Raw genomic sequence first — 139,211 nt, 5'->3', positions numbered from 1 at the left:
AGCCTACGCTAATGGCCAAGCTTCCATAATTAATAATAAGTCTCCATGTCATTATGTATGAGCTGGCAGTCCAAATTAAAAATCCGACTACAAATAAATAAAATTAATTTTAAGAGATGTTTATTTTAAAACCTCAACTCAAGTTAGGTATGATGGAGACAGAAGGATCAGGAGTTCAAGGTCAGTCTCCATTACATAGGGAGTTTAAAACTAGTCTAGGCTTCTGGTGTGGGAGAATTGTCTGTATTCTGTCAATCATAGTTTAATAAAACGCTGATTGGCCAGGCAGGCAGTATAGGCGGGAAAGCCAGACAGGAAGTAGAGGTGGAACAAAGAGACTGGGAGTATTCTGGGAAACAGGAAGCTTCCAGTTCTGCCCAGACCACCAGAGAGGAAAGACGCAAGCTGCCCAGCTGGAAAAGGTACTGAGCCATGTGCTAACGTAGATAAAGATAATGGGGTAACCTAAGTTATAAGAGCTAATAAGTAGCCTGACCTAATGGGTCAGTTTATAATCTTATGGAGTCCTGTGTGTGATTTTCTTTGGGGCCTGCCTGCTATGGGGTACTGGGTGGGACAGATACCCCAACAAGCCGGCCCTCATGTTACAGGCTTCTTGAGAGCCTATCTCAAAGAAATAAAACACAGGCTGACAAATTGGCTCAGTGGGTACAGGTTCCTACTATGAAGCCTTGCAACCTGAGTTCAATCCACAAGACCAATGCTGTAAGAGAGAAAACCAACTCCACAAGTTTGACCTCTGACCTTCATACGTGTGTTATGGAAAACATAGTCTCACGTTTGTACATAAACACACACACACATGGCGTAGGAGTTCCTTCTGTTGCTTTCATTGGTTAATGAATAAAGAAACTGCCTTGGCCTAGTTGAGAGGACAGAACTTAGGTAGGCGGAGAAGACAGAACTGAATTCTGGGAGGAAGAAAGCAGAGGCATAGAGAAGCCATGGATTCTCCACCTCAGACAGACACCGGTTAAAATCTTGCCAGTAAGCCACAGCCACATGGTGATACATAGATTATTAGAAATGGGCTAAATCGAGATATAAGAGTTAGCCAATAAGGAGTTAGAGCTAATGGGCCAGGCAGTGTTTAAATTAATACAGTTTCTGTGCAGTTATTTTGGGTATATGCTAGTTGGGCGTCTGGGACAAACAAGCGGGCCCCCTCCAACAACACACAATAAATAAGTCAATAACTGTAAGTAACATTTTTTTAAAACAAATGGCAGGGCTGGTGAGATGGGTCACTAAGTAAAGACCCTTGCCCTGCAAGGCTGGTTGTCCGACTTTGATCCCCAGAACTCATATAAAGCCAGAAAGAGAGAACTGATCCCACAATATTGTCCTGTGACCTCCACACACATGCTGTTGGACTGGCACCCACATACACATGTATACATACACACAATGATTATAACAATAATTTTGGGGACTGGAGAAATGGTTCTGTGATTAAGAATGCTTCCTGACTCCCCCAGAGGACAAGAGTTCCATCACCCACATGGGGGGGACCACAACTGCCTGTAACTCCAGCCCCACAGGATCTGATACCTTGGACCCCCTAGAAGGCACCTGTACTCACACACACACACACACACACACACACACACACACACACACAGAGACGTAATTAAAAAAATAATAAAAATAACTGTTGGGCAGTGGTGACACACGCCTTTAATCCCAACACTTGGGAGGCAGAGGCAGGCAGATCTCTGTTAAATTTGAGACCAGCCTGGTCTACAGAGTAAAAAGTAAATAAATAATGCAAAAAAAAAATTTAAAAAACAGGCAGAGAAGATGGTGAAGCCTGTGAAGTACTTGCTATGCAGATGTGAAGTTCTGAGTTCAGTTCAGGTCCCCAGCATTCAGTTTTTTAAGGTAGTCCTGGTAGCACATATCATAATCCCAGTTGGGGTTGCAGAGACAGACAGGAGAATCCCTGAAGCTCACTGGCCAGTCAGTCTAGCCAATTAGTGAACTCTAGGTTCAGTGAGAGACCTTGTCTTAAGATAGATAGATAGATGATAGATAGATAGATAGATAGATAGATAGATAGATAGATAGATTGATAGATAGATAGACAGACAGACAGGGTGGAGAGTGAGCAATGATACATGATATGTTCATATCTATACGTGTGTACATACACGCACGTAGGCACACGCACATGCATACACACACACACAGGTACGCACGTGTACACACACACACACACATACACACAGACTGTCTCAAACCTTCCTCCATAAAGGGAATTTCAAGGTATTTATGAGACAGACAGGCTCAGAGGGTAACTTGAGTTCAATCTCCAGGACTCACATGACCAAAGGAGAGAACCAGTTCCAGCAGGTTGTCCTCTGACTGCCTCCAAACACGTGCACAGAGCAACAGTAGAAAATAAATAAATGTAAAAAGAGAGAGAGAGAGAGAGAGAATTTAAAGACAAAGAAATAGGGTGATGTGCTTTGTGTGAGAAGGTGACTTATTCAGAAAAGCATGGCTTCGCCTGATCTGAGACTGTAGTCTGGGGCCCCACAATGTCAAAAGAATTTTCCTTGGACACTCTACAGCCCCAAGCAAAGAACCTGGTGGCTTCAACCAGTTTGAGCTAGGCAAGACCACATCCAAACAGGGCTAGAACAGAGCAAAGTAAACAATTGTCCTACCACTCCCCCAGGTTATTTGTGGCTAAGCTAACCGGGGAGGGGGGGCAGAAGCTAGGTCAGCTTGGAACAAAGAGCTATGCCTAGGTTGGCCTGGTTGTACAGGTCCCAGACACCTGAGAAGCTGCGGCAAAGGGATACAAAGTTTAGGTCTTGCCTGGGCTATGTAGTAAAATCTAAGCCAACCTGGACCATCTGGTGACACTCTATTTCAAATAGTTAAAAAAAAAAATGTCTAGAGGGGCTGAAGAAATGACCTTGAGGTTAACAACACCAACTGCCCTTCCAGAGGACTTGGTTCAATTTTGAACACCCACACAGCCACTCACAGCTGTCTATAACTCTACTTCTAGGGGATCTGACAAAACACCAATGCATATAAAATAAAAAAAAAATTTTTAAATCTAGAGATATAGAGCACTTGCTAGAATCCCCTATGAGGGGCAAGCATTTGCTTCAGCGGTGGTACGGTTGCCTAGAAACCCTGGGCTCTACCTCTAGCACAGGGGGTGAGGTAAACTAACTTTTTTATCTTTTTTAATATTTATTTACTGTATATGTGTACATGAATGTGTTCGTGTGCCACGGCATACATGCTTATGGAGGTCAGAGGGCAACTTGCAGAACCATATGGGCGCCACAAGGAAATTTAGGTCACCAGAGTTGGCAGCAATCCCCATTACCTGTGGAGTCATCTCATGGACCCAAGAAAGGAACAGGATGTAACCGCTCCTTTGTGATAAGTGCAGGCCTGGTGGGCCTTTAACGGGCTGAGGTCTAGCAGGAGTCTAAAGCCCTGGTTCTGCAGCAGCCGCTCCTGGAACATCTAGGACTACTTTACAGGCCTGTGTGCCCGCACAACTTCCATGTTAGGCAGAGCTGGGGCTTGAACCCAGAGCCTCTGGTATGCTAGGCTAGCCCTTCATCCAGAAGGTACCTCCCTGCACCTTGGGGAAAGGAGAGTTGTTGTTTGTTTTGCTGGTTGAGATTTTGTTTTTTGTTTTCGTTTTGAAACAGGGTCTTACTATGTAGCCTTGGCAGGTCCGGAGCTCCCTATGCAGACCAGATTGAGTTCAAACTCACAGAGATCTGCCTGCCTATGCCTCAGGTGCTGGGATTACAGGTATTCAACACCACACTCGGCCACCTAATTTTTAAATGTTTAACTAGGAGGTGCAGATAGCTCAACAGTAGAGCCCTTGCCTGACACAGGAGGCCCTGAATTTGGTCCCAAGTACTAGAGAGAGCGATAAAATTAACTTTGGAAGGAAAATGGAACGTCTGGAGTCTGTCACTGAGTCTCAGGTAGCCCAGACTGGCCTCAAACTGGCTATGCAATGAAGGGTGGCCTCAAACTCATGATCTTCCTGCCCCTACCTTCTGAGTGCGAGTACCTATCACAAGCCACCATACCTGACTTGAAAATGCTTTGATAATTTCCTCACAAGACTTGGTTATGCCCATGGAGTCAAGAAGGGGCAAGCAGGCCAGTGAGGTGGCTCAGCCAGTAAAGGCACCTGCGGTGCAAGCCTGGGGCTGTGGGTTCTGCCCCCAGACCCACATTAAAAGGGAAGAGAGGGTCGACTCCACAAAGTTGTCTGCTGACCTCAGATGTGGATCCGAGCCACACTTTCACGTGAACAAGGGAGGACTTAGTTTCCTTCCCACAAAGAACTGTGGACTGGGGCTCAGGACGAGAAAGCTTGCAAGCTTTCAAGTGTTCAGGAAACGCTGGGTTCCTTCCCAGCACTGAATAAATTCAGCACCAGAGAGGTGAGCGGTGGACGTAGGAGGATGAGGAATTCAAAACCATCCTTTGCTATGGAACAAGTTTGAGTTCAGCCAACAATACATGAGACCTTGTCTCAAAAATCAAAGTGGGGATCCAGGCCTGATAGCAAGGGCCCTCAAAGACAAATCTTCCAGCCTCGGCACCTCAAAAAAAAAGGGGGGGGCTCGCTGGTGACAAATCCCGGCACTGGGGAGGTGGAGGCAGGAAGAGCAGTTCAAGGGCAACCTCAGCAACACAGCTGGAAGCCAGCCTGTGCTGCGGTAAGACCTGGTCTCAAAATAAAAACCCAAAGGGATTGGGATGGCAAAGTCCAGGCCTGGCTCAGGATGCCCTGTGGCAGTTGTGGGTGTGGGCTTAAGTACCTTGGACATCCAGGGCTGTGGGAGGACCCTGTAGGGAGGAGGCTGCAGGGCGGACTTGCCAGACCAGAAAGGTTCAGGAGCAGGGGAAAGGACATTGCAGGCTTCGGGACTGGATAAAGAAGGCAGGACAGTGGCACCTGCTGAGTGATCTGGGGAAGATGAGCAGACCAGCCTGGCTGCTCAGAGAAAGGGAGGTAAATGCGGGAGAGACTCCCATCTGTGGTCCCCCTCACCAGCTTTCTCCCAACAGACCTGGACATATGAAGGGCTTACCATCATGGTCGTGCACAAGAGATTGAGGCAGGAGGATTGCCTTGAGTTTGATAAGTCTGGACTTTATAACTGTGACCCTGTCTCAAAGAAAGAAAGAAAGAAAGGAAGAAAGAAAGAAAGAAAGAAAGAAAGAAAGAAAGAAAGGAAAGAAGGAAGGAAGGAAGAAAGAAAGAAAGAAAGAAAAGGGCTCAGAAGAAAGAAAGAACGAAAAAGAAAAAGGCTCAAATATGTAGGTCCCCCAGATTAGAGCTAGTTCTGATTTTTACCATTCTCTGATATCACTCTTTGAGACAGGGTCTTGAGTAGACCAGGCTAGCCTTGAACCTACCATGTAGTGGGGGTTGACTTTCAAGTTCTGGTCCTCTTGCTTCTGCACTTGGTTTATTTGGGGCTGAGTATGGAACCCGGGGTTTCAGGTGCCAGGCATACTCTCTACCCACTGAATTTCATCTTCAGCCCTCAAAAATCACTTCAGCTTCTCCCAACAAAGCCTCCCGTGGACCGCCCTCCCCATCCCTCCAGCCCTGTCCCATCCACAGAATGAGAAGAGCCCAGACCTTCCCTGTACACAGGTACCATTTATTGTAGAAAATAATAATAATTACAGCTGTGAATAGACCTTAAATTACAAAACAAGAAACCACAGAGAAGGCCGGGGAGTCCCGGGAGACTCCCTGCTGCCACGCCATTGCCCCTCATATCTGCCCCAGACTGGCCAGCATCCCTGAAATTGACAAGAGTAGGGAATTCAGAGGGGCCATTCAAGACGCCCAAGGGAGCAGGGTATTTAGTAAGACAGTACCAGAAAGGGGTGGGGACAGCCTGGGCTGCTTCTAGGTCCCCAGCACCGGCACTCCCCAGACCAGTTTAATCCACCTCCACCCTTCCCTCAAACCCGTCTATCCACTCCACAGAACTCCATTACGAGGGCAGGTGGGTGGGTGAAAGCCCCGGTCATTGTCAGTCACTAGGGTTCCACGGCAGAACCCACCCTCAATGGCCCCCTCAGTCAATCACCCATCACGCCAAGGCTCCAGGTAGGATCAGGTGTGCTCAGAAACACGGGGCTTAATGGCAAAAGTGGCGCCGGTGTAACAGATGTGAACAGAGAACGTGAGGATAGAAGAGGGTCAGCGGAGGTGCCAGCATGAGCAGGACATCCTCTGGAGGACCCACGAGTCACAGCTGAGCTATCCCGGCCAGCAGGACCCAGCGACCCCCTCCACTGCGGTACCCAGCAGTTTCTGCTTTCAACTCCGGATCCATGAGCAATTTGGATGTCGGCAGCAAGGAAGTATTTTTACATTCATCCTTGCCAGAGAAAGGAGCCTTGAGATGTGTCCAAGGGGGGGGCAGATGGTTCCCCAAGCAGAAACTTAGCACAAGCCGGGCTGGCTGTCCCCAGCAGTTAGTGTGGCCCACGGCAGGGCAGGTCCCGAGGGAAGTGAGGGGTATCACAGGTTCTTGTGAACTCAATCCGAGAAAAACGATGAAGGTAATGGGGACATAGCAGAGTGGCCCACCTTACACGTAGTTGCTGGCGGGAGCAGAGCGGGCGGCGGAGTACTTGGCGGAGTAGGGCTTGTCGTTGCTGCGAGGTGGGCAGTTGCAGCAGAGCAGGCCTCCTCCCAGGAGCAGCAGCCCAGAAGCCGCCCAGCCTATGTAAAGCGAGGCCCCCATCTCCCTTTTCTGCCCGGAAACCACTAAGGGATTGTAGAAGTCGCGGATGACGTTGTGTGCGGTCCAGGATACAGGCACCATAGCGAGCAAGGCTGCCACGATGAATACGGCGCCGGCTCCTATCATGGTCTTGGACTTGGTGGTCTCGTCTTCCATGCAGTTGGTGCACTTGCCTCCTACCACTGAGAGAAGCATCCCCACCGCAGCCACGATGATGCAGACGACTATGAGGGCTCGGGCAGCTTGCAGGTCCTGTGGCAGGGCCAGCAGCGAGTCGTACACCTTGCACTGCATCTGCCCGGTACTTTGCACCACGCAGTTCATCCACAGGCCCTCCCAGCTGGTCTGCGCCGTGACGATGTTGCTGCCGATGAAGGCGGTCACCCGCCACATTGGGAGCGCACAACTCAGGATCGCGCCCAGCCAGCCCAGGACCGCCAAGGCGATTCCAAGCACCTGTAGTCCCATGGACGCCATCGCTCAGCCTCTGCAGGGGTCAAGGTTGGAGATCACAAAAGAAGTCTCTCTCTGAAAGGTATAGAAGTCCAAGGGCTGAGAAAGCTTTTTTCTGGAGAGCCTCAGGGACACGAAGCCAGTCAGAGTTGCTGACTCGGGTACACCAGCAACCAACACTGCAACTCCTTCCTGCCTGCACCTGCAACCAGCACAGGAGGCCACAGGTGCCGCAGTTAAAGCTCCGTGGAGGAGGGGCGGAGGCAGAGGGAGGGGTTTCAGTCCCCAAGGCCTCTCTCGGGACCAGTTTCTCTGGATTCCTGAACTCGGGCCAACAAAGGCGTTCTGAGGCTCCAATGTGGGCCCCTGAGTCACCTGCTAGTATCACAGGAAACTATCATCTCCCCCAACCCCCAGGCTCAGGCTGAGGTCAGTCGAGAGACAGACACTGAGTCACCAGCCCGAAGTACCTGGATGCTCACCAGGTGGGGACACAAGAAGAAGCGAGCAGCCAAGCCTAGCCAGGGTTCGGAGCCAAACGGCGAGGGTCCCCAAGGCTCATTTTGGGCTCCAGTGAGACAAGAAAATGGAGACCCTTCCCAGGGGACTCTGTGGATAACGCCTGGGAACGTCCAAGAGAAACCCTGTCTTAATTAATGTTGTTTTTAACCCTCTCAATTTTATCACCTCTATCATGGCTATTATTGTCATTAATATGCCAGCACCTGTACTTTGCCTCGACAGCACTTTCCTCCCATTAGCCAGAGGAAGTTGGTGTGGGCAAATGAGGACCTGCGGGGGTGAGGTGTGGGGACTCAGGAACCAGATCATTTGTTGCCGGTTCCCTCTCCTGTGACTTCCCCACTGCCTCGGGATTTAGAAGTGAGGCACTCTGGGCCAGGACAAGAGACACAAAAGGGCTGGCTTAGTGGGTAAAGGTGCTTGCTGCCAAACCCCAAGGACCTGGGTTTGATCCCCGGGACCTGCGTGATAGGAGACACACAACGTCCTCGGACACACAAATTCAATGAATAAATACATGTCATTTAAAATTGGGGGTTGCGGTAGTGACAATCCTGTCCTCTCCTCCTTTCTGGGGCTCGGCCTGCTTGGCCAGAACTGGGTAAAGAAGAATTAAGAACCCCAACCAGGCTAAAGAAACATGATTTACCCTGTAAACAACTGACACAGGAGCCATTCCCATAAAAACCAACCTGGGCACGAAGTCCCTGGAGACTTCAAAGAGAAAGGGGGCCAGCAGGAGCTCAGTAGAGAAGGTGTAACAGGTGTAATCCCTGGCACAGCTGTAGGGGGTGTTTTATTGAGAAACACACACCCTCTCCGGGGGATTGTGCAAGGCAGAGGGGACTGGGTCAAAGAGGACATCTCAGGGAAGGAACAGCAAGGAAGTGGGGGGTCAGAGAGATGTTTTGCAAGACAAGGAATCTAGTTTGACGAGAGACTGGCCTTGGGGGGAAGGGGTACAGAGGGGAAAGGTAGTCTTAAAAGTTCCCTCTCCCCCATCCTGCCTGGTACAAGGGACAAAGATGAACAAATCTTTCTGTGGACAGGCTGAGAAGGGACCTAGTGTATCACAAAGGCATCTGGGAAATGCAGAAAAGGAGAAAGAGGGGTTCATAGTATGGGCAGTGGGCACCTGGAAGAGGGGTTCACTGATGTAGCTCCCTCTAATCATAGGCAGAACTGGGCTCCTATCTGTCCTGACCTTGTGCGCTGTGTGTGTGCCTCAAGTCTGTGTGTGTGTGTGTGTGTGTGTGTGTGTGTGTTTCTTTTTCTTTTTTCTTAAGAGATGGTCTCCATCAGTTCAGACTGACTGGAACTCCCTACCAGTTCTACTCCCTAAGGATGACCCTGAACATCTGATCCTGCCTTCACTTCCCAAGTGCTAGGATTACCAGTCATGACCTGTTTTATGCGGCGCTAGGAATGGAGCCCAGGGTTTTGTGCAGGCTCTACCAACTGAGTCACGTCTCCAGCTCCAAGCTTAAATTCCTGTTCTTCCTGCCTCTGCTTCACTAGCACTGGCATTCCCACTGTGCACCACCGAGTCTGATTTACCTCTGTTTCTGCTGTTTTGTTGCAAGACAGCATCTTGGTACATCCAAGCTAGTCTGGACCCCGACTTAACACAAACTGGCCTTGAACACACAGTACTGGTACTGCTCGTGCCTGTTTCCAGCCTGCTAGGGTTACAGGTGTGCACTACCACACCCCGCTCATTTGCGTTTCTCTCCTCGCTGCGCAGGGCAGGGTAAACATCACAAGGACCGTAGCCGCCACAGATCCCTCCCTGCTCACTCACGGTCCCATCTCCACGTGCTGCACTCTGCCACCTGTGAGTCCAATTTCAGCCCAAACAGACACAGTGTCTTTTTAAATAGTTCGGTTTAGTTCCTGTATCTGAGCTTGGGGTTTCAGGATGTAGCCCAGGTTGTTCCCAAATCCTCCATGCATCTTCCTCATCTTCCCGGTGCTGGGACGACAGGTGTGCACAGCGGTACACAACTGATGCGGAATCCTTGCGTTTGAAAGAGGGCAATCTTCCATCCTCCATCATGAGTCCTGGCGGTCCATGAGTGCTCAGGACTTGGAGTTCATTGGAGACAGACTCTGGGCTGCCTAATGAACCCCAGGGTTAGAAGAACCAATGGAGCAGGCATCCCCTCCACACTACAAGGGGGAAATTATGGCCTTGGAGATGCACTTCCACGCCCCTTTCTGTCCTGGGGGGTGGGGAGAGTCAGGGAGCCCAGAGCAAGTGCTCAAGTTAGGTGTGGTAGCAAATGCCTGCGTCCCCTGCATTTGGTGGTGGGGGGTTGGGGGGCAGAAGGACTATCTCAAGTTCAAGGCCAGCCTAGGCTACCTGGTAAACTCTGTAACAAGAAATAAAGTTATCTGAGCGTGAGGGTAATTCCAGCACTGGGTAGACTGAGGCAGGATAAGACCAACTGTTGGGCATAACAGCATCAGCAATGCACCACGTTTATACTGTCGCCATATTTTCCCTATGCGCAGGCTCCATTCACCATAAAGCCCACCACCGCAGCTTCATCGCTGAGACATCCCATTCGCTAGCAACAAATCTGAGATCAGCCTGGGCTCATAGCAAGACTCTGTATCACAAAACAAAACAAAACAAAACAAAAACAAACAAACAAACAAAACCCACCCCAAGTGCTGGGGACGTGCCTCAGTTGGTATCACGCTCACATAGCATGCAAGAGCCTGGGGCCGGGAGGGGGTCCATTTATGGCACCACATAGACTAGCCACAGTGGTGCACACTTGTAACCCCAGAACTCCAAAAGCAGAAGCAAGAGAATCAGAAATTCAAGTCCAGTCGGGGGAGAGGGGGCACATGATATGGTGTTCAAAAGCAACAAAAAAGGCTGGGCGGGGTGGTGCATGCCTTTAACCCTAGCACTCAGGAAGCTGAGGCAGAAGTAAGAAAAAGAAGGGAGAGGAAGGGAAGGGAGGGGAAGAGAGAAGAAAATGAGAGAAGAGAAAGGAAAAGAAAAGAGAAAAAAATAAAGATGGGTGTGGCGGTGCACACCTGTAACCCAGCACTCCGGAGGCAGAGGCGGGAGAATTGCGACAAGGCGGAGAGCAGGCAGGTGGCTCCCTCAGTGAGCCCTTTGCCAGCCAGAGGCAAGACCCCATCTCAAAATCAAACATAACAAAAGCAAGTTCAATACTGGGGGGGGGGGGTTCACATAGTGGGTATGTGGAGGATGCACGAGTTCGGGGTGCACGAGGCATCTCCTGTTTCCTAGGAGGTCCCTCCCTGCACCTCCCCAGGTGGGAACCACCCCAGCAACACAAACAAGGACGGTTTCTGCCTGGAGCACGCCTCCTCCGGACTTTCCATACAAGGCTCTGAAGACTTTCCAAAGGATTCCGGCTAAATGATAACAGAGATAAGCACCAGTCTTAACCAGAAGTGCTTTCCTGCCCAGAAGTGACCTCACGCCAGACTCCCAGTCACTCTGCAAGACTCCGGGGGCGGGAGGGGAGGAACTGGCGCTAATGGGTAAACTGAGGCCGGGAGAGAAGCAGGCGCTTGCCTTGTACAGATAGCCTTAGCCAGGTTTTCCCTCCCTGTGTTCCCTGCTGGGGTTGCCTGATAGGAAGCAGATGGCCAGTCAGCCAGGCCCCAAACCCCTACCATCCTGCCCTCCCTACTTCCGGGTCTCACTAAATGGCACTGGGAGAAGCTGGGACGGGGGAGGGGAGCACGCAAGCCCTAAAACTTTCCACTTTCCAAGTGACTAAGGCGGTCAGCCAACCACACAGGAAGTAGGAAGGGGGGGGGGAGAGTCTGGGGGGAAAGAACAGGTGTTCACGGGTCCCAGAGGCAGAGGTGGTCCGCTGGGGAAGGTGAGGCTGGTGGAGCAGCTAGGCAAGACAGACAAAAGCAGTATCCTGGGAGGACATCCAGGTCCGAAGAGGGGGCGGTGGGAGAGACTGGAGGACATTTGATGCCTAACTGAGTCAGGTGACTTTCTGGTCCACACACCCCACCTGTCATAAAGTAAAACACCTGCAGGCCCAGGAAACCTCGCTGGCTCCCTGGGCAGTAAGATGAGGAAATCCACCTCTAGCCCTGGCCCTGGCCCTGGCTCAGATTATAGACAAACTCTTACTGCAAGCCCTGGGCACGTGTCTGCCATTTGTTTACGGACCGTGGGATGCAGATTGGTGTGCGTGTGTGTGGTATGTATGTGCGTATGGAATGGTTTGTGTGCTGCAAGGCATAGTGTGTGTGTGGTGTGTGTCTATGTGGTGTGTGTGTGTGGTGTGTATGATATACTGTATGGTATAGTGGTGTGTGTGTGTGTGTGTGTGTGCGTGTGTGTGTGTGTGTGACTCTCATTGATCCTAGTGCTCACCACTTGGCCAGGCTGGCTGATCAGCAAGCCTGGGACCCTCCTGTCCCCACCTTCCCAGTCCTGGGATTGCAGACACCCAAAGCTCAGCTCCTCTTGTTTGTACAGCAAGCTCTTCACCCACTGAGCCATCTGCTCAGTCCGAGACACTCTGGCTACCAGCCTAGGTAACAGCAGCCCTAACTAGCTAGTCCCAGCCTCAAAACACCAAGGTGAGGGACAAGAGTGAATAGCAGAGAAAGGAGATGTAGTTAATGCAGCCACATGGTGAAGAGGAGCAAAGATGTCCCCGTAACACACAAAGCCCACCCCCCAGTGCCCACACCTGAAAGCCCACCCTTGGTGTCCAGGCAAGAGGTTTAGCATTGAATACAGGGCAAGAGGTAGGCAGAGCCACCCTAGTCAAGGCCTGGTGCCACCCATTCTGACCCATCATTGTCTCAGCTCCAAATCTCTCCTATAAACTGTCCCAACCCTGTGAAGTCCCTTTCCAGAGAAGGCAAACACCCCCTCTGGCTGGCACCAGGCTTCAGTCTTTTTCTTCCCGCAGTGTGAGATTCCTGGGGAATTCCAATTCCTTGGGAGCCATTGTCTCAATAGAGTGACAGACAAAGGGTGAGACACGGGTGTCTCTAGAAAGCCCTCCTTCCTGCCAGGACGGTTACCCATTTACTGTCGTTCTCACAGCAGAAGCTGTAATATCTGTGCTGGTGGACACACACCGACCAAGCTGGTCTATATCAGGGGCAACACCCTCCTCCAACCCACCACCCCAGCCACCCTGGATCATACCATAAACCACCCAACACTCTCACCAGCCCTGTTAACACCACCAAGCCTTAAGGAAACAGATGTTACGGAGATAGAGAGGTGAGCTTGAAACACTTCAAACCAAGAGGAAGGGAGAGGGCTGGTTAAAATCGTTTCTGGCTACTCTCAGCCATGCACCCTGATGGGCCGTGTAATCAGGTAGATAAGGGTAAAAAGCAGAAAAAAGAGATTCAGTCCATATCAAGTTAATCTTGAAAGAACTGACCTGAGCTTTGAATTTAACTAGTGGAAGAATGGGGGCTACTGGTGAGGGTTATGCGTAATTAAACAGTCCAGGCCAAAGTGGGGTCTGGTTGCTCAACCAAATACTCCGGAGAAGCCCTGCTTGCCTGAGGGGACAAACCACTTCTATCTTCTGTGTTCTGTGGTGTTTATTTGTTTATTTATATATTGGGGTGTGTGTGTGTGTGTATGTGTGCGTGTGTGTGTGTGCATGTGTGTGTGTGTATGTGTGTGTGTGTGTGTGTGTGTGTGTGTAGGTCACAGTACAACTTATTAAAGCCAGTTCTCTCCTTCCACCACGTGAATCCCAGGGATTGAACTCAAGTTCTCAAGCTTGGCAACAAGCACCTTTCCCCACCGAGCCATCTTGCCAGCCCCACAAGCTGCTGAGATGGTTGCTCTGCCCCAGGGTACAGTCTGAATATAGTGTATAATTGCCTTCATTAGGGGAGTGGATCTGCCCGGAAAGGATCTGTTGTTCCTGGAATCCAAGGGGACTGACTGCACGTGACAATGACTGGGTACCTTCAGGTGCTTTGGGGGCACCTGGGACAGAATATTGTAAAAGCAGGAGGTCTGTTATGTTATCTCAGGGGCCCTTCTACCTTGAATGCTGATAAGATCCTGTAGGTGTCATTGAACTCTAGGAGGACATTCTTTGAATGATTGACAAGCCTACAAGCTGAGGTAGCAGCTGACCCCACAGTCAAGAAGACAGGCCCAAAATGAAGGTGGTGGGGCCAGGCTTTTCTGTGTTTTAGTCATCTTGTGGGCCCGCCTGGAGAGTCAGTGTTTGGGGACAAACAAAAGGGTTTTCTTCTTTTCCTTTGTTTTTGTTGAGACAGAGTCCTCTCACGTAGCTCAGGTTAGATTCAAACTTGCCACAGAGTGACCTTGAACTCCCTCTCCTCCTGCCTCCACCTCCCAAGTACTGGAATGTCAGGTCAGGTATGGATGAGTAAAACTGGCTCCAGTGACATAGAAATAGAGATAGACACACACATATATGTGTATGTACATGCATTGCATATGTGTGCACGTATGGAGAAATCAGGAGTTGATGTCCTCAATCACTTCCGCCTTATTGTTTTGGTTATGTTTATTTATTTGGGGGAGTTGATAAACACACACACACACACATGTCACATGGTACACGTGGGAGTTTGAGAACTTGCAGTTCTTTCTTCCACCGCATGGATCCCAGGGATTGAATTCTGGTTCCGGGTTTGGCAGCAAGCTCTTTTTGCCCTTTACCCATCCATCCAGCCCATTGACAGTGTTTCTCATTGAACTAGGAACTAACCAAGACTCGTTTCAGGGACCCTCCTGTCTCCAACCTCAGTATGTCTTGCTTTCTACATGAGTGGTGTTTAAGAATCAAACTCAGAACCTGGGAGTGGTGGCGCACACCTTTAATCCCAGCACTCAGGGGGCAGAGGCAGGAGGATCTCTATGAGTTCGAGGCCAGGATCGAGTTCCAGGACAGTCAGGGCTACAAGCAGAAAGAAACCTCGTCTCAAAAAGCAAACAAACAAACAAATGGGACTTGAGCTCAGATCCCCTTCTGCAGTAAAGTCAGTCACTTTACTGACTGAACCACCTCTCCGGCCCCAGTCAACAGCTGGTTTTGTTGGCTTTGTTTTTAAGTTTTCTTTATGTGTATGAGTGTTTTGCCTGCATGTATGTATCTGCACATACTTGCTTGTGCCAATGGAGACCAGAAGAAGATGTCAGGTACCCTGGAACTGGAGTTACAAATGGTTGTGGGTGCTGGGATCTGAATTCACATCCTCTGCAGGAGCTGCAAGTGCTCTTAACCACTGAGCCATCGCTCCAGCCCCGGCTACTTTATTTATTTTTTTATTTTTTTAAAGTAACTGTCCATTAAAGGTTTTACAAAACCTCAAATGCATTTCCACTAAAAGTGTAAACCTTGCAGACTCACTTTAGAGTCCACTGCATGGAATAATCTGGAAGGAAGGTCATGTGGGCCATCTCAGGAAACAGGCCACTCCTTCTGAGATACTTTCTACCCTGCAGCCCTGAACTGGGGACTTTCAGAATCTATGGAAAAATGTGGTACCTTCCTGAGTGTGGGTCTGGAACTACCAGGAAAAGATGTTGGGCAACAGGAAAAAGCTCTCAACCAATTTCCTTGCTGGGAATAGACAATTACTCTCTGTCTCCATGAGCCAAAGCCTTGGGAACCAGACCTGGCTGGACAAACCTTTAAATCAGTGGTTGTCAATCTGTGGGTCGTCAGCCCTATGACAGGGGTTGAATGTCAGATCTCTTGCGTATCAGATATTTACATGACAATTCATAACAGTAGCAAAATTACACTTATGAAGTAGCAATGAGATAATTTTGTGTTGGTGGTCACCTCAGCATGAGGAACTGTATTAAAGAGTACAGCATCTTTTGACTGATAGGCTGTGTTGTTTGGGAGGGGGTGTCACACCTCTGGAAAGCCACAGTTCTGGATCTCAGAAGTAGGAAACTGAGGCAGGAGGACCAGGAGTTCCAGGCCAGCTAGGGCTGCAGGGTGAATAGGCAGCCTGTGAAACTGTTTCTCGGAATAAGAAGGATTGGTGACTTTGTCATAGGCTATGCTCCAAGTCCGGTTCAGACACTGATCTTCAATTAGACAATTCAGAGAGAGTCGGATTAACGGCAGGAAGTAGAAAGGAAACGGTTATTCAATGTGACTCCATTGGGAAGAGGAACTGAGATTCAAATAACCCCCAAACCCGTCTTTAGGGTCCTAAAATGAAATTTAAGTTTAAATAGATGGCCAAGGACAGCATGCACATCTAAGTGGTCACGGTCAAGGTCCAGTCCCGCCCACTGTGGCCCATCTTTGTCTAGACTCCATTCTCATTCCGTCAGGTTGTTGGACAAGCTGTTGGAGCTGTGGAAAATTTTCCTTCAGGGGGCAACTTCCTCCTCTGGCTGGGACCTCTTCCTTCTCCCAGCCCGAGATTCCCATTTCTTTGGGATCCACCTTCAGCGGTCTGATTTTGAGATTGAGAGACATGGGTGTCTCTTTAGAACATTTTCATTCCTACTGAGCCTCTCACGGAGGTAAAGGGTGAACTGTGGCTATAGCTCAGTGGGTAAAGTAGGAGGAGTTCAGTTCCCAGAATCCAAATAAAGTCAGGCATGACAAAATATAAAATAAATTTAAAAAGGGAAGGAAACTTTGAACCTTATGTAGCAAGCAAATACCAGGTCTAGTATGCATGTGTACATATATATATATATATATATATATATATATATATATACACACACACACATACACAAACAGTGCTATACTAGATTACTTGATATAAAACTACAAAAAATACAAAAAAGTAAAATATAAAAACAAATTAATGTTTTATAGACCTCGGGAAAAGAATTTTCAGCAAAGTACAAAAGTTTAAAGCATTCCTTTCTTTGTAATTCTTTACTGTGGAATAGCTTGGGATGTCAGTTCTCTTTTAAGTAGCAGAAATGTAATTTGGATTATAAAATTCTTGCTTTAATAAAAATTCCTTAAACAGTGAAAAAAAAGTCAAACATGAAGCGGGGCACTGGTGGCGCACACCTTTAATCCCAGTACTCAGGAGGCAGAGGCAGGCTGATCTCTGTGAGTTTGAGGCCAGCCTGGTCTAGTTCCAGGACAGGTTCCAAAGCTACAGAGAGAAACCCTGTCTTGAAAAACCAAAAAAAAAAAAAGTCAAGCACAGTCTAATCCAGACCTTGGAGCTGGAGACAAGTAGGTCCCTGGAGGTCACTTCCCATCTCCTCTGCAAGCCCCAAGCCCCAGGGGAGAAACACCCTGTCTCAAAAAGCAAGTCAAGGGAGTGGGGTGATGGTGGTACACACCTTTAACCCCAGCACTTGGGACACAGAGGCAGGTGGATCTTTGTGAGTTTGAGGCTAGGCTAGTCTACAGAGTGAGTACCAGGACAACTAGAGCTAAAAAGCGAGCCATGGACTGGAGAGAAGGCTTAGCACTTAAGAGCACTGTGCCCTTCCAGAGGAACCAGGTTCGATTTCTACATGGCAGCTGACTACAATCACTAGACCCAGTTCCAAGAGGATCCGATACTCTCTTCTGGCCTCTGTGGGCACTGCACGCACATGGTGCACACACATAGATGCAATTAAAACTTTCACACATGCAAAAATCTAAAAACTGTAAAAGTATTTTTAAAGAAGGGAAGAAAAGAAAAAGCAAGTCACTGGCTCTGGTATCAGGAATGAGTAACCTCTAGCATCTCTACATGTGCACAAACACACACAGAAGAAAGTAGAACAAAGACTGGAATGCAGCTAATGATAGAGTACTTGCCTAGCATGGGGATCCCCAGCCCTCCCTTGTCCTGGCAGCCTGCATGGGTGGGCCATCCACCCCCTAAGGCCTGAGGCCAGGTAATGACAGGCCTGGCTGCCCAGCCTGGCTAGACTAGCCAGGCAACTGCTGAGTCCTACACGGGCTAGGGTGGAGGTGACGGTGTTTCCAAGGAATAAAAAAGACACTTTGCTGCCTCCTGGCTGGAGTCCCAGGGCCCAGGCAGGATGGCAAGGCACGTGGAAAGAGGGGGAGGGGAGGGTTCCAATGGAGGGACGCACCAGAGAGAGGAAACAGAAACGGAAATGTAGAGGAGACTCAGTGACTCAGAGGATAGCTGTTAAGTTACTTTCCCTTCAATTAGCGCGTGATTTTAGTTTCTAGGCAGCTGGTTTAGAAACCCTCCATATTAGGTGCTGGGGGTGTGACTCAGTGGTAGAGCCCCTGACTAGAATCCCTCAGTGAGGAACTGGGGGTGTGGCTCAGTGTTAGAGCACCTGCCTAGAATCCCCCAGTGAGGGGCTGGGGTATGGCTCAGTGGTAGAGCACCTGCCTAGAATCCCCAGTGAGGGGCTGGGGTGTGGCTCAGTGGTAGAGCACCTGCCTAGAATCCCTCAGTGAGGAACTGGGGGTTGTGACTCAGTGTTAGAGCACCTGCCTAGAATCCTCCAGTGAGGAACTGGGGGTGTGGCTCAGTGTTAGAGCACCTGCCTAGAATCCCCCAGTGAGGGGCTGGGGTGTGGCTCAGTGGTAGAGCACCTGCCTAGAATCCCTCTGTGATGGGTTAGGGCATGGTTAAGCAGTTGCGAGACCCTTGGCTCCTTCTCGTGTTTGCACATGACCTTGGCCATCCTATCTGGCTCTCAGGCCACTTCCTCACAGCACACAGAGGTCCATCAGGCCTCCTGGTAAGGTCCCCTCTCACCCCCTCTCTCCCCCCACCAAGGATTTCATTTCAGGTAGCCAAGTCTTTGAAGTCTTCTGTCTGCTCTGGATTTGAGAGACAGCCCTTTAGACCCACGCAGCCAGGGACCCGGCAAAGCCCCTCTAGTCTGATGGACTAGATTCTTTTTGTCTAACCTGCAGCTCCCCAGACAGAGAAAGCTCAGTGTCAGCAAATTTTTCTAAAAACCTGTGAGTTTAGGCTGGGAACTGGACTAGTAGACTTCTAAAACAGGAGTGGTTTTACCTCCCTACTCAGCCAGCAGGTGAGAATGAAAAAGCCTATTGGCTCAAGGCCAGTCTGGTGTTATTTACAGAGCGAGTTCCAGGACAGGCTCCAAAGCTACGGAGAAATGCTGTCCTAACCCCCCCCCAAAAAAAAAAAAGAAGAAAGAAAAAACCTAATTTGCCCAGCGGTGATGACAGGGCTGTGGCACAAACTTTTAATTCCAGCACTGGGGAGGCAGAGGCAGGTGGGTCTCTGTGAGTTCGAGGCCAGCCTGGTCTACAGAGTGAGTTCCAGGACAGCCAGGGCTACACAGAGAAACCCTGTCTCAAAAAATCAATACACATGCACACACACACTCTCACACACAAACGGCTTTCTGTTTCCCATTTGTCTCCCACTTGCTAAAGGCTTCTAAGAAGCTGTACTACTTAGTACAGACCTAGCCCTTTCTCTTTTTTCCTTCTTTCTTTCTTCCTATCTCTCTCTCTCTCTCTCTCTCTCTCTTCAAAACAGGGTTTCTCTGCATAGTCCTTGCCGTCCTGGAACTCACTTTGTAGACCAGACTAACCTCAAACTCAGAGATCTTCCTTTTTTTTTTTTTTTTTTTTTGAAGATTTCCTTTGGGGCTGGAAAGACGGCTCAGTGGTTAAGAGCATGTACTGACCTTGTAGCTCCCAGTACCCAGGCCAGACAACAGACAACTACCTGTCACCCCAGCTCCAAGCAACCTAATGCCCTTTCTGGACTTCATGGACGTCGTGTGTGAGCGCAGCATGTGGGAACACACACATAATTAAAAGTGTTAGAGCCCGGTCCTCTGAAAGAGCAGCCCCGTTTATGTGGGAGGGAAAGTTCCACTGAATTACCCAGGCTAGCCTTAAACTCACCCTATGCCCTCGGTAAGCCTTGAATTTTCAGTTTTCCTGCCTTGGCTCCCCAGTCAGCTGGGTTGACTTTTGTGGGTGAGTTTTGAGCAGATGCCTGCCTGTACCATCTGTGATTGGCATGAGGAACTGGGTTAGCCGGAGAGCTGTGGGTAGGTAAAAGGGCATCAAAACAGAGAGAGACAAAGTGTGTCTGAGCCAGGACCAGCCCAGACCTCCTGAATCAGCTCCCTAGCCCTGAATCAAGGCAAGCCTGTCCCCAGTGGGCTGATGAGGGGCGCATTTGCGAACATGGAACATGGAAGAGAGAGCGGACCAGCACCTGTCACCCAGGTCACACACCTGATGACGCGAGTCTGCAGAGAGAGAAGCCCTCGCCTCTGTGACACACCGAGAGGCTGAGAGAAACTAGCCAGGCTGACCACGAGACTCCCTGGTAGACAGTCAGTGAGTCAGCTGTGACGAGAACAGAACCGGAGGAGTCCAGGGATCATAACTCTGCATGGCCCCAGTCCCGAGTGACTCAGAGGTCGTATCGCCCCTCCCTGCTTACAGGGACAGAGGCCTCCCTCCTGCCCCTTACTTCAACTCATGGCATTGCCCCCAGCACAGGTAATACTCTCTCTTGCCACCCACAGATTCTTCCTTTCACCCAGGAAGTCCAGCTGCCAACTTTTGACTCTTTAGCTCTGTGTGTGTTTCTATGCGCATATGTGCTTGTATGTGTCTGTGTGTGTGTGTCCAGGGTGCCTGTGCCCCTGTGTGTATGCCAGCGCACATGTATGTGCTTGCGTGTATGTGTGTGAGTGTGTCTCAGATGTCAATATCAACTCTCTTCCTCAACTGGCTCCAGGGACCAAACTCAGGCCTCGAGGCATAGAGGCAAGCTTCTTTACCTTCTGAGACATCTTGCTGGCCCCTCAGTTTGTACTCACATGGGTGCTTGGTTGGAACGTGGGTCCTCATGCTTGAGAAGGAAACCTTCTTAATCTAAAGAGCCACTTTGATCAGCCCTTATTTTTTTTCAGAATCTTTCACTTTTACCTGAAGCAACTAAGGTGACTGCTTAGGGAACCCCATGGATATGCCTGTCCTGCCTCCCAACACAGGATTGTAAGCAGGTACCACCAAGTCCAGCATCTGCAGGGGTTTCAGGGGTCCCAACTCTGGTCCTCGAATTAATGCAAAAAACACCTTGTCAGCAGAGTCTTGTCCCTAGCCCCTCTTGGTCTTTTTGCCATATGCGCCTCTCCCTGTCCAGTCTAGAAGCCAGCAGTTCTGGTTTCCTGCCGACTCTGGGCTCTCAGCTCTGGATCAACCCAGGACTGAGAAAGGGCACAACCCGCTGTGATCTGCCTCATTCCCTGGGGACAGGAGGTGGGGCAGAGTCAAGAGCAGCCAAGCTTGTGGTTAGTTTTGAACTCTTTAATTATCCAATGTTCTTTTTATATCAGGGCTTAATCAACAGGGCTGGGATGTTTGAAGGCTTCCTAAACGCTCCCCACAGAGCTCGGGTCCACCTTTTTGCCTTTTCTCTCATCTCTGTTTGCACACTCTTCCGCTTCTTTCTGGTTAGAGAAGCAAACCCAGAACAGTAGCAGCCATAGGGAGTGTCCGTGCCCACAGTAGCTCTGCCACTCCGGATCCCCACCCTACCATAGTCCACACACCTAAGTGGATGGGACACAGTTCTTACTTGTTTCTTTCTGTCTTTTCCCCTCCTTCTCTTCTTGCCTACCTGTCTTCTTTTCTACAGTGCCTAGACTCAGGGATTTCCACATGCTGGGCAGGTGCTCTATCACTGAGCCACACCCAATCCCCTTCACTGGGGAATTCTAGGCAGGGGCTCTAACACTGAGCCACATCCCAGCCACTCACTGGGAGATTCTAGGCAGGGGCTCTACCACTAAGTCACACCCCATACTCCTTGTTGTTGTTTTTTATATGTTGTTGTTGCTGGGTTTGGGGGCTTTAGTTGTTGTGTAGCTCCAACTGGCTTTAAATTCAGAGATCTACCTGCCTCTGATTCCCAGTTGCTGGGATCAAAGTTGTGTGCTACCATGCTTGGCAATGGATTTTTGTTTGGTTTGAGTCAAGTTCTCACACTAGCCTAGCTTAACCTGGCATCCCAGTGGTTGGTTCTCCTGCCTCTAACTCCTTCCTGCTTCTCCCTCTCTGATAGGGTTACTCCAGGCCCCAATACACCAGGAAGCCCTTCCCTACTCCCATCAGCTATTGCCAAGCCCTGGTTGCCGTAGAAATATCCAGAGTGGTCCATATGACTTTTTCAGGGCCTCAGGCTCAATGACTTTGAAGCCTCAGAAAAAGAAATCTTGAGGTGCTGGAGAGATGGATCAGAGGTTAAGAGAAGTTGCTGATCTTCAGGAGGACCTGAGTTCTGTTCCCATGAACAGAACTCATGGCAGCTCACAACCACCTGGAATTCCAGCTCCAGGGAATTCAGTGCCTCCAAGGGTACCTGTACTCACATGGCTTACACACAGACACATAAATAAAAATAAAGCCTAATAGAATTTGGTGGTGCACACTTTTAATACCAGAACCTGGGAGGCAGAGGCAGGCAGAGCTCTGTGAGTTCAAGGCCAGCCTGGTCTACAAAGCAAGCAAGTTCTAGGACAGTCAAGGTTGTTACACAGAAAAAAAAAAACAAACAAACAAAGAAAGAAAGACAGACAGACAGACAGACAGATCAATGAAATGACTCACAAGCATAGCCCTGAATGGGAACCACAGGTCATCAATGAAAATGAAAACATATCAACAATCCCAAGCCACTCCCTCGTTCACCTATTAGTCAGCCACTTACGCCTGTCTGTCTTCCCCTTCCAGCAGGTAAGTTCCAGAAGGGCAGAAGCCCTGGTGTTTAGTGCTTCATAACTGGATCTGATAATGCACACACAAAATCCTACCTACTCAGTAGACTGATGCACAAAGGTCAAGAACTCTAGGCTGCCTGGGGTAACAGAGTGCTTTCAGTGCTAGCCCGGGCCACTTACCTCTAGCCCAAAATAGAAAGCTGGGCAAGATATGCAACTCAGGGGTAGGCTGCTTGCCTAGAATCCCCAAAGAAGGGTTTGGGAGTGTGAGTCAATGGTAGAGCACCTGCCTAGAATCCCCCAGTGAGGGGCTGGGGTGTGGCCCAGTAGCAGAGCACCTGCCTAGAATCCCCCAGTGAGGGGCTGGGGTGTGGCCCAGTAGCAGAGCACCTGCCTAGAATCCCCCAGTGAGGGGCTGGGCTGTGGCTCAGTGGTAGAGCACCTGCCTAGAATCCCCCAGTGAGGGGCTGGGCTGTGGCTCAGTGGTAGAGCACCTGCCTAGAATCCCCCAGTGAGGGGCTGGGCTGTGGCTCAGTGATAGAGCCCCTGCCTAGAATCCCCCAGTGAGAGGTTAGAGTACAGCTGCCTCTTTCTTATAAGACCTTGGTTCTCTCCTCAGCATTGAAAAGGGGAAGGGGAAAAGCACTTAAAAATAGCAGGGGTTCATAGTGGAAGTTTTTGGTTTTTTGTTTTGTTTTGTTTGTTTGTTTGTTTGTTTGTTTGATACCCTACATTCTCGGGTGACCTACAGCTTCCTCCTGCTTGCTCCTTCCCTAGTAGAAAAATCTCCCCCTCATTTTTTCTGTTACCACTCTATCTGCCAAGTGCTGGGATGGTCGGCCTGGCCACCACACCCTCCCTGCTCATTTGGTTTTTGTGTTTGTTTTGTGAACCTGGGGATTAAGCTCAGAACCTTTAGTACAGGAGGAAAATGTTCTTCCACTGGATTATACCCCACTGTTATAAGTGCATTATACCAGAAAGCGGACATGTGTTATTTGAGCTCACTTAGAAGCTGCCGCTGAGCTGGGCATAGTAGCTCACGTCTTTAATCCTAGAATTCTGGAGGCAGAGGCAAGTGGATCTCTCTGAGTTCCAGGCCAGCCTGGTCTACACAGCAAGTTCCAGGCCAGCCAGGGAAGCAGTGAGATCTTGTCTCAACAACAACAAATTGAAGCTGGCTCCAAAAGCGGATTAGCCTTTCACTTTAGACTCAAACATATTCATGTCAAGAACCTTCCAAGAATCCTGTCTGTGGATGCCCCTGCGCCTATGGCGAAACAGAACCAAAGTAAAAACATTGTATCTTTAACAACAGTTAGAAAGTAAGCAGCAATGTTACTTGAGCTTATCCCTTGGTATAAATGTTCCCGCAGTCAGAGAGAGAGAGAGAGAGAGAGAGAGAGAGAGAGAGAGAGAGAGAGAGAGAAACCTGAAGTCAACCATGGGAAGGAAGCTCAGCCTTGGGTAAACTCCAGCTGACTGCCTCAGCCTCCCCCATTAGTTTCTGCAGGATGCTATGGGCCCCTGGTTTGATGACATCACCTCTATGGGCTGCCTTTGTTTTTTTTAAAAAAACAAAAAAAAAAAACTTGGAAGTCAGGGCCTCAATCATACAGGAACTTCAGTTGACTGTCTCAAAGTGACTTCCTGGTGAATTTCTACCAGATGTTTATAAACCCCAGATTTAATTCTATTTTGCTATCTCACATCCTGTCAACATACCCAATTCCAATGCTTAGAGCGGGCTCGTTTTTTGGGGGGGGGTATTTATTTATTTATTTTTATTTTTGGTTTTTTGAAACAGAGTTTCTCCGAGTAACAGTACTAGCTGTTCTGGAACTCACTTTATAGAAATCCATCTGCCTCTGCCTCCCAAGTGCTGGGATTAAAGGCGTGCACCACCAACACCCAGAGCATTCTTTTTTTTCTTTGTTTTTTAATGTGTATTTCTTACTTTATATGTATGGTGCTTTGCCCACATGCATGTCTGTGCACAAAGTACACATACAATGCCTACAGAGCCCAGAAGTCAGTGTTGGATCCCTGATACCAGAATTACAAAAGGATGTGAGCTGACATGCAGTGATTGAGATCAACCCCAGATCCTCCATAAGAGCAGCCAGTGAGTGCTCTTAATCACTTAGCCATCTCTCCATCCCCCAGAACTTAGAATATTAAAGTGATTCAGTCAGGGTTAGAATCCAGGGCATTGCTCACCAAAGCCAAGCGGTGTGACTGCAACAAACATCTGTTTCAGTCAAGTTTATTTGTAAGATGTCAGCATGCCCAAGGTGACCTCAGCAGAATACAGACATAAAGTAACATTCTATGAACTTAACAGGTTATACTTAGGAATATATATATATACAATATATATATACTATATATACTATATATACACTATATATACACTATATATACTATATATACACTATATATACACACTATATATATATACATACGCTATACATATATATATATGCAATAACAATTGATGGGGAGGCTATGAATTTGAAGAAGAGCAGACAGGGTTACATGGGAGGGTTTGTTGGAAGGAAAGGGATAGGAGAAACGTAATTAAAATACAATCTCAAGGGATTGGAGAGATGGCTCAGTGGGTAAGAGCACTGACTGCTCTTCCAGAGGACCTGGCTTTGAGTGCCAGCAGCCACACAGAGGCTTACAACTGCCTGTAACTCCAGTTCCAGGGGAATTGACACCTTCTTCTGTCCTCCCACCCCAGGCATACATCACCTAGTGCAAGACATAAATGTGGGCAAAACATCTACACCCATAAAAATGAAAAAGTAAATTAAATTTAGGTTATAACTTTTGAAAATATAGGGATGGAGCTATTCCTCAGTGGTAGAATACCTACGTACCATTCATGAGGCCCTAGCTTTAGTTCCCTGTACCACAATCAATCAATCAATCAATCAGTAGATTCTTTTTTGGTTTTTCAAGGCAAAGTTTCTCTATATAGCCTTGGTTGTCCTGGAACTCACTCTGTAGACCAGACTGGCCTCAAACTCACAGAGATCCACCTGTCTCTGCCTCCTGTGTGCTGGGATTAAAGGTGTGCACACCACTGCCCGGTTATAAATAAAATTTTTTGAGACAGAGTCTCACTGTGAAGCCTCGACTGACCGGAACTCACTATGTAGACCAAACTGGACTCAAATTCAGAGAGACCCACCTCCTTCTGCCTTTGAAGTGCTGGGCTTAAAGGTGTGCACCACCTCGCCAGGCTAAAATAAAATCTTAAAACAAAATAAATAAAAATAAACTTCAGAGGGAGAGAGAATAGCTCATATCCTAGGCGACAGGGCTCACACCAACCTCAGCTGCCTGTCACACCGACTTCTTTCTCCAGGGCTAAAGTCGTCCTCTCCTGTTTTTTAGTGGGAACTGCAGTTCCAAAATGTTCCACAAAGTTTGGTAGACATTTTGAAAATCTCATACAACACCGGAGGAACGGCCGTTGGAACAGGCTGCTAAGGCACCTCCAAATTGGCTTCCTTTGTGAAGAACCAGAGGTGGGATTCTTTTTAGGTCTACAAAAGGGAACAGTTGTGGAGTGCTGGATATCTGAGTCTGTTCTCTCCAGGGTCCGCGCTGCCTGGCAGGATGTTTAGGCCGGGTCCAGTGCGCCTTAGGCATCCACGGAGGGAAAAACAAGTGTGGCCGAGGCTGTGACATCCTCTGAAGAGGCCACCTTGAGACAGGAATATGAGAACCCAGGAGACTGAATGGAAAGAGGTGCTTGGTGGGGAGCCTTGGTGCAAGAGCGGAGAGTGGAGGTGGATGTCACTGCAGCTTGGTCGGCTTGCTTATTTAAAAAGCGAGTGTGTGTGTATCTGTTTGTCTGCTGTGTGTCTGTGCGCGAGTGTGTGTTTGCTGTGTGCATGCCATGGCATGCATGTAGAGATCAGAAAACAACCCACGGAAGTTTTCTTTTTCCACCTTGTGATTTCTGGAAACCGAACTTAGCCTCAGCGGCAAGCGCCTTTACCTCTCTGCTCCACCCCACGCCTGTCCCCCTACTCACTGCACACAACCAAACAACCTCTGCTTGGTCTTGTGAAATACTGCCACCCTGAGGACCCATCTGGGAAGAGTCCTCTCAGTTTAGTCCTGATGTTGCGCTTCAGAGGCTGGGTGAAGGAGAAGAAAGAGGGAGGAGCCGTTCGAGCAGCTAGGGTGGTGGCAACTTCATATCTTTTCCTAGCAGCCCCTCCACCCCTTAAAAGACGGAGATCCTTCCCACAAGCTCTCGACGGGTGGCGGCGAGTCCTACCTACAGATTCCATGCAGTGCCTGAAGCCCCGCCCACACTCTCACCTAAGACTCGTCTAGTCACTAGATGGCCCTGCCAACATTCTCTGATAGATTTGATAGGCCCGCCTGCATTTAAGGTCAGAAGCCCCGCCCACATGGTTTCCCTACAGACTGAGAAACTCCGCCCACCGAGATTCTTTGGCATGGATGGCCCCGCCTAACTACTAACCTAGGGAAACCCAGCCAGCTAAGCCTCAGAAAATCCGGGAGCACCTACATGGTGGCTCACAACCATCCGTGACTCCAGTTCTAGGGGGTCCGACGCCCTTTTCTGACGTCCGCCAGCACCAGGCACGCACATGGTGCAAATATACACATACAAAACACATATACAGACAAGACACTCATATTAACTAAACTGAATACATCTAATTTGAGAAAAGAAAGAGCCCCCTGGCCTTTTCCTAGGCCCATTCACCCGGTTCCTGCTTCTTCATCCCCAGCCGCCCACCATTAATTCCCCAGGGAGAATGAAAGATCAGACAGTGGAAGGAGACTCGGCTTTCAGTAGGGACGGAGGGGATCTAGGGGACAAGAAGGGGGTTGTCATGGGCCAAGGGATTCGGGAATCTGGTCTGAAACCCTTGATCAGGCTCCCCTGCAGCCCCCATGCTGGCTTCCGTTGGATCTGGCAGAAAACGGAAGAAAGCGATCCTGGGCAGGGCCCGTTTATGGCTTGGTGAAACCTAGCCCTGGGGAGAGAGAAGTTTCTCCCAAGGGGAAGGTGTAGGTAGGTGTGACTCACCCCTTCCTCACCTGCCCTGTGACACCTAAGAGCCTGGGAATTACCCCAGAGCAGCCAATCAAGTCAGACTGAGAGAAAACAGTCCACCCTAGCCTGGCCATTCTCACCTCACACCTTCCCAGTGTCCCCCATGGGAGGGAAAGGTTGCACCCAGAACTATGGACTCACTGGATGAGAATACAACACCTTGTCACGCCAGGCCAGAACAAATCAAAACCTATCTATCCTGAGACTCAGTGTGTAGCAAGTGCAGAAAGGAGGCAGGCAGTATGCAGTAGGTCTGGGCCCCCTCAGGCCCCTGCAGCAGAGGACCAACACCGAGAAACCTACAAAGACCGCCTTCCACACAAGGCCCACCCACAGATATCTGCCCCAACCAGTTTTGCTTCTCAATGGTCCTTAGGGGGCCCGGAAGTTGGAATGAGAAGTCAGAGCCCTGGGGCAACAGAGAGGGGACGGAAATATGAACTACCTTTTCCTTGATCCAGAGCCAAGTAAACCTTCAGCAAAAACCCCAAGAGGGAAGCTAAGCACGCAGGCGTCTCCGTGACATCCACGGTAACCCAGCAAATGGCTTTTTTATTTGGTTGTGGCTTGGGTTTTTCTTTTTTTGAGACAGGATTTCTCTGTGTAGTCCTGGTTGTCCCTAGAACTCACTCTGTAGACCAAGCTGGCTTCCAACTCAGAGAACCTCCTGCCTCTGCTTCGAAGTGCTGTGGGCCACCCCTGCCCTGCTGTTTCTGTTTTTGTAATGCTGGTGATCAAACCTGGGCTGTGCATCTGAGTTCGACCTCTGAACTCAACATCCCAGCACTGCCCTCAACTTTTTTACTTTTTTTGTTTTTGTTTTTTGAGACAGAGTCTCTCTGTAGCTCTGGGGCCTGTCCTGGAACTAGCTCTTGTAGACCAGGTTGGCCTCAAACTCACAGAGATCTGCCTGTCTCTGCCACCGGATTGCTGGGATTAAAGGCATGCGCCACCACCGCCTGGCTTCAACTTTTTTTTATGTCATATTAAAAATTAACAACAAGCCAAGCATGATGGTGCAAACCTTTAATCCCAGCACTCAGGCAGATTTCTGAGTCTCAAGGCCAGTGTGCCCAACATACATAGAGAGACTTTGTTTCAAAAACCAAACAGAACCAAAACAAATGAAATAGTAATAATAAAGGGGGCTAAAGATGTGAGCTTGCCTGCATGCACAAAGCCCCATTGATTTGGTTCCCAACACTACAGAAACTTGCTGTGGTTGCACACAGCTATCCCAGCACACAGGAGCTAGAAACAGGAGGCTTAGAAATGCAAGGTTGCTGGGCAGTTGTGGACCATGCATTGAACCCCAGCATTTGGGAGACAGAGGCAGGCGATCTCAGTGAGTTCGAGGCCAGACTGGTCTACAAAGCAAGTTCCAGGACAGCCAGGACTGTTACACAGAGAAACCCTGTCTCAAAACCAAACAAACAAACAAACAAACAAACAAAAGTTCAAGGTCATCCTCAACTACACAGCTAGCTTGAGTCAGGGTTCAATGAAGCCCAGGCAGGCCTCAAACTCACTACACATCATAAAATGACCTTGAGGTCCTGAGGCCTGACTTCACGCCACCTCAGGTTATTTTCCTTCTTTCTTTTCTTCTTCTTCTTTTTTTTGTTTTTCTTTTTTTTTTAAGATTTTTATTATTTATTATGTATACAATATTCTCAGTATTCTGCCTGCATGTATGGCCAGAAGAGGCACCTCATTACAGATGGTTGAGAGCCACTTGCTGGGAATTGAACTCAGGACCTTTGGAAGAGCAGCCAGTGCTCTTAACCACTGAGCCATCTCTCCAGCCCCCTATTTGTTTTTCAAGACAAGGTTTCTTTGTGTAGCTTTGGTGCCTGTCCTGGAACTAGCTCTGGTAGACCAGGCTGGTCTCCAACTCACAGAGATCCCCCTGCCTCTGCCTCCTGAGTGTGGGGGGATTAAAGGCGTGCGCCACCATTGCCCAACACCACAGATTATTTTCGTTGAGTGTCTGGCCAGCCATCTGTAAATGAATGCTCTCTCTGTCCTCTCCTCGTGGCTCAGTCATTTCTTCAAGCTGTTCACAGTTCTCAAGACAATAACTTAATGTTTACTAGCTTTTGATAAAGGTTGATATAGGGCCAGGTGTGATGGCTCACGCCTGTAATCACCAACTAATAAGAAAGATGAGGCTGGGAGATAAAAAAAGTCAAGGCCAAACCAGGCACAAGGGTTCACGCTTTTAAATCCAACACTAAGGAGAAAGAGGAAGAGGAAGAGGCAGATCTTTGTGAGTCCAAGGCCAGCAGCTGGCAAACCAGGCTGGCCTCGGACTCACAGAGTTCCAGGACGGACAATGCTACACAAGAGAGACTCTGTCTGAAGAAACAAATAACAGCAAAAAGCAAAGAGTTAAGTCTATCTGGGATATTTAGTCAGGTCTTGTATTCAAATTTAAAAAAAATAAAATCTGTTGGGTTGGGACCTGGTCTCATATTTCAGGATGGCAAAAAGCAAATAAACAAACAAAAAGCAGGGGTGGGATAAAGCCTGGCAGTGTGAGGCCAGGCCCAGGACACAGTGCAGAGGGCGAAACCTGATCCCCAAAAGCTATTCCACAAGCATGCGGTGGCATGTGCATTCACCCGCACATGCACCATAAAGAGATGGAAATGCAAATTCCAAATAACATAAGAATACATGACTTACTGAGGGTTTCTATTGCTGTGATGAAAACCACGACCAAAACGGAAGTTGGGGGTGAAAGGGTTCATTAGGCTTACACTTCGGTTACACTGTTCATCACAGAAGGAAGTCAGGACAGAAACTCAAACAGGGCAGGATCCTGGAGGCAGGAGCTGATGCAGAGGCCGTGGAGGAGTGCTGTCTTCTGGTTTGCTTCCCTTGGCTTGCTCAGTCTGCTCTCTGTGGAACCCAGGACCACCAGTCCAGGGGTGGCACCACCCAGAATGGCCTGCGCTCACTCACTGATCACTAATTTAGAAAATGCCTTACGGCTGGATCTCAGGGAGGAATTTTCTCAACTGAGGCTCCTTCCTCTAGCTTGTGCCAAGTTGACACAAAAGCAGCCAGTAAAATACAGATAAAGAAATGGGTGGAAGAGGACTGGGGAAGAGACAAGTCTCCCAACGGCCGCCATCCGGGAAACTCCCAGTGTCGGCAAAATAGATACATTCCGAGCCTAGTTCTTTAGGGCTTTTGATTTTGTGCCCTGTTGTGGTTGCTTGTTTGCCTGTTTTTGTTTGTTTGTTTAGAGTCAGAGTCTCACACAACTCAGCTAACCTCAAACTCATTATGTAACCTTGAACTTTATTTAGACATTTTGTTTTGTGAAACAGGGCTTCTCTGTGTAGGCCCGGTTATCCTGGAACTCACTCTGTAGGCCAAGGAGGCCTTGAACTCACCGAGATCTGCTTCTCAAGTGCTGGATCTAAGGTATATGCTACCACCGCCCAGCTTCATTTAGATTTTTAAATTTTATCACACACACACACACACACACACACACACACACACACGAATGTTTGTGCCTGCATGCATGTTATGTGTGTCAAGTACGTACCTGCTAGGGGTTATAGATGGTTGTGAGCCATCATGTGGGTGCTGGGCATCGAACCTGGGTCCTCTGCGAGAGTAACAAATAGTTTTAACCTCTGAGCCACCTCTCCAGTCCCGACCTTGAGCTTTTGTTCTCCCTGCTTCCATGAACTCTAGATTGTCGGAATTATTTGCATGCGTCACCAGGGCCAATTTAATGCCGTGCTGAAAAATCAAACCCTCAAGCGTGCCAGGCAAGCACCCCTCCATGGGAGCCATACTTCCAGCCCCACCTCTGGGTCTCTATGAAGGCATCACCGCAGAGGTGAGAGTGAGCCACTGTGTAAGGTCCTGTCTAGACAAAGAGTACATTCTAAGGCTGATGGATGAAATGGGAGGCAGCCAGCAAGACTCGTCTGTTCACATTCCTCTTGGGCTCTGAACATTCCTTCCCCCAAGTAGTAGCATAAAATGAGGGGCTTGTGGTGTATTCCCAGACAAGGCAGATTAGAGAACTGCCTTTGCTTTTTCGTATTTTTGGTTTTTGCCTTTGAGACAGGTTCTCCGGTAGTCCAACCTGTCATCAGACTCGATATGGGACCCAATCTAGCCTTGAGCTCATAGCAATCCTCCTGCCTCATCTTCCCTAATGTAAGAATTACAGGCATGCATCACCACATATGGCTTACATTTCTAATTTTTTTTTTCAAGAAAAAGAGCTATCTGTGTAGCCCAGGCTGGCCTCAAGCTCCTGATCCACCTGCCTCAGCTCCACATTGTTGAGATTATACATATAAGTAACTGAGCCTAGCTATTTATCTGTCTGTCTGTCTGTCTGTGTGTGTGTCTGTCTTGGTTTTCATTCGTGTATCTTACCCAAGAACTCGCTCCTCAAGGCAGGCCATAGAAACCAGAGCTTCAGTTCTCCAAGGCAGGGCAGAGATTTTCAGTTTAGGAGCTGATAACAAAATTTTCTGGTTGAGTGTGGAGGCAGGAGGATCCTAAGTTTGAGGTCAGTCTGAGTTACATAGTGAGAACTGACCTAAAATAAATAAATGAATCAAATGTAGGCGCTGGAGAGATGGCTCAAAAGTTAAGAGCACTGGGTGCCTTTTCAGAGGACCTGGATCAGATTCCCCACATCCACACAGCAGATGTATAATCTTCCGGAACCTCACTTCCAGGAGATCCAATACCCTCTTCTGGCCTCCGTGGCACCAGGCATGAAAGTAGTGCACAGACACACAGGAAAAACGCCCATACACATAAAATAATGTATATGTGCACATGGGCTGAGCACAGAGGCACACACAACTCCCACTTCTAGGGAGACTGAGGCAGAAGGATCAAAACCTTGAGCTGCACAGTGAGATCTTGTCTCAAAATAAGTAAGTAAGTAAATAGATAAAGATCCATCACAGCGACTCAGAGGGTGAAGACACTTGGCATTAAACCCGGGTACATAAATTTCATTCCTGAGATTTACATAGGGCAAGGAAAGAATTGACTCGTGTGAGTTGTTCTCTGACCTCTGACCTCCACACACACACAACGGGATCCATGTGTACCTGTGACCTCTGACCTCCACACACACACAACGGGATCCATGTGTACCTGTGACCTCTGACCTACACACACACTACGATATGCTATGTATGCACACATACTCTCACATACAAATTAATAAGCCAATGTGATAAAATTAACAAAAACAGACCCTGGTATTCTGGTTCACGCCTATAACCAGCAATGTAGGAGGTGGAGGCTGGAAAGTTGCTTTGTGTTTGAGGCCAGCCTGAATAGAGTGAGATCTTTAGAAGTTAAAAAAAAAAAGAAAGAAAGAAAGAAAGAAAGAAAACAGGAGCTGGAGGGATGGCTTATTGGTTAAAAGTACCGGCTATTCTTCAAGTGGACCCAGGTTCAATTCCCAGCACCCACATGACAGCTCACAGATGTCTGTAACTCCTGCTCCAGGGAATCTGATTCCCACATAAAGAGATACTTACAGGCAAAGCACCAATGTAAATAAAAATAAATAAATTGTTTTTTTTTAAAAAAAAATCAAAAAACAAGTTGAGTGGTGGCACACACCTTTAATCTCAACACTAGGGAGGCAGAGGCAGGTGAATCTCTATGAGTTAGAGGCCAGCCTGGTCTACAGAGTAAGTTCTGGGACAGCCAGGGATACACAGAGAAGCCCTGTCTTGAAAATCTCCTCCCCCAAAAATCAAAAACAAAAAACCAAACTAGCCTGTCCAAGGTGCCACAAACCTTTAATTCTAACATTTAGGAGGCAGAGAGAGGCAGAGAGAGGCAGATCTTGATGAGTTCCAGGCCAATTGGGCTACGCAATGTCTCAGAACAACTACAAGACTAAACTAGATTTTAAAAAAAGGAGCTGAGAATGCAGTCAAACCTGCCTGGAATCTCCCAGTGATGTGCTGAACAAAGCAAAACATACTCTGGGTGTGGGTGTGGGTGTGGGTGTGGGTGTGCGCGTGCGCACACGTGCACACACCAGTGCACACACGTGCATATGTTTATGTGACTGGTGTGCATGTGTGTGTGAGTGTGTGTGCGTGCGTGCATGTTCTTGTGTGTGTGTGCATGAATGTGTGTCTATGTGACTGTGTGCATGTATGTGTGAGCGTGCATGTGTTTGTGTGAGTGTGTGTGCATGTGTGTGGGCGTGTGCACATCTGTGTGTACGTGTATGTGCCACATAAGGCAGATCAAAGGACACTTGCAGGAATAGCTTTCCTGTTTCAGCCATGTGATTTCGGGGAGTCGAACTCATGTCATCAGGCTCAGCTTCAATCCCCATTGCCCAGTGAACCATCTTGCTGGTCCACCCAACACACTTTTGCTACAGGAGACCTGGTGAATCAGTAGCAAGACTGCAAAATATGTCTCAGCAGCCAATGGGGCTTGAATGGGTTTGTGAATGGATTTGTGATGGGTTTGTTAGTGAACCGAGGAGGTAGACAAGAAACTCCCACACAGATAAGCCCTCATCCACAGGGGTCTCCTCATGCTGGCTGGGCCCCAAGCAAGTAGGACAGCATATTTGATTTGGATTGGCTGTGACTGGTTGGATCCTTACTGGGGGATTCTAGGATTCTTGTGTTTTTTGTCTTTTTTTCCTTTTCCTTCACTATGTAGCCTAGAACTATGTAGATGAGGTTGGTTTTCAGCTCACAAAGAGATCCACTTTACTCTGCTTTCCAAATGCTGACACGCTGGGATTAAAGGTGTGGGCCAGCAAGGTCATCTTCTTCTTTTTAAATTATGTATGCTGGTGTACCTGCATAGATTTATACGCGTGCGTGCGTAGTTTGTGTGCAAGTGCCCTTGAAGGCCAGAAAGTGGTCCCTGGGAACTGTCTGATAAGCGATGTGAGCTGCCTGATAGAGATGCTGAGAGTTGAATCTCAGTTGTCTGCAAGTAAGTGCGTAACTGCTGGGCTATCCTGCCAATCCTATATTTGTTCTCTTTAAAGAGGCTCTCACTGCCTAGCCCAGGCTGGTCTTGAACTTCTTATCCCAACTTCCTGCTTCTTTCTCCTGAGTGGTGAGATTACAGGGATGTACCACCTCGCCTAGCATGTCTTCAAGCTGAACCCAATCTCTTTCCCACTCCAAGACACCATCACAATGGGCTGTTACCAACTCAGGTTGCAGAGAATGAATTCTACCTTACTGTGCTCTGAAAAGTGTCATTGAGTCACTAAGAGTGGGACCAGGAATGCATGCATGCCAGACAAATTCTGTAGCAGTGAGCCACACCCCCAACCCTTACTGAAGAGTTCTAGGCAAATGTTCTACAACTAAGTCATAGCTTAACCCCTCACTGGGGGATTCTAGGCAGGGGCTCTACCACTGAGGCAGGTGCTCTACCACTGAGCCACATCCCAGGCCCTCACTGGGGGATTCTAGGCAGGGGCACTACCACTGAGCCACACCCCAGACCCTCACTGGGGGATTCTAGGCAGGGGCTCTACCATTGAGCCATACCCCAGCCCCTCACTGGGGGATTCTAGGCAGGTGTTCTACCACTGAGCCACACCCCAGCCCCTCACTGGGGGATTCTAGGCAGGTGTTCTACCACTGAGCCATACCCCAGCCCCTCCCTAGGGAATTCTAGGCAGGTGCTCTATCATTGAGCCACACCCCAGACCCTCACTGGGGGATTCTAGTGAGGTGCTCTACCCCTAAGCCACACCCCAGTCCCTCACTGGAGGACCCTAGGCAGGTGTTCTACTCCTGGACTTGTACAAGCCAGGCCTGAATAATTTTTCTTTAATGAATTTCCTCCTTGTCATCATGATGACTGTGGCCCCAAGTCCCTAGAAGTGCTGGAGAGTCACACAGAAGAGATTCCTTGACATCCAGAGAGCTGCTTGTGAGGCTACAGGAACTGGATTCCCTTCCTCAGCAAGACTTCCCGGGACTCAGAGGCAGTTAGTGGAGCCTAGCTCCTGGCCTGTCGTGGAGCTGGTGATAAGGTGGGACCTCACCTAAGGTCCAGTAACCACAGAAAGAGCCTTATCTTAAATCAACTCCTTATAGCAGATCTTGAAACCGGCTTTGTTTAACCTTGTGCTGTTTGGATGGAGATATGATAAGGGCTTCTGGGTTTAAATAAACTTGGAAATCAACAGAGTGTATGGCTGTCCATTCTGTTCCATTCGTGAGTGAGGCTGGGAACTCAGCAGGCCCTACATAGGCCGGGGTGGAGACCGCGCAAGACCCTCCCCCACTGCTGTCTCCTCCCTCCCACCCACTTGCCCATCCCAACCTCCACTCAAACATCCAAATGGAGTTCCTTTCCTGCTCTGTTCCTTCCACACTTCTTCCTCCTTTTCCTCCTCCTCCTCCCCCTCTTCTTCCTCCTCCCTCTCCTCCTTCCTCCACCTTTTCTTCTCCCCCCTCCTCCTCTTTCTCTTTTTTCCTCTCTCTTCCTCCCCTCCTCTTATCTTTGGCTCTTTCCCCTCCTTTGTAATGGAGACAAGGTCTCACAGATGGCATGTTGGCCTCAGACTCACTGTGCAGACAAGGAAAATCTTAAACTCCTGATTCTCCTGCCTCCTCCTCCAGGAGTGCTGGGATTCCAGGTGTGTGACACAGTCCCGGTTTATATGGACCTGGGGGTGAAATCCAGGGCTCCTGCACACGGGGCCAGTGCTCTACCGAACAAGCTCCATTCCAAGCCCCCTTTTTACACTTGGCTTTTTTGGACAGTATCTACCATAGCCCAGGCTGACCCCCAACTTCAGCTCTTCCTGTCGAAGCCTTCAGAGTGCTGGGATGACAGGAACTCGGTTTTCTTTTTCTTTTCTTTTTTTTTTAAAAAAATATTTATTTATTATGTATACAACATTCTGTCTGTGTGTATACCCGCAGGCCAGAAGAGGGCACCAGACCCCATTATGAGATGGTTGTGAGCCACCATGTGGTTGCTGGGAATTGAACTCAGGACCTTTGGAAGAACAGGCAATGCTCTTAACCTCTGAGCCATCTCTCCAGCCCCCTTGTTTTTCTTTTTTGTAGGCTATCCCTCATATCCTTCATGAGGAACCAGACAGGTGGGGGCAGGGGGAGAGTAAAGCCCCAAACAGAGCCTGTTTTCCGTCCAGGGATCAGACAAGGAAGGATGGCCCACACAGGAACTGATTCTAACTGTGGCAGTTCATCGTCATTGTCAACTTTGTCAACTTCACTGTGGCTGGCTTTCAGTCCACCAGGACATGATACTGTGCATGTGTCTAAGGACATTTCCAGGGGTTTCTGCAGAAGGAAGACCTACCCTGAGTGTGGCCAGCACCATCCCACCAGCCTGGATCTTGAGCTGAATACAAAGTCAAAAGGAAAAGAAAAAGAAAGAAAAACGGGCACCAGCATTGACTTCATCTTTCTGCGACGGTGACTGCCCTGTGACCGCTGTCTCACACTCCGGCCGCCGTGCCTTCCCCACCATGCTGGACTGTGTGCCCTCCAACTGTGAACTGAAGAAACCCTTCCTTCCTTGAGTGGCTTTTGTCAAGTATTGTGTGACAGCAGTGAGAAAGATAATTAAGATGCTGTAGGAAAACCATGCGCCAACCCACACCGGCTCCCGCGAAAGACAGGCAGGATGGTGGACTCAGTCTCCACACGCACAAGGCTGGAATGCAACCTCCCAACACCTCCAACAGGATGGTGTCCTGACCTTTGCCCTCCTGCTACTATCCCAGCCATAGATAGTCTCCTCTTCTCGGGAGGTATTGAAAAGACATCCTGCTAACTCCAGGGTTGACATCCCAGGAGGTCACCTTTATCCACCTATCAATAGAAACCTCCCAAGGGAGCTGGCACTCCCACCCCTCCCAACAGTCATGAGAAGCCACCTTCCTCCCCTGTGCCAGACATCACTAAAGGATAGAAAAGCCGGGCTTCTGCATCTGCCCATCAGTGATAAGGAAACACCCTGCCCGTCTCCTGCCAGCATGATGTCACAATAAAATTAAGACAGAAGGTTAAATGTCCAGAGTTCCAAGTCATAAAAAAAAAAAAATCCAGGATTCAGTTGAAAATCAACCCTTGAAGGTTGGGGGTTATATCTCCCTAGAATCCCCCAGGGAGGGGCTGGGGTGTGGCTCAGTGGTAGAGCACCTGCCTAGAATCCCCCAGTGAGGGGCTGGGGCTCTTAGTAGTAGAACACCTGCCTAGAATCCTCCAGGCAGGGTCTAGGAGCATGGTTCTGTAGTAGAGTCTAAGGTTCAGAGCACTTGGGCTACAGAATGAAATCCTGACTCATAAAACCAAATAAATCAGCTTTGGAGGTGTAGTAAGTTGGGAGAGTGTCGGCCTAGTGTGTTCAAAACTCTAGGTTCAGTTCCCAGAATTGCATGAAACTGGGTGTGATGTTGCACATTTTATAAACAAGCCCAGCACTCAGCCGGGTGGTGGTGGTACACGCCTTTAATCCCAGCACTCTGGAGGCAGAGGCAGGTGGATCTCTGTGAGTTCGAGGCCAGTCTGGTCTACAGAGCTAGTTCCAGGACAGGTTCCAAAGCCACAGAGAAACCCTGTCTCGAAATACCAAAAAGAAAGAAAGAAAGAAAGAAAGAGAGAGAGAGAGAGGGAGAGAGAGAGAGAGAGAGAGAGAGAGAAAGAAAGAAAGAAAGAAAGAAAGAAAGAAAGAAAGAAAGAAAGAAAGAAAGAAAGAAAGAGAAAAGAAAAATTACAATCCCAGCACTCTGGAGGTGGAAGCAGGAGAATGGGAAGTTTAAAAGCATCCTTGGCTATTTAGGAAGTTGAGAAGGAGAGTCCAGGTGGGGCTACGGGAAACCCTGACTTTTTGAAATGTAGACTCCAGAAGAGAAGTGGTACAAATTATCCCTCACCTTGTCAACACTTGTTATTGTCAATGTTTCGAGTTGTAACCACTCTTGAGAGTGTATACTGGTACCACTTTATGGTTTTTCTGTGCCTTTAGCTAAGGTCTAAGGATAACAAGTATCTTTCCACTGCTGACTTATTGTTCTATTCTGAATGTCTGTTCATATCCCCCTTCTCTGTCTCTGTCTCTCTCTCTTTGGGTTTTAGGATGGTGGTACCTTCCTTTTTGTTTTCTTGCTTGCTTGTTTATTATTTGAGACTGGGTCTCGTGTAGTTCAGGCTAGCCTTAAACCAGTTCTAGAGCCAAGGATGAATGACCTTGAACTTGATCCTCCTGTCTCCACCTTCTTCATGCTAGAATCACAGACCCCACCACACAGTCTGTTGTTTCTATGTTGCTAGAGATATGACTCAGGGCTTCACGTACCCTAGACAAGCATTCCCTCATCCCCCTCCCGCATCCCCTCAGCATCCTTCCAGCCCCTCCGTTCCTGTCGACACCCCTCCCATCCTCCCCTGCACCCTGCTACCCTCCACTTTTGAGAGCTACTATTCTACTCTTTTAAGAACACCAGCTTTTTTCAGATTCCACACGTGAGTAAGATTGCTTCAGTTCTCTCTATACCACTGGCCTGCTGTCCCCCAGCACCACAACTGCTATTGAAATTGATGGCATTTTATCTGATTAATACTTCACAGTGTCTGTTGTTTCCTCCTCCTCTCTGCTTTCTCCTCCTCCTTCTTTTCGTTTGTTTGTCTGTTTGTTTTAAGGCAAAGTCCCAAGTAACCCAGGCTGGCCTGGGACTCACTATGTTGCCAAGGCTACCCTGGCCTTGAATACCTGGTCCCCTTCCTGCTTCTACCCACTTCTCGGTGCTGTGATTACAGGTGTTTGTTACACACCCAAAGTTGCTTTATCCATTCCCTGTAGTCTCCATACCCTGGCTGTTACACACACAGCCACACTGAGCGTGGAGCGTGGATGCCTCTTCTGAGCACTGACTGTATTTCCTGTGTGTATGTACCCGAGGCAGGATGGAAAGACAGAAAAGCGTGCGGACAAGAAAAGCAAGGGGGCCTTTCACTCCAGAGTCTACTGGAGCCCCCGGCCATCCGAGGACCAAGAACTGAACACAGATAGCAACCACTCAAGGCCTGTCCACCTTCCTGGCTGTAAACCTGCAATTTTCTAGGGATCTCACCGGAAGCACCGTTCACGAGGAAAAGGTGCCTGTTTAAAGCCCCATTCAATAGTGCTAGCCGGTTATAATTCATCCAAGGCATCTCTATCTCTCATCTCAATCACCAAAACTAAAAAGGAATTTCTTAGAAATCTTTTGAGAGCCCCTAAAATTGTATATGTGAAGACTAGAGGGATGGCGCCGTGGTTAAGAGAACACGCGTGCATCCAGAGGATGCAAATTCCATTCCTGCAACAGGCAATTCACAGCCTCCTATAACTCCAGCTCCAAGGGATTGGATATTCTCTTCCGGCTTCCATGGTCCTGCACATACGCAGCATACAGTCTCTCTCTCTTTCTCTCTCTCTCTCTCTCTCTCTCTCTCTCTCTCTCTCTCTCTCTCACACACACACACACATACAAACACACACATGTCACACATCACACATCCACAAATAAAAATACATCTTTAAAGAATGGTATGTGCAATCAGGCGGTGGTAATGCACACCTATAATCCCAGCACTCGGGAGGCCGAGGCAGGAGGATCTCAGTGAGTTCGAGGCCAGCCTGGTCTACAAAGCAAGTTCCAGGACAGCCAGGAACAGTTACACAGAGAAACTCTGTCTTGAAAAAACCAAAAATAAAAAAAGGTATGTCTGTCTATGTGTATGTCTGTCTAGTATAGCTAACTGTGACACTAGCTCACACCTGGCTATGTCTTTCTTCTTGAGTGTTTTTTTTTCTCCTAACCCTCATGGCTAAAGTCTATATTTAAAAAAAAAATCTTCATTTATTTATTTATTTGAGACAGGGTCTCTCTGCCAGTGATTTTATTGGCTCGTTGGCCTTTTGAGATAGTCTCAGTCTGTATGCCAGGTTTGCCTTCAACTCTAAGCAGCTCTCTTGCCCTTTTTTCTCTTTTTCCTTTGTTTGTTTTTGAGACAGGTTCTCTCTGTGTAGCCCTGGCTGTCCTAGAATTCACTCTGTAGACCAGACTGGCCTCATAGAGATCTGTCTGCCTGCTTCTGTCTCCCAGTGCTGGGATTAAAGGCGCCACTACAGTTCCTCAGCTACATTAAAATATCTTTTATTCATTTTTTATTTCACACGCATTGGTGTTTTGCCTGCATGTATGTCTGCATGAGGGTGTCGGATCCCCTAGAACTGGAGTTACAGACGGTTGTGAGCTGCCATGTGAGTGCTGGGATTTTAACTTGGGTTCTCTGGAAGAGCGGTCAGTGCTCTTAACTGCTGAGGCATCACTTCAGCCCCTTAAAATATCTTTAACAAAATCTCTAACTCTGGACCAGGTGTGGTAATGAATACCTTCAATCCTAGCACTCTGGCGTCACAGGCAGAGGTACCTCTGCGTTCAAGGCCAGCTTGATCTATATAGCAAGTTCTGGGCTAACCAAGACTATGATGCGGTGAGACCCTAACTTTATCTCTGACTGTGTTTCATGCTGGCTCGTCCTGAAATTCCTTTCTCCATGAAAACCACAGATCCCTGTGTAGGCTGAGTTAAGGTCCCTAAAAGTCTAAGGGCATTCATTAATGCTTAGGCTGTAGAGGATGGCAGTGTGTCTCTGTCTCGGTCCCCTCACCAATGGCACACCCAGTAGTGGATAGTTAAGACCTTTGATAATTGTCTTTTAAACTTTTTCTTTACATTTATTGATTCATTCATTGTTTTGTGGAGGCAGTGTGTGTGTGTGTGTGTGTGTGTGTGTGTGTGTGTGTGTGTGGTGTGTGGTATGATGCACAAACAAACACATGTGCGTGCACACTCTCGCACTCTCGAGTACTCAAACACAAGCACACACCGTGGAGCACACATGGCGGTCAGAGGCCAACACTTTCGAGAGTCAGTCCTCTCCTTCCACTGTGTGGGTCCAGGAGATGGAACTCGGGTAGCCAGGCCTGGAGCCTTAAACTACTGAACCACCTTGCCAGTTCTCCTTTTGACTTATTTGAGAGGCCTACAGACTGCTATCCATAATAGCTATAGTGACACACGTGGCCACCAACAACACGCAAGGCTTCCCTCCTCTCCACCTCCTCCCAGCATCCATGAGCTCCTGCCTTTTTGATAACAGTCTGGAATGAGGCAATCGCTCATGCTTTTGATTTCCTTCACCCATTTTTCAACTGGGCCATTTGTTTTTTGATTACTGAGTTATAAGACCCAGGGTAGATACTGTGTTCAGGGCTGATGGGAGGTATTTACTCGGAGCCAAAGTCTTATTTGTGGAGGCCCTGAAGTTTGGCCCCTGGGCACGAAAACTACCCTGCTTGCCTCTAATCAGCCCTGCTCAGCAGGTACATCTCAAAAACAAGCCAGCTCTTCCTGCCCATCCCCCCAGTGTGTCCAGTTTCAGAGCAATCTCTCCTCCAGGATGAGGAAACTGGCGACCAAGGCGGACACAGGACTTACTCAAGGTCTCCAGGATCAGCTACCACAGTTCCTAGTACACGTCCTCTCCCTGCGTAATTTCGTGCCCTGCCCTGGTTGTTTCTATTTTTACGAGACAGATACGTGGCTGCCCATCTCTCCACAGTCCTAAACCATGAGTCACAGGAACATAGTTTTCTCCATTTTACAAGGGTAGAAACTGAGGCTGGGAAAGTCACCGACATCTTCCTCAGCCTCGAATACCAACAGGAATCAAAGATCATGGTGTCAAACCACAGTACAACCAGCCATCAGAGGGGCCCACCCTGCCGCCAACATCTATTCACGTGACTTCCAGCTCACTGTTGGTGTAGATTCCACCACTGTTTTTTTTTCCTTTCTTTTTCTTTTTTTCTTCTTTCCTTCCTTCCTTCCTTCCTTTCTTTTTTCTTCCTTCCTTCTTTCATCTTTTTCTTCTCTTCCTTCTCCTCCTCATTTTTGTTTGTTTGTTTTTTGAAGCAGGGTTTCTCTGTGTAACCCTGGCTGTCCTGGATCTAGCTCTGTAGACCAGGCTGACCTCAAACTCAGAGATCCGCCTGCCTCTGCCTCCTCAGTGTTGGGATTAAAGACGTGAGCCTCCACTGCCCTGCATCCTATTTATTTATTTGTCTGTTTGTTTTTAATGGGAGAAAGTATTTATTCTGCCTTATAAGTCTAGAGGGAGAGATATCATAGCAGCAGAAACAACGTGGAGACAGACTAGACTGGAGACAGGAGGCAGGGACACAAAGCAGAGTTTACATCTTGAAAATTTGTTCATCTGATTTGTTTTGTTTTAATAAAGGTTCTCACTATGTAGCACTGGCTGGACTGAAACTAACTTAGATCAGACTGGCCTTGAACTCACAGAGATCCCCTGCTCCTACCACCCAACTGCTGTGATTTAAGGTGCACACCATGGCTCTAGGTTTCCCTTACGCCCCTTTTCTTTGTAGTATGTGCGTGAGTGTCCGTGTGAGCAAGTGTATGTACCCACGCGTGTTTTTGAATATGTGGAAGCCAGAGACACTTCAGGTGTCTTTCTCCATCACTTCTCCATCGTATTTTTTGAGGCAGGATCTCTCATTCTGTCTGAACTCATCTGTTTAGCTGGCCAGTCCTAGGATCCTCCTGTCTCTGCCTCCTGGGGGTTGGGATTGCAGGTGGGAGCCATTGTACTCAGTTTTATTGTTTTATTTGGTTTGGTTTGGTTTTCAAGACAGGGTTTCCGTGTGTAGTCCCAGCTGTCTTGGAACTCAGTTTGTGGACCAGACTGGCGTCAAACTCAGAGAGTCACCTGCCTCTGCCTCCCAAATGCTGGGATTAAAGGTGTGTGCCACCACGACCAGTTTTTTTTTTTAAAAAAATTGTTTTTTAATGTTTTTTAATTTCAGGGGCTAGAACCCAGGCCGTCATTCTTAAGTGGCAAGTACGTTATAGACAAAGCCATCTCCTCATCCAAGTCATCAGTCACCACACCAACACTCCATTAAAGAGGACCCAGGCTTACAATTCCTTCCAGAACAACCCTGACCCAGCACCAGCTGGGCCTTCTGGCCTGGCACTCCCAGCCCTGCCCATCAGGACCAGCCCAAGACCTTTGTACTTGGAAGAAACAGAACCCTGGTTTCTATGGGCCTCTGGGATTGTTTATTTGAATCTCTGTCACCCCAGGGTGTAGGTTCTTAGGGAAGAGGATGAAGTCTGAGTGTTTGTAATTTGAGAGGTAGCCCCCCCCCGGAGCGGGGCGGGGGGATACACCTTGGACCCAACTCAGTGAAACTTGCCCCTCTATTTTGTTTTATTAGTTATCCAATGCGCCCGCGCACGCATACATGCGTGAATGCAAGTAAGCAAGCATGTGGAGGTCAGAAAACAACTTTGGGAAATGGGCTTTTTCCCCTCCTTGGAGTAATGGAGCTCAAAAACAGGTTGTCAAGCTTGGCGACAAGGACTTTTATCCTCTGGACCATCTACCTCCCCCCTGCACGCACCCAGCTTTTCATCTAGCTGTGTGGGTCTCAGGTTCCTAGCTAATTGCCCAGCCCCTGGGGCCCTCACAGCACAACATCCTCAGTCCAAGAGCCCTGGCAGGACAAGTTGAGGAAATGAGAGAGAAAGTGCGAAGTCAATTACCTCTCTGAGTACCCAGCCCTGTTCTAGGTGGTGGGAGTGCCATGTAATAAAACAGGCAAAAATGCTTGTCAGGCTTGGAACATTCTCAATGTCCCAGTGGTGCTAGCCGAGCGGAGCAGAGACAAAGAGCCAGAAATAAATGAGAAACCAAGCGTAGCCTCTCTCACAAAGAATCTCACCACTCAGGCGGGGAAGGCAAAACAATCTTGAGTTTAAGGCCACCCTAGGCTATGCAGTGCAGTGGGGGGGGGGCAGTGTGGAGGAAGAAAAAGGCAGGGAGGGAAGTGTGGAGGGGGAGAAGAAGGAGGAAGAGAGGAAAAAAGACAGGGAAGAGGGAGTGAACTACAGCTGGTGTCAAATACGAAAGAAAAGAGGTATCAGAGGGGACTGGGCATTGTGGGTAAGAAGCTGGGATGGTTTTGCTGTCGTTTGTTTTTTGTCTGGGGGCAGGTTTCCAAGCCACACACACGGACCTTCACTAAGTATTCAATTCACTAAGTAGCTGCGGAGGATCTTGAACTTCTGATGTACGCTAGGGTGGTGATTATCAACATACCATCTCCCGGGGGGCTTACTCAGTGCCCAGGACAGACCAAGGACTTTGAGCGGGCTGGTTAAGCACTCTACCCAGTGAGAGACACCCCCTGCTCTGAAACTACAAAAGACTTGGGGGCTGGGGGTCAATAAGCCACGTGGGAAGCTGTAGGAGGGTCTCATGAAGAAAGGACCCCAAGCATAGGCCCTTGGGGTGTCTAGGAGCAAAGCCGGAAGAGCCAGACCCTAGATATGCTGAAGGGAAGAGGTGAGGGAAGGAGACGGAGCATGAGCCACGCTTGGGAGGCAGAGGCAGGAGGATCTCTGTGAGTTCAAGGCCAGCCTGGTCTACAAGAGCTAGTTCCAGAAGAGTCTCCAAAGCTACAGAGAAACCCAATATCGAAAAAAAAAAAAAACAAACAAACCAAAAACAACCCATGAGCAGGAGAGACAGCACACAGAGGCAATATGGATTGGTGTTTGGGGCTTTTTATGATATATGTTTGTTTATAGTTTGAGTCAGGGTCTCATGTGGTCCATTTGGCCTTGAATTCTCCACGCAGCCAAGACAATCTTGAACTCCTGCCTCCCTCCACGTTCCCAAGTGCTGAAATTACAGGCATGACACACTGTAGAGATTTTTGTTTGTTTGTTTGTTTTGTTTTTAGAGACAGGTTTCTCAGTAGCTATGGAGCCTGTCCTGGAATTCGCTCTGTAGACCAGGCTGGCCTCGAACTCACAGAGATCAGCCTGCCTCTGCCTCTGCCTCCCGAGTGCTGGAACTAAAGGCATGTACCACCACCGCCCAACTGTACAGGGCTTTTCATATGTGTGTTGTGTTAATTTTGGGACACACTCTTTAGCCCACTCTGGCCTTGAACTCAAAGCCCTCTTCTTGTCTCGGCCTCAGGGATGAGCCACCACACCTAGCTTGACTTTTTCTTTTCTGTTCTTGACTGTGTCAACTCTCTTTCCCACCTCACCTGGCACTCGCTCTGCCCCGCCAAAGGAGAGGAAACAAGACCCCACGAAGAGAACTTCAATGAGGAAAAGCAGCTTTTGGTTGGGGCAGTAATTGAGCTAAGTCTGCCATGGCCACATGAGGTGCCTGGACAAGAATTTAAACTCAACACCTGATTGGGGAGGGGGCTGCAGGTGGGCGGCCCTGGCTTCAGAGTCAAGTATCTCCAAATATAGACCTTGCTACCAGCCTGCATCAAACTGCGCTCGGGCAAGGCCAGTATACTTGCCTCAAAGCTGGAGAGACCCAGAACAGGTACTGCAATTCCGTCCACTTACAACGACAAACAGTCGCAGCCACGCCCCCACTGGGTCCTCCCAGTCCGGGCTGTCCAGAGGAGTTGGCCTCGCCCCCATCCTACGCCTCCCTCCCGCGCTGGAAAGGATGGAGGTGGGGAAAGCAGATTATTATTGGTGATTTGCGTTTCAAAAAAAAATCCCTGAAATGCCCCTCCCCTCCCCCTCTGTCTGTCTCCAGAGAATTCGTTGAGGATGAGGAACTAGGAGAGGTTTGGAAAGGAGGGAGCGCAGAGGTCCCGGCCTTCCTTCGACATCACCCCCACCCCCACTCCCGAACACTCGGTTTCTGGCTAAGTCCTTCCTCCCTTGGTGAAGGGGAAGGGGAGGACGGACGGGACTGAACGGGACGCACGTCACTGTCCCCTGGGCCAGGAAAGCGAGCTCCACCCTCCTCTGGGCACCAGCTAAGTCCAACCCACCCCACCCCGAGCCAACCCAGTCTCAGCAGGCAGCCTCCAAAGCTACAGGCAGGTGCAGGGGCAGCCTCCGTGAGAGCCCCGGGAGAGGAGCCGTTAGCGCGCCCCGTCCTTTGCCATCCACTCGTCTGTCTCGGCGACAGTCGTCTGTCAATCTTTTCACGGCAGTTGGTTCTCAGGTCCAGCGGCCTCGATCTCTCGTCTCCCAGCCCCCGGAGCTGCCCGGCAGAGCCGGTTCAAGTCCAGCAGCCATGTCCATGGGCCTGGAGATCACCGGCACGTCGCTGGCCGTGTTGGGCTGGCTGTGCAGCATCGTGTGCTGCGCTCTCCCCATGTGGCGCGTCTCGTCATTCATCGGTAGCAGCATCATCACGGCGCAGATCACCTGGGAGGGCCTGTGGATGAACTGCGTGGTGCAGAGCACCGGGCAGATGCAGTGCAAGATGTACGACTCGCTGCTGGCCCTGCCGCAGGACCTGCAAGCTGCCCGAGCCCTCATCGTGGTGTCCATCCTGATGGCCGCCTTCGGGCTCCTCGTGGCGCTCGTGGGCGCCCAGTGCACTAACTGCGTACAAGACGAGACGGCTAAGGCCAAGATCACCATCGGGGCGGGAGTGCTTTTCCTGTTGGCCTCTCTGCTCACCTTAGTACCAGTGTCCTGGTCGGCCAACACCATCATCAGGGATTTCTATAACCCACTGGTGCCTGAGGCCCAGAAGCGGGAGATGGGAGCCGGGCTGTACGTGGGCTGGGCAGCCTCCGCATTGCAGCTACTAGGGGGCGCCTTGCTCTGCTGCTCCTGCCCACCACGCGATAAGTACGCGACCACCAAGGTCCTCTATTCTGCGCCGCGATCCACCGGGCCTGGCACCGGTACCGGCACCGCCTATGACCGCAAGGACTATGTCTGAGGGGCCGGGTGCACGCAGACCGCACCATCACCACTACCAGCAGCCGAAGCACCTCACCAGTCCAGCTTGCGGCCATGCGTCGGAGACCACACCACCTTCCAGATGGTTTCAGACGCCACGCAGTCTGCTTGCTAGACTGGAAGAGGACAGACAGCCTGGCGACCCCCCTCTTCCCCGGCTGCCACCTGACTGCCGGGCCTAGGAACCGTCCAACCCAACCCGTCTGGACAAAGAAACCTCACCCTTCCCGAGTACAGGACTGGGGTGGCCACCGCAGCTACTTGCCAGCCCCGTCCTTCCGCAGCCGGAAGGTTCACAGTGGGCAGAGACAGGCAACCATAAAACGGGCCGTTTCATATTTTTCAATAAAACCTTTCATTTTTGCAGTCGCTGGAGCGTCCTTATCCTGAAAGGCCCCCACAGGCCACCACCTCCCTTGCCGGGCAGCTGCTGGGGAATATCCCTGGGATAGCCTTCGCCGTGGGCAGCCAGCTTAAAACAGCATACAGGTCCAGTAAAATGGGGGTGCTCACATGGTGGGTCTCTTGGGAGATATTCCGGGACTGAACTCAACAGAGCCTATAGCAAGACTTTTCTAGAGATCCAGCCAGAGGGCTTCTGAGGGGCATAGCTGGAGGAGGCAAGGGGTTCTTCCGGATGTCCCACTTGGTTTGAGTTTGGAGCTTCGATCCATAGCCTTGCTCTGGGCTTTTGAGGTGACATATGTGCGGGTTAAAGAAGTACATTCTACACTGCGATTTTATATTTGGAGACGTCAAACAAAAAGACCTATTGTTGGGCTCGAATGCCTCACCAAAAGGACATCTAAGCGATGGGGGTGTGGCTCAGTAATAGAGTACTTGCGTAGCACACACGGGGCCTCCTGGGTTCCTTTCCTAGCCTGGGGGTGGAGGGACGGGGACTGAAAGGAACTTTTGACAACTCTTCCGACCTGGAGGTGGAGAGATGAGGAAAAAGGCCACCTCACTGTCTTCCCAGTGCCCGCAAAGGAGGGAGGGACCTAGCTTTAAACAATATTGAGAAGTGAGGTGCTTGCTCTTGGAACAAGATAAAGGAAACCAGAACGGGGCTCTTGAAGGGAAAACAGGTGCCTAGGTGGCCGTGATTTAAAGCGGTGAGACTGTTTGGGAAGTGTAGGCAGAAAATCAGGAGTTCAAGTTTATAGTCTCTGCCACATCTCTCTCTCTCTCTCTCTCTCGTTCATTTGTCTTTTGAGGTAGGGTCTCTCTATATAGCCCTGGTTGTCTAACTCATGTAGACCAGGCTGATCACCACAGCTGGTTCATATAACAGTTCCAAAGCCAGCCTGGGCTACATGAGTTGTCTCAAAAACAAAACAAAACAAAACAAAACAAAATGGGCATGTTGGAGCAGGTCTTTAATCCCAACACTCTGGAGGCAGGAGGATCTCTGTGAGTTCTAGACCAACCTGGTCTGCATTCCAGACTAGCCAGAGCTGTATAAGGAGGCTTTGTCTCAACAAACAAACAAGCAACAGCAACAAAAGGTGAGAGAAACTTGGGTTAGGCACTCAAAGATGATAGAGAAGCCCCATCTAGGGTGAGATGGTGGTATTCCGGGGCGGAACTGAGGACGTTTAAGGAAGTGGAATTCCCAGGACTCCAGGACCATTAGGGTGTCAGAGTGGGGTTGGGGGGAGCAAGAAGAATCTAAGATAGCCTCAACTTGAGCCGGGCGGTGGTGGCACACACCTTTAACCCCAGGACTCGGAAGGCAGAGGCAGGCAGATCTCTAAGTTTGAGGCAGCTTGGTCGACAGAGTGAGTTTCAAGGCTACGCAGAGAAACCATGTATTGAAAAACCAAGATAAGGTACAATTAATACAGCCTCAGCTTTCAGCCTTAGATCATCGATAATGGAACAACTACCAAAACAGCAGCTCAGGTTCCTGGGAGAAAGCCGAGGGCGGCTCCATCTGAGTGCTAGAGTTGGTCACACACTAGGAATGGCCAGGTAAGACGATCCAGGAAACAGGAAGGAGAATAAACGTACAGAGACCTTGTAAACCCAGGAGTCATTAACCTCCGGCTGAAACCAGAGGAACAGTGAGCTCCTTCTAGAAACCAAAAGGAGAGTTTCAAGAATGTGGGGATGGACAACAGTGTTTGAACATGAGAAGGGACCTGTTTTTAAACAGCACGGTGGCTATAGGTGGCCTAAGCAAGAATGCTGGGGACAGGAATGGAGGGGAAAGTCAGTGGGGGTTAAGAGTCTGACCTGGGCACTTAGGCACCGTGCGAAGTGGCATGCCTGAGAAAGGACTCGTGGGGAGGCTGGAGCAGGAGGATACTGAGCTATGCTGACCATCCTGGTGATCTAGGAGGGAAAGAGGGTCACCTGGGTATTGGATCACAAACACTTGATACTGGGCTTGGGTTTGAGACAAGGTCTCAATCTGTAGTCCAGGACTAGCCGCATGCTCATCTTAGCTAAACATCCTAAGTAGCTGGTATTCGAGGCAGGTTCCGGTGTGCCCAGTGCCAAAAGCTTGCTTAGGGGAACCGCTCCAGAGAGTCCCCTCCTCTTCCCTAAGGAATGCCAGTGTGCTGGCATCAGGATGACCTAAGGAAGAGGAAATGGGTTGCTATTCATAGTAAATGCCCCAGTGTTGAGTTCATGCCTGATAAGATCCTAAAAGAGCAAGGAGAATGTAGCCGACTGTCCCCAGCAGCTTCCCCTAGGGAAACCTCTCTTCTCTCCAGGAGGGGACAGACCCCAGGACAGAACAAGTGGCTGATGAGGAGAGCTTTGGGGCCAAGTATGTGCCACGACTGTAATCTCAGCTCGTAGGAGGTTGAGGCAGGAGGATTATGAGATCAAAGCCAGCCTGGACTTCACAGTGAACTTGAGGGCAGCCAAGGTTACGTGAAACCCTGTCTCGAATAAAAGAATAAACAGATGTTGGCTCAGTGAAGGGGCGGAGCTCTAAGAGTGGAGTCCTGTTTTTTTTTTTTTTTTATTTTGTTTTATTTTAATTGGGTGTGGATGCGTGGGGGGGGGGGAGTACACGCATGCGCCAAGGTGCACAAGTGGCAGTCAGAAGTCAGTTAAGTAAGTGGAGTCAGTTCTGTTGTCTTTTCATGGGCTTCAAGGGCTGAATTCAGGTCGCCAAGCTTACTTGGACATGCATTTAACCCACTGAGCCATCATCTGACCAGGGAAAGGCTTAGGCATGGGAGGGGCTACATGAAATGAAGGGACCCTTAAAAAATGAAAGTGCTTAAGGGGAGGAAGGGACAAGGAAGTGGAGAAGGTATCTCTGGTCCTGACTAGATTCCGGGGCTGTGGACAAAGAACTGGCGGGTAATGTCTCCCTCCAGCTCCAGCATTCTCTGACCCAGGGACCCAAATTGGGCCCAAGCCAGAACTGAGGAGCATTTCTGACCTCATTGTCCCACAGTGCCCTAAAGGTGGGCACAGGGATACTCACCAGCTTCCGAAGGCAAGGTAAAGTCAGCTTTGGTGGTATACAGCCGTAATCCCGATCACTCAGGAAGCTGAAGCAGCAGGGTCTTGAGTTGAAGTCCAATCTAGGCTATGGAGTTAGTTCAGGGCCAGCCTGATGCTTCGGTGAGACTGTTTCAAAACAGAAAATAGCCAGGTGATGGTGGCGCATACCTTTAATCCCAGCACTCAGGAGGCAGAGGCAGGCGTATCTCCATGAGTTCGAGGCCAGCCTGGTCTACAGAGCGAGTTCCAGGACAGGCTTTGTAGTACTGGGAAACCCTGTCTCGAAAAACCAAAAGAAAAGAGAAAGAAGGGCAACTGGAGAGATGACCAAGCAGCTAGGAGCACACACTGCTCTCACAGAGGACCCCAGCGCCCAGCGCCCACCAAAGGCAGCTCACACCTGTCGCTCCAGCTCCAAGGGGATCGGCTGCCCCTGTCTACTCAGACACACCCACTTATATGCACCCCCATGCCAGAAAAAAAAAGCCAATAGCAATGAAATAAATTGTTAATAAGAGAAGTGGAAGTATACAATTCTTTCAATTAAAAAAAAAGTAAAAAAAAAAAAAAAAAAACCAGGCAGTGGTGGCATACATCTTTAATCCCAGCACTTGGGAGGGAAAGGAAAGCAGCTCTCCAGGGGTTCAAGGTCAGTCTGATCCACAAAGTGAGTTTCGGGACAGCCAGGTCTGTTGCACAGAGAAACCCTGTCTCAAAAAGCCAAGAGATGGCTCAGAGGTTAAGAGCATTGCCTGCTCTTCCAAAGGTCCTGAGTTCAATTCCCAGCAACCACATGGTGGCTCACAACCATCTGTAATGGGGTCTGGTGCCCTCTTCTGGCCTGCAGGCATACACACAGACAGAATATTGTATACATAATTAAAGTTAAAAAAATTTTAAAAAAAAAGCCAAAATAAAATATAAGACGTTAGGAACACCATGAGGGGAGGGCAGGGGGAGCAGGGCCTAGTGACACACATCTAATAATCTGCTTACTTGTGAGGCAAAGACAGCAGAAGGATCTTCACAAGTTCAAGGCCAGCCTGCTCTATAGAAGAACAATCTGTCTCAGATTTAAAAAAAAATTAAAAATCACCTTTAATTCCAACACTCTTAGAGGCAGAGGCAGAGGCAGGTAGATTCGGTGAGTTCAAGGGAAGCCTACTTCAACATAAGTGAATCCCAAGCCTGCCTGGGCGACATAGTGAGACGCTGTTTTAAAACAAACAAGCAAAAACCAACAAGAGACTACCCAGGTACCATGCTGGGTGCATAGGGACTTAGTTAATGTGCATTTTGATCATTAGTATTTTAGTACATCCGGCCACACAGAAGCTTTAGAGACACAGGAGAAGTGGCTGGGAGAAGCCGCCCCAGGTTTCTTCAGAAAGCACCTTTTCAGAGCTCTTCACCAGGCCCTGCAGGCAAACTCTTGCCGCGGGCCACCTCTGCCTTGCCACACCAGTTTTAGCTCTTCCTGCTGCCCAGACCCAAAGCCAAGTGCTTCATCAAACAATTGCAGTGTTTATTGTGGCTCTCTCGAGGTCTCCAGGAGGCTTCAGACAGTAACCTGTCTTTCTCTGCGCCTGTGCGCCCTGCCAGTGATCCAGGAAAGGCTACCGGAGCCAAGACGGTTGGTTTTTGCCAAGTTGGTGAAGAAGCAAACCAAGGAGGGGGCTCCTGGTGCCTGCTGAGGGACCTTCTGCAGGACCTATGTACCTGTCGCTCAGATCTGTAATACAGACGGGATTGTCCCACCATTTGCAGGGCCTGGGTACCTGTCACTCTGATCTGTAAGACAAGCAATAATGTCCCGGTTGTAGCGCTCTCTCTCTCTCTTTCTCTCTCTCTCTCTCTCTCGTCATTATTTTCCCTATTTAAAAAAAAAAAAAAAAGATGCCAAGAAGTGGTCCCAGTACTCTGCAGAGCCAGGCAGATCTCTGTGAGTTCAAGGCCAGCCTGCTCTACAGAGTGAGTTCCAGGACCAGCCAGGGCTAAGTAGCAAGACCCTGTCTGCAAAACAAACAAAAACAGGAATGAACAACAAAAAAGCTTGCAGCGCCGTGCACAGCCCATCCTTACAGATTTTGAGACAGGCTTTCTCTCTGAACCTGGGCTCTCCATTTCAGCTTGAGCCCCTGGAATTTGCCTGTTTCCGTATCCTCCCCCCCCCCAAAAGCTGAGATGTGGGTGTGCATCACCCACCACAGGGACTAGGAATCTGTACTCGGGCTTTCATAGCAGTCTCTTTACCCAGGAAACTGGCCCCCAAGTTTGGTTTTCTGTGCTCCTTAAAGAATGAGGTCACGTAATTGCCGCATGCCTAGCTCCAAAAGTCATACACTTGTGTACTGGTTGTGTAGCTCGATGGTGGAGCACTTGCCTTGCCCTGTGAGAGCCCCTGCAGCCATTCCCAGCACTGCTAAAGTAAAATCAAGGCCAGTACTAGTGGCCTAAAGATGCAATCCCAGGTACTTGGGAGGCTGAGGCAGGAGGATTCAAAGTTCAAGGACTACCTGGCCCACGTGGCGAGTTCAAAGCCAGTGCCAGTCTGTGTCTGGAGAACTTTGTGACACCCTGTCTCAAAATTAGAAAGCTGAAAACAAAGACTTGGGGGTCCTGATCCAGTGGTACAGCAAGCTGGTCTACAATTCCCCAGTGAAGGGCCTGTATGGGCTGAGAAGTGTTTGCCTGGCACGCTTGAGGCCCGGGGTTCAAAACCCAGTCCTGCAGATAAATAAATAAATAAAATAAAACTGAAGGTCATCCTTGTCCTTAGCAGACTCTTAGTAAATATTTTCCTTCCTTCCTTCCTTCCTTCCTTTCTTCCTTCCTTCCTTCCTCCCTTTCTTTCTTTCTTTCTTTCTTTCTTTTTTCTTTCTTTCTTTCTCAAAACAGAGTTTCTCTGTGTAACAGACCTAGCTGTCCTGGAACTCACTCTTTAGATCAGACTGTCCTCAAACTCAGAGATCCGCCAGCCTCTGCCTACTGAGTGTTGGGATTAAAGGCATGTGCCACCACTGCCTGGCATAAATATTTTCAGATGAATGAATAGTTGCTTGCTGGCTTAAAAGAAGCCCGTGAGTGGAACCATATGTGCTTAAGGCGTTGTAGCACTTATAAATGACAGTCCCCAGACTTAGGTGTGTGTGTGTAGAGGTCCAGAAAGGTGAGCCTATTTCCACGTTGACCAAAGGTCAGAGAAAGTTGGAACTTACCTCTAGTTTCTTCAAGGTTATTGTGCTTCTACCTCAAAGGTCCCACCTAGATTCAGACCAGAGAGTTCTCCTCTCTTAAGGCTATTGTCAATAGGTGTGGCTAATATCCAGACCTTGTATTTCAGGAATAGAGAAGTAGATGTGTTCCTACCTCCCAAAAAAGGCTAAGGACCTGACTACCGGTCCAGTTTCTTTATGGAGATTCCACTCAGGGAGTGGTTTGCTATAGAATGTTTTGGTCTAGGGTGTGAGCATGACTTGTTTTGCTCTAGCAACAGAAGGTTTAACTGTGGAAGTAGCCCTCAACTGACCTTCAACTAGTCTGTTCATTTCCTTGTGTCCTGTTAATGTAGTTTTTTATCTCATTCCTGCCTCTTGGGGTCAAGGGTATTTTAAGCAGTTGGAGATCAAATGCAGGCGAATTTCAGTACTCGCTGGAACTCCCTCCTGATACTCTCCTGTATGATTCTCCATTTTATTGTTTTCATTCACGTCTTCATATTCTTTGCTATATTTCTAAATCCCCACGCCTCTACCCTGGAGAGAGGTATTTTCGTCGAGGCTGGTCCCTGACAGATGTGTAATAACATTTTATGTAATTCTTTGTAAGGTGCCTGTCTTAGGGCTTCTGCTGCTGTGAAGAGACACTATGACCATGACAACTCATATAAAGGAAAACTTTCCATTGGGACTTGCTTACAGTTCAGAGGTTTAGTCAGTTATCATCATGGCAGGAAGCATGGTGGCACACAGGCACATGTGGTGCTGAAGAGGTAGCTAAGAATTCTACAACTGGATCTGCAGAAAGGAGAGAGAGAGAGAGAGAGAGAGAGAGAGAGAGAGAGAGAGACTGGATCTGGCTTGAGCATCTGAGACCTCAAAGCTCATCCCCAGTGACACACTTCCCCCCCAACAAAACCACACCTACTCCAACAAGGTCACACCTTCTAAGAGTGCCACTCCCTATGGGCCTATGGGGGCCATTTTCATATCAAGCACAGCAGTGACCCTAGATGCTTTATTTTGCACAGACAATCAAATACAATGAACTTCAGTCCTAAGTTTGGACCGCAAGTTCAACAAAGTCAAGAGGACTCAGCGGTTATAGAGGTTTATGTCTACCCTCCAAGCACAGGGGAAGCAGAGGCAAAAAGATCCCTGAAAGTACAGGGCTAGCCTGATCTATATACAGTGAGTTCCAAGCTAGCCAGGGCTATGTAACAAGATCCTGTCTCCAAAAACTAAAAACAAAATAACAACAACAAGAACAAGAGCCAGACATGGTGGTGCAAGCAGTAACCCCAGCATTTAGAGGGAGAGCAAGAGGATTAGGAGTTTAAGGTCATCCTTGACTGTGCAGTAAGTTCAAGGCCAACCTAGGCTATATGAAATCCCACCTCAAAAAAGCCATCAGCAGGGGACTGGTGAGATGCCTCAGTGGGAAGGGCACTTGCCATGCAAGCCCAACAACTTGAGTCCAATCCCTTGGAACCTACATAAATATGCAAGAGAATCCACTCCACCTCTTTCCTCTATTTGTGTGTCACGGCATAAGCAACCGCCTCTCACATACACATCACACACACATGTGTGCACACACAGACACAGAGAGGAAGAGAGAGAAAAAGAGAGAGAGACTGATTAAAACTTTAAAAACAACATCCAAAAGGAGAAGGTAGGGAAGGGAAAGACAGGTAGGAGGGAAGAGAAGGGAAATGGATGGCTAAGGGTTGGGAGAATTTAACAAATCTCAGCGGTCTGGAGTCCGGTCTGCCTGTCTTTCCCACAAAGGGCTTCCGCTCTGGGAACACTGTAGGGTAAAAGGGCCAGCCAAAGAATCACACCCTGGCCTGGCAGAGGGGGCATACGCCTTTAATTCCAGCATTTGGGAGGCAGAGTCAGGCGGATCTCTGTGAGTTTGATGCCAGCCTGGTCTACAAGCACTAGTTCCAGGATGGGCTCCAAAGCTACAGAGAAACCCTGTCTCAAAAAAAGAAAAAAGAAAAAAGAAAAAAAGAAACACACCCTGACCCCTGAAACTAGAGTCAAAGAAACACACTCTGCCCTTGACCAGTTGAGCACAAATCCAGCCAATCCCTGAGCACGAAATCCAGCCAATCTCTGAGTTTGTCCAAGATCAGGGATTGAAATCCAACCAATTTCCACCCTGGAAACCTTCGCCCTGAAAAAACTCCTGCAGGGAGACCATCCCTACCAGAACACAGTTATAGGCGTAGCCTGACTTCCCTCCAGAGCTGGAACACTTGCAAATACAAAGTCACCTTTCAGCTCCTCTAGCAGCTGTCCGTGCCCCCGAGGACATGAGCATGAACCCGGAGCTCGGAAAATACAAAACAGGTCAACAGAGAAATATGGTCTGAGTTTGGAACAGATGGTGCTGATAGCTACAGAGAAATGACTCAAGACGTGTGTGTGTGTGTGTGTGTGTGTGTGTGTGTGTGTGTGTGTGTGAGAGAGAGAGAGAGAGAGAGAGAGAGAGAGAGCACAATGACAATCAGAGCCATCGGGAAATAAAAATTAACAGAGCTAGGAGGGATCTAGGAGAAAGAGGCATAAGGAAGAAAGAGTGATGATGCTCTGTGTCTGTGGTGTCTGTGGATGTGTGTGTGTTCATGTGGATGTGTTTATCGTGCATATGAAGGCCAGAAGTCAATGTCAGACATCTTCCTTAATTGCTACCACCTTATTTTATTTTTAGTTTCTCTCTCTCTCTCTCTCTCTCTCTCTCTCTCTCTTTGTGTGTGTGTGTGTGTGTGTGTGTGTGTGTGTGTGTGTGTGTGTGTGTGTGTGTAGGGGAATCCAGGCAACAGGGAACATCAGATCCCTAGAGCTGGAGTTATGGGTCATTGTGAGCTACTTGTGGATGCTGGGAGACAAACTTAGGTCCTCTAGAAAAGCAACAAGAGTTCTGAACTACTTTTTTTTTTCCTCTTAACCTCTTAGTCACCTTATTTTTTGAGGCAAGATTTCTCAATAAGCCTGGAGCTCATCAATTCTGTTAGGCCAGCTGGGATCCCAGGATCTGCCTGTCTCTAGCTTCCCAGGACTAGATTTAAAGAGACATACCAAAGTGCCCCATCTTTATGTGGGTGATAGGGATCTGAATTCAAGTCCTCACACTTTGGTTACCAACACTTCACCCAATGAATCAATTCTAACCTCTCTAGAAAGACTTTAAAAGCTTGGAGCTGGAGGGGTGGCTCAGCCATTAAAGGCTAGGACAGGGGCTGTACACTTGTAATCCCTTAGAAAACTAAAGAAGATTGAAGGCAGGAGGTGGCTCAGCAGTTAGGAGCACCGGAGCCCGGAGAACCTGGTACTCTTTTTAGTTTTCCCAGACAGGGTTTCTCTGCGTAACAGTCCTGGCTGTCCTGGAACTCACTTTGTAGACCAGGCTGGCCTCGAACTCACTGAGGTCCACCTACTTGCGTCCCAAGTGCTGGGACTAAAGGCGTGTGCCACCACTGCCCAGCTCACCTGTTACTCTTTCAGAGGCTCTGAGTTCAACTCCCAGCACTCACATGGTAGCTCACAACCATCCATAACGTCCCTTCCAGGGAAACCAACACCTTCTTTCAGGCTTCCACGGGTACCAGGCTCATACATAGTACATACGCAGGCATGCAAGTGAAACACTCACAAACATAAAAATGAAAATAAAATAAATACATTAAAAAAAAAAGAGTTCCAGACCACAAGTTTATAATCCCATCATGGGGGAGGTTAAGGGCCATCCTTGGCAACATACCGAGTTCAAAGTCAACCTTGGCTACTTGAGAATCTGTCTTGAACAAGAAAGAGTTTGAGGTCAGAAGGGACTGCTGGAGTTGAGCTAAATGTACTTTGCATTAGGAGGTGGGTACAAACTTTTAAGGACCTAGGGACGGAGTATTACAGATTAGCATAATACCATGGGGGTGTCGGGTAAACAAAGGATGGATTTGTGGTTAATCTTGACTGGGTTTAAAATCGCCTTGGAGACACACATCTAGGCTTGTCCATGAAGGTGTTTCCAGAGAGGTTTAGCATAGTTGGATGCACCCTTCCAGAATGTGGGCAGCACCATCCCAGGGGGGCTGGGGTCTTGGACTAAACAGAAAGGAGAAAGTGAACTGAGCACCAGCGTTCCTCTCTCTTTGCCACTTGACAGTGTTTGCAATGGGCCCAGCTCCTGTGACCTTGCTTTCCTTGTCACAATAGACCATCTGCCTTCAAACTATAAGTCAAATTAACTGTTTCTTCTTCTTCTTCTTCTTCTTCTTCTTCTTCTTCTTCTTCTTCTTCTTCTTCTTCTTTTCTTCTTTTTCTCCTTCTTCTTCTAAGAGAGAGTTTAAAGTCAGCCTAAGGTCCATATGGAGACCCTGTCTCAAAAGTAAATAAATAAAAAAGAGTTGGATGTTCTGCTTGAGAGAGATGGATGACTTCACCATTGCACATGGTGTGCTGGCTTCTAGAACATTCTCTTCTGCTGTAACCCAGCTCACCTATTCAACACACCCCCAGGCTCCAGGTCTTTCTCTCATCCATCTCTTTCGTTTTGCTCTCAGGCGCTTCCAGGGTCAAGTCAGCTTCCTTGCTTTTGAAGCTTTTCATTTTTTATTGTTCGTTTTACTTTTTAATTTTTTTTTCAAACATACCAGTTAGTATCTGTACCATCTAGGTTGATCTGGGCTTTTCTTATATTCCAAACCTCTGCATACAGTAGATCCTCAATAAGTAAAAGATCGGGCTATTAAAAGCAAAAACAAAACAACGAACGAACAAAATGAAGGCTCAGGTGTGCCGGGCAGACAGGATTATAACCTTCAGGCTGCCATTTCTCAAGGGGAGTAGGTTGTTAAGTTTGAACAAACATAGAATTGGGTGTGCCTGCTGGGGTACGCCTGTGATTCTGTACTTGGGAGAGTGAGGAGGGAGGGCCGTGAGCCTGACGGCTAAAATGAATTTTCAACTTGACAGGATCTAGAGTTATCTAGGAAACAAACCTCTGGTCTCTGAGAAACTTTCTAGATTGGGTTAATTGAGGTGAAGAGACCCACACTTAATCGGCACTTTATCGTCCCCTGGACTGGTATCCTGGACCAAATAAAAAGGAGAGAGGGAACCGGGTACCAGCCTTTATCTCTCTGCTTCCAGTCTGTGGATGCAGTGTGACCAGCTGCCTTCCATGACCAACTGGACATTAGAACTGTGAAGGGCAATCAAGCCTGCCTTCCTTAAATTGCTTTTGTTGGTTATTTGGCCATGGCAACAATTAAGTAACTAATACACCAGGGTAACGTGGTGACATGCCTCTTAAAAAAACAAAAGCCAAGTTCACTAGTAGAAGACTTGAATGTTCAAAGCCTAGTTTTATTCCAGAGCCACGAAATAAATTAGGGGCTGGAGGGATGGGAGGAGGACGGGGACGGGGGATGGGGGGTGGGGGACTAGGGGGGTCAGTGGGAAGGTGGTAGGAGGGGAGGAGGGAGGGAAAACTGTGGTCCAGATGTAAAATAAATGAATAATTTAATTAATAGAAAATATATAAGGAGCTGGAGAGATGGCTCAGTGATCATTTAAGCGTGCTGGCTGCCCCTCCACAGAATCTGAGTTCTATTCCCAACAGCCATGTCAGGGGGCACGCGCCACCTGGAACTCCTGTTCCCAGGGTTTCAAGTCCCCTTTGTTAGCCTCCCAGGACACTTGAGCACCGTGGCATACACTCATACGTGCACACATACATAAATAAAAATAAACCTTTAAAAATAAATGAATAGGACCGGAGAGATGGCTCAGTGGGCTAGAGGTCTACTGATCGCTCTTCCATACAACCTGGGTTCAACTCCCAGCAATCTGAACTACATGAGACTCTGACTCAGCATGAATAAATAATTTAGTTATAGTTGTGTTCAGGCGCTGAAGAGATGGCTCAGTGGTTAAGAGCACTTGTTGCCCTTGCAGAGGACCCTGGTTCGGTACCCAACACCCACATGGTGACTCACAATCATCTATAACTCCTCTGGGATTAGGCATGCATGTAGTGCACAGACATATATGCAGGAAAAAAAACCCATACACATAGAATAAAACAAGTAAAACTTGAAAAAAAAAGTTTGTGGTTCATTAGGGCTGGGGAAAGTTCCTGTCATGCAGTTAATGTATTGTTGTATTTCAGAGTACTAACTACGAGAGGGGGAGCGGGGTATTGGATAACGACCCAGGGGGATTACCACCCCACTGCGCCAACAGCCACGCGGATTAAACCAGAGAATGTATACGGAAAGCACCAACAGATTAATCAACCTAAATTCAAAATCTGGAGAAACGCCAGACTGATGGAGAAATGACCTCAGGTGGCCAGGTGGGAAGTCACACCTGGGCGCGGAGGGGGAGCGGACTGGGAGGACGAGCCCCACCGGGAACCTCCACGGCCCCCTAGGGAACCCCTAAACAAGCAACGATCCAGCTGACACCCCTGACACACCCGGGCCAGCAGGCAGGAATTTGCCCCCGTGACCTCCCCAGGCACACTTCTGTCACTATGGAGACCGGCTTAGGGAACAAGCGGCCTGATTGTCCCTGCCCAGCAGGGCAGGTGAAACCCTGGGCACGTGACCGATACTGAGCCAGGTGCGGTTAAGAGGACACTTGCCGCCTCCAGCTTTAACCCGTTCAACGCCCGGCCGCCGCCGGGATGCAGTGTCTCTTGCCTCCCAGCCGGCCACACACACCTCTTGAGTCCCGGGTCTATAACCAGAAGGGCAGTGACGAAATTATGACGGCCCTAGCCTCGGTGGAAGATGGAATCGGGGAAGGAATCCGGCCTGAGGCACACTAGTGACTCGAGCTAACTAACTTCGTCTCCGTTTCTTTGTTTCCTCCGGGGTAAAATAATGATGCCCTGAGCAAGATGGCTCAGCGGTGACGACCTGAGTTTGAAACTTGGGACATAAGTGGAAGAAGAGAACTGATTCCCCCTTGTCCTCTGACCCCACATGCTGGCTTCACTCACACAGATAGACAATAAATTCAAAAATAGTAAATGATTGATAGATACATAGATAGACGCATAGATCCAAAGATAGATGGGGGAGGGCCGGAGAGATGGCTCCGAGGTTAAGAGTCCAGGCTGATCTTCCAGAGGTCCTAAATTCAATTCCCAGCAACCACATGGTGGCTCACACCTCACACCCATCTATAATGAGATCTGGTGCCCTCTTCTCTCATGCATAATAAATTAAAAGGGTAAAAAAAAGTGAAAAAAGAAAGATAGGTAGATAGATAGATAGATAGATAGATAGATAGATAGATAGATAGATAGATAGATAGATAGGTGATAGAAAAAATAAGGATGAGACCTTCCTCAAGAGTATTATCAGGGGCTAGGAGCTATGTACCCTGAGCATACCTGAGTTGCTGGAAGTCAACAAACCTAAACACTTAAACCCCCTGACTTGGCCAACTCTGAAATGACCCTTCCCCAACAGGCCACTCTCAGAGTCCTGCCTGTCCAGGTAGCTTTACCCCTCTTCTCTGCCCCCCCCCCCCACTACTTTCTCTGGAATGTTCCCCTGGGACCTTCAGACCAACTGGTTTTTCTGCTTGCCAGGTTCAGCCTTGAGCAAGCCACATGACCACAAGGTTTAGGGCCAGGGACAGGGCCTGGGACTCCCTAAGTCCTCAAGGCCACCCCTGATAGTAGATCTGGGCTATTTGGCTCTTGGGCATGTGGTCAAAGGTTGTGTGCCAGCTTGGGGTGAGCTGGCTAGACAGAAGGTTGGCTGGTCAGAAACTGTTTAACAGCAGAACCCTTTCCCAACAGAACTATGAGCCCTTCGACTGTGGGGGCTGGTGATCCAGCTCCATGGATAAAGGCGCTTGCTGCCAAGTCTAAGGATATAAGTTCAATCCCCAGACCCAATGTGGAGAAAGCAGAGAACAAAGACTCCCTCAAGCTATCTTCTGACCTCCACACACATGTATGACACCTGTGTATCCACACACACACACAGACACACACAGACATACACTAAATAAAAATAAATAAATACATGTAAAAAAAAAAGTCAAAAAATACATCTAAGATCCAGGTGGTGGTGGCGCACACCTTTAATTCCAGCACTTAGGAGGCAAAGGCAAGCAGATAGCTGTGAATTTGAGGCCAGCCTGGTCTACAGAGCTAGTTCCAGAATAGCCAGGACTACACAGAGAAACCCTTGACCTGTCGTGCCCCCCTGTCTCTAAAAACAAAAACACAAACAAAAACAAAAAACAAAAAAGAACAACCAAGCAAACAGAAAACACAAAAGAAAGAAGGGGACTGGAGAGATGGTTCAGTGGTTAAGAGCACTTGTTGCTCTTTCAGAGGAACCAGGTCAGATTACCAGCACCCACATAGTCCCAGGAAATCCAACATCCTCTTCTGGCCTCTGTGGGTACCACATATGCATATGGCACACAGACATATATGCAGGCAAAATACCATTACACATAAAATAAAAGTAGATAAATCTAAACGCAAATTCAAGAAAAGGAAGATTCCAGCATTCAGGAGGCAGAGGTAGAAGGATCTCTGTGAGTTCGAGGCTAGCCTGGTCTACAGAGCAAGTTTCAGAATAGCCAGGGCTACACAGAGAAACCCTTGACCTGCCGTGCCCCCCCCCAAAAAAAAATGTAAAGAAAGGAGACAGGCCTTTCCCAGCCTTTGAATCATACAGGGCTCAGGTGTTTCTGTCAAAGCCCTAATAACTCTCTGTACCCAACAAAGCTATCAGCCTGGTAAGGGTCCCTTGTGAGTTCAAGATAGAAAGGAACAGCTGCGGAGCTCCCTTCCACAGAGGGATTTAGCTGGGAGTTGGTACACAGCCTGTTTCAGCCCTGCCCTGAAGAGGAGATGGGGGGCCCACACATCTCTGGTTAGCCTTAGTGTCTGCCCTCTCCTGTTAGTGGGCACTCCTGAAACTTCATTTTTGGGTGCGTGTTGGGGGTGGGGCTAGAGTTTGAACCTCGGAAGTCATGAATACTTGGCAAGCACTCTACCACTGAGCTATGTTTTTGTTTTCACGAGACAGGGTCTCTCCATGTAGCCCTGGTTATCCTGGAACTCACTGTATAGACCAGGCTGTGGTCTATACATACAATGCCCATGGAGGCCAGAAGAGAGCACTGTCTCCCCCGGAACTGGAGTCACAGACAGTTGTGAGCTGCTGTGGGAATCATTGGCAATGAACCTAGGTCCTCTGGAAGAACAGCCAGAGCCCTAAGTTGGTGGACCATCACTCCAGCTCCTTAGTGATTCTTCAGTAAAAATCATATTTTTTGTAGCAGATGAACAAAATATAGTGGGGTCCTCAGGGGACCCCTGGGTTAGGATGGACACTGGGAAGGTATTGCTATAGAACTTATAGACAAACACTTGATGAATATGGGCTAGAAATAATGAATATCTGGGACAGTTGGAGACAGAGACAGTAGTTAACCTTGGTTCCTAAAAGATGTGTAAGACAGGGCATAGGTTTGTTGACACAGATCTATAATTCCAGCTACTGCTGGGGCTGGGTGAGAGGACACATGTTCAAGGCCAGTATGGGCTGCTGAGTAAGAATTCATCCCAGTAGGGCAGTGGTGGCACACGCCTTTAATCTCAGCACTTGAGGGGCAGAGGCAGGTGAATCTCTGTGAGTTTGAGGCCAGCCTGGTCTACAGAGCGAGCTCTCTAGGACATCCAGGGTTACACAGAGAACCCCCTCCCCCTCCGCTGTCAAAAAAAGAAGATCTTGTTCCAAAATAAAAAGAAAAAAAGGGCTATGAGGCCCTAAATTCAACCCCTAGTACCACTCAGAATAAAAAGCGAGGGCTTGCGGTTCAGAGCAGTGTCTGCTCTTGTAGAGGACCCAGGTTTGAATCCCAGCACCCTCATGGTGGCTCACAATCATAATTCCAGTCCCATTTTGGTACAAATGCCCTATTTTGTACATTCAGGGAAACACATATACACACAACACAAAACGAAACAAAAAGAGATTTAAAGGTCATACAATCTCAAGGAAAAAAGTCACATGTTCTCTATCCATAATATATGTACATCTGCAGACACATGTACATGTGTGAGCAGGACAACACAAAAGAACAAGAAAGGCTAAACATAAGGGCATGAGGAAGGACTGAATACAGATAAAAGACTCAGGTTTTGGAAGAAGATATAAAAATAATCATTTTTCTAGTTCTGACTCTCATGGATTTTTTGTTTGTTATTTTGGTGGTGAAGAATGCATAAAATACATTTGATACTGAAAGTAAAAAATTGAATGTGAGGCTCCACAGCTCCTGTTTCAAATGCCAATTCTAGCCTAGAGACACTCGAGTTGCATAGACTTTGGGTCTTGCTAATTTTGGTATGTTATGCTTTTATTTATTTGCAAGATTTTTTTAAATAATAAAGTTTATAAACAATTTAAAAATTGGGGCTAGAGGGGCTGGAGAGATGGCTCAGAGGTTAAGAGCATTGCCTGCTCTTCCAAAGGTCCTGAGTTCAATTCCCAGTAACCACACAGTGGCTCACAACCATCTCTAATGATGTCTGGTGCCCTCTTCTGGCCTTCAGGCATACATGCAGACTGAATATTGTATACATAATAAATAAATAAAAAAAAATTGGGGCTAGAGAGATGATTCGGTGGTTAAGAGCACCGACTGCTTTTCCAAAGGACCCAAGGTTCAGTTCCCAGCATCCACAAAGGAGCTCACAACTGTCTATAATTCCAAGATCTGACATTCTCACACAGACACTGACATACACACAAGTAAAACACCAATGTAATAAAATAAATAAATTTATTTATTTTTTTAAAGATTTATTTATTTATTGTGTATACAGTATTCTGCCTGCAGGCCAGAATCTCATTACAGATGGTTGTGAACCACCATGTGGTTGCTGAGAATTGAACTCAGGACCTTTAGACAAGCAGGCGGTGCTCTTAACCACTGAGCCATCTCTCCAGCCCAAAATAAATAAATTTAAAAATAATAATTAAAAAGTTTTAAATAGCTGGGCGGTGGTGGAATATGCGTTTAATCCCAGCACTTGGGAGGCAGAGGCAGACAGCTCTCTTTGAGTTTGAGGTCAGGCTGGTCTGCAGAGTGAATTCCAGGACAAGCTCCAAATACAGAGAAACCCTGTCTCAAAAAACAAAAAACAACAAACAAAAGTTTGAGGCTAGCCTGGACTTTAAAAAAAAAAGAACAAAACCAAAAAACAGTTGTCAGGTATAGTGGCGCACACCGAGGAGACAGAGGCGGATGGATCCCTGTGAGTTTGAGGCCAGCCTGGTCTACAGAGTGAGTTCCAGGGCAATCAGAGCTATATAATAAAGAGACCATGTCTCAAAAACAAACAAAAGGGGTTGGAGAGCTGTTGCAACAGCTAAGAGCATGTATGTGCTGCTCTTGCAGAGGACTGGAGGACGGCTCCCAACACCCACATAGTGACTCACAACCCTCTGTCACCCCAGCTGCAGGGGAGCTTATGGCCTCTTCTGAACTCTGAGGATACAAGGTACAAACGCGATACATAGAACATAACGGCAAGCAAGCAAAAACACTCACACATGTAAAGTAAAATAAATACATCTCAGTGTGTGTGTGTGTGTGCATGCGTGTGTGTGTGTATATATGCATGTGTATGTCTCTGTGTCTGTGTGTAAATGACCAGGCAAACCAGCAGGGCGGAAGGCAGACAGCAGCACCAAAGAAGAACAAAAGAGAATTAAAATCCAGCAGCTTGGTGTTTGGCTGGGAACTCTGGGAAGGAATCGATTGAAGTGCTTGAAGTGTTCTGGGAAACTTAACTTGAATAACAAGGAGTCCCGAGGTTCTCCAGCAGATGTGTTTGCTATGACCAAAACAGCTCCAAACTGCTAAACGGTCGATTGTAGCAGAAGGGTCTGAAATTTAAAAACTCACTTTCCCTAGACTACGAGGCACAGAAGACAGGGATCCTGTTGGAAGTGATTTCAGCGCGGAATAGGGTGCCCTCTGGGGGTGGAAGGATTACCACTCTCTGCTGGTAAATGGTAAATTGCTAGCCCCGGCCCTTTCTTGCTTTCTTTTTTTTGGGGAGGGGGTTCTTTTGTTTTTGTTTGTTTGTTTGTTTTAGACAGAGTTTGTCTATATAGTTATGGCTGTCCTGGCTGTTCCTATATACACCAGGCTGGTTTTGAATTCTCACAGAAAACCGCTTGCCTCTGTTTCCCAAGGGCTGGGATTAAAGGTGTGAGCCAGCTCGCCCAGTCCTGAGCCATTTCTATTCAGTGCATCAACTACGGTACAAATCCCTGGCCAAGGGTTTGATCCTGGTCTTCTATATTGACCTGCATCAGAAACGGAAGACCGGACCAAGATTCTGGTTCTGCCTGTTGTAGCAATATTTTGTCCTTTCTGTACTTCAATTTACCAATTCAAAGAAAAAGTGATCTCAAGAGCTTCTTCTAGCTTTTTCTTGAAGGGACTTCGGAAAACAAAGCATTCGGTCTGGGGAGCCTGGCAGGAGTGGTGGAGCACGGCGCCACCAAGCTGGCGGAAGCTGGGACAAGAGCCACTCCTGGCGCCTACTGCTATTGCCGGAGGCATATAGGGCATGGCATCTACCCAGGGCGGTGCCTGAGGACTGAGGAGCAGGCTTGGTGGGGTCAGCTCGAGAGCCGAGAAAGGAGGTCCTCAGTTTGCAAGGGACACGCCCTACGCCTGTTCCCTGAACCTCTGGTTAAAGTGAGAGAACGCTAGCAGACTACGCGCCATTTAAAGGTTGAGGCGTGGTCTACGACAAAGCCAATGAGCTCCGGGAGGTGCTCACAGGTGCGTACAGGATTACGTAATGGTGCAAGGCTCCGCCACCCAGGGCGGGGCCAAGGAGCCAAGTTACCGGCAGCATTTTAAGGGTTTGGAAAAAAATCAAGCAAGGGACAGCCTAGGTTTTCTTGTGACTCCGCCCACCGTAGGGCATGACCAAGGAAACAGCTCACAGAGGCAGGGAAGGTGAAATTACGTAATGATGCAAGGGGTGGTTCCAGAGTCTCCGGTGGCTCCGCCCCGAGTGTGGTCAAGGAGTGTCTCTCCAGAGGCCCGACAGAGTCTACGACGATTGAGTGATGGTACAAAGAACAGGCCAATGGGGTGGCCCCTCCAGGGCGTGGCAGGGGCTCACAGGTCTTAAGAGTATTGTGTAATGCCCAAGAGGCGGACCAATCCCATGTGACACCGCCCTGGTCCTGGCAAGGATCTCGTCTCTAAGCGCCTCATAGTGTCTGCAGGAATTGAGTAATTGTACAAGCGGGGCGGGCTTAGTGTTGGATGGCTACGCCCAGCGCGTAACCAAGGCAACTAGTCCTCCAGACCAGGTTCACAGTGGCTGCAAGAGTGGCTTGCAACGTGCAAGGGCCAGCTCTCCTTGAGGCTCCTCCCAGGGCGTGGCCAAGAAACGCCTGCTTCGGGCAATTGTGCAACGAGGGAGCTGAACTGCGCTGCGGGGTTACGTTAAGTCACGTGACCAGGAGTGGCGCTTCGACTGGGGGCAGGAAAATAGGCCGAGCCACAGTTGGAAAAGGGCAGGGCTTTCTGGGAGGCGGGGCGTGCGCAGGGCAATCCCTAGGAAGCACACGCTATAGGCCGCAAGTGTGGGCATGCTCCGCTGGGCGCGAGCGTGGAGGGTCCTCCGTGGGAAGCTTGGTGCCTCTTCTTCCAGATGCTCGGCGGTGCCCGTCGCCTTCAGTAGCAGCCGCAGTAGTGGACAAGAGAACGCCGAGACGAGGTCAGTCAAGGACACCCGGAGGGTGGGACTCCACTGGTCCTCTTAGCACGCGGCCCGGCTGGCCCCGCCCCTCCCTTGGCCTCGCCCCTTCTCTCCTTCACCCTCCCCCTTTCTCCATGGTGGCCCCCACTTTCCAGGCCGCTGCCGCTCTCCTATAACCTTCTAGATGGAGAGGCGACACTCCCAGCCATCGTCTTTTTGCATGGACTCTTCGGCAGCAAAACCAACTTCAACTCCATCGCCAAGGCGATGGTTCAAAGAACCGGCAGGAGGGTGAGCTTCCGGGTGGGGTGGGGCATGGATGGGCGGGGCCTAAGGGGGAAGCCTGAAGATGGTGGACCTAGCTTAAGTCTGGGCTCCTGCTGATAAGTGAAAAGTTTCAGTGCACAGTAACCCGGAAAACACCTTCGAAGAGGCCGGGTTTTACAAGGTGCCTTCTAGTTCGCCCATTCATGTTACAGAGCTCCACCTGCCCCTGTGTCAGGTCCCAAAGAAACTCAGGTCACGTGGCTATTGGTTCTGCCTGTTACCATACCAAAGAACACTCGCTGCCAAGCTCACCAGTGGCTCTTCCACCCCAACCTCTACCATAAACTTGTCCAGCCCAGGGGTTTCCCTCCCCACCCCCAGCTTCTCTTTTCTATATAACCCAGTAATTTCAGCCTCGTGCACTCTTGGTTTCTCTTGGTCTGAGGCTCTTCTCTTTACTCAAATACCTACTCCCCTCCATACCTAAAGTTGGGATTTGACCAGCACATGCACACCACGGCATATGCGCATGCACATATACTTGCACACACCTGTATACATACATTTATATGTATATAGTAAAAATCAAGGAATAAGTTGGATAGCAACTAAGGAAGCCATTCAAGAGTGATCTCTGGCCTCTACGTGCACATGAAAATGTACACACATGCTCATACACAAACACAGTTGTGTCCCCAGACTCATCTCCCTGACTGCTTCATAGTTTCCCAGGCTTTTCACTGTCTATAATCAGGGTACCACCATTCCTATATTCCTATTTCACCCTGCACCCCAGGTGTTGACAGTGGATGCTCGGAACCATGGCGACAGCCCCCATAGTCCAGATGCAAGCTACGAGGCCATGAGTCAGGACCTTCAGGGCCTCCTGCCACAGCTGGGCCTGGTGCCCTGCGTCCTCGTTGGCCACAGCATGGGAGGAAAGACAGCCATGCTGCTGGCACTGCAGAGGGTGAGCTGCGTCCGTCTGGGTCCTCCTCTTAATGCACCGGACGTGCCCAACTGATAATGTGGGGCACATCTGTGCTTTGGGTGACCAGGCTCCAGCGACCGAGCTGGAGACTCAGTGAGATTCTGTCTCATAGCCAGATGTTGTGGAGCGATTGGTTGTTGTAGACATAAGCCCAGTAGGAACCACACCTGGATCATATCTAGGAAGATACATAGCAGCCATGAAGGCCGTTGATATCCCGGAGAAGGTGCCGCACTCCCAGGCCCGAAAACTGGTGGATGAACAGCTTAGCACCGCTGTCAAGGTGATACATGCTACCCCCTTCTCCTCACCCCCATGGTGTAGACTAAGACACGTGGGGGGGGGGGTCTCACAGAGAGCCCCTCACAACTGCCTGACCCACTGCAGGACCCAGCCATTCGGAGGTTCCTGCTCACCAACCTGGTGGAGGTAGACGGGCGGTTCTCTTGGAGAGTGAACTTGGAGACTTTAGCTCAGCACTTGGACAAGATTCTGACCTTCCCACAGCAGCTTGAATCCTACTCGGGGCCAACTCTCTTTCTAACTGGTGGAAATTCTGGATATGTACAGTAAGTCATTGTAGGGCCAGAGGAAGGGGTGTGCCTTACCACCAGCTGTGGGAGTCTGCTTGGGTTAGGGAGGGCTTGGGGTGTGCGCATGGGGTATCTGGGAACCTGGCAATACCACTGGGCACATCGGCTCCTGCAACTCTCATTCTTTCCTGTTTCTCTCTCTCTCTCTCTCTCCCCCTCTCCCTCTCCCTCTCATCCTGGTTTGACCTCACTATGGTGGCCAGACCCAGCCACCACTCAGAGATTAGGCGTCTCTTTCCTCAAGCCCAGATTCAGACCGTGCCCAATGCTGGCCACTGGGTCCACAGTGACAAACCCCAAGACTTCATGGATGCCGTCAGCAGCTTCTTGGCCTAAGAAATGGCTCCTTGAAAGAGCAGACAGGGAACTCTGGGCTGGCAGCATCTTTGCAACCGGCCGCCTGCTTCTGCATAGAACAATTCAGGTGGGCACCGAGAGGGCCCAGAGGTACAGAGGTCGTCCAACCCTTTAATGAATAAAGGCAGTTCTCTTAAAGTTCTGGGATCCATTTTCACCACCATCGTCCCCACTGACTCCGCGAGAGGTGCATCCGGGAGTTCCTGCTGGTGCTTGTGTTCGCTTGGGTCCCCAGAGCGCCCCTGGACTCTCCCTGCAGTTGACTCTGTACTCTCTCTCGAACCACCTGCTGCATGTCTTCCTGGGGACAGGAGGAAGAGAGAGCAGGTTCAAGGCAGTCCCTGGGGACTAAAGGGCGGCTTCCAAACCTCCCAAATCACAGGCCCCACCCTACCTCCCAGGCCTCCACTTCCTGCTTCAGCCTCAGTTTCTCCTGCAGGGCTTCCAGCAGCTGAGCCTCCACTGTGCGCAATCTCTCTCTGCAGGAGTCCAGCTCAGCTTCCACTGCGCGTTTCCTGCAGGCGGCAGGGACAGCAGCAGGGGATTTCTAGTGGCTTCCTTCCCGGGATGTCTGGAATCCCTTTCCTCTCCTGTAGCAGGAGTGAGTCCCCCCACAACCCCCATCTGCGGTTTCTCTCACTTAGCAATGGCTTCATCCCGCTCCAGCAGGGCTTGTTCCAGGGAAGGCTCTGCCCGGGTGTCCCCCAGTGCTCCAGCCGCTCGGAATTCTGGGTTCTGTTGGAGGGTAATAGATGTGGAGATCTGGTCTGAAAGAGAAGCCCCACAGCCTTGACCCTGGCCCTAACCTACCTGCCATTAAGTCAACCTAGTCTTACCACCCATTGCCTCCAGGGGGCGCTTCATCCTCATCTTGTAAAGCCCTAGAAGAACCTTTGGCTGGCTCGCTAGGAAGTAGGCCAGGGAACTTTGGGCCTTACTCAGGAACGGCAAGCGAGATAGATCACTTGGCTGGGTTTAGCAAAATGGACAGTGTTTGGAACCCCCAGAGAGAAAGAGTTTCTTACACTGGCCATGGGAAATAATAATAATAATAATGAGTAAGCTGGGACCACTTACCTTTCAATGTCCCTACAAAGGTGGCCTGGTGACTGAGACTCTTGTCAGCTGGTCGTGACTAAGAAGACAGAGCCCTTTGCCCTTCCAGGCAAGGCACTCCCTAGCAGACTCCACCTACTTAAGGACAGTCTGGGGCAAGGAGCAAGTGCACACCTCCCTCTCACACCTTGCAACGCCCAGGCCTTTCCCAAGTCTTACCTTCCTTCGCCCCTAGGGGGCGCTCCACTATGTCTTGCTATAGCCAAGGAGGGACAACCTTGGCTTGGTCCAAGAACAGACTCTGCAAGGCTGAGCATGAGACTTGATTCTTTGCTAGCCCTTCAGGCATAATCTGTTCCCAGAATTCTAAACCTACCTCAGAAGAAAAAAAAAGTCCCAATATCTTGAATACGCACCTTCCAGTATACTCCAAACATGCAGGACCAGATGAGGGAATTTTGCTTGTTTGTTTGATTTGAGACAGGGCTTCTCTGTGTAGCCCTGGTTGCCCTGGAACTCTCTCTGTAGATCAGGCCTGTCTTAAAATTAGAGATCTCCCTGCCCCTGCCTCTCAAGTGCTGGGATAGAGCCCAGCGTTCTCAGTGTTTGGGAAGCAGAGGCAGGTGGATCTCTGAGTTCGAGGACAACCTGGTCTACAGAACAAGTTGCAGGGCAGCCAGGGCTACACAGAGAAACCCTGTCTTGAAAAGTCAAAAAGGAACAGAAACCTAACATGTTATCAAACATACCCAGTTGCCTTAGCTCTCTGCTCTCAACTTGAAATAATTTGTAGCCTGTGAGTTTTCATGGCCTTGGCAGGTACACTGTCCTTTCATTTGGGTTAGTCCAGTTTCCTCTTGATTACACCATCCCTTTGCACTTCCACCGCAACAGCCCAGAAGTGAGGCTGTTTGCTGGTGCTGCCCAGTGTAACTGAAACCATGACATTAGTGTCGGTCACCTGACTGAGGTGTTCAGTCCATTTTGGGGGAGGGAAGATATTTTTGAGACGTTGAGCATCTTTTTCTTTTCTCTTTTTTTTTTTTAATCTCTTTGTGCAGTGCTAGATAAGGAACGAGCACAGGCACTTGCACATGCTAGGCAAGTGTTCTGCTGCCCAGCCAAATCCTCACTGGGGATTCTAGGCAGGGGCTCTACCACTGAGCCACACCCCCCAGCCCCTCACTGGGGGAGTCTAGGCAGGGGCTCTACCACTGAGCCACACCCCAGCCCCTCACTGGGGGATTCTAGGCAGGGGCTCTACCACTGAGCCACATCCCAGCCCCTCACTGGGGAATTCTAGGCAGGGGCTCTACCACTGAGCCACACCCCCAGCCCCTCACTGGGGGATTCTAGGCAGGGGCTCTACCACTGAGCCACACTCCAGCCCCTCACTGGGGGATTCTAGGCAGGGGCTCTACCACTGAGCCACACCCCCAGCCCCTCACTGGGGGATTCTAGGCAGGGGCTCTACCATTGAGCCACACCCCAGCCCATAGAATACCCTTTTGTATAAGGGGTTGAACGTCTCAGCATCCTTGAATTGGATGGTGGTAGAGATTCTTGAGCCAGTATCTCCAAGAACAACTGTATCTAGAGACCATGATGAGGTGGCTGTTAGAAGTGCTCGGTGCCGTTTGGTAGGCGCATTTCCACAACCAAATGTCCGCTTCACATCTGTACAGTTGTTTGTCTTCATAGAGTACACATTTGTTTACATCTTTCAGAGGCGTCCAGAGTGACATGTCTAACCTTTCCCTTTTCTGTTTTTTTGTTGTTTTTATTGTTTGTTTTGTTTTGTTTGTCTGTGGTTTTTTGTTTTTGTTTTTGTTTTTTTTCAAGACACAGTTTCTCTGTGTAACTTTGGAGCCTGTCCTGGCACTTGCTCTATAGACCAGGCTGGCCTTGAACTCACAGAGATCCACCTGCCTCTGCCACCCAAGTGCTGGGATTAAAGATGTGTGCCACCGGACCCCACTTCCTTTCCGTATTTTTATTTTACTTCTTCAAAAAGCAAGAAACAGAGCCAGCAAGGTGCCTTAGTAGGTAGGTATGCCTGCTGCCGATCCTAAGGACCTGCGTTTCATGCCCTGCACCCACAGGCACTCGGGATGACACACGATTGTGCCAGTAGCTGTGCAAATGCAGGCTCTGGGTGTGCAAATGCAGGCTCTGACTAAACTTTCACAAGCCGAGGAAATGGAGCAGCACGGTCCTTCAATGTCCACACATGTGGCTCATGCGTGATGGTGTGTGTGCGCTCACACCTGTGTATGTGCTTATTTTAAATTATTTTTTAAAAAAGAGATTTATTTATTTTATATATATGAGTGCTCTAGCTGCAAGTATGCCTTCATGCCAGAAGAAGGCATCGAATCCCACTAGAAAATGGTTGTGAGCCACCCTGTGGTTGCTGGGAACTGAACCCAGGACCTCTGGAAGAGCAGCCAGTGCTCTTAACTACCAACTCTTATGGTTTTTTGAGACAGGGTTTCTCTGTGTAGCCCTGGCTGTCCTGGAACTTTCTGTGTAGACCAGTCTACCTCAGAGATCTGCCTGTCTCTCTTTCCTGAGTGCTAAGATTAAAGATATTTGCCACCACTGCCCAATGTGTGTGTGTGTGTGTGTGTGTGTTTATGAGTGTATTCATGTGTCCTACAAACTTGCTCTGATCAAGCCATGTATCCTGGTGATGGGAAGAAAAATAGACCAGATTTCCCAGTCTTGGGACACTCACATTTTAGAGAAGGGAGATAGTCATCCAAGTCATAAATAGCCAGATGCTATCAGGCATGCCTGTCATCCCAGCACTCAGGAGGCTGAGTCACAAAGTTCAGGGGCCAGAGATGCAGCTCAGCAATTAAGAGCACGTACTGCTCTTGCAGATGGAGCCAATGGGGAATCTGTCCAATTGGGCTACATAGGGGTTTGCACAAAGCACTGAAGACAGGAGAGATGTCTTTTCTACCAAAGACAGATAGTCTGTTAAGGGGTGATATTCCATAAACCTACCCCATCTTGAAACTCTTGCATCTGGATAGTTTTATGTCATCTTGACAAAAGCTGAAGTCATTTGAGAGGAGACAATATCAATTAATAAAGTGCTTCCATAAGATCAAGCTGTAAGCAAGACTATAAGGCGTTTTCTTTTTCTTTCTTCCTTCCTTCCTTTTTTTCTCTTTTGCCTTTTTAGTTAGTTAGTTTTTTCTTTCTTTTTTTTTTAATATTTTTATTTATTTATTTATTATGTATACAGTGTTCTGTCTGCATGTATGCCTACAGGCCAGAAGAGGGCACCAGATCTCATTACAGATGCCTGTGAGCCACCACGTGGTTGCTGGGTATTGAACTCAGGACCTCTGGAAGAGCAGTCAGTGCTCTTAACCTCTGAGCCATCTCTCCAGCCCCTAGTTAGTTTTTTCAAGACAAGATTTTTTTCTGTGTAGCCCTGGCTGTCCTGGAACCCACCTTGTAGACCAGGCTGGCCTCAAACTCAGAGATCCACCTGCCTCTGCCTCCTGAATGCTGGGATTAAAGGTGTGTGCCACCACCGCCCAGCTGCACATTTTTCTTAGTTTATGGGAGAAGACATCACTCGTTGTGGCTCCTGGGTTCTGTAAGGAAGCAGGCGGTGGTGGCAGTGAAGGCTGTGGTGCACACCTTCAATCAAAACACTCAGGAGGCAGAAGCAGGTGGATCTCTGTAAGTTCGAGGCCAGCCTGGCCTACAGAGCTAGTTCCAGGATAGCCAAAGTTACACAAAGAAACCCTGTCTCAAAAAACAAAGAAACAAAAATCAAAAAAGCAGATTGAGCAACCCATGACAGCAAGCCAGTAAGCAGCACCCTCCATGGCCTCTGCATCAGCTTCTGCCTCCAGAATCCTGCCCAGTTTGAGTTCCTTCAGTGAGGAACAGCGATATGGAAGTGTAATAAACCCCTTTCTCCCCAAGTTGCTTTTGGTTGTGGCGTTTTATCATGGCAATAGCAACACTAGAACATCTTGTGTCTGGGCCTTTTTGCCCAATTCCTGCATATGGCTGGACCTGACGATCATACACTATCCCTCTGCTCTGATGACGAATCAGCCGATCCACTCAGATCATGTGGCTGAGCTCCCACCAGCAGGGTGAGGCGCAGGCATGAAATCAAACTAAGTTAGCGTCCCTTGAAGTTTGTGCTTGCTAGGGTGGTTTGACTCATGGTATAGCCTCTTTTTTTAAAAAGCAGTTAAGAGAACTTGTTCCTCCTGCAGAGGACCCTGGTTCTATCCCAAGCACCCACATGGTGGATCACAACCAGTCGTAGGTCCAGTTCCAGGGGATCTGATGCCCTCTTCTGAACACTGTAGGCACCAGGCACATACCTGATGCATTCTGGCCAAACACTCGCATACATTAGAAAGAGAAGAAACTGCTTCATTGGGTTGTTTTCTCTTCATTGTGTTTCCGTATATCATATTGAGAATATCCTTTCCTAGCACAAAGATGGCTCAGTGATTGAGAGCGCTTGCTGCTCTTGCAGAGGATCTGAGGTCAGTTCTCTGCACCCATGTCAGGTGGCTCTCAGCTGTTTGTAATTCCAGCTCCAGGGGATCCAACGCCCTCATCTGGCCTCCATAGGCATCCGTGTACACATAAACTAAAAGCAAAAGCAAAAGCAAAAAAAACAGCAACGACACAAACTATACAATAAATACTTCAGGGTTGTAGCTCAGCATCTGCCTAGAATTCCACCAGTGAGGGGCTACTGGTGTGGCTCAGTAAGTGGAGTGTGCGTGTGAGGCTCTGGGTTTTGTCCCCAACGCTAAAAAAAATACGTTAGGTGGAGAAAGCTTCCTCTTTCTCCTCCAGGTGCGTAAATCCCCTCTTATCACACTGTCAGAGTGACGCTGCCACCAGCTGGAGGACTTCTGTCGCTGGTGATTTCATCCCAGACTGAGCACACAGGTGCAAGGGAAAGCAGCTGGACAAGCGAGGCAGTAACGCCCTTGACCTGTAGGTGGCAGCAGCTCCCAGCCGCAGAGATCCAAAGAGCGGACCCTACAGTACCCCGAGCGCGTGAGATGGAACCAGCGGTGCCCAAGACGCTTGGCAACTCCCAGGGTTCCTTTGCAAAAATACTGCTCATCTGCTCGGGCACGATTCCTACTCACTCTGTCGACACATCTGAAATCGAGGGACACGAACCAGTGGGGGGTGGCGGTGGCACAGGCGTGTAATCCCGGCATTGGGAAGGTGAAGGCTGAAGCAAAAGACATTCCCAGTCATCCTTGGCTACATATCAGGGTAGAGGCCAGCCTGGGGTAAATGAGACTCCGTTGTGCAAAAAAAGAAACCGACTCTGTTGATGTCTTCCAGCCTGGCTCTCACCTGAATTCCAGGGCACACCTGTCTATTAGCTCTCCCACTGGGCTGTGATGAGGAGCTCAAATTTAAGAGTCTCAACCTCAGTCCAATTATTGCTTACTCTGCCGGGTCCTGCTGCTCTATCCCAGTGAGACAGGCACCCTAAGTAGCCTCGGCTGTTCTGGAACTCACTATGTAAACAAAACTGGCCTTGAACTTGTTGCTATCCTCCTGCATTTGCCTTCCAGTGTTGGGGTTACCTGTGCGAGTCACACACAGCTTTTTGGTTTTTTTTAATTTTATCCTCTGTATAGGTAATTTACCTGATGCCCAGGGAAGCCAGAAGAGGGTGTCAGGTCCTCTGAGCTGCCCATGTGGGAGCTGAGAAGCAACCCCAGGACTTCCGGAAGAGCAGCTATTAACTGATGACTTATCTCTTCAGCCGCCGCAACCTCCCCACCCCCCCACCCCCCCCCACCCCGTCACACACCACTCTCACCGCACCCCCTGAGTTTTAATATGTAGTCCTGGTTGGCCTGCGCTCTGCCTACTGAGCGCCTGAATGCTGGCACTAGAGCATGCGCCATCATGCCAATCTTCTTGGCTTTAAAAAAATTTGATGTGTGTGTGTGGGGGGGTGAGGAGATACAGACAGACAGACAGACAGACAGAGATAGAGAGATAGCAAGGAAGGGAGGGAAGGATCGGGGAAGGTCATGTGTGCTGGTCTCCGTGAGGCTAGATGAAGGTGTCTGATGCCCTGGAGTTGGAATTACAGACAGTTGTGAGAGGTTTGTTGTGGGTGCTGGGAACCAAATCCCGGTCATTTGAAAGAACAACAAATACCCTTAAGTACTGAACCATCTCGCCAGAGCCTTTCAATTATTTATTCTATTTTTATTTTAAAAATTATGTGTATGTGTGTCTGTACAGGTAAATGTTGTTGATCCCTTGTAATTGGCATTACAGGCACTGTGAGCCTATGTTGTACTGGGAATTGAACTCAGGCCTTCTACAAGAGCAGTACTCTGTTAACCACTGAGCCATCTCTCTAGGTCCTAGACCACTTTAAAATTTTGGGGGGAAGCTGGAGAGATGGCTCAGAGGTTAAGAGCATTGACTGTTCTTCCTTTCTCTCTTCCTTCCTTCCTTTCTTTTGAGACAGACTTTCTCTGTGTATCTTTGAAGCCTGTCCTAAAACTCTGTAGACTAAGCTGGCTTCAAACTCACAGAGATCCGCCTGCCTCTGCCTCCAGAGTGCTGGGATTAAAGGCGTGCACCACCGCTACCTGGCACACCGACTGTTCTTCCAGAGGACCTAGTTCAATTCCCAGCAACCACATGGTGGTTTACAACCATCTATAATGATATCTGGTGCCCTCTTATGCCATACAGGCAGAATATGTATACATAGTAAATAAATAAATCTTTAAAAAAAATTTCTGGACTGGAGAAATGGCTCAGAGATTAAGAGCCCTGGATGTTCTTCCAGAAGTTCTGAGTTCAATTCCATTCCCAGCAACCACATAGTAACTCACATTTATAATAAGATCTGGTGCCCTCTGCTGGCATGTAAGTGTACATGCATACAGAACACTATACACAATAAATAAATAAATCTTTTAAAAATTTTTTGAGATAGGGTTTTACTAGGTAGCACAGGCTGGTCTAGAACCCACAATCCTCCTGCCTCCACATTTGATATCTACTATGATCTATAGCTCTTTTTCATCTTTGGAAAAGCAACACTAAGAGTCTGGAGGGATGGGTCACCAGGTAAAGGCACTTGAATTAAACCTGATGGCCTGAGTTCAGTCTCCAGAACCCAAGTGACAGAGAGAGAGAGAACTGACTCTTGCAAGCTGTCATGGATGGACCTCCACATGCAGGCTGTGGCGCATGTACACAACACAGAGAGAAAGAGAGAGAGAGAGAGAGAGAGAGAGAGAGAGAGACAGGACAGAGGCAGAGAGACACAGAGAGACAGAGACAGAGAGACAGAGAGTGAGACAGAGAGACACAGAGAGACAGAGACAGAGAGACAGAGAGTGAGACAGAGACAGAGAGAGACAGAGACAGAGAGACAGAGAGAGACAGAGAGAGAGACAGAGAAAGAACTTCTTGTTTTGCTTTGTTTTATTGTTGTTTTCCTATTTTTTTAAACTATGGAACACTTCACGAATTTGCATGCCATCCTTGCGCAGGGTTTCTCTGTGAAACAGCTCTGGGCTGTCCCGGAACTCACTTTGTAGACCAGGCTGGATCTCACAGACTGCTTTTGCCTTCCAAATGCTGGAATTAAAGTGTGCGACACCCTGCCTGGCTGTTTTTGTCTCTGAGGCAGGGTTTCTCTGTGTAGCCCTAGCTATCCTGGAACTCTTTCTGCAGACCAGGCTGGCCTCAAACTCACAGAGATTAGTTTGCCTCTGCCTCTTCAGTGATCAAAGAGGGATCATCAAAGGTGTGGTTTTTGTTTTGAAATTATTTTTATTTGATGTGCGTTGGTATTTTGCCTGCATGTTGTCTCTGTCTGAGGGTATCAGATCTTGGAGTTACAGACACTTGTTAGTTGCCATGTAGGGGTGCTGGGAATTGAGCCCTGGGCCTCTGAAAGAGCAGTGCTCTTAACAACTGCTGAGCCACCTCTCCAGCCTCTTAACTGCTGAGCCACCTCTCCAGCCTCTTAACTGCTGAGCCACCTCTCCAGCCTCTTAACTGCTGAGCCAGCTCTCCAGCCCCGGCAAAGCTTTTTTTTTTTTTTTTTTTTAAAAAAAAAGGTAACAACCATTCAAGTATTGAATTCCGTTGACTCCATCTTTTTTTTTGTTGTTTGTTTGTTTGGTTGGTTGGTTGGTTTTTCAAGTCAGGATTTCTCTGTGCAACAACCCCTAGCTGTCCTGGAACTCGCTCTGCAGACCGGGCTGGCCTCGGACTCATAGGAATCTGCCTGCCTCTGCCTCCCGAGTCCTGGGATTAAAGGAGCTCACCACCGCCACCACCCGGCTGTTGGCTCCACCGTTAATAGATATCCACAATATGACTGTTTCTCTGACCGTGCCACGGTTCTGTCGCCTACATTCAGGAACCTGCCCTCAACCCCGGGCCGTCTGTTCTAACCTGGAACAATCCTGGTAAAGCTTACGGTGGATAACACACATGACTCCTCTGCTTAATACCCTTCTGTGGCTCCCACAGCACCCCCCCCCCGCCCCCCTGCTCTGAGAAGCTGAGGATGAAGGTCTTCACTTAAAGCTTCCTGCGCCCCGCTCCACCCTGGGACTCTGGCCTCCTCTCTTCTCAGCTCTTCCTTAGTCACGATGCACGAGGCCTCCTCACCTCCCTGCTGTTACCACACACATACGAGACGCGCTCCAGAGTCATTGCTGTTGTGTGTACTGCTCCCTTAGCCCCAAATGCTTTTCCCGACATGCCTGAACCCTCACCTGGAATTTCTTCAAAACCTGCCTTCTCAGCAGAGACCGGCACTGGAAGGCAGAGGCATGGGTTCTCTGTGAGTTCCAGGCCAGCCTACTATATATATAGCAAGTTCTAGACCAACCAAGGCTACATAGTGAGACCATGGGGAAGTGTACAGACCACAAATCTAGATTTGGGGAAGTGGAAACGGGGACCAGGAGGTCCCTCGGTTTTATATACACAGTGAATTCAAGGCACCTTTGGGCTACATGGGGCTTGGATTGATTGATTGATTGATTGGTTTTTTGAGGCAAGGTTTGTTTTTCTGTGTAGTCCTGGCTGTTCCGGAACTTGCTCTCTAGACCAGGCTGGCCTCAGTGTTCTGTTTGCCTCTCTTTCCCAAGAGCGGGGATTAAAGACTCGCATGCCACAGCACCACCACCACCGAGTGCAGCTGAAACTATGATTTAAGGAAAACAAACATGAAAAGGAGCTGAGGGGTCAGCTCAGCCAGCAAGTGCTCGCTTTGCAAACATGAGGACCTGAGTTGGTCCCCAAAACCCATGAGAGAAAACTAGATATGGTGGCCTGTGCTTGCAGGAGCAGTGCTGGGGAGGCAGAAACGGGAGGATTCCAGGCCAGCCAATATCGCCTGTTTAGTTCCAGACCAATGAGAGACTATCTCAAAAGTGTATCTGTGCATATGTGTGTGTTGGTGGCGGGAGCAGGCTCAGCAGTTAAAAGCACTGGCTGCTCTTGTAGAGGAACAGGGTTTGATTCCCATCACTCACACGGCAGCTCACAGCTGTTGATAATTCCAGTCCCAGAGTATCTGATGCCCTCTTCTGGTCTCCTTAGGCCCCAGGCATCCATGTGGTCCCCATATACACCTGCACACAAAATACCCATATGCATAATTTTTTTTTTTTGAGACAAGGTTTCTGTCCTGGAACTTGCTCTTGAGACCAGGATGGCCTCAAACTCAGAAATTTGTCTGCCTCTGCCTCCAGAGTTCTGGAATTAAAGGCATTCACCAATACTGCCCAGCTCATAAATAAATATTTTTTTAAAAAGAATGTTGGCACAGAGGTAGAAGTTATATAATAAATGATGCTTTAAAACAAAAAAAAACACCTGAAGAACAATAGCAGAGGTTGTTCTTAGGCCTTCACACAAACCACTCTCTACAAACATGGAGGAGGGGAGAGTTAAATTGCAATTCTTAAGCCAGGAGTGATGACCAGTGCCTGCAATCCCTGTCCCTTGGGAAACTGAGACAGGATGATTGCATCATTTGAGGCAGTTTGAATGGGCTACATAGTGAGTTCTAGGCCAGCCTTCAACTTTAGAGGTTAGGATTGTAACTCCATGGTAAAGTTCCTACCTAGAATCCCCCAGTGAGGGGCTGGGGTGTGGCTCAGTGGTAGAGCACCTGCCTAGAATTCCCCAGTGAGGGGCTGGAGTGTAGTTCAGTGGTAGAGCACCCGCCTAGAATCCCCTAGAGAATAAACAGGGTCATGGCTTTGTAGTAGATCATTCACCAATCCAAAAAAAAAAAGTTTAGAGCAAAGTGCACACTTTCATTTCTTCATTCATTTTTTCACGCTAACATTTAACCTGTCTGCATGAGTGATGTCGGCAAGATACTGTGGCTTTCTCTGGAATCAGCTGTCTCATTTTCCTGAAGTCTCTCCACTCAGCCAGATACTGAGTTCTGAGGACATAACTGTGACCCACTCCACTGACTCTCCCTAAACACAGGAAGCCCACCAGATGAGGGGCCAGGCGCCTCCCCTCTCAGTCAAATGGGTTCTGTGGAGCAAACAGGGTAGAGACGAACAAAGTATAGTGTCTCACTGTACCTGCACTCCCAGAACTCAGGAGGTGGAGTGAGGAACAGCACTAACCTCTGAGAAAAACTGTCACCATCTTCAGGAACTGGGCTGGGCCTGTTCAAAGCATCATCTCAGATGGGCTTGCTGACGACTAAACTTTCCTCATAGAAGGATGGAGCAGAGAAGCTCATGGGACCTTTGCCTGAGTTCCCAGGCAGAGAGGCTCATGGGATCCCCACCTGAGTACCCAGGCACTCCTCCCAACCAGTTGGATCTTTTATTTTAGGGAGTCTTAACGTGGGGAGACCTAGAGGAAAGGGCTCCATCCATGCAACCATGGGAAAACCACCATCCCTCCTAAGTAGACTTTCCAGTGTGGCCTTTTGGGGAGAAGCATCTGTATACCTGTGAAAGACCCCTCACCCATGCTCTCTAAGTAAGGTCAATAGACTCACTGATGTTCCAGGGTTAACTTTGGTGGCATCATACTTTGGTTTGGTGACCTTATAGTGGGGGAAAGAATTTTAGCAACACCAAACCAGGAAGAAGAAGGATTCAACATCTTCAGCTACATAGCAAGTTTGAGACCAACCTGAGATACAAGAGACCCTTTAAACACCCCCCCCCACACACACACACACGGGAACACACATATATGATAAGATGGCTCACTGAGTAGAGGCACTTGCTGCCAAGCCTGATGACCTGGGTTTGACCCCTGTGACCCCACATGTGGAGGTAGAAAACTAACTCCTGCAAGTTGTCCTCTGACCTCTCTATGCATGCTGTGCCATTACCACGCACACAAAAAAAATATATTAAAAATAAAATATAGCATAATGTTGCTGTCTGGACAACGGGGAAGGATGTGGCTGTCTCCCACGCCAGGCCACATTTATCTCCTGTCAGATTTTCTAGGGATAAAGGAAAGGCTGAAACAATGTCGCAGCTTGCCAGCCAGCCAGCCATCTAACCTTCGCTCAAAGTCTGGGAGAGGCGCCAGGGCCAGACACGCTGGGCAGCAGGCGGCTGGATCGGATCCAGAAGCATGCCTTGGTAACCCTATGGTACAAAGAGACCTGAGTGCGCTTGGCTTGGGGTCAGGAAGGCCTGAGACCACTTACACAGAAGGTAGGTGGCAGTGGGGTGAGCAGATGAGGAAGTAGAGGTGTGTGTGTGTGTGTGTCTACTCTGCAACAAGATGCCGGCAGGGAGCTAAAAGGTACACGTCTGCCAGCTGACACACCGTTCACATCGTTGTACAGGTACTGCCGAGATCTTTCTGCTGGGCCTGGGTCTGAGTAGCCTGCAGCATCCGCACAGGAGATAAGATGCAGGCCTGGCATTTGAACTCTGGGGTTGAGGCGTAAGAAAAGGGGTGGGGTAGGAAAACTTTTATTTATTTATTTGTTTGGATTTTCAAGACAGAGTTTCTCTGTGTAGCTCTAGCTGTTCTGGAACTCACTCTGTAAAAAATGAATTCATGGAGATCCACCTGTCTCTGCCTCCCAAGTGCTGGGATTACAGGCGTGTGCCACCACCGCCCAGCTAAATGTTTGCATGTGAGTATGTCTGCGTTCCAGCAGAGGGCATCAGATCCCATTATAGATGGTGTGAGCCACCATGCGGTTGCTGAGAGTTGAACTCAGAACTTCTGGAAGAGCAGCCGGTCCCTTTAGCCACTGCCGACCAAACATTGTTATGTTTATTATTGTGCGTAAGGAGAAAGTCAGTGGTCCCGAATCCAACAGATGGGCTGAGAAACCCTGGGAAAGGAGACAAGTCTCAGTCTGGACAGGAGGATGCTCAGAGAGGTGGGAAGGCTGAGGACTGACCGCTCTAGAGAGGGATTTTATTTATTTTGGTTTTTCGAGACAGTGTTTCTCTGTGTAGCTTTGGAGTCTGTCCTGGAACTCGCTGTGGAGACCACACAGAGATCCGCCTGCCTCTGCCTCCAGAGTGCTGGGATTAAAGGCGTGCAACAACATCGCCCGGTTTATTTCCTTTTAAATTCACTCATTCATCCCCCTGCCTCCTTCATGTAGTTGTGCAGATGTGTGTTGTAGAGCTCACGTAGAGACAAAAGGACACCTTAAAAGAGTGGATTCTCTCCTTCCATCACGTGGGTTCCAGGAATAGAACTGAGATCTTTAGGCTTGGTGGCGAGCACCATTACCAATTCAGCCATCTCAGGACAGGGTGAAGGGGAATTTTGACTTTGGGAAGTGAGGGGGGAAATGCAGGAGGTCTGAGGCAGTCAATTCAAGACGGGACTTTCAAACCCGGCAGGAAGGTTCATGCCTGCAAGCCCTGTACCCCTGAGGCTGAGACAGAAGCAGGACGGAGTTCAAGGCTAGCCTGAGCTACTCAGTGAGACTTTACCTTTAAAACAAAGGGTGTGTGTGTGTTGTGAGTAAGTCCACTCCAGCCACTCTTTGAGGGTCAGGATCCAGGATCTAGATTAGGGACACCGGGTGGTTAAACAGAGGTGGGGGCTAAGTTAGAGCCACATCGAGGAAGAAATCACTCGCGGATGCCTGGAGGTAGGTACCAGAATCCGAAGGCTGGATTTGTACCCCGTTCGGACTACCCGGGGGCGGAGCCCTGGGCGGGATCTATCCTGGCGCGGAAGGATGATGGGCGTGGCCATCTGGGGTTGGGCTTGGGGGTCCCAGGGACTGGGGCGGGGCGCGGGCTGGCGCTGCGCAGCCGCGGGGCGGCATCCGCGCATGCGGGGCTCACTCGACTGCAGCCGGCGCCTACTGCCACTCCCGGGAGCATGAAGGACCGAACCCAGGAGCTCCGCACGGTGAGTCCGATCCCCGCGCGCTTCTCGCCCCGCGCCCCACAATTCTCCACTCGGCTCTCGCCGGCCACCGGGGCGTCCACAAGGGGTCAGAGGTAGCTTTGCAAGCCTGAGGGACCTCCGAACCCCCATGGGAGTCCCACCCCTCCGGTCCACTTTGGGTCACGGACTCGAGCTCTTCAGCACTGGGACTGATGGCTGGAACCTGGGGTCTTGAGGAACTTTTCGGGGCGCTCCTGTTTGGGGGCGATTGGGGAGTTGTTATGGGGTTTCAGTGGCGGGATGCAAAATCGTGACCTGTTCCCCGCCCGCTTGTCGCCGTCCTTGTACTGTCCCCTGGAGGCTGAGCGTCTCCCCCACCCCCTGCCCAGAGTTCCCCTCCCAACTCCATCCTTGGGCGCGCTGCGGAAATGAGGCCGCCGGGTGGGGGTGGCCTCTGCGGGAGCTGTCTCTTGGGGCACCCCATCACCTGTGGCTCTCATCACCTGTGGCTCCCGATCCACCCCGGTCGTCTTAGGGATCCCCGACTTGCTCTGAATTAAGCACTCAACCATACCTTCCCTTGGTCCACCTTTGGGCTTCTAGGCAACCCAAGCTGGCGTTGCCCAGACCCTTCCTGGATTTCCAGGTCTAACTGCGACCTGGATCTATTTTCCTACCTGTGTGACGGAGGCCTCTGGGGTGTGGCTCTTGGGGCGGGGTTTGGAGAGGAGTGGAAGGCTGTAGAATGGCTCTAAGTTAGAACCGTCATCTCTAAATCCTGAGACCCCGGTCGCCTACTCTCAACACACAGAGGAATATCCTTCCTCGGGCCTCAGACCGAGGGACGGAAGTTAAGCTAGCCCGAGGGAGGGTTGAATAAGGGTGCTTTTTCGGGCTGTCTTATCTGATTACCAGGCTGACCATCCCCAGCGAGCTCCACCCACTGATTTCTGGGAGCCCCCTCCCTCCAGCTGGGTGGCTCCCTAGATCTCTGTTCTTGTGCCCCACTTACGGCGTTTCATGGAAAGTTTTGTCTTTGGGCTTTTGCCTAATGGCTTTGATTTCTGCTTAGCTTCCCTGTTTGTGCCTAGATCCCCCTACCGTACTGCCAGCCACATCTGTGCTCTCCAGTCTTGCCTTCCTCTTCGTCTACCTGCAACCGACCCCCACATGCCTTCAGACCTCTATTATTCTTGGCTGGGTGCCCAGTGTCTCATCTCTTTCAAAGGAAATAGACAGTCTCTCATGTCATGTATAGTCTTTAAACACTTCCCCCTCCGGCCCCTTGTTTCCTGTGCTATGTTTTTTTGTGTTTTATGTGGTGTCTTTTTTTTTTTTTTTTTTTAAATAAAATCTTTCTTTGTAGCCCGAGGTAGCTTGGAGCCATGTAGCCCAGTTGGGTCTTAAACTCAAAGCAATCCTCCTGCCTCAACTTCGTGAATGCTAAGATAACAGCATGCACCACCGCATCTGACTGGTGCCAGATTGATTCAGATAGCATGTCCAGGTGATGGATGGCATTGCACATGGCTGGGTCCGGCTGGGGTACCTAGTGTGTCTGTTGTGGGTGGATGAGGGAAATCGTGCCCAGGAACATGGCAGGCAGACCTTCCCACATGATTGCAGTCTCTGGCTCTCAGCCTTCAGCCTCTCTGCTGGAGGTAAAACTGAGGCACAGCAAAATGGCCCGCTTGCTTGTCGAACAGGCGGTAGATCAAGGTCAGACAGGTGGGTTGTAAAAAACTTGAACCTAGGGCCGGAAAGGTGGCTCAGAGGTTAAGAGCACTAGTTGCTCTTCCAGAGGTCCTGAGTTCAATTCCCAGCAACCACGTAGTGGCTCAGAACCGTCTGTAATGGGAAATGTTGCCCTCTTGTGTCATGCAGGCCTTCGAGAAGGCAGAGTACTCATATACATAAAATCTTTTAAAATCTTTTAAAAATCTTAAAATTTATCTTAAAAAAAAAACAAAAAAAGCTTGAACCTAGATATATGTCCCCAGCACTAGCCTGGGTGGCCCCACATGGGGATGACTAACTGGGCTTAATTAACCCTACATGCATTCTACTCCATCCAGGCATCAAGGCCCCCGGAGATGCTCCTCATGGCCCACTGGCCATGTCCATGGTGGACCTAGCTGATCCAAGCTTGGTTGGACTGGAATAGTCATGGGGGCTGCTGCCAATTTTAGAAATCCCTTACTCTCGCTGGGCAGTGATGGTGCCTGCTTTTCATCCCAGCACCCGGGAGGCAGAGGCAAGTGGATCTCTGTGAGCTCGAGGCCAGCCTGATCTACAGGGCAAGTTTCAGGACAGCCAGGGCTACAGAGAGAAACCCTGTCTTGAAAAAGACATCCGTTGCTCCCCTGTCCCAGGGTTCCTGTTTATGAGATGCAAAGAGGGGATACTTGGCACATAGCTCAGCTGGTAGAGTGCTTGCCTGGCATAAACCCGGAGTGTTGGGGGCACACCTGTCCGTCATCTCAGCACTTCGGAGGTGGAGGCAGAAGGATCCAGAATTCACCATCATTCTTAGCCCTACAGGAATTTTGATGCTAGATAGCATGGGATGTGTGAGAAAATAAGAGGAAAACTCAGAGCCCAGCTTCTTGGGGCTTGGGAAGAGATCCTAGGTTTTCCAGTTGTGACTGAATTTGCAGGAGCCCCTAGAGTGCAGGAGTCAGGGTTTAAAAGCACAGAGGCACCAGGGATGGGGACGCTGGTACTGATGCTGCCGGACGCCTTCATGGCATCTATGTGCCTGCCCAGGCCTTCCCTCCCTTTTCCTCGTCCTCTGCCTCCTCCTCCTCCTTTTTCTCCCCCACCCAGCACCACCACATTTGGAAGGAAGGAGAAGAGAGCTTATTTATAAAAGTCACACTTGGGGAAGGAGCTGGCGTGCTTCCTCGCTGCTGCGCTGTGGGCTGGGCCCAGCCCTCTAGCCTTCCTCAGCCCCACCTCTCCCAGATCTGCAGATGCGATGCACGGTGAAATCGATCATGAAGGGGCCAGCAGGTTCCCCTGTCTCTAGCCTTGTAAGCTAGGCCCCCAGATCAGAAGCCTAACCCGTCAGAGGTCAAGACTGGTCTAGGATCACACAGCTGGGGAAAGAGTTGGGGAGTAAGCTGTTCCCTTGACATGTGACATGCAGAGGCCTCATGCCTGGAACTCAGAGGTCTCCATCGCTTTCTTCTTCCTGCCTTCATTTGTTGGAGAAGTGCACATGTTAAACTGGAATTCCTGATCTTGCAGGCCCCAGCTCCCTACTGCTAGGGTGGCAGGCACATACTACCAAGCTGATTCTCTTTTGCTTTTTTTCTTTTCTTTCTTTTTCATGCCCCCCCCCACAGGTTTTCTCTGCATCCCAGGCTGGTCTGGAATTCATTATATAGCCAAGGGTGGCCTCAAATTTTAAGCCGTTCTCCTACCTCAGCTTCCTAAGTGTTGAGTAAGCCACCACACCCAGCTTTTATTCATTATCATTATTATTATTTTAATATCTTTACATTTATTCAGTTATTTACTGTGGGACGGCTGCATGTGCATGGAGGTCAGAGGACAACTTTCTGGAGCCCTCTCCTTCCATCATGTGGGTGCCAAGGACGGAACTCACGCTGCTGTGGTTGGTGGCAGGCACCCTTACCTGCTGGGCCATCTTGTCGGCCCTTAATTTTTTTCTTGGGATAAGGGTCTTTCCCACACTGGCCGTGTGAGTCTACTCTTTCGGCCTCTCTAGCATTGGTATTTTGGACACGTGTGAGCAGGTCTGCACCCTGATTTTCTGTGGGGTTTTGTTTGTTTTTAAGTTACGGTCTCCTGTAGCTGAGGATGACTTTGGACTTCTGATTTTACCGCCTTCACCTTCCTAGTATTGGGATTTGAGGCGTGCCCCGTTGCAAACTCAGTTTCTGCTGCCATGGGGATGGAACTCGGGGCCTCCTGCCTGCTGCTCAGGCAGCTCTGTCAGCTGAGCTGTAGGCCTAGACCCCGTTTGTTGTGGGAGTAACTTCCGCTGCCTCAACCAATAATCACTGAAGCAGGAGCCCACAGTGCAGCGGGGAGTGACTTCCTCTCCGTCAGCCAATAGCTGCTGAAATACCAGCCCACTGGGGCGTGGTATATTTCTCTTTTAAAAAGAGAAGCAGTTCCGGATAAGGCGCTCTTGGTTCCGGCTCTTGGTTCCGGTGCTCCATCTCGGCTGCTGCTCCCGGCTCCTGCTCCAGCGACTAGGCTCCCTTCCTGACGGTTTATGGTGTATGTAAGTTTTACTCCCGCCAAATAAATAACCCCTTAAAACATAACTGGTGTGGGATTGATTCGCTAATACCCGTTCTTCATTTTCTTCTGGAGAATTTCTGGAACGGACACACACACATCCACACCAATAACCCAGAGTATTCCCAGATCATTGGTCACCTCTGTGCAAGGCCAGCATGGCACAGGAGACTCTATGACAAGAAGTAGAGGGTGCACATGGAGAGTCAGGGCAAATGAGAAATTAGAATGTGGCCCAGAGGGAGCTGGACGTCCTAAGATAAAGACCGTGATCAGAAAGGAGGGGTCGGCTGACCAGAGAGTAGAATTTAGGCCTTCCCCTAGATGAAAGGTTTCTGAGCCAGGCCTGTCTTGTGGTGCACGTCTGTCTCCTCGGCTACTCCAGAGGCTGAGGCTAGAAAACTCTCGAATCCAAGGTCAGTCGGAACTACGTGATGATTTCGGCATTAGCCTCAACAACTTAGTGAGACCTTGTCTCAAATAAAAAATAGAGCAGGGAGCTGGAGTTAGGGCTCCATGGTTAAGAACACTTGTGGCCTGGTGGTAGTGGCGCACGCCTTTAATTCTAGCACTCGGGAGGCAGAGGCAGGTGGATCTCTGTGAGTTGGAAACCAGCCTGGTCTACAGAGCGAGTTCCAGGACAGCCAGAGCTACACAGAGAAACCCAGTGTCTTGACAACCCCTAAATAAATAAATAAATAAATAAATAAATAAATAAATAAATAAATAAATAAAGGAGGGGGGTGATATCAAGGCCCCTGACATCTTGCTCTCAGTGCACTATGAGACTGAGGACAGGCAGAACCTTCTGGAAGAGGTAGCCCTGGGTTCTCTTTGTCTGTGCCCAGTAATCCCCTGCTCCTCAAAGGTACCATCTCTGTCTCCTGCTTAACCTATTTTCTCTGCTCCTTTGTCAGATGGAGCTGGTATTAGCTAGGTTTAGTGGCATAGTCCTGTATTCCAGAACGTAGGAGGCTGAGACAAAAGAATCAGGAGTTCAAGGCCATCTTCAGCTACTTAGCAGTTAAAGCCAGCTTGGGCTATGTGATACCCTGTCTCAAAACAAACAAGCAAGCAAGCAGCAACAACAACAAACCCAGAAAGAAAAACAAATAATAAAATGGATATGACATTATCTGTCTCCCAGAGGAGGTGACCGAATGTGTGGTTTCCTTATTCCTCCTCAGCTCCCCGGGAGAGGGTTTAGAATAAACTGTATACTTAGGCATGTGTACGGCTGGGATGCAGATGGAATCAGCTTACAGGACCATCTAGTCAAACCACCTGTTTTCCATCGTACAAACATAAGGTTGAGAGAAGACCAAGAGTTTATTTAAGGATACACGACCCAGTACTGCCCCTTTCTGGGTTGCGTGGAGGGTGCTGAGCCGGGGCAGAGATTTTAAGTAAGTGGGAAGTGGAGTTGCAGGGATCATCCAGCTCCGGGGTGGAGATAGGAGACCAGGCAGGACTTGGGAGCTTGCTTTTCTGGAGACCCAGCCTGCCTTTCTCTGTATACCCCTGTCTGGAGCTCAGGGCCTCTCTGCACTAGCGATACTGACTTTGATTAGTCACTAAAGAGGAAGGGGGGAAAAAAAAAGCCTTGGAGGCAGCCAGACAGCAATGCTGGCTGGGCCAGCAAATGAATCAAACCCTGCTGGCTGGCCTGCTGCCATCCTCCGGCCTCTGCACCTCCCAGAACAATCACACTGGCTTTCTGGAGAAAAAGTGTCCTGGAATACGGGAGTCTGTGCCAGGAAGATCACATAGATTGTCATCAACACCGCTAGGAGCAGCTCCGAGCTTTCTGCTCACAGTGGCTCTGGGGAGCTCCTGTGCTCCTCAGTTATCTTTGCCGGGGACAACACTTGCTTCCAGCCTGCAATTTCCTGGCAGTCATGAGGTCAGAGGGTCAAAGGACAATTCTCGAAAGTCCATTCACTCCTTCCTCCTCTCTGTGGGTCCCAGGGATCAAACTCAGGTTGCCAGGCTTGAGTGGAAAGGGCTTTTGCCTGGCTGAGCCATCTCACTGGCGTTTGGAAGGGGCACCCATGAACCACAGTGCACCCATGGGAGTCAGAGGACACCTTATAGGAGTCAGTTCTTTTTATCCACTATGTGGGTTGAACCTGGTGGCAAGCCACTGAGACATTTCACTTGTCCAAGGAGTGTGTGTGTGTGTGTGTGTGTGTGTGTGTGTGTGTGTGGTGTATATTTTAATTGATGGCTTTTTTATTGTTTTGGGGCAAGATTTTGATGTGTAGCTCAGGCTATCCTCAAACTTGTATTGACCTTTCTGCCTTGGCCTCTTGTGTGCTGGGATGGCCGTTAGGTACGATGGTGCCATCGTCAGGGTTTCTGTTGCTGTGAAGAGACGCCATGACCACAGTCACTCTTATAAAGGAAAGCATTTAATTGAGGTGGCAGCTTACAGTCCAGAGGTTCAGTCCATTATCATCATGGTGGGACATGGCATAGCAGCGAGCAGGCAGACTTGCTACTGAGAGGTAGCTCAGCGTTCTACATCTTGCAAGCAACAAGAAGTGAATTGTCTCAGTGGGCGTGGCTTGAGCATATATCATCTCAAAGCCTGCCTCCACACTTACCCAACAAGGTCACACCTCCTAATAGTGCCACTCCCTCTGGGGGCCATTTTCTTTCAAGTCACCACACATGACTTCTGTGGAGTTTGTCTTGTTTGTTTGCAGTGTTAGAGATCAAACTCAAGGCATTATACAGTCTAGGCAGGGGCTCTACCACTGAACTTTGTCTCCGGCCCCTCGCTGGGCGATTCTAGGCAGGGGCTCTACCACTGAGTCACACCCCAGCCCCTCACTGGAGGATTCTAGGCAGGTGTTCTACCACTGAGCCGCACCTCAGCCCCTCACTGGGGGATTCTAGGCAGGGGCTCTACCACTGAGCCGTTTTGCCAGCCCCTACTGGGAGATTTTAATTGTGTATATATGTGTTTGTCTGTATGTGGGTATGTACATATGTGTGCAGGTGCCTTAGGGTTCTAGAAGATAGTGTCAGATCCCCTGGAACTGGAGTTGCAGGCTCTTGTGAGCTACCCAGTATGGGTGCTGAGTCCTGAAGTCAGCCATCTGAAAGAGTAATTTTGAGTTCTTAACGGCTGAGCCATTTCTCCAGCACCCTGGAAATGGATATTTAACCCCTCGGGTCCTGGATATGAATCGGGGTCCAAAACTGGGAATAAGCAACAAAACCCATCAGGAAAAATCAAATCATTAGGATCTATGAAAGAGAGGAAGAGCATTGGGGGTGGGGTTGTCAAACAGCTGCATAGCTGAAATGCCAGCATTTGAGAGGAGGAGGCAAGAGGTTAGCCTGGGACCCTGTCTCATAGAACTGAACAGGGAGGGAGGGAGATGTTTCCATGTTTCTGATTTAGGGGGCTCTTGGACACAGAAGGGTTCCAATCTGGGAGTTTGAAGAGATGGCTCTGAAGAGGGCCAGAGACACTCTGGCGTGACTGGCAGCAAGATTGGTTTCTGTGCATGTCTGCCCATAGGATGTTTGGGCCTTGGTCTGTCCTTGACTCTAGCTGCCGCCTTCATGCTAAAGTTCACCAAGTCCTTACCCTTACCCTGTCCCTTCTATGTAGCTTCCACTACCCCCCACCTGGATCCTTAATCATCAAATAAATAAAGAAAGAAGTAAATAAATAAATACCTGGCTGCTCATTTGGGTTTGTCTGTCTGTCTGTGACAGGGTCTATGTAGCCCAGGCTGGCCTTAAACTTGGTATGTAGTTGAGGATAGTCTTAAACTTCTGACCTTCCTGCCTCCACCACCCCAAGTGCTCAGATTACGGACATGCATTACCACATTCAGCTGATTCGGTGGTGGGGAGCAAACCCAGGACTTCATTCATGATAGGCAAGCACTCTTCCAGCCGAGCCACATTACTGGTGCTCAGGTGACCGTGCCCACCCTGGTCAGGACACCAGGAGGAAGGCCTGCCAGGATAGCCAGGTTAGCCTCATTACTGGAGTTGCTTTGGTCAGGAATATGTCTGGGAGGAACATCATGGCCTACTCCTGTGACCCCAGCCCTGGGGAGACGGAGACAGACACATGGCCTTTGGAGGCCAGCCCTGTGCATCAAGACCCTGCCTTAGGATAACCAAGCGTGAGAGGGGAAGCAAACGAAGTGAAACAGGATAGGTCCTTTTTGTGTCCTCACTCCAGCCATGGGGACTGTGGGCAGGGGACGGTTTGGGCTTTTCCTTGAAAGAAAGTATGTGATTATAATTTTTAAAAATTGTTTCAATTTTCTCTATTTCTCTGTATGCATCATGTATCATACATGATGTATGACGAGTACTGGCTTGACACTAGGGCTTCTCTGTGTGTGTGTGTGTGTGTGTGTGTGTGTGTGTATGTGTGTGTATATGATGTATTGTGAGGGTACATCCTTGCTGTGGCTTCTGTGTTGACATCAGAGGACAACTTGGTATCGTTGGTTCTGTCTATCCATCTTTCTGCAGGTCCTAGGGATCCAGCTCGGGTCGGCAGGCTTTGTGGCAGGTACTCTTACCTGCTGACCCCCCCTTAGTTCCCTCCCACCTTGATTTTGAGGCAGGCTCTCTCCTCTCATTTAGGCATCTGCCAAGCTTATGGATGCTTCCAGTGGGTTCTTCTGGCTCTGCCTCCCTCTCTCTGTAGGTATGCTGAGAGCTCACATAACAGCCACCACATCCAGCTTTTTTTTTTTTAAATAAATATGAAATCCAGGAATTTAACCCAGGCCACTGAACTCGGGTCATTGGGGTTGCAAGGCAAGCTCTTTGACCTGCTGAGCCATTTTGCCAGACAGCCCTGCATTGATTATCTGGCTATATTAAGAGAGCTAGACATCCTTGATCAATTTTTTATTAACTTCTTTTTTTTGTTGTTGTTTTGTTTTGTTTTGCTTTGCTTTTTGAGACAGGGTTTCTGTGTAGCCCTGGCTGTCCTGCAACTTGCTGTAGACTAGACCAGGCTGGCCACGAACTCACTGATCGTCTGCCTCTGCCTCCCGAGTGCTGGGATTAAAGGTGTATGTCACCACCACCACCGCTCAGTTGTTGACACTGCTCAAACTACAGAAGGTTCAGTTTGCATACCGCACAACACAGGGCAGAGGCAGGGCAGAGGCAGAACAGAGGCAGAGTAGAGTGAGTCTCGGGCCTCTGGAGAAAGGAATGCCTACTGGAGTTGACAGGAACAGAGCAGGGAGGATTGCTGGTGACACCGTTAGCTCCGGTAGGGCCACCCTAGGGAGGAGGCAGGAACAGACTCTTCAGAGCAGAGAGCCAAACCACAGGAAAGAGAAGAGACTGCCAACAGCGGTGCCTTCCAGATATGGGCAGTGCTGTTTGGAAAAGGCAGTGAGGGAGCAGTCGGCTTGCAAGCCCTCGCAAGCCAAGGTCGAAGGGGCGGGGCTCCTCAGGTCACCAAGGGCGTGAAAACCCGGCTGTGGCTCCCGTCTGGACCTGAAAGGTGTGAGGGAAACCAGAGGAATGGGGGGTGCTTAGAGGGATAGGGTCCCCTGATAGAAGCAGCACCTGAGGGTGAGGGGATGGTAGACTTCATGGAATCTGAAGTCCAGGGGAAGCAGCGTGGATTGCAGGGGCGGGATTGCAGGGCGGTCGGTAGACCCTGGGATTTGGGGAGGAAAAGGAAACTGGTCCTAGTGAGGCAGAGACAGCGATGGCTGCTGGCCAGCTTTGACTGTCAGCTTCATATAACCTGGGAAGAGACTCAATCCTGCAGCTAGTCTGTACTGCCTTGGCCCATGGGCATATCTGTGTGGGACATGTCTGTGTTGTTCATGTGGGAAAACCCTGCTCACTGTGGGTGGTACCATTCCTTGGGTCCTGAACTAAGTAAGAGTGAACGACTGCAAGCCACCATGTGGGTGCTGGGAACTGAACTCAGGTCCCCTGCAAGAGCAGCAAGTGCTCTTAACCACTGAGCCAGCTCTCCAGCCCTCCTCTCTGCTCTTTACTGGGTGTAATGTGGCTGGCTGGTCCTCCAAAGGTCTGCTACTGTGACTTCTCCACAGTAATTGGCTGGAGCTGTAAGCTAAGAAACTTTTCCCACCGAGAGACCTTGAGAAAGGTGATTCCTATGGGCTTCCCCCTCAGGGTACCTGAGAGCCATGCCAGGTTTGACCACAGCTGGGAGGTCAGACCCAAACCTTCCGACTGGCTTTGGGGTCACTCTGAATGGCCCCTTCAGAATCTCTCCAGACCCTTCCTTCCCAGCTTTGCCCTCATAGACACGGTCTGGCTGTATCCCCGCCAGTCTCCACTCTAGCTCTAGCTCCTTGGGCGGCGGTGGGGATGGTAGAACGAGCTCTAGAGAGATCGAATGCCTGGCAAAGCGAAGTGGTATGGAGAAATACCAGCCCAGCCCCAGGAGTCCCAAGGGTGGAGCAGGGGGCTCGGCAAGGCTGGCGCCCAAGTTCTGAGGGACTGGGGATAGAGCCAGGGTTATGTGTGTTCTAGGCCCTCTACTTACTAACTGACTTATTTTTTTTTAGTGTTATTTTTATTATTTTAAAACTTTTAGTATATGTATGTCCTTGAGTGGATATGTGCACTTGAGTACAGGAACCCACAGAGGCCAGAAGAGGGCACCAGATCCATTTGAGCTGGAGTTACAGGTGATTGTGAGCTGTCTGTTGTGGGTACTGGAAACCAAAGCTCAGATCCTCTGTAAGAGCAATATGAGCTCTTCACTGATGAACCATCTCTCCAGCCCCATTTGAATGGTTTTGAGACCGGGTCTCATGTAGCCCAAGCTAGCCTGGATTTCCCCACATAGCTGGGAATGACCTTGACTCCTTACCCTCTTGCTTCAACCTCCAGAGTGTTGTTGGGATTCCAGGCACATGCTAGCCTCTCCAGCTTTGGATATTCCCAGATAAGGAAACTGGAAACCGGGCGCGGTGGTATGTTCCTGTAATTCTGGTACCCAGGAGGTGGAGATGGAAGGGTCAGGAGTTCAAGGCCATCCCCAGCTTCCTGTTGAGTTGATGGTTAGTTTGGGCTACACGAGATTCTGACTCGAAAATAAAGATAAAGGAGCAGGCAAGATGGTTCAGGGGGTAAAGATGCTTTCTGCTGGGTCCAATCCCCAGGATCCACATGGTGGAAGGAGAGAACCAACAAGTTTGTTCTTTGACCTACAGAGTGCAGGCGCGTACCTACCCGTGCACGGTGTACACATGCATACCTGTATGTACCATAACTATATGTATTTTTTGTAATTAAAATTTTTTATGCGAATAAGCAAAAAGCAAAGGAGGTGGAACCATTCTCACTCCACCTTTCCAAGTACCCCAGAGACCGAATAGCATAAACCCCAATTCCAGTGCTCAGGATCTGGCTAGCTGCAGAGTGATGGGACAGAACTCTTGCAGGCTATGCCGTGCCTCAGTTTCCCTAAGGAGTACCCTGTGTGACTCAACTCCACAGCCAGGAATGGCTCCTAAGTGTGACAATAGCTCCCAGTGTCTTCTAGTCTATGGATTGGGGGAGGGATGGCCACCTGGTGAAGTCCACAGGCACTCTGAGGAGAAGGAGTAGAGCGGGGGGTTTATTTTAGCTGCCCGGGGGAGGAGGTGTGATCTCTAGATGGGAGGGGGCCCCTCAGCGCTGCCTTCAGAGAAGCTTCTAGCCACCCCCTTGCATTGGGTGGGTCCTGCTTTGACGAGGTAATGGAGCCCAAGAAAACACCTGCGTCTTATTCTTCTAAGTCCTGTGCCCCTACAGTCAGCTCTCACTATCCCCGGTTCACAGAAGAGTATAAGTTTTGCAGGGATGGGACGTCCCTGAGCCAGGCCTTCTCATCCCCTCAACCTGAATCATGTTGAGAGAGCAGACAGTACCCTCTGCCATCAGGTACTAAGCAGTCAGCCATGGCAGAGCCCTGAGCTCCTGACCCAGAGGTGATAGTTCTTGTTCTAGGTCACATTGCTGGACCTTGGCTGTGGGGAAGGAGACTGAACTAACCAGCTCATGGCCTTGGTTGACTCCAGGTGTTGTTGGCTAGGAGAACCATGAGCAGCGCCGGGGAGATTGCTCAGCAATTAAAATGCTTGCCACACAGGCAAGAGAGCCTGAGTTCAGATCCCTGGAACCCATGCCATGTGAATGTGGCCGCCTGCCTGTAATTCCAGCCTCAGAAGGAAGAGACGGGGCATCCCTAGAGCAAGCTGGCTAGCAAGACTACCCATATCTGATCGGCAAGCCCTGGGCTTGATTGAGAGGCCCTGCCTCAATAAATATGGGGGATGAGCAACTGAGGACATCAACTTCAGACCTCCACATGCATGTGAATGCACACATATACAAATATACATGCACATCACATACATACACACATGTGCACACACATAAATGGAAAAGGGAAAAACAATGACCATGGCCAGAAGACAAGCCTAGTCTAATTATTCCCTGGCTGGTAATTGTGGTTTTTATATGGCTGCTTTTGGGACGCTGGGACCTACAGGTCTTGGAAACTCTGAGCTCCATTTTAATTGAGAAGCGGGCATGGTGGCACTCACCCATAATCCCAGCGCTTGAGAGGCTGAGGGAAGGTCAGAAGTTTAACCATAGCCTGGGCTAGAAAGTGGGACACCGTCTAAAAACAGAACACAACAAAGACCATTGTGTCCGGAGTATAGGAAGCCCTGGCTTGCAAGGAGTCTGTCCAGCAAATTTTGGAGACTCGAGTGGAGCTCGGTTAACTCAGACAGCAACCTATTGGTTTGCTTCAGTTTTAGGGACCACTGGTATGGTAACCAAGTTCCATAGCTACTGGAAGGGGACATGATTCTGTCACCCACTTGACAGGCAGATCTTCTCTACTGTACTGGGGGCCTGGGGATCCTCCAGGTGGCACTGTGGCGGGAAGCTGGGACACAGCTTATCTGTCATTGTTCCTGCCCAGAGACTCCCAAGAGGGAGATAAATGGCCAAAGAGCCATAGTTTAGGATCCCAGGGGACCCACTCATGTCCACTCACATATATGTTTGACCCTGTCTAGGCCAAGGACAGCGATGACGATGATGATGTCACTGTCACCGTGGACCGAGACCGCTTCATGGATGAGTTCTTCGAACAGGTGGGAACCAGCCTGATCTATGTCCCCTCTGGCACCTGCCGTTCCTCACCCACGAGCTGATGCAGGATTCTCCTGCACCTAAGTCTTGCTCCGCCCTCACCCCCACCCCAGTCTTAGCCAATTTGAGGGTGGATAGGTTGATGCTTACTTAGCAAAGCAGAGTCCGTGCTTTGGACTTTCCAGGAGCGGTTGCCCGGCTCCCAATGTTGGCCCATCTCCCCTCTGAGTCCCTACTGTTTTCCTCTTAACCCCTCTGACCTGGGTCCCCAGGTGGAAGAGATCCGCGGCTTTATTGACAAGATCGCTGAAAACGTGGAGGAGGTGAAGCGGAAACACAGCGCCATCCTGGCCTCCCCCAACCCGGACGAGAGTGAGTGAGAATGGGGGCAGCTGCCAAACAGGGCTCCTGAGCCCCAGTCCCCCTGGACTGGGGTGTGAGGGGCAGTGGGGTTCGATCTGCACATGTAGAAGCCAGGGCTCCTTGCCCTGATCCCAACCTGGAGTTGAACAAGTCATTGCCCGCGTCCCCAGTAGACCTGGGCCTGCTGTGAAGATTGTGGTGGCCAGGGTTGGTGGTATACACCTGTGATCCCAGCAGGTGGGGGTTGGAGGATCAGGAGTTCAAGGTCATCCTCTGTTACAAAGAGAGTTCCAGGTCAGCCTCCACTTCCCCAGCTACCTGGCTTTTTCCTAAGGGCACAGGGATGTCAGGCAGCTCTCCTAGGGTGCTGGGAATAAGGATCTGTGCATGGATGGATGGATGGATGGATGGACGGACGGACGGACGGACGGATGGACGGGGAGGAGAGAGTAAGTCACCTGATGAATTGGAGGTTGCCCAGCCTAACCCCTCCCTCCTTAACGCCCCTGGGAGCAGATGGCAACTCTGAGGTGGCTCCCTGACAGAGCAGACAAGCTTCCTGTGAGATCTGGCACCCTGCCCCTTAGTAGCCCAGAGTCCTGCATTCTTGTGGCTCCAGGAAGTTAATCACCTGTCTCCCTTCACACAGGGAGCCTGCGTGTATCTAAATCCCACTCAGTCCTAAACAGGGTCTGGCCTGGTCTTCACATTCACATTCCTGCTGAGGTGTGTGTGTGTGTGTGTTGTAGCCAGGCCCAGCCGAGACCCTCTGCCCTGGAGGGTTTTAACTGCAGGCTCCCGGAGGCACTGGCGGGCCACTCTTCTGGCTCAGGGACCCAGGCATACCTGCCTGCCCTCCATGGTCACTAGTTCCTGGAAGCTTGCTATCCTGTCATTTCATGTCCTCTGGAAATGCAGTCCCCTGTGATTCACAAAAGATAAGGGAAGGCTTTTGTGTCAAGCGTGTGTCCCCTCATCCAGGGCTCCTCACCCTCAGGCCCTTTGGTTGGATAGCAGCTGTACTGTACCTGTGTCCAGTCCCGTGCGCCCCCCCCCCCCAAGGCAGAATGAAGCATCTGGGACCTAAGGAGACGTCCTAGGAGGGGAGGGGAGGGGAGGGAGGAACCACCGGGGCTGTGGGAAGGCTGCACAGCCACCTCACATTATCCCTTCCTAAAGCTTTGTCTACGACGGCTGCAGTGATGTACGCGTTGCTGTCTGTGGTTATGTAGGTCACCCTGTGGCCTTGTGTGGGCTGCATAATCTGGTCGTTCTGTGGTGAGCAGAAAGCAATGAGTTCCAGATGTAACTCAGTGGATGGAGTACTTGACCAGCTTGTGCAAAGTTCTGGGTTCAATCCCTGGTTCCCTGTAATTGGGACGTGGCGGCACACGGCCATAGCTATTCTAGCACTCGGGAAGGTAGAGGTGGGAGCTTAGAAGTTCGAGGTCATCTGTGGCTGCACAGTTAGTTTCAGGATAGCCTGGGCTCTGTCCGAAGGAAGGGGAAGAGCTGGCCAGGGGACCCCTCAGCTGCTGGAGGTGGGGCGGGCACACCATACCCATCTACCCGGCTTCCTCTCTCAGCTTCCAGGGCTACCGCTGTCCACACTTATCCCTGTGTGGCCCACAGAGTGGGTATGGTTCCCACGAACTGGGCAGCAGAGCCGCATGGAGATGCAGCTGCTCATCGAGGGGAGAGGGCATCCCATGGGGCTGGGAGGCAGGGCAGAGCGAAGGAGGAAGATGGTGGGGGGCTTTCCTGGATCAACGCTGCTTCTCGCTCCTTGGGGGCCGCCATCCGGCTGGGCTATTTTAGGTCTGAGCAAAAAAGGCTGGGACGGCGAGAGCAGCTGGTGACCAAGTTTCCTTGTGTTCGTGGGAGGAAGGCTCCCTCCTCCACTCCGCAGAGCCCCCCTGACATTCGTCAGGATCGGTGACCCTCCTATCCTGATAGTCACTGCTATCACCCCGAAGCCCTCTGTCCCCAGTGTGTATGGGAGGAAAGGTGAGAGCCAAGAACCCGATCCCAGTTTCTCCTTAAGAGAGGGCGGTACTGGTGGCTGGTGGGGGGGGGGGGCAGGGAGCTGAGCACCCTGAGGCCTCTGCCAGTTAAAGTCATAGCTATGGCCAAGACAAGGCTTTCCCTCACCTTTAGTCACCTCTCATGACCCCCCAGTGACCTGTCACCTCCAGGGCTACAACCCCCTAGGGGATGTGCTACCTTTGAAACTGCTACCTCCCACCAAGACTACGGGGGGGGGGGGGGCCCTCTCAGCCACTCAGGGGAGCTAAGCACCTAGAAAGGACAGCCTTGTGAGGAGTTCAGGGTCAGCTGCTGCTTTGACTAAGTAGGCAAGGTGGGCACCCTGCTGACCTGGGAGGTTTCCACTTACCCTCCTGAGCCACCAGGTGAAGCCAGGTGAAAACCCGGCCCCATCCCACCCCCAGCACCCAACAAGCAAACAGTCCTCAGCGCCGACTGCAGCCCGACCAGCCTTAAATTTAGCCCCATCTGTTATCCGCAAAGGGATGGGGGAAGCAGCGAAACCGGAGGGCGGCTTCTTGGAAGGCAGCGAGAGGAGACGGGGAGGCTGTAGCTGAGGTGGCCTCATCCTAGAACTGCGACTGTAGACAAAGATGTCGCCGAGGGAAGAGAGGACACCGTAATGCTGGGGCTTGCCCAGAGCCCCCTGTTCACTCCTGGTGCCAGAGGCCGGGTCTGAACGGGGAGGAAAACATGTATGTATCCTACACCACATGTCCCCCGCTCCCCCTGTAGAGACCAAGGAGGAGCTGGAAGAGCTCATGTCGGATATCAAGAAGACAGCAAACAAAGTTCGCTCCAAGTTAAAGAGTAAGTCGCTCTGGGTTAGGTGACTGGGGAGGTGGCTCAGTTGGTATCGTCCAGCCAATGTGAAGCCCTGAATCTGAGTCACAGAACCCTATAAGTTGGGTGTGGAGACTCAGAATCTCAGAATGTGGAGATGTAAGGATCAAGAGTTCAAGGACAGTCTAGGCAACATAAGGACAGCCTGGGCTATATGAGAATTATGTAGAAATAATAAATTTTAAAACCCACCCAAGGAGGTGGTTGGCATCCTGGACTTATGCAGAGACCATATGTTGTGTTGTCTGTGTTCACAAATATACATACATGTCCCATGGCCTCTGCAGTTTAAGGAGCATGCCCTGCAGGTGGCAGACACCTGGTCCTCACTTTCCTGAACAAAAGAGGAATTGTCAGGTCACAAAGTAGCTTGAACTGCCAGTCCTAGCATAAGCAAGTACATCCAGGTGCACTCACACACACCCCTACCTTACTTAGGGTATCCACAGGTGGGTGTGTGCTTGCACACAAATGTACACAGGTGCACACACTAGCCAGCGAGAAGAAGCGTTGTTGGTCCCCCCCACTATTGTTTACAGTTTGCTTTCTATATGACCCCACCTCCCCCATACCTTTTAACACGGGCAGAGGCTTTTGTCCCCGGGTGTGGGGTGGGAAGTTGAAGCCTCCACTTGTGGGTGGAGCCGATGCACAGAGGCTGTCCATTGCTCAGCCGTCCCCTATCTCACCCTCCACCCAGGCATCGAGCAGAGCATAGAGCAGGAGGAAGGTCTGAACCGCTCATCCGCCGACCTGAGGATCCGGAAGACGCAGGTGCAGCAGGACGGCGGGGGTGGGCGGGTCTCTGGGTCCCCGTGGAGCTTGATACCTACCAGCTCTCCTGTCTCCCCGCCCCCGACTCCCAGCACTCCACTCTGTCACGAAAGTTTGTGGAGGTTATGTCTGAGTACAATGCCACACAGTCCGACTACCGAGAACGCTGCAAAGGACGCATCCAGAGGCAGCTGGAGATCAGTGAGCTGGGGACAGGGTCCGGGCTGGAAAGGAGGGGCCTGTGGCTGAAGGAGTGGTCGATGGGGCTTGTGGCTAGTAATGTAGTTTGGACTGGAGAGTTGGAGCCACAAATGGGGGCCTGGTGGCCGTGGTTGGAGCTTAAGTGGTGGTAGGTGTGGCCTGTGGCTGGGGGTGTGGTTTGGGCTGAATGGGTGGATCCTGGGTATGGGCCTTGGACTAAAGTGAGGTGGGTAGAACCTTGTGCCTGTACGGCCTGGGTCCAAAGGATGGGGCCCTTCCCTAACAACCGCTTAGGGGTGGGACTTGTAGCGGGAGGTGTGGTTGAGGGTGGGGCTTCGACTAGAGGGCTAGGACTAGAAGCTACTGAGTTCCCTGGAGAAGGCAGGATTTAATGTAACTTCACCCACAGCTGGCCGGACCACGACCAGTGAGGAGTTGGAAGACATGCTGGAGAGCGGGAACCCTGCCATCTTTGCCTCTGGGGTGAGTGGGAAGCCTTCCCTGTTACCAGGACCAATAGACCACATGTCTCCACACTAGTCCCAGTGCGAGTGCCAAACCCATGGTCAGGACAGTGTTTGGATTTTAGAGAGAGCCTGAGTCTCAATCAAGAAAAGGGAGGAGACCAAGTTGAGGGTCCCATAAATATCGGGGGCAAAGGTGAAAATCAAAACTTGTGTCCGGGTTAGGATGCCTCATCAGGTAAGGGAGCTTGCTGCCAGGCCTGGCTAATGACCTCAGCTGGGTCCCTGGGACACGATGGTGAAAGCAGAGAACTCACTCCTGCAAGTTGTCCACACACACACACCACACACATACCATAAAGATACATACACATACCCCACATACATGCACAGCACGTGAGTAAATAAAACATAATAAGAAAAATTAAGACCAGCATCTAAGCTGGGCATGATGCCTCACACCTGTAAACCCAGCACTTGAGAGACTGAAGAGAGCGTAGTGCTGCCGGTTCAAGGCCAGCCAGGGTATGTGTGTAGACCAAGCAGGTGTGATGTTGCACACCTGTCATCCCGGCACCAGGCGGGTGGAGGGAGGAGGATGGAGTCGCTATCATCCTTGGCTACACAGCACGTTGGCGGACAGCTGGGCTTTGTGAGACCGTGCCTTGGCTATAGCACGTTGGCAGACAGGCTGGGCTCTGTGAGACCATGCCTCAGAACAGACTCGGGGTGCCTGTACCTGCAGGAGTGAGCAGGCAGATCCAGGCCCAAACTGAGAGCCTGCCGGCCGGCCAGCCTAACCAAAAAGGTGAACTTCTGGTTCAGTGAGAGACTGTGTCTCACAGAGGCAGGGCCGACAAGATGACTAAGAGGGGAAAGGAAGTGGTGCTGAGGCCTATGACCTGAGTTCAATCCCCAAGAAGTACACAGTGGAAGGAGAGAGCTGGCTTCACCAAGTTGTCCTCTGATTACAAGCAAGGTGCGGCATGCACACACTCCCATACATGCAAATAATGTATATAATGCAAATAGGTGTAGTTTTATATCTATTTTTGTTTAAGAGATGGTGAAGAAGAGTGATAGGGGAGAATACCTTGTTCTGACCTCTGCGTGTGTGCAAGTTGGTACTCAGACCTGTTTGTGCACGCTCATACACACACACACACACACACACACACACACACACCCCTGGACTTAGTTCCCAGCGAGGTGGCAGGTCTGGCATGGTGGCACAGGCCTTTAATCCTCACACGTAGGAGGCAGAGGCAGGCAGATCTCTGTGAGTTCGAGACCTGACTGCTCTGCCAATCGAGTTCCAGGACAGCCAGGACTGTTATACAGAGAAACCCTGTCTCGGAAAACCAAAAACATAGAGAGTCAGGAGGATCAGGAGTTTAAGGCTATCTTTGGCTCTGTCACCAGTTCCAGGGCAGCCTAGGATACATGAGATCCTGTTTCAAGCGAAGATGGCTCAGCAGCTACCGAGGTTTGATGCCAGGACTGTTTATGCAAGGAGAAAATTGACTTCTTGTCTGGCTTCCACCTACGTGCTGTTGAGCATGGTTGCACGCAAACTCACATACACACAATAAATAATGGCGTGTGTGTGCATTTTATATTATTGATTTGTTTGTTTATTTTCAGTGGCAGGGTCTCACTATGTGGCCCCGGCTGTCCTAGAACTCTCTGGGCAGACCTGGCTGGTTTGGAACTCACAGAGATTTGTCTGCTGATGCCTTGCAAGTGCTGGGATTCAAGGGGTTCACGCTTATGCCTGCCATAATAAAACAGTCATTTGTTGAGCACTAACTCTGTGTGTGTGTGTGTCGTGTGTGTGTGTGTCGTGGGGGAGGGTGTCATCAGCTCCTCATTTCAGGCAGGGATTGAGTCACACAGAAACTAATTAGCAGTGAAGCCAAACAGGAGGCTGGAAGGGCTGTGGCAGCTGCTGCTTCTGGGTCACCTCGGCTCATCCCAGCCACCTTTCTCCTTGGCTCCTGTTCTGGTTTTATTTCCATGGCTGTGATAAATGCCTGGACAGAAAGCAATTCAGGGGAGAGGGGTCATGATCTAGCTCACAGGAGCTTGAAGTAACTAGTCACATCACAGTCAAAGCAGAGAGAAAATAAATGAATGTTCGCATGCTTAGTGCTCAGCGAGCTTCCTCTTACCATAGTCCCGGATCTTCTGGGTAGGGAATGGTGCCATTCACAGTGGGCTGGGCCTCGTCATCTCAGTTAACATTGATAATTAGACAATCCTTCATTGATAATTAAGACAATCCTTCGTAGATATGTCCCTAACTGAGCTGGTTTGAACAGTCTTCATTGAGATGAGACTCTTCCTGTTGATTTCAGGTTTTGTCAGATCGACAAAATTAATGTTGTTAACGTGGTGGTGGCTCACGCCTTTAATCCTAGCACTCGGAGGCAGAGACAGGCGGATCTCTGAGTTTGAGGCCAGCCTGGTCTACAGAACCAGTTCAGAACAGGCACCAAAGCTTTAGAGAAACCCTGTCTCAAACAACAACAACAACAATAAATTGACAAAACTAATCACTGAGCCTGGAGAAATCACTGTGGTTGAGAGCCTTTGCTGCTCTTCCGGGAAGCATGAGCTTGGCTCCCAGTACCCGTGTCTGACGGCTCCTAACCACCCGTCACTCCAGCTCTAGGGGGTCCAACATCCTCTTCTGGCCCTCAGTCACTACACTCACACACCTAAACAAACACATAAGTTGAAAAACGAAAAATGACAAACTCCCCGTTCTCCTAGATCATCATGGACTCCAGCATCTCGAAGCAGGCTCTGAGTGAGATCGAGACCAGGCACAGTGAGATCATCAAGCTGGAGAACAGCATCCGAGAGCTGCACGATATGTTCATGGACATGGCCATGCTGGTGGAGAGCCAGGTGAGTGCCCTCATCCGCGATGCTAGGGCCTCTGGCTCCCAGCAGCATCCAGGACCACACTAACCCCTTCCCTTTCCGCCCAACACGCTGCCCTGCCTGGGAGGGACAGTGTCTTCAGGTAACCATAGACTCTTGTAAGGGCCTCCAGGGATCCCGCTGCATGGCTCTGCTTGGTCCCCCTGGCCCTGCATGGTCCCACCCCTCATCCCAGCCCTGTCCTGGCTTCACAAACTCTGTCATGGGTCACTATGGACCGACTGCCTTGGTAGGGGCAGAAGGCATAGCAGTGGACAAGACAACTGAGCATTGCTTACAGGAGTGAATGGCTATTGGGTGAGAAAGGGCAGCACAGCATCTATATAGAACAAACGGAATATTCTCCGGCGATGCTGGGAGCTCAGGAGAGTCTTAGGTAGGCATATTCAGCCTGTGGCTTGTGAGCCACAAGAGGCCTGGATAGTTATAAATGAGGCCTAACACAAAGTCGTAAACTAAAACTTGAGATTGTGTGTGTGTGTGTGTGTGTGTGTGTGTGTATGTTTATACACATGCATATGTGCCTTATTTCTTTGAGACACCTTCTCTCACTGAATCTGGAGCTCACCAAATCAGCTAGACCGACTTAACCAGTGACCTTCAAATCTCCATTTCTGGCTCACAGAACTGTGGTTAGAGGCATGGGTCTCTATGGCTGGCTTTATACGTGGGTGATTTTTACAGGGGATCCAAACTTGTCAACTGAGCCATTTCACCCTAATTACCTGACTTCCACCTGCCACTGCCAGTTTGTTTTTTCTTTCTTGTTTTGTTTTTGCTTTGAGACAGCATCTTGTTATGTAGACCAGGGTGGCCTTGAACTCAGACATAGAGATCCAACTGCTTCTGCCTCCTGAGTGCTGAAGTAAAGGTGGTACCCATGTCCTAACACACATTCAGGGCTCCATCCACGCAGGGCTTCCTCTGCCCCTCACAAAGGGACCAACCAAGAAGGGCTCCCAGGAGAAATGAAAAGTAGCCTCTGGCTGAGGGACCGGCAATGCCAAGGGCTCATCAGGAGGCTGAGCTTGAGGAGAAAGGAGGTCTGTGGGATACAGGGAGAGGTCAAGGCCAAGCCAAAGTTGGAGGCAGAAGAGGTGGGAAAACTGGTGGTGCTGAGTACCATACCAAGAAGCTGTTCCTTTGTTTCTTTAGCTCTTACTGAGCAGGTTTTGTTTTGAAGACAGGGTCTCAGATATGCCGTGCCAGCCTCAAACTTGATTTGTAGCTTAAGATGACCTTGAACTAATAGATATACACATATATATTATTTATATATAAAATACGTATTATATATATATATATATATATATATATTTTAATGTGTGTGGGTGTTTCGTCTGCATACATGTCTGTGCACTATGTGCCTGTTCTCATGGAGGCCAGGAGAGGGTGTCCAGTCCCCTGGAATTGGGGTTATGGTTGTGATCTGCCATGTGATGTGGATGTAAGGAGTTGAACCAATATCCTCTACAGGAGCTGCCAGTGCTCATAACCAGTGAGCTGTCTCAGTCTAACCTTGGATTTTTTTTAAATATTTCTTATGCTTTATTTGACTTTATTTTATGTGCATTGGTGTGAAGGTGTCAGATCCCCTGCAACTGGATCTTCAGACAGTTGTGAGCTGCCATGTGGGTGCTGGGAATTGAACCCGGGTCCTCTGGAAGAGCAGTCAGTGCTCCCAACCACTGAGCCATCTCTCCAGCCCCTAACCTTGGATTTTTTTATTAAAAAGAAAAACAAAACTTTTTACATCTGTGTGTGTGTGTGTGTGTGTGTGTGTGCGTGCGTGCGTGCCTCTGTGTGTCTGTGCCCATTTGTGCTTTTGGAAGTAAATTTTCTCCTTCAATTATGTGAGCCAAGGAATGAACTCGGCCTTGGCAGGAATCGGCTTTATCTCCTGAGCCATCTCACGTCCTGGACCTTGAACTACCAATCCTATCCCCTTCCACTTCCTCCCAGATGATGCGATCACAGGTGTGTGCCACTGTACTCAGTGCTGAGGATCCAATGTGAAGAGAGACTTCCTGCATTCCAGGCATTCTCGGCAACTGCCATAGCAACTGAGCTTCAGCTCCAGCCCTTTGTTCTGAGACGGGAGCATCCTTGGCTGGCCTCAGGTCTATGGTGATCCTCCTCCTCCAGCCTCCTGAGTGCCGGGAGTACAGGGCTAAGTCTCCATGTCTGGCTTTGTTGATGTCAGTTTAGTGTTGTTCTTCTGCTTTTGTGAGATAATCTTGCTGTTTAGCACAAGCCAGGCCTTGACTCCTCCTTATTCTGGCTCAACCTCCTCGGTGCTAGAATCTTAGCTGTATAGCACTATACCTGGTTTTCCTGAGGTTTTGGTGCTGTTTGTTTTTTGTTTTTGTTTTTAATATGTTTTAGGTCTTTTAGGGGGGTGTTTTGTGATTTCTTTTACTTTTGTAAGGAAAGGTCTTGCTTTGTAGACCAGGCTAGCCTTGAACTCCTGCCTCAGCCTCTCAAGTGCTAGGCTCCCAAGTCATGCCTGGGTAGACTAGGGGTTCTGCGGGTAGACGTAACATCACCTTAGTGGGGCGCTGCTGCTGTGTCCTGGTGAGAAGCTCCCAGGAGGAAGTGTCAGACTTAGACTGAGACACACCATTGCTGTGAGCCTTGTGGGCGGAGTCACGGGCAGATGAAGAACATAGGACCCAGAGAGGACTGTGGGCTGGCTAAAGGGTCTCAGAATTTGAAGACAGCAGATATTAAGAGCGTCATTGATGTCTTTAAGGTTAAGAGCACTGACTGTTCTTCCAGGGGGTCCTGAGTTCAATTCCCAGAAACCACATAGTGATTCATAACCATCTATGATGGGATCTGGTGCCCTCTTCTGGCATGCAGGTGTACATGCAGACAGAACACTGTATACATAATAAATAAATAAAATCTTTAAAAGAATCGGCACCGGCCCCTAAGGAAAGAGTAAGAGGCTTGCCCCCGGTCACCTGCTAAACCTTGGCCAGGCCCGGCTCAGGCCGCAGCCCACCCACTCCCGCCCTGCCTTTCTTTGCCTGGCACTTCATACAGTCACAGCAGACCACCCTCCGCATGACCTTCACCCTTGCCTGACACTGCATGGCCGATTTCGCCCCCAGGATGGCTGCTGTTTGGGAAAGATGGGAGCTGTTCCTAGCATGCCTTGTACTCAAGATGCCCTGGCCAGGTGGCTGGCCTGGTGGCACAGGTGAGAAGCTCCCTGCCCTCCTCACCACTCTCTTCTCTCTCTCTCTCTCTCTGACTTCAGGGTACTTTCCCGAATCCCTCCTCTGAGCTCCCTTCTGGTTCTGAGGAGGGAGGCCTGGACCTTGGGTACCCCTGGTCCTGCAGGGGGAGATGATTGACAGGATCGAGTACAACGTGGAACACGCTGTGGACTACGTGGAGAGGGCGGTGTCCGACACCAAGAAAGCCGTCAAGTACCAGAGCAAGGCGCGCAGGGTCAGTGGCCAGCTCTGTCCAAGCCCGTGCCCCGGAGAGCCCCCAGACTGTGAGACACTCCTCCCCACCTTCCTCTGTCCCGTTTTCAGAAACCCAAGCAAAGCCTTCACCGCTCCATCAACAGCCCATTCTAGGCCATCACCTACCCCTTGTCCTGACCCTTCATATCTCAACCCTCATTTTCCTGATTTTTGGGTGTTTTTGTCCATATGGGAGATGGAACCCAGGATCTAGCTCATGCTAGACAAAAGCTCTACTACTGAGCTATACCCCCAGCCTCTCACGAGGGGCTTCTAGGCTGGCATTCTATTATCCAGCCCCAGCCTGAGCCCTCATTCTGACTCCTCCTTTCTGGTACTCCCATGGCTCTTCTGAGGCCTGCCCTTTGTCTCCCTGCAGAAGAAGATCATGATCATCATTTGCTGTGTGATTCTGGGCATCGTCATCGCCTCCACTATCGGGGGCATCTTTGGATAGACACCAGCTCCACCCACCTCTCCACTCCGGACGGGTCTCCCCGAGGAGGCCTCTGGCTGCTGCGCCTAGCTGGGTTGCCCTCCCCATCCCTGCCTTCTGGTTGGGAGCCCTTTCCCTCCCATCCCATACTGCTCCCTCTCTGCCATGAGGCTCCCGTTCCTACCACCCTGCCCCAAGCCGTGTCGTGTGCATGATCTTGTGACAGTGTGTATCTGTACAGGAGGCAGAGGGGAGCAGGATCGGGAACAGCCAGAGGGGCTGGGGACAGGTCGGTGTGGGCAAGACTTGGGTCCTGACCAGGTCCGTCTTTCTTCAGGCCTGAGGTCCACCCTCCCCTGGGACTCGGGCTCCTTTCTGGACCCTAACCTTGCCCTTCCCTGCCCTGCCCCTTGGCTTCTCCAGCGCTCCCCACCATGCCAAGGCACCTGGAGGGTGGGGACCAGCTGGTCACATGGTGCTGCTTTTCAGGTTAGGGGAGAGGTGTCCCAAGGGATAGCCCAACATTGAAGTCTTTGTTAGCTTACCACTGCCAGGAGGCTCAGGGTGTCACAGCTGCCGGTGTGTTAGGAGCACCCAGCATCCCCACTTTGAGCAAAGGCTGACAATGTCTCTGGCCTCGGCTGCCCTTACCACAGCCCCGGGAGTCATGTCCCTGGGCTGGGCCTGAGCCTAGTGAACTTCTGCAAGAAGCGTGATAGTGTCCTCTCCAGCCTTGCTTGGAGCCAAGAGGTGGAGCAGACCTCAGGCCTCTGCCCACAGTCTCTTAACAGGCATGTTGAGTTGCAGCCAGGGTTGCATGTTGGGGACAGTGGTCCCCTGCTCTCTTTATGTTCTGAAAAGCCAGGTGTCACTTTGGGCCTGCAGTTTCACCCTGCCCTGTCTCCCACTGATGTGCCACGTGATGTCAGGTGTACTGGATGCAGTATTCAGCAGCCAGCTGGGGAGGGGGCTCTCCACTCCCCTCCCCTGCTATCTTGGGGCTTCTCAGAGTCAAAAACGTATCCCGTGCCCCAGGAACCTTTTCTTGTCCACAGGCAAGGAGTGTGCATGCGAGCGCATGCAGCGGGAGTTGGGGCCGTGTCTGTGTGCCCCCTTCCCTCAGCTTTGCTCCTGCCCAGTGACTGTGGCCACTGTCCGTGCTGCCTTCTCTCACGGCCACTCCCTCCACCCCTTCACCAAAGGTCTTGGTACAACCAGCTATCCATTTTGTGAAATTTTTATGTAGAATAAACATTTGTATCTGTAGTGAGCCTCTGCTTGGAACTTTTTTTTCCCCATTTGCAGTGTAGGGGGTACGAGATCAACCATGTGGGTACTGAAGGGGAAGGGGCTCAGAGATGGAGGATTCCCAATTTTCCCGCAATATGCAGGCCTTCAGCTGCTTCTGGATGGTCAGTGGGTAACATCTGGGCTTTTCTGAGACCACCCCAGAACCCCACCCTTACCTAGGGGAGACCCACCTTCACCCATCAGAGGTATGGCTTTAGATCTTTCACCTGTTATGAATGTTTTGCTAGCATGTGTGCCTGGAGCCAGCAGAGGTCACAAGAGTGGGTTGGATCCCCTGCAGCTGGACTTACGGATGGTTGTTAGCTGCCACATGGGTGCTGAGAACCAATTCCAGTTCCTCTGCGCAAACAACCAACGCTCTTAACCACCAAGCCATCTCTCCAACTCCCAGATCTTTTTTATTTATTTATTTTAATTTTGTTTAAGTCTCACTAGGTAGTCCTTACTATTCTGGAACTTACTAGGTAGATCAGGCTGACTTCAAATTCAGAAGTCAGAAGTCGGCTTCCCGAGTGCTGGGATTAAAAGGGAGCACCACCGTGCCTGGCTGTTTATGTGTGTGTCTGTCATGTGAGTGCAGATACCTGTGGCAGCCAGAAGAGGGCATTGGATCCCCTGGTGCTGGGATTATAGCTGGTTATGTGCATGCTCTTAACCACTGGGCCATCTCTCTAGCCCCTAAAAAAAAAAAAAAAAAAAAGTACACATGTGCCTGAGTGTAGGTACATGTGTGAGGAGATCAAAGGATAACTTTGGTTCTCACTTTCTGCTTGTGCAAGGCAGGATCTTTGTTCACTGTGTACAGCTGGCCCATGAGTGTCAGGGACTTCTGCCTAACTAGCAGCATTACTGTATCCGCTTTACCTGGGTTCGTGAATCTGAACTCCTAATTCACGTGGCGAGAACTGTACCCACTGAGCCAAAGTCCCGGATCTGATCCCTGGGAGATACAACTCTAAGGGTTAAGGCCCTTAGACCCCTCACCTTCCCTGTTCAATGCCTTCCTAGGGAGATACATATGTATCAAATGTCCTTAGCCTGGACACCACACATCCTAGAGCAGGACCTGCACTTCTGACCACTTGCGATTGTCCCAACAGCCTGAGGTCACCAAGTGCTAAGATATTTAACACCTCCCACGTGAGGCAAGGGACACCTCAAATACCCGAACCCCATTCCCAACCTTGCATGGCATTATGACATGAGAGATGAGTCCTGAGATTCAAGGAACCTATCTGTGCCCCTCCCAAGATGGAAGAAAGCTTCTGTTCCTTCCAGGTCTTTAAACCCAGTTCCTGGCTAGGAGCCATGCAGTGGTCCCCAACAAAGGAACCGGAGACACGGGTTAATATAGAGCCACCAATTACTTAGAAACTAAGTTAATGTATTTAGGACAAAATAAAACATTCTTAGAAAATTTTTTTCACTTTGTGTTTTTAGAACAGGTTTTTGCTCTGTAGTCCAGACTAGCCTAGAACTTTCCATCTTGCTGCCTCAGCCTCCAAGGAGGGTGTTGGGATTACATGATCTGGGCTGCCAAACCCAAATCCCTGGAACACTTTTAGTGAAAAAAATATTTTGAGAAATTCGCAACTTTTCTAAAATACTATGTTGCTAGCTGCTGAGGTAAACAGTTCAATCTAGAAAATTCCTCAGAGGCAGGTCCTGGGTTGGACAGCTCCCAACCTCTGTTCAGAGTGGGTGGCCAGGGCCGTCTGCAGGACTGGATGCAGGTGTGGGTGGCCAGGGCCGTCTGCAGGACTGGATGCAGGTGTGGACGGCCAGGGCCATCTGCAGGACTGGATGCAGGTGTGGGTAGCCAGACTCTCCACTTGATTAGATGCAGAGCCCTCAGAAGCGGGGCTTGCGCTTGCGGCCAGTGTACTGGGTGTCAGGTCTGACCTCCCTGCAGACAGACAGAACAGACTCAGGAGAAGGAAGAGCTCTGTGACCATAAAAGCAGGTTACGTCTTGGTGGCCACGGCCTCACCCTCCCTGCCACCCACCACCCCCAGTCGATACTCACTTGCCCTGGCGCCTGCGCCTCTCCTTCTTCTCCAGGACCCACTCCCGGCTCTTCTTCACCAGGTCCCGCCGTGCCTTCTTGTGTGGAGCCCTAGCCAGAGACAGAAGGGAGAGGGTGGCTAAGCTGTCACGGGGAGGGGGAGTGTTAGCTCTGAAGCACCCTCTTCCCATCAATCACCTCCACTCTGGACACCTCTGTAATAGGACCAGAACCCTGGTTTAGCAGAGCTGTGGGGCAAAGTCCCTGTCCCTACAATGTATCACTAGGCAGATGGCCTTGTGTCTGGCACACACCTTATCTATACGGTGACTCCAGGAAGGAGTAACTCAAAAAAAAAAAAGAAAAGAAAAGAAAAAAGAAAGTAACCTGGTTGTGTCCAAGGAAAGCCATGGAACCTGCACAGTCCAATGCTGCCACGTAAGGTCCCTGTCTGGGTTGGGGCTCAGTATGCCTGGCAGAAGCCAGTGTCAATTCCCCCACCCCCACCCCACTCCAGCTTCTGTCAATGTCTGAGGCTGGAAAACAAGGCTGCCCGCTCATGGCAGCCCTGACGACAATGCCACTCACAGATCATCTTGGCCTCTAGCCCTGGCTGAGGAGGAATGTGATCCCCAAAGCCCAATGGACAAAAGGCCCACGGAAGAAAGGGAGTCTGCGCACCCACCCACAGCCACAATCCCACTGGCTGCCGGGATGAAGTGATCCAGCCTAGCTTGAGGGAGAGCTGCCGGCTGCTTCAGTATGGACTGTGGCCCCTGGGTGCAGACAGGAGCCATGACCCAGCCTTGTCAAACCTTCCCCTAGCAGAGGCAGAGTAGGGCTCCAAGAGCTACTCAGCATTTGTAGCAGGGGCTGGGCTACGTGCAGCAACCCAGGCCACCAGGAAAGAGGGGCAGGCCACATGAGGCCAAAAGGGAGTCACGGAAGGAGAGGAGGAGCGGCCATGTTGCTCCTGGAAGTCAGGGGACAGGCGCAGTCAGAGGTTACTGTAAATGCAGGGGATCCAGAGGTCATATGGAACACACGGAACACTGTGGGTGCAGTAAACGGGAACATGCTGTGAAATAGGATATTGTTTTAAGTAAAGTTGTGTTATATTTGTTTGTTATGTTTGTATTGCAGACTGTTTTACTGTGTAAAGGTGTGTTACATTTGTTCATGCTGCATTTGTTTAATGTGTAAAGGTGTGTTGCTGTTTCACCTTGCCTGCCTAAGGCACCCGATTGGTCTAATAAAAGCTGACCAGTGAATAGCTAGGCAGAGGAGGGCTAGACAGGGCTGGCAAGCAGAGAGAAAACGGGGCCCAGTCAGCCAGGGGTCAGCCAGCCAGCCACAGAGGAAGCAGGATGGACAGAGCGTAGATAAGGTACACAAGCTTCGGGGCAGCGCACAGATCAGCAGAAGCAGGTTAAGTTAAAGAAGCTATCTAGAAACAAGCCTCATAACCAATAAGCCTCCTTGTCATGATGTAGGGCCTGGTCTAAGAAAGCCTGCTACAGGAACAAGGGGCCAGCCACTAAAGAAAGGCAAGAGAAAGTCATCCAAGTGGGGGAAAGGAAAGGGCAAGTGACCACGGGTGTCAGGAGTAATGGGGCAGGGAAGTGACGCCATGTGGAAACCTGCCTCTTCTCATAGTGAAACGGAAACAAACGGCAGGTGAGCTGGCTGAGAACAGGAACTTGCGCGTAAGCCTGGCCCCTGACCCTTGACCACTCCTTTCTTAGCTCCCCTGCTCATTCCCCATTGAGACACTTCTAGATGTTTCTACTTGGCTTTGCTGAGGAAGTACCAGGCATCCAACTCCCTCCATGCATCTTAGGGTCCCTCGTCAACACGCTAGTGTTGGTTGGTGACATGTGCTCTATGTTAGCTGTGTTGAACGGTCTGGGCATCCGTCCCCAAACTGTGAGCTATGTGCGTGGATAGGAAGACTCTAGAGGGTAGAGATGAGGACGCAGGAGCCAGGGATCCAGGCTGTAGTTGAAAGGGGCTGGGGGAGGCCGAGAAGGGGGGACGTCACAAGAACACCCTGCCAAATGTGTGAAGGGGCTGTGCAGGCTCACACAGGAAGCTAAGGCACTGTGGCTGTCCTGGTACTCAGCCTGAGGAGGAGGCACATCTGGTTGTGACATCACTTTGGCACTGCAGCTGGCTCTAACCTGACTAAGGTGAGAGTAGAGAAAAATGCCCGAGCCCTTGCCTGGGTCCCGCACCTAGGCCCCTCACACCTTACCTTTCACTGGTGAAGGCGAACTCGGTGGCCTGGTCTGCATCCTGACTTTCAGTCAGCCCCTGTGGAAGACAAAGCTTCTGAGTCGCCCTGGCGCTCTCTGCCCCAACATAAGACATGTGTGCATTCAGGCCTTAGTAACCCCAGCAGGCCTAAAAGCCAGGCTACAAGGGTTGGTGGTCCTTCCCAGGACCTGCAGAGGTCTCAGTTGGGCTCTGTGCAAGGGATTAGGGAACCCTAACCAATGAAGCCCTCCCAGCATGCTCTTATGCTGGGAGTTATAAGGCACCCTGGGAGCCCAAGACCCTTACCTTTGGCAGGGAGGTGGAAGGCCCAGAAAACAGACAGAGGTAGAACCTGAAACAAGGCAGAGCAACGTGAAGCCTGGCTCACAAGGCCTGGCAGGAAGAGACAAGCCCTGCATCTTTTGTGGCCCTGTCCATCTACCCGGCATCCCTTTGTTTACTCAGTAGCCTGCAAGGGCCCCAGCTGTGTAGACAGCGCTTGGCCCAGCACTCACTGTGTATGTGTATAGCATGAAGTCGAAGTCAAGCTCAGTCATCACTCCCCAAGACACTCTCCACCTCATGTTTGACAGCGTCTCACTGTACTAAAGCTCCCCATCCAGGAATCTGCCTGTCTCCGTCTCCCCAGCGCCTCGTTGGAGTTACGAGCAAGCACACCACGCCTAGCCTTTTACACGGATGCTGGAAATGGGAGCTCAGGCCCTCACGCTTGTGCAGCAAGCACTTCACCCGCTGAGCTGTCGACCCGCCACTTACTTCTTTGCTTTGGCACTGTTGGGGAAGTCCACCACCACGCCGCCGGTGAAGCCTGCCCTCGTGGCCTGGGTTGTGATCAGCTCCAGCTGAGGAGAGAGGGGCCAGAGAGCAAATGGAGGCGTGGGAGGGACAGCCGCGCTAGAGATCCTCAGCCCTCATTGGTCAGAATCTAAAGCACAGTCTAGCTAGACCTTTCTGACTCAGAGGCCTCAAAAGCCACCAAGGCACAAAGTGGGTAGTCTCTGGAGCCCCACCCTGAGGAGAGTGTCAGCACAAAGCGGTTCTGCTCGTTCCCATGTTCTGGTCCAGGGACCCATCTCCCTACCCTCAGAAAACCAGATTCCATTCTAAGCCCTAAGTCCTGCCACAGAAGGCAGAACTGCTGAGGTCCTCTAGCCGTAGGGTTATGGAGATGCGTCACATCATGGCACATTCCAGGACGCGGCCTTATCTGTTTCCATTTTTCTCTCTCTGTGCTGGGGATGGAGGCCAGGTCCTCATGGATCTAGATGAGCACTCGACTACTAAGCCACATCCCCAGCCGCCCGCCATCTCATCTGCCAACAGAAAACTGCACACCCCCTCTCAGGGAGCCATCTGGGGTCACTGTGCCATCACTAGGGTGCTCCTTCCCTCTTTTCCACCGGTCTGCAAGAGTTCCTTGTTCTACCATGGCAAGAGGCAGCTAAATGGAGAAGGCTGGTCCACACCCCGCCCCCGGCAGATCTAGATAGCTGCTCACCTGCTCCGAGTTCTCAGGGTACAGCTGCAGGACAGCTCGGGCCCCACGGACCTGTGAGCAGCAGAAATGTCATGACCATGTAAGCTGATGGCCACAGCGCACTTCACTTACTAAACATTACAGAGCTCCCGTCACAGGCAAGGCTCAGAGCGCCATCATGAACAAAACTCCTGAACGGGGGCACTCGCTGGTCAGGCAGGCATTTACCTTACAGCTGTGGCGAGTGACAAAGGAAAACATGGGGCCTGCCTGAAACCTAAGCCTTTGGGAGGCAGAGGCAGGAGGATCACTACATGCTCACGCCCAGCATAGTTTACACAGTAAGTCCCTGTCTCAAAAGAAAAAAGACAAGAAGCAAGAATTACGCAGTAAGTGTTGGGATTGAAGGCGGCACCACAACACCTGCCAGGAATTTTTTTTAATTAAAAAAGAAGGAGACAGTGCAGGGAAGTGCAGAGGACACGGGCACTCTGTGTGCTGAACATGACGTCACTCCCCGCCCTCAACTGCCTCAGATGCTGACTGCGATCGATGCTCCTGGGCTTAGTCAGATGTCTGCCCTTTGCACCTGGACCCTTTTTTTCCTTTTGCATTTTTGAGACATCGCTGGTTGACTTTGAATTTCCTAGGTAGCCACGGTTGGTCTTGAACTCCCAACTCTCCAGTCTCTGCCTCCAAGTGTTAGGATTCCAGGTCTATACCACTGTGCCCAACTGAGTCTTGAGAGGCTACATGTCCTTTCTAAACAGTTTTCCCATCATGACCTCAATGTCATCCTTGAACTTCTGAGGCAGGAGAATGACAGGCAGACAGAACCAAGAGGAGGGGAGCTATACTCACAAGGGCAGAGTACAGAGAAGAAAAGAAGCAGTAGAGTCGCCTGGCGGGGACGTCTGACTTCTTGTTTGCATTGCAGAGCCACTGAACAGCTGAGATGCTGGAAAGGAAGGGACCCAGTCAAGAGGGCCGACACCTCGCCAGTGACTCCTGAGGAATCTGCCATTATCCACCATGATAATACAATGCTACATACAGCTCCTGTCCTGCAGGTCAGTCCACTCTTGATCACTTCCTTTCAACACAGAACCAATTGGGGCAGCACTCCCTTCCTTCAGTTATTCCAGGAAAATGCTCTCTCAACCAACATCTATGTGTACGTCCAGGAGCCCAGGCCGTTACTGCCCACCTACCCCTTCACTCTCTGCGGACCGTCAGGGAAACCCACTGGACAGCAAGCACGTACACCCAGCCATTCATCCACCTTTTCCGTGCTTCTGCTGCAGCTATCAAGGCTTGTACCCTCCCCCACCCCATCCCACACCTCCTCACTGCTGAGGTGACAACCATGGGCAGCGACAGTTCATATTTCTAAAAGCAATTTTAATGCTCCAAAGCTGGTTATTGAAGTCCAGGGGCTGGAGAGATGGATCCGTGGTTTAAAAGTACTTGATGCTCTTGTAGAAGACACAGGTTCAGTTCCCAGCACGCGCACAGCAGCTCACAGACATCTCTAGTTCCAGAGAACTGAACACTGTCTTCTAGCCCCCACAGGGACCAGGCATGCATGTGAAACACACACACACACACACACACACAGGCCAACATGCTCATAAAATAAACATCTTTTTTTATTTAGTTTTTCAAGACAGGGTTTTTCTGTGTATGTAGTCCTGGACACCCCGGAACTCGCTGTGTAGACTAGGCTGGCCTTGAACTCAAAGACCCACCTGCCTCTGCTTCCAAAGTGTTGGGATTAAAGGGGTGCACCACCACTGCCTGGGAAAATAATTAATTATAGGTCACTGTGTCTATAATCCCAGCAATGGGGGAATCGGAAGCAGAGCCAGGCAGATGCCTGGAAGCTCACTGGTCAGCTAATCTGGTCTGTGTGACAGTGGTCCAAGCCAATGAGAGCTTGTCTGAAACAAAAGGCAGAGAGTCTGAGGACCGATACCTAAGGATGCTTCCTTGCCTCCACCTGCTGTACCCACATACAAGAATGCACGCACACACAACTATATTTTAGCAGCCTTTCTCTTTTTAAATCACAAAATCTTAGAAGATGTATGTTTGTTTAATTACATTTATTTACTCCACCATGTGTGTTCTGTACCAAACAGGTTTGTCAGGCCTGGTAACAAGCACCTGTAATCAGAGCCAGCTCACAGGTCCAGAACATGTAAATTTTTAAATATCACGTATGCCTATTATGCAGCTGGGTTTAGGAAACACTGGTGTATGAAATTACAAGTAGGAAGTGAAGACCCTCACCTAATGCAGCCATCAAAAGAACCTGGTCGGAAAGGGATTCCCTGGCCCATGTCCCCTAGCAGCAGGTCTCCCTCTGTGTCTCGGTCCAAGGCAGCATCTACATGGGAGGAAAGGAAATATGGGTACTGCTGCTGCAGACAGGTGTGGTGGGCAGGCCTGTGATCTCAGCAACAGAAAGGCTGAGGCAGGAGCATCTCACATTGGGGACTGGTCTGGGCTACACGGCAAGACCTGATCTCAACCAGAAATCCAATTTAGCTGCTCCATACTCAAGAGGATAGCCACGTTGGTACAGACAGGGCAAACTTACCCAACATGGCAGAGCTGATGTCAATGCCCACCCAATAGTGCCCTTCCTCTGAGATATAGTCTCCACTCAGTCCAGTACCGCAGCTGTAGGAAACAACCCACAGGGGTCACAGAGCTGAATAGTAAAGACCCTCCACCCCACCAAGGCAATGAGACCTGGGGCCCCAGGACCTCACCCAATGTCCAACAGATAAGAGGGCTGACCCTCTGGCAGACAGAGGAGCTCCAATGCTCTCTCAGTCATCTTGGTCTGGATGTCAATCATCCGTGAGCTGGGAAGCAGAAAAACATAGGAGTAGTTAGAGTTTCTCTTAGATCAAAAGAGTTAGCAACTAGAGGTACTTTCTCCTAACTTTAAATTTTTTTTATTTTGCCTGGCAGTGGTGGCGCACACCTTTAATACCAGGACTCGGGAGGCAGAGGCAAGCAGATCTCTGAGTTCAAGGCCAGCCTGTTCTACAAGAGCTAGTTCCAGGACAGTCAGGGTTACATAGAGAAACCCTATCTCAAATAACAAAACAACAAAAAAAAATTTATTTATTTCATTTAGTGTGTATGTGTCTGCAAGCATGTGGAAGTCAGAAGCCAACTTGCTCAATTTGGTTCTCTTCTTCCAACATGGAGATTCTAGGGATCAAACCGAGTCATGAAGCTTGGTTATTAACCCCTGAGCTATCTCATCAGTCCTTGCCCAACATTTTAAACCTACAATTCTAACCTGAAACCAACAACTCAAATGCAGTTATTGAACTTAGTCCCATGATGGGCATGAAAGTTCCCACAAAATCCCACCACTCAAAAGGCCGGTATGAGACTAAGAGTTTAAGGCCAATTTGGGCAAGACCCTGCCTCAAAACAACATCAACAAAGTAAGCCCGGGGCTGGAGAGATGGCTCAGCGGTTAGGAGCATAACCTGTTCTTCCAAAGGTCCTGAGTTCAATTCCCAGCAACCATATGGTGGCTCACAACTATCTGTAATGAGGTCTGGTGCCCTCTTCTGGCCTGCAGGCACACACGCAGACAGAATATTGTATACATAATAAATAGTAAGCCCAAAAGTCCATCTGATACAGTAGCATGTCATTTTATCATGTACAGATTGTTAAGTGCACCAGCTGCAAGGCTGACAGAAGTAGAGCAAGTCACTCAGCAGAAGAGCAGTCAATGACTCTATATCTATGCTGGTTTGGATGCTCATTCCTTAGGGATACGTTCTCTCCGAGAGTCATCTGCCATATCTACTCCCGTCTACACGGATCAACAATGCACAAGTGGCATTTGTCTCGGGAGTGGAGCACTTGTCAACTCACAAGAGGCCCTAAATTCAAAGCCCTGTACCTCCAAAAAACGATTCGCCTCAGTAGTAAAAAGTGTGTGCCTGACCACACATCCTACCCCCAGTATCCGAAAACAAAAACCAGGTGTGGCAATGCACACCTCCACTGAACCAGAACCTGAGCAAGCACACCTCTGTGAGTTCAAGGGCAGCCAGGGCTATGTAGTGAGGCTCTGTCTCAAAAGGAAGGAGGGAGAGAAACAGTAAACAGAAGAACAGGACATGATTGTACATGCCTATAATCTCAGCATGCAGAAGGCTGAAGCAGGAGGGTCACTTCAAGTGAGGCCAATCTGGGTCACATAATGTGAACGTATCTTAAAAAAAAAACTAACAAAACTAGAACAAATAACCTATTATAATTATACTATATGTTTTATATAATCAAAGAGTTATTTCAATATGGAATCAGCAAAAAAATTGTGAGCTGTGTCTTTTTTTCACTCTCTACATTGTCATTCAGACTTAAAGAATTTTACTAGATAGCTATTGGGGGCCATATTAAACAGAATAGTTCTACACCTGGTCTGTCCAAAATCAAGGTAAATAATCACACACAACAGTTTCCATAGAGCCAGACATGCTGGACTATGTCTGCAATTTCAGCACTTGGAAGGTGGAGACAGTAGGTTCAGGAATTCAGTCACCTCCGATACACAGAAAGTTCAAGAATACCCTGGGCTATGAGAGACCATGTTTCAAACAAACAAAACCAAATAAACTATCGTGTAGAGGATTCAGACGTTTCTCTCAACGGTTTCCATAACAATTTAGTGCAATCACGCATTTAAATAAGAATCACAAGAAACCCATAATGAATATGTCCTCCCTCCTAATAGTATTCATTCCTTTCTGGGGGTGTGGCTCAATGGTAAAACTTCTGCCTAGAATCCCCAAGTGAGGGGCTGGGGGTGTGGCTCAATGACAGAGCACATACACAATATGACAGTATCCTACAGGTATCCTCTATGCCTACTTGACCACATGTTTAAAACACATTGTCTGCCGGGCGGTAGTGGTGCACGCCTTTAATCACAGCACTCGGGAGGCAGAGACGTGAGAAACTCTGTGAGTTCAAGGCCAGCATGGTCTACAAGACCTACAAGACAGGCTCCAGGACAGGCTCCAAAGCTAGAGAAACCCTGTCTCGGAAAATCCAAAAACAAACAAACAAACAAATAAATAACCACACATTGTCAAACGACCTAGTGTAAACTAGAGACGAAAACATCCACACTGAAACCAAGGTATCAAGATCCCTCCAAGAGTTCGACGGCTTAAAATCCAAGCGACGCCCATAATCCGGGCGACTCGCCGATCCCGACCCCCGATGCCATTCCACAGCCATGCCCTCCTCACTTGCGAACGTATTTCCGGGCTTCATTTTGGTCATAAAACTGTTGGGAAGAGAAAGATACATGGGATATGAGGGGAAGAATCCAAAAACAGGCATGCTAGAAGAAGACCAAGACCTGACAAGGTTCTCACCAGCTCAGGCGGTCCGCTGTGCTCCGGTCTCCGGCTACGAGACGCCATCTCTAGGGTACCGCGGCACGCTGGTGCCGGCAAGCCTCGGCGCGATGTTTTGACGTCATCAACCCTGCGATTACCCCCCCAACGTAGAGCTCACGCTCTAAACGGTCCCCGCCCATCTTTTTATTTGATTGGCTACAAGCCGGAGGCGCCGCTCACGATTCGTGGTTCCCATTGGCCGGCTGGGCACCGCCCAGTCCCCGCCACAACATGGCGGCCGCGCGCTGCCTGGGCTGGCCGCTGTCACCGCTATGGAGGCTGTGGCAGGCTCGGGGGTTGCCACAACATTCGGCCGCGGGCTGGTTCTCGCGAGGGAGGCCTTACTCCCGCACTGCCCTCTACGAGATGCTGGGTGTCCCCTCCACGGCCACGCAAGCACAGATCAAAGCGGCGTACTACCGGCAGAGCTTCCTCTACCATCCTGATCGCAATTCCGGGAGCCCCGAGGCCGCCGAACGCTTCACGCGCATCTCCGAAGCTTATCGGGTCCTGGGCAGCACCATCCTCCGTCGCAAGTATGATCGAGGTCTGCTCAGCGACCAGGACCTGCGCGGACCCGGTGTCAGGCCCTCTAGGACACCCCCGGACGATCCCCCTCCTCCTCCCCGCCCTCCTCCCCCTACCCCTCGGGCTCACTATGGCTCTCGGGCCTTTCCTGGCGACCGTCGCACTATGTTCGACTTTGACGCCTTCTACCAGGCGCACTATGGAGAACAGCTAGAAAGAGAGCGGCGTCTGCGCGCCCGGAGGGAGGCCCTTCGCAAAAAGCAGGAGGACCGGGCCAACAAGGAGCTACGCTGGGATGATACCCGAGATGCCACTTTCTTTATCCTCCTTTTCCTCATCTTCGTCTTCATCGGCTTTCGTATTTAATCGGAGAAACGGAGGGAAGGGGAATCAGCCCAAGGACTTGCCTTTCTTGACCTTTGAACTATTGGTCTTGGAATGAATTGACTACCTCTTGTGGCGTTCCCTTAACTCTCCTATCTGGCTGGTGATCAACACAGCCTTCTCCTATGGTCCAGGAAAAAAAAAAAAAGCTCTTCCGTGGCAAGAAAGAGGCCCCAGGAGAAAGATAACAGAAAACCAGAAATGTACGTGCTTTCCAGAGCCCCCCCACTGGGTGCCTGCTTGTTTCTAGAAGTTGCCTTCCAGATGTCAACTCCCAGAACAAGTGCTCTGGTTTTACCAGAAACCCCAGCAAGCTTTTTCTGGTCCCCTACCGCATGTTTATACCATGGGGCAGCACTTCCTCTGTAACCCTTGAACCGTGCCAATCTTTTTGTCCTCTGCCAAAAAGATTAATTCTTGGGGCTTGCCTGAAACTTGTCTTTCTGTGTTATCCCAAGCCACAGGTGAGACTTGATCAACGATCCCGCTGTGGCTGTAGCTAGCTCAGTGAGAGAATGCTAGCATGCAGCAGGCACTGGGTTTGGTCCCCAGCATTGCTGTTGTCCTGTGTCCCCTTTTGCCTCCAAGAAAAAAGTTAGTGAAAGATTGCCATTTTCTTAGGTCTGTTCCACACCGCCTCTGTCGTCTGGCAACAAGAAAGCAAAGCCCTTGAGTTAGAGGAATGTGTTCCTGTGTTCACACTTATCTAGGGTGTGACCTTGGGGAAGGTGCCCTGTGGGTGTGGTGGCAGAAGAGTAAATAATTTGCTCTCCTGAGGTCTATCACTATTACTCATATTCTACTCACGGTGGTGATGTAGGGTGATACTACTTAGACCAAGTTTTTGGGACAGTGTTCCTGTCCTTGGTCTGCCTTTTCCTAGCCACTTGCATTGCTAACTGTGCAGTCTGCTAACTGTAACAAGACTTAGAGCTTGAGTTCCTGAGTGTGGCCCATGCATCTGCCACATGGCATGATCAGAGGTGCCACAAGTCAAATCTTTCTAATCAGGCTCATGGATTGTGTGAGTAATTTTGGGCCCTGGAGTAGAAGCAGCAGGAAGCTCACTAATTAGGATGGAGATGAAGTCCAGATTGTAGTATGGGCCTGTAATCCACAGAGGAGACTGAGACTGGAGGATTGTGATCAGTTACATAGCAAGGCTTGTCTTTAAAAGGATAAGACAGGCATGGTGACTCACATCTTTAATTGGAGCTACATAGTGAGACTGAGACTCTTAATCTCAGGGTTGTGTGCTTGAGCCCCACATTGAGTGCCATTTATAGACATAAATTTCTGTCCCACCTGTTCCTGCAGTTGTTTAGTCCCAAAGAAACACACAGTTATATTAATTATAAACTGTTTGGCCTATTGCTCAGGCTTATTACTAACTGGCTTTTACGATTGAAATTAACCCATAATAATTCTTATCTGTGTTTAGCCACGTGGCTTGGTCCCTTTTCTCAGTAAGGCATTCTCATCTTGCTTCCTCTGCATCTGGCTGGTGACTGACTCTCTGCCTTTCCTATTCCCAGAATTCTAGTCTGGTCACCTCACCTATATTTCCTGCCTAACTACTGACCAATAAGTGTTTTATTAAACTAATACAAGTGACAAATCTTTACAGTGTACAAGAGCATTATCCCACAGCATAAGACCCTGTCTCAAAAAAAAAAAAAAGTTGAAAAATAGGTTCCTTATATGCTGCTGACCAAGGATTGTAGTGAGTTGTTTTTTTGTGTTTTGTTTTTTTGTTTGTTTTGTTTTTTTTTTTTTTTTTTGATTTTTGAGACAGGGTTTCTCTGTAGTTTTTGGTGCCTGTCCTGGAACTAGTTCTTGTAGACCAGGCTGGCCTCGAACTCACGGAGATCCGCCTGCCTCTGCCTCCCAAGTGCTGGGATTAAAGGCGTGCGCCACCACCGCCCAGCTTGTAATGAGTTTTTTTGGGGGAGACTTGTCATTTAGATTTGGGGAAATTTTTGTTTTGTTTTGTTTTTTGAGGTAGTCTCTAGTAACCCAGGCTGATCATGAACTCTCTTTGTGCCTGATCATGATCTCTTGACCCTTTGTTGTTGTTTTTGTTTTGTTTTTGATACAGGGTTTTCCTGTGTAACCCTAGCTGTCCTCTGCTCTGTGGATCAGGCTGGCCTCGAACTCAGAGACAGCTGCCTGCTTCTGCCTCCCTGAGTGCTGGGATTAAAGGTGTGCGCCACCACACCCAACTTTGTGCCTCCACCTTCTGAGTGCTGGTACACTCAGAAGTACAGAAGTACACAGGTGTGTACCACCATGACTCCGTTAGTTTTCTAGGTTTCGGGTTTTCCTTCCTTCCTTTCTTCCTTTCTTTCTTTTAAAGATTTATTTATTATGTATACAATGTTCCTCCTGCATTTACATCTATGCCAGAAGAGGGCACCAGACCTCATTACAGATGGTTGTGAGCCATCATGTGGTTGCTGGGAATTGAACTCAGGACCTCTGGAAGAACAGCCAGTGTCCTTAACCTCCAGCCCGGTTTTGGGTTTTCTTATACCAAGCAGTTAATAGTAACTTGTGGTCAGAGCTACAGTAGTCCTGTGGTCCCCTTACTTCTGACCCACACTGGGTGTAGGCTAGGACATCCTGAATTCAGGAGCACTCTGGGGCCGTGTGTAAAGCCAAGAAAGTAGAGATCCACAGCAGAGCTCAGGATGTGGCTCAGTTGATGCACAGAACCCTGGCTCCTCCCCCAGTACCCTATAAACCAGGCTGGATGTTGCTGTAATCTCAGCATTTTTTTGAATCACAGACAGGACTAGAACTTTCCATCCTCTGCCTCAGTCTCCTGAGTGTTAGGATTTCTGGCATGGGCCACACACCCACATGGATATAGAAGGCTTTCTGGAGGACTACCACACAGTGGTTCCCTCCTCCCAGGATTGTAGTGAGTTTTCCCTTTCCCTACTTCCCGTATGCCCTAGCAAGAAGATAAACTTGGCAGTGGACATTATCCCTGCCTCCGTGGCTCTTCCCCAGTCTGGCAATGAAGGGCGTGGTTGAAGGGGGCAAGCACAGAGCAAGGCTGAATACACAGCAGGCATGGGACTGAAGCGCGTGAGCCTAGTCAAGAAGATAGAAAACAAAGATTGTGCATCTGGTGATTGTCTTTTAGACAGATGGCTAAAATGGGCAAACTGAGCCAAATGCCCTCTTAGTGACCACAGTGTTTGCACAACCGGATTCCTTCCTTCTGAACTCCTTCCCAGATTCTGGCAGTCATTCACATGGTGCATCTTTGGCCTCCATCTTGGCTCCAGTATTAAGATAGGATGTGATACATGTATATATCCCAGCATGTGGCAGGCTGAAGGGAGACAGGTCTCAGTTTAAGGCCAGCCTAGGCTATATAGTGAGACCTTGTCTCAAAAAAGGGTAGAAGCAGGATGTGGTGGTAGACACATGTATTCCCAGCACTGGACAAGCAGGAGGATGACCCACGAGTTTGTGGACCAGCTGTGCTGACATAGTGAGTTTCAGGCTAGCTAGGGCTACACAGTGAGGCCCTGTTTCAAAAAGAGGAAAGGGAGTCGGGGTAGACCCATGAATGGCCCAGTAGGTTAAGGAGTTTGTCTTGTTCTGTCCTGGGACCTGCATGTTAGAAGGAGAGAAGGGACACCAGAACTTCTAACTTCCACATAAGTGCAGTGGCATGTGCATGTGTACCTACATACCTCACACAGACTGAATAAATACATGTTATTATAAGAGATGTGCAGGTTTGGACCAGGGAGTTGTTCTCAGTCATGACTGACTCCGGAGCTCCCCGCAGCACCAGGGGAATGGTCACCAACACTCGTTTTGTGAAACAGGGTCCTGTATCTTGAACCTGTGTGCTTCCTGGGAGGTCACCAGATGCCATGAAGGGAGCTGACAAGTCACAGGGCTCTCTGGGCCGTTGTCTGTGGGTGAAGATGGAGAAAAGTGGGACTATGGCTCAGCTGGCAGTGTATGCCCTGACTTCTGCCTGCAGCACGACTGGCACGAGCATGGTGGTGGCACCTGTAATCAGCACTCGGCGAAGGCAAGAGGATCCGAAGTTCAGTGTCATCCTAAGACACAGAATTTAAGGCTAGCCTAGGCTTCATAAGCCCTGTCTCAAAATAAATAAAGGATATTTACTTAATCTCAGACTTTGCTTTCTGTTCAGCTTCCCTGTGGTGAGCTGCCTGTAGATGACATCATAAGGAGTATGTCCCCCACTGGGTGCTAACCCCCAGGTAGGTTAGCTCTTAGATTCAACTTGCAACGTAGGTAGGGTGCTGCAGAGCCTCCAGGTGAGTAGTGCCCCTCTCTGTGTTAAAACCACAGAGAGCACCGGGCATGGAGCACACTGGAAACCCTAGGTTCCACTCCTAACATGGTATCCATGGAAATGGTGGTGTGTGTCTAGTACACAAGAAGTGGAGGAATAAGGATCAGAAGTTCAAGGTCTTCTCCAGATGCAGTAGAATAAACCTTTAAGCCAGCATTCAGGAGGCAGGAGCAGGCCCATCTCTGAATCTGAGGTCAGCCAGAGCTACATAATCAGACCCTGTCTCAAACCATAACAGCAAAACATAAAGACAGGATAGAGTGTAGTGCTTGGAGGTATGAGTCTGTAGTTAAGAGCATGCACTGCTCTTGTAGAGGACCAAATTCCATTCCCAGATCCAGTATTGGATGGCTCACCTATAGCTGCAAGGGATCCAACATCCTCTCCTGGTTTCTGTGGGTACTGCATTCACACATAGACACAGACACACATACAAAAAAACTATTAAATATCTGGGTGGAGGTGGCACACTCTTTAATCCCAGCAGGCACATCTCTGGAAGTTTGAGGACAGCCAGGGATACACAGAAAATTCCTGTCTTGAGAAAAACAAACTCTTGTTCTGGGACTGAAGAGATGGTTCAGTGGTTAAGAGCACTGTCTGCTCTTCCAAAGGACCTGGGTTCAATTCCCAGCACATACATGGCTGCTCACAACTGAATTTCAGGGGATCCAACACCCTCATGGAGGCAAACACTAAAAAAAAAATCACAATAATAAAACAGAGGGAAAGAGGCAAAGACTGGGTAGATTCCCACAGCCTGCTGGGGCTTGTCTTTAAAAGAAATTATATAAAATAAATCTCTAAAAGGATGGCCAAGTGGTGGCGGCGCACACCTCTAAATCCAGCACTCAGGAGGCAGAGGCAGGTGGATCTCTGTGAGTCTGAGGCCAGACTAGTCCAGGACAGTCAGGACTATTAGACAGAGAAACCCTGTCTCAAAAAAGAAAAGAAGAAGGACGAGTTTGAGGCCAGCTTGGGCTACCCATGAGAGACAGTGTCTCAAAGCAACCTCATTAAAAAGAGAAGCTAAATGAAAGAGAGAGTGGGAGCATTTCTTATAGAAAAAGACTGTTTTGCCTCATCACCTTGCTGCCCCCTGCAGGAATTTGGGTTTGATATAATAACCCATACCTGGGTCCATGAGGTGGCTCACCAGCTGAAGGTGCTCACCACCAAGCCCAACAACATGAATCGCTCCTGAACCCCAGGATCTACAGTAAAAAGAACCAACTCCCAGAAGGTGTCCTCTGACCGCCACTTATATGCATACACACACACACACGCACACACACACACACACACACAAATAAATACATGTTTTTAAATAACCTTTGTTTATACAGAAAGGTAAGTATAACTCTTCATTTTTTTTTCAATGCTGGGATCGAATCCAGAACTTGCACATGCTAGGCAAGTACTCTACCACTCAACCATATCTCTAGCCCCTCACTGGGGATTCTAGGCAGGTACTCTACCTCTGAGCCACACCCCAGACCTCACTGGGGGATTCTAGGAAGGTGCTCTACCACTGAGTCACACCCCAGCCCCTCACTGGGGGATTCTAGGAAGGTGCTCTACCACTGAGTCACACCCCAGCCCCTCACTATGAAATTCAGGACAATGTCTCCAGCTACTTTGGAGTTACATAGAGTCTCAGCTCTTGTGTGTATGTCACTGGAGTTAGGAGTCATGGTTGGTTTATTACCATCGGTAGAGGACAGTGTATTTCTATGTAGCCAAGGCTGGCCTTGAGTTGTCTGTATTCTTTTTTTTTTCCCCTCAAGATTTATTTATTTATTTATTATGTACACAGTATTCAGCCTCCACACTTGCAGGCCAGAAGAGGGCACCAGATCTCATTACAGGTGGTTGTGAGTCACCATGTGGTTGCTGAGAATTGAACTCAGGACCTCCGGAAGAACAGTCAGTGCTCTTAACCTCTGAGCCATCTCTCCAGTCCCCGAGTTGTCTGTATTCTTTACAGGTACACTAAGGATCTTTAACGATCCCTAACAACGGCAAGGACTTAGCCAAATGCAGAAGTTCTTGGTACAGTCATACCAACTTCTCCCCTCAATCCTGAGGGTAAAACTGGTGTATAAAGTGGAATAAACCCACAGCTAGCCCAGATACTGGAAACCACCTATTTTTTTCTCCCTGGGTGATTAGGGGCAAGCTTTTAGCCAGACCTTTGCAGAGATCATAGGCTGATTGGCAACTGCTTGGCTTGGTGAACCTTGGTTAGCACAGAGTTCACTTAGCAGAGTATAATGGTGCACACCTTTAATCTGAGCACTCAGGAGGCAGAGGCAGGCAGATCTCTGAGTTCGAGGTCAGCCTGATCTACAGAGTGAGTTCCAGGATGGTTAGGCTGTTACACAGAGAAACCCTGTCTCGAACCCCCCCAAAAATCAAAAACAAAAATAAAAAACCAATCCCAGACAGTGATGGTGGCATACTCCTTTAAAATCCCAGCACTTGGGAAGCAGAGGTAGGTGGATCTCTTAAATTCAAGGTCAGCCTGATCAACAGGGCAAGTTCCAGGACAGCCAAGGCTACACAGAGAAACCCAGTCTTGAAAATACAACAAAATAAAACACTGTGTTTACAAACCCAATGCTCTGTTCCTGTAAAAAGAAAAAAGTCCCCAATAAGGGTTTTTTAAGTTTGTTTATTTATTATGTATACAGTGTTCTGCCTGTATATATGCCTGTAGGCCAGAAGAGGGCACCAGATTTCATTATAGATGGTAGTGAGCCACCATGTGGTTACTAGGAATTGAACTCAGGACCTCTAGAAGGGCAGCCAATGTGCTTAACCTCTAAGACATCTCTACAGCCCCCCAGTAAGGGTTTTCAAGATGGTTCAGTAGATAAAGCACTTGGTGCCAACTTGATTGACACCTTGAGTTTGATCCCTGAGACCCATATGTTGGAAGTAGAGGACCAACTCCCCTAAGTTGTTCTCTGGCTTCAAAATGCATCTCATGACATGTGGCCTCCCCTACAAATTAAATAAATAAATGTGACTTAAAAAATATTTTCCAGTTCTTCAGATAGCAAAACAGGCGTTCCTGGGGTTATGGCTGTGTGTTGTGGTGCTAACTGCAGATTCTAGGGGTCTGTAATAGGTAGAAGCAGGGCTAACCCCAGGAATCACACTTGCTAGGCAATCAGTGGCTCTACTGTTGAGGCACACCTACAGCCCCCAGGAAAGACTTTCCTTCTAGGCCTTTCACTGCCTACTCTAGTTTTTCCTCTCTCACAAAAAGGGTCATCCCAGGGTCATTCCCGGGTATGTTCATCCCTAGAACCCAGAGGCAGAATATTCAAAGTAAAAATGACTGAAATCTTCAGAACATACATGCATCTGCTAGTCAGGGACCTATGAGTCTTAGTTTTTAGACAGTCTCAGTATGTTGTCCTGTCAGGCCTGGAACTCACTATGTAGACTAGGTTGGCCTTGAACTCATAGAGATATTTCTATCTCTGCCTCCCAAGTACTGGGATTAGAGGTGTGGGTCACCACACCTCACCTCACTGGGAGGTCACCTGAAGGACCCATCCGGTTCCCATAGTAACATTTATCTGTCCCTATACCCTCTCTTGACTAGAACTTTTTGTTTTGTTTTAAATTTTGAGGTGGAGTTTTGATTAGCTCAGGCTGGTTTTAAACTTCCTTTGTAGCCATGGATGACCTTGAATTTCTGACCCTCCTGCCAAATACTGGGATCACAGACATGCACTACCCATACCTAGTTTGTTCGGTGCTGGGGATGGAACCCAGAACCTTCAGGCATGTGAGACAGGCACACTTCCAACCGAGTCACTTCCCCAACCTGGCTGGCTCGCTCTCTACTTCTTACCTGCCCTAGGCAAGAAAGGTTGAGGCCAGTCCTGGACACTGACCCCTTCTAGAAGCTACTCCTCAGAGTCCTGGTGATGGAAAAAGAGGTAGCCATGCCCAACCTTAGCTCTTCCCCATTCCACTCTTTTGAGACCAAGTCACACTGTGTAGCCTCGGCTGGCAGGGAATTCACAGAGAGTCTCCTGCCTCTGCCTCCTAAGTGCTGAGATCAAAGGCGTATGCCACCACATCTGCCTCGTTCTCTCTTTGGTTGTATTCTTAAATAACACTGCCCAGAATGATGGTCCAGGGATGGGGCATCCTGGAGGATGGGAGCATCCAGTCTGCTCCCAGGCTGAGCTGGAAGTCAAGGGAGGTTTCCCCAAGCACCCTGGGGTTCATGTATCCCTCAGCCCACAGCAGCAATGAGGCTGGGAGAATAACCATATGAGGTTTCTCCAGTTGGGTGCGTTCCCCTGCACCCTTCTGGGGGTGACTGATTGAGCTTAAAAGGCTCTAAGGTTCTGACACCCCCCTCCCCCGTGCTCCAGCTGTTGGGTGAAGTTCCAAAGATCATCAAATTCTTAAGCCCTTCTCACACACCTACAGGGGTCCCTGCCTCCAGGAACAGCCACTAAGAGCCCCCACCTGGTGATCCCCAAATTCTCATCCCACTGTTCTTGTCTCTATGCTTGGGGTCACACTTAAAGCTGGCCTTGGGAGATCCTGGACTGAACACCACACGCCCGCATTTGCACACCCTTCTTGTGGATCTTAGTCCCAAGCCTCCCTCTCATCTTTTGTACTTCAAAGATGCCAATGTGGGGTCCCTTTTGTATCCCAAACTTCAGTGAAAAGTAGTCAACTCAACATCAACATTCTAGATGATTCTATCTCTAGTAACATGGACAAAGACCACACTAGCTTTGTACACTTCAATAGCACGCTTGTTACTTTGAGACAAAAATCTCACTCTGTAAACGAGGTGTGGTAGCAGCACTTTTACTCAGCACTCCGGAGGCAAAGGCAGGCGACCTCTGTGAGTTCAGGGCCAGCCTTTTCTAAAAAGTGAGTTCTCCTGTCTCAAAAACAAACAAACAACTAAGCAAGCAAAACTCACTCTGCAGGGCTGGAGAGATGGCTCAGCGGTTACAAGCACTAGCTGCTCTTCCAAAGGTCCTGAGTTCAATTTACAGCAACCACATGGTGGCTCACAACCACCTGTAATAAGATCTGGTGCCCTCTTCTGGCCTGCAGGCATACATGCAGGAAGAACACTGTATAGATAATAAATAAACCTTTTAAAAAAATTTTTAAAAAAACCACCACACTCTGTAGCTTAGAGTGGCCTGGAACTCTCCACCCCAGGCTAGATTGAAACTCAAAGCAATCCTCCTGCCTCTGCCACCCAAACGCTGAGATTATAGGAATGAACCAGCATGCCTCTGGCAGACTACTCTTGTTTGTAGACATTTCTGCCTTTTGGCCAAATCTCCTGTGTGTGGACTTGACCCTGGTTGACCCCAGGAATGCTACTGCTGCATTATTCCAAAGACAGGGCCTCATCATGTATTCAGTTTGGACTTGAACTTTCTATGTCGCCTAGGCTGGCCTTGAATGTAGTTTTGTGGGTTTTGTTTGTTGAGACAGCAGCCTAGCCAGCTTCAGACCCACTTCGTCATGTTCGAGAATGACCTTGAACTCCTGATCTTTCAGCCTCCACCTCCTACGTGCTAGATTACTGGTATCATCCAACATGCCTGGTTTAGGGGGTGCTAGGGATCAGACCGAGGGCTTCCTGCGTATTACACAAGCATTCTTCCAACTGTGCTATGTCCCCAGCTCCGAGTCTTGAACTTCCGATCTTCCTGCTTCAGCCTCCCACATTCTGGGTGGGGTCACAGTTTTGCCCCTTCTCCCGACGTTCGACATTGCCAGTCTTCTTGCCCCACATCCAGCAGCCTAAGTGGTCACTTAATGTGTCCCTAGTGGAGGACAGATGCCTGCATTCCTAAGAGAGCCCCTCCTCTGACACCCATCCAAGGTGTATCACCAGCGGAGGCTATGGTGTGGCAGGAGAAGATACGGTACCATCCTGATGAGAAGGCAAGCAATCCTAGAAAAGAAGGTGCAGCCAGGTGAGGCCACTGGTGACAGAGGAGGAGGCGGTGTCGCTTCTGGCCAGGCTGGGAAGTAAGGCTTAGAAAAGGCTCTTTGGAAACCAAGCAGCTCAGAGGAGGAGGCGTCTATCGGCCTTGCAGGTCAGTTGAGTTTTGGATGGGCAGGGAAAAGGACAGCTCCAAGGGAGGATGAGCCAGAGGAGCTGAGAAGGTCGGCTGAGGGAGGAGAGAGGAGGCGGGCATCATCACCGTCATCCATCAGCACATTTATTGACAGCCCCTAGGAGGCGGGGCTGGGGACAGAACATACAAAGACAAGGACCTGCCCTCAAAAAGGTTCCATTCTAAGGAGACAGGGACAGAAAAATACAGACCGGTCTTTCCTGGGGATGGCCGGCTCTCACCTGGGCAAGTCAGAAGCCTCTGTCCTACTTTGTCCCAGGGCCAGCTGCAAGGCCCTTGGGGGTGTCCCTGGGACCGCAGCTGGGGCATGACCACCTGGCTCCTAGGCGGAGGGCCCCCAAACTGCGGGAAGGGTTAGCTCAGGAGGAGAACAATCCAGTAAGCCTTGGCCAATAAGTTCGAGCCCAGTAATGTGGCAGGGAGCGACAGCCCCCCCAAGCAAGACCCCTTGGGGGAAGCAGGCCCTCATAAAGTTCTTTTCATTTGAGGACCTGGTTTGACACCCTGGAGGACCGGGGAGACGAAATAAAATAAAATAAAAAGGCAGAGTTTCCTTGGTGACCGAGGTCCAGCACCCTGCCCACCCACCCCCCCAGCCCTCTACGGGCCTCTTCGGGGAGCCCCTCTTCCCCAGCTCAGCCTCCAGGGCCCTGGGCCTGCCTGAGGCTAGGGGGAGGGGCCTGCCCCTCCCCCCACCCAGACAGTGGGGGAGGAGGAGGAGCCACGAATCAAGTTTGTCTGGACCCCCGCTGGGAGGCCGTACCCTGGCTCCTACCGATGAGGGGGTTCAGGCTGAGAGGGTCGAGGGCTCAGCAGAGGGGCTGGGCCAAAAGGGCATCCGGGGGAGCCCTTCAGTGGGGGCACTGGGCGGGAGTCCAAGGGGGGCAGGCTCCGGGGTACGGCTGGAGGTGGTCCCCGGGCGGCCCCAGTGGGCAGGACGGCAGCAGCAGGGAAGGGTTTGGGGGGATCCATGGCGGTGGCGGCAGCAGCAGCAGCAGCAGTAGTGGGAGCCGGCTGGGCAGAGCGTTCCCGACGCCTCAGTACTTCCTGTAGTTTCTCTGCCTGGGTCCGCCTCAGGTGGGCCAGGGCACGGCCCCTCTGGAAGGCTGGCAGGAAGGCCTCCAGGCTCTGTTCCCCCAGCAGCAGCTGCTCCATCTGGATCTGGGAGTGTCCAGGAGGGAAAGGGAAAGTTGGGAGGAGGCAATCCGATCAGAGACTGAGTCCTTCTTCCCCCACGGTGACCAGCCAGCAGAGGCCCTGAGCTTCCAACCTGGCCCAGGACAGGGTCCACCCTCTTTCCACAGTGAGGGGCTGTCTCAGGCCTTTCAACCCATTTAGTATCCACTCCCAACCCAGCCCAAAGGAACGGGGGGCATTCCTACTCAGCGGACCCTGCCCTCCAACGTCTGTAGACATTCCTAGGAAATCAAACTCTGCCATTCTGGAAAGTTCTGTAGGAAATCATGGTGGGATTCTTAGAGGAGACGGTCCCAAGTCTTTGATGTAATGACAACCCCAATGGGACAAGATGGGTCTCCCTCCCTGTTCACCTGGACCCAGCCGCCTCTACCCCTCACCTCAGCCTCCTGCTCAGCCTCTTCCAGTTCAGCCTGCAGCCAGCCCAGCGCACATTGGGGGCTCCAGCGATGCATGCTCTCCTCTGAGGACCACAGGGGGACAGACAGGGACTCTGACTCTCCCATTGACCGCAGGTGACTCTACAGTTCCCATCTCAGTGACCTCCAAATCCTAACTTTTGTTTTGTTTTGTTTGAGGCAGGGTTTCTTACAGCCTCTAACCTTGAACTTGCTGTGTAGCCCAGGCTAGCCTTGACCCCGATCTTCCAGTCTCTAGACCTCAAAGTGCTGAGATTATAGGCATGCACAAACAAGTTCAGCTTATTTTTTGTTTTTCTACTGTTGTTTCTTTTTTAAAAAGATTTTATTTTATAATAAAATTATATTATTAAATATAATTTATATTAAATAAAATAATATATTTTATTATTTTATAATAAAATACTTTTAATTATGAGTATGTATCTGCATATGGGTATGTGCATTTGACAGAATTCAGGATCCTGAGAGGCCAGAGGTTGTCAGACCTGCCCAACATGGCTACTGAGAAGCCAACTCCAGTCCTTCCCAGCTGCTGAGCCATCTCTCCAGCCACTACCATCATCACATCACTTGAGAAAGGTCTCACTGTGCAGCCCAGGCTGGCCAGCCAAATGTGGTACTCCCCAGCCTCCTGAGTGCAGGGATCATAAGCATGCACCACCATGCCTGGTTGAGCTTCTGTAAATAACGTGGACACTACTGGGCGTTTATGGACAGATACCCTCCCCATTGCCACACCCAGGCCCCGTCACCCAGCCCATTAATTAGGTCAGACGTGAGGCAGGCCTTCACCCTAGAGTAAAAAGATAAAGTCGAGACTGATCACGGGGGTGGGGGGAGGTACTGCAGGGTTCAAGGCTAGGTTCTTGTTTTTCTTTTCTTCCTTCCTTTTTACAAATTTTATTTAATGTGCACGTTTGTTTTGCCTGCATGTATGCATGTGTACCATGTGAGTGCCTAGTACCCGTGGAGATCAGACATGGCAGTTGTGAGCTGCCATGTGGGGTGCTGGGAATAGAACCCAGGTCTCCTAGAAGAGCACCCAGTACACTCATTTAATCACTGAGTTGCCCTCCAGCCCCCCTTTCTTGTTTTCTGTTTGTTTGGGTGTTGGGTTTTTAAAAGCTGCTTACATTTTTATTTTAATAAATAATAATAAATAAATGCATATTTATTTCTCGTGTGTAGTCTGTGTGGGCACACTGACGCCACTGCATAGCTGTGGAGGTCAGAGAACAATTTATGGGAGCTGGTTTTCTCCTGCCATGGAGGTCCCAGGGATCAAACTCAAGCTTGGCACCAAGTGCCTTTACTCAGTGGACCATGTCATCAATGTCATCAGCCTTCATCTTTTTTCTTTTTCTTTCTTTTCTCTTCTTTTTCTTTCTTTGTCTCAGGTAACCCAGGCCGGCCTCAAACTCACTCAGTAGCCAAGTTTGGCCTTGAACTACTGATCCTCTTACGTCTGTTTCCCAAGTGGTGAATCTATAGACCTATGCCTCCATATCCAGCTTGGGCCTCCTTTCTTTACTACTCAGAACCTCCATCACACCACTTCTTTTTCTTTTCCTTTTTTTGAGGGAGGAGGCAGGGTTCAAGACAGAGTTTCACTGTGTAGCCCTGGCTGTCCTGGAACTTGCTCTGTAGACCAGGCTGGCCCCAAAATCAGAACACCGAGATCCACCAGCCTCAGCCTCCAAAGTGCTGGGGTTAAAAAGACATGTGCCACCACCGCCTGGCTCCATTAGGCCTCTTCAACCCAGCTGTTTGTTTCTGTGTTTGAGGCCCCTCAAGAGACAGCACAGTCTGGCCCAGAACTCACTATGGAGCCTAGGGATGATCTTGAAGTTTTGTGATCCATCTGCCTCTGCCTCCCAAGTACGGGGATTACACACGGGAACCCAGCCCAGCTTTCCACGCCTGCTCCTCCACAGCTCACAATCTCACTTTCCAGAAGGCCAAGATCAGCTCCCTTCAGATTTTGTCCGGAAGTAGCCGTGTCCCAGCCCCACCCTTAGGAACCCAGCACAAATGAAAGCCAACCCCACCCCAGGCAGGTCTCCTGCGCCTCCCCTCACCCAGTCTCTGCAGTTTGTCTGCGCAGTTCTCGGCCACCTCTCGGAGCTCTTGGTACTTGATGGCCAGGGCAGTCCGGCCCATCTCCAGGCGGGGCCGCAAGGCCAGGTTCTCCTTAGCCAGCGCGTAGTTAGAGGCCAAGCAGGCATCCCGCTCCAGCTGCAGACCCTGGAACTGCCAGTGGAGGAGAGCTAAGAGGCCTGGGCTCAAACTGCCCAGGGTCACCCAGGAGTCCACCATAACACAACATCACAGGCCTAGTCAAAGGCACCCGGGAGTCCCCAACCGGCAGGGGTGTGGGGACCAACAGGTGGAGGGGCCTACGTTGGCCCGGTCCAGGCTTTGCCTCTGGGCCTCTCTCGGGGCCCCAGTTTCTTCTACAATTAAAAACAAAACAAAACAAAACAAAAACAAAACAAAAACCGCCTCTCTTACCGAGTTGTCGTGAGACCTAAGTGAACCAAACTATGAAGGCCTCTACAAATGTTAGTTAATTTTTAATTTTTCAATTAATATGTCTGCTCAGATCCCCGAGGACTACCCCCTCCGCTCTCTGTCCCATTTTCCATGCTTGGACAGCTTGCCTCTCATTCCAGGCCTTTGTCTCGCGTCCTCCTCAGGTGTTTGTGCGGAAAACATTTCCACCCTCTGTTCTGACTCTTGGGGGAGTGGTGTTTTCACCCTGTGCCTTCCCAGCATTTCCCCCGCCCCCACTCAGGTCACCCTCTCATCTCTTATAACCCCTCATCGGCCCTCTAGCGGAACCCCACACACCCCCACGAATACAATACACACCCCCTTTGCTTCTGTGGTCCCCTGCACCTGCTAGCTGCTCACCTAGCAGAAGGCAGCACTGGGGCCCTAAAGAAGGCTCTTTGAGCCTGTTTCTAGGAGGGCCAAGCCTCGCTCCCCGCCCCTGGAGAACACGCTCCCCTCCATCTGTCCCCTGATCCAAGCACATGCCCCTCCTCGTCTGGCTCCTTCTAACACACACTTTCTCTTTCTGCACCCCCCTCCCAACAGACAACCAGCCCGGGCCTATGTCTCCCGTGAAATATACAACTTTCTCTTATGGTGGCCTACCGAATTTAAGCCTCTGTATTCATAGACTCATCCCCAATGGCAGACACAAAGCCCCCTCCCCATCTAAAGCCTAACCCTCTTCTCAGCTATCCTCCCCACCCCAGGTATCAAGCAGGCCTTCAGTTCTTCCACAAGCAAGGCGCCTCCCCTTTCTGGCCCTAAAGAACGTGGGTGTGCTGAGCCAGGGCCCCCAACAACACAGCTCACCCTCCACCTCCCGCCCCCCAGAACACACCTCCCCGGAGCATCCTCAGGAGGGCACGCCTCGCGGCCATCCCGGGGTGCACGGGTGCATCCCCGGGCGCCCCCTCCCGCACCACCCGCCCCAGGCCGGATCGGGGCGCCCCCCATCCCCCGGGGGCGGCTCCGCGGGGCCCACTCGGACGTGCCAGACTCCCATGATCCCGAGGCCTGGCAGCTCCAGGGGGGTGGCCTCCGCTGGCTGGGTCTCCGGGTCCCCGCAGGCCGCGGCCCGTCCTCTCCATCGCCCCCCTCAACACCCTCCTCTTGCCCGCGCCCCCCGCGTTACCTTCCTGCTGAGCCGCACAATCCGGTCCAGCTTGGGCTCATCTTGAAGCAGATCCCGGAGCTGCCCGGTGCTGAGGATCCCAAAGCGCCCCGGGCTGCCGGGCTCCGGCCCCGCCCGCGCCGCCCGGGCCCGGTACATACCGCCCGCCCGCGCCCCCAGCTCGGCTGCTGGCTCGGCCCGATCGGCCCCGCTCCGCCCCGGCTCCGCTCCGGCTCCGCTCCGGACTCCGGGCTCCGGCTCCAGCTCCGGCCGCGCGCTGCGCTGTTCGCGTTCCGCCGCCAGGGGGCGCCTCGACCACTCTTAAAGGGACCGCCGCCGCTGGCAGGACTGGGGGTGGGGCAGGTAGGGGGCGGGCCTCACCCGGAGATCCCCCGCCGGGGTGCCGCGGAGCCACCGCGAACCTGTCGCTCAAAGCGGCCTCTCTCCAGAGGCCCATCCTCCCTCCTCCCTCTGGAAACC

The 139,211-nt window shown here is 49.9% G+C and overlaps 7 protein-coding genes, 1 long non-coding RNA gene and 1 other non-coding gene across 13 annotated transcripts; 4 read left to right on the top strand and 5 right to left on the bottom strand.

Moving 5' to 3' along the window:
- Positions 1-5,672: 5,672 nt before the first annotated feature.
- On the bottom strand, positions 5,673-7,478 carry LOC125400200 (claudin-4). The gene has a single exon (XM_048434015.3). The coding sequence runs from the start codon at positions 7,269-7,271 to the stop codon at positions 6,639-6,641; it is 633 nt and encodes a 210-aa protein (XP_048289972.1). The 5' UTR covers positions 7,272-7,478; the 3' UTR covers positions 5,673-6,638.
- Positions 7,479-46,455: 38,977 nt separating this feature from the next.
- LOC125400098 (claudin-3) lies at positions 46,456-47,789 on the top strand. Its single transcript, XM_048433811.3, has one exon. It carries the CDS (start codon positions 46,741-46,743, stop codon positions 47,398-47,400), a length of 660 nt encoding a protein of 219 aa, XP_048289768.1. The 5' UTR covers positions 46,456-46,740; the 3' UTR covers positions 47,401-47,789.
- Positions 47,790-67,662: 19,873 nt separating this feature from the next.
- Abhd11 (abhydrolase domain containing 11) lies at positions 67,663-70,244 on the top strand. The gene is made up of 6 exons (XM_048433812.3): positions 67,663-67,916; positions 68,054-68,189; positions 68,962-69,135; positions 69,269-69,439; positions 69,544-69,725; positions 69,953-70,244. The coding sequence occupies exons 1-6, from the start codon at positions 67,789-67,791 to the stop codon at positions 70,083-70,085; spliced, it is 924 nt and encodes a 307-aa protein (XP_048289769.1). The 5' UTR covers positions 67,663-67,788; the 3' UTR covers positions 70,086-70,244.
- LOC125400100 (uncharacterized) lies at positions 70,198-71,328 on the bottom strand. The gene is made up of 4 exons (XR_007231877.3): positions 71,184-71,328; positions 70,747-70,841; positions 70,501-70,621; positions 70,198-70,407 (listed from the first exon to the last, which is right to left on the bottom strand). It is a non-coding gene; the product is annotated as an uncharacterized LOC125400100 (long non-coding RNA).
- A 13,128-nt stretch (positions 71,329-84,456) lies between these two features.
- On the top strand, positions 84,457-110,776 carry Stx1a (syntaxin 1A). Of its 3 annotated transcripts, none has more exons than XR_007231878.3 (10): positions 84,457-84,569; positions 97,880-97,957; positions 98,228-98,327; positions 101,100-101,174; positions 101,908-101,981; positions 102,074-102,182; positions 102,592-102,665; positions 105,422-105,559; positions 108,861-109,054; positions 109,454-109,492. XR_007231878.3 is itself a non-coding variant. In XM_048433815.3 (10 exons), the coding sequence occupies exons 1-10, from the start codon at positions 84,540-84,542 to the stop codon at positions 109,529-109,531; spliced, it is 867 nt and encodes a 288-aa protein (XP_048289772.1). In that variant the 5' UTR covers positions 84,458-84,539; the 3' UTR covers positions 109,532-110,776. The 3 variants fall into 3 exon arrangements, 2 of the variants coding, with proteins under 2 accessions (XP_085538349.1, XP_048289772.1); XM_048433815.3 differs by having other exon boundaries at positions 84,458-84,569; positions 108,944-109,054; positions 109,454-110,776; XM_085682223.2 differs by lacking the exons at positions 108,861-109,054; positions 109,454-109,492 and adding an exon at positions 107,558-108,514.
- Positions 110,777-112,184: 1,408 nt separating this feature from the next.
- Bud23 (BUD23 rRNA methyltransferase and ribosome maturation factor) lies at positions 112,185-122,134 on the bottom strand. Of its 2 annotated transcripts, XM_048433814.3 has the most exons (12): positions 122,007-122,134; positions 121,878-121,915; positions 119,358-119,453; positions 119,183-119,265; positions 118,873-118,969; positions 117,442-117,538; positions 116,602-116,652; positions 115,860-115,945; positions 115,389-115,434; positions 115,081-115,139; positions 112,848-112,937; positions 112,185-112,727 (listed from the first exon to the last, which is right to left on the bottom strand). In XM_048433814.3, exons 1-12 carry the CDS (start codon positions 122,052-122,054, stop codon positions 112,673-112,675), a joined length of 846 nt encoding a protein of 281 aa, XP_048289771.1. In that variant the 5' UTR covers positions 122,055-122,134; the 3' UTR covers positions 112,185-112,672. The 2 variants fall into 2 exon arrangements, with proteins under 2 accessions (XP_048289771.1, XP_048289770.2); XM_048433813.3 differs by lacking the exons at positions 121,878-121,915; positions 122,007-122,134 and adding an exon at positions 121,724-121,840.
- On the bottom strand, positions 113,351-113,482 carry LOC125400218 (small Cajal body-specific RNA 20). Its single transcript, XR_007231904.1, has one exon.
- Positions 122,135-122,238: 104 nt separating the features above from the next.
- On the top strand, positions 122,239-127,104 carry Dnajc30 (DnaJ heat shock protein family (Hsp40) member C30). Its single transcript, XM_085682231.2, has one exon. It carries the CDS (start codon positions 122,262-122,264, stop codon positions 122,922-122,924), a length of 663 nt encoding a protein of 220 aa, XP_085538357.1. The 5' UTR covers positions 122,239-122,261; the 3' UTR covers positions 122,925-127,104.
- Positions 127,105-133,504: 6,400 nt separating this feature from the next.
- On the bottom strand, positions 133,505-138,890 carry Vps37d (VPS37D subunit of ESCRT-I). Of its 2 annotated transcripts, XM_085682240.2 has the most exons (4): positions 138,753-138,890; positions 137,143-137,314; positions 135,023-135,105; positions 133,505-134,606 (listed from the first exon to the last, which is right to left on the bottom strand). In XM_085682240.2, the coding sequence occupies exons 1-4, from the start codon at positions 138,888-138,890 to the stop codon at positions 134,217-134,219; spliced, it is 783 nt and encodes a 260-aa protein (XP_085538366.1). In that variant the 3' UTR covers positions 133,505-134,216. The 2 variants fall into 2 exon arrangements, with proteins under 2 accessions (XP_085538366.1, XP_085538370.1); XM_085682244.2 differs by lacking the exons at positions 135,023-135,105; positions 137,143-137,314.
- Positions 138,891-139,211: the final 321 nt, after the last annotated feature.

Source organism: Myodes glareolus, chromosome 2 (assembly GCF_982192425.1).
Source record: "Myodes glareolus chromosome 2, mMyoGla1.1, whole genome shotgun sequence".
Classification (NCBI taxonomy): Eukaryota; Metazoa; Chordata; class Mammalia; order Rodentia; family Cricetidae; genus Myodes; species Myodes glareolus.
Note: the sequence above shows the minus strand (reverse complement) of the source record. Positions and strands in the feature narration are given on the sequence as shown.

What these genes read in the sequence shown, in the direction of transcription:
- LOC125400200 (XM_048434015.3), bottom strand. Translation starts at nt 7,271, where the DNA reads ATGGCGTCCATGGGACTACAGGTGCTTGGAATCGCCTTGGCGGTCCTG.
- Dnajc30 (XM_085682231.2), top strand. Translation starts at nt 122,262, where the DNA reads ATGGCGGCCGCGCGCTGCCTGGGCTGGCCGCTGTCACCGCTATGGAGG.
- Stx1a (XM_048433815.3), top strand. Translation starts at nt 84,540, where the DNA reads ATGAAGGACCGAACCCAGGAGCTCCGCACG. An exon ending in AGTTCGCTCCAAGTTAAAGA is followed by an intron (nt 101,175 to 101,907) that starts GTAAGTCGCTCT and finishes CCCTCCACCCAG; the next exon opens with GCATCGAGCAGAGCATAGAG. An exon ending in ACCAGAGCAAGGCGCGCAGG is followed by an intron (nt 109,055 to 109,453) that starts GTCAGTGGCCAG and finishes GTCTCCCTGCAG; the next exon opens with AAGAAGATCATGATCATCAT.
- Abhd11 (XM_048433812.3), top strand. Translation starts at nt 67,789, where the DNA reads ATGCTCCGCTGGGCGCGAGCGTGGAGGGTCCTCCGTGGGAAGCTTGGT. An exon ending in TTCAAAGAACCGGCAGGAGG is followed by an intron (nt 68,190 to 68,961) that starts GTGAGCTTCCGG and finishes CCTGCACCCCAG; the next exon opens with GTGTTGACAGTGGATGCTCG. An exon ending in GGAAATTCTGGATATGTACA is followed by an intron (nt 69,726 to 69,952) that starts GTAAGTCATTGT and finishes TATGGTGGCCAG; the next exon opens with ACCCAGCCACCACTCAGAGA.
- Vps37d (XM_085682240.2), bottom strand. Translation starts at nt 138,890, where the DNA reads ATGTACCGGGCCCGGGCGGCGCGGGCGGGGCCGGAGCCCGGCAGCCCG. An exon ending in TTGTGCGGCTCAGCAGGAAG is followed by an intron (nt 137,315 to 138,752) that starts GTAACGCGGGGG and finishes CTCCACTGGCAG; the next exon opens with TTCCAGGGTCTGCAGCTGGA. An exon ending in AGACAAACTGCAGAGACTGG is followed by an intron (nt 135,106 to 137,142) that starts GTGAGGGGAGGC and finishes TGTGGTCCTCAG; the next exon opens with AGGAGAGCATGCATCGCTGG.
- LOC125400098 (XM_048433811.3), top strand. Translation starts at nt 46,741, where the DNA reads ATGTCCATGGGCCTGGAGATCACCGGCACGTCGCTGGCCGTGTTGGGC.
- Bud23 (XM_048433814.3), bottom strand. Translation starts at nt 122,054, where the DNA reads ATGGCGTCTCGTAGCCGGAGACCGGAGCACAGCGGACCGCCTGAGCTG. An exon ending in TCTTTTGATGGCTGCATTAG is followed by an intron (nt 117,539 to 118,872) that starts GTGAGGGTCTTC and finishes CTTCCTTTCCAG; the next exon opens with CATCTCAGCTGTTCAGTGGC. An exon ending in CTTCTCTGTACTCTGCCCTT is followed by an intron (nt 116,653 to 117,441) that starts GTGAGTATAGCT and finishes TGCTGCTCACAG; the next exon opens with GTCCGTGGGGCCCGAGCTGT.